The 144,179-nt window shown below is 40.8% G+C and overlaps 1 protein-coding gene and 1 long non-coding RNA gene across 2 annotated transcripts; both read left to right on the top strand.

The window, feature by feature from the left end:
* Window positions 1-78,661: 78,661 nt before the first annotated feature.
* On the top strand, window positions 78,662-136,337 carry fam222aa (family with sequence similarity 222 member Aa). The gene is made up of 3 exons (XM_082170342.1): window positions 78,662-79,661; window positions 112,969-113,126; window positions 133,093-136,337. Exons 2-3 carry the CDS (start codon window positions 113,021-113,023, stop codon window positions 134,544-134,546), a joined length of 1,560 nt encoding a protein of 519 aa, XP_082026468.1. The 5' UTR covers window positions 78,662-79,661; window positions 112,969-113,020; the 3' UTR covers window positions 134,547-136,337.
* On the top strand, window positions 119,000-121,425 carry LOC309499270. Its single transcript, XR_014206191.1, has 2 exons — window positions 119,000-121,232; window positions 121,274-121,425. It is a non-coding gene; the product is annotated as an uncharacterized lncRNA (long non-coding RNA).
* Window positions 136,338-144,179: the final 7,842 nt, after the last annotated feature.

Raw genomic sequence — 144,179 nt, 5'->3', positions numbered from 1 at the left:
CAACTAATAGGATCTCCCCCTCCCCTTCCCTCCCGCTTGCTCTGTCAGATGGTCGACTAATACTGATATTAATGAATTCATTGCTTTAGTCAGAAAATCAATACACACTTCTAAAGCGTCTGCGGATCTGAGTGTGCCCAGATACTGACCCAGTTCCCATGTAAAGCAATAGTCATAATACATCCTGCGGTTTGTTTACCCATGCAGAGGATGTGTCTCTCCATAGTCCATAAATTAGTACATATTATGCTAGGGGTGTGCTGCGTGGTCTGACCAAAATCATACGTTTTTGATGATGATAACAGTCACAATTTAGATATTTTTTTAATGTATTTTATGAATCACATTGCTTTGCCTATTATAACGATCCAGACATTTAAATATTTTAATACTGATTTTTTTTTTTATGTCCCATCTTATATTTTTGCATTAGTTTAATGTACATATTTAATTTACATTTGCTGTCATCTAACACTTACTTAAAGTTAATATTTAAAAACATTAATAATTTAATAAGACTGTTAAATGTAATCTTTAGCAAATAGCAAATATTCAAATGAATATAAATTTTTTCATACTGTAAATTATAATGTTGTGATGCCTAAATTCACTTGTAGCATATAATGTTTTTATGTAGGCTATTCAAAATAGTATAGAATTGTATTATTGGTTATTTATCAGTGATTGGCCATAACATGATAAATATTATCTGCTTATCAGTATAGGCCACAGTTTGAATATGCATCCCTAACAAATATCTCAACTATTAACAGTATTGCAAAATCTGTTCGACACATTTCTGCCATTGCACATAGCCTATCTTTAGCTCTTTTAAACACTCGTGGCAATAACAACATCTGCTGCCAATATTAAACACATAGAAATGAATTGGTGGGGAAAATCTGGGACATTCATAATGTTTTTGTCGAAGACACTCTAGAAATGTGCATTGGCATATCCCCAAACAGTATCTGACTGAAGAGAGATAATGAGAGTGTGAGAGAGAAATTTCTTCTGGTTAACTGGCTATAAGATGTCAGATAAGACAGATCGCCCGTTGATGTTGGTTTGGTAAGGGAAGCAGACCTTTGTGCATGACTGCTGTGTGAGTGTGTTAAAGGTCAAGCAGCAGGGACGGACGAAGGCTGGCCAGAGGTCAAACTCTCTGGGTCATTTACATACGGATCAGAGAGATGAGAACAAAACAGTGGAGAAAGAGCAAAGGAAGCACAAAAAGAGTTGGAAGTATATGTAAAGCAGTGGCTAGCATACATTCTCCTGACATGTTGAGTTGTGGTGTTTATGTAAGTGATGCAGGTTCGAGTTCATCTTGATTTGAGGCTGAATCACAGCATACTGTACTTTAAATCTTCAGCTCGGGGTATCCTCACTCAGGACTGCAGAACAGATGTGTGAGCTCCGAAATTGCGCCACAATCTGGGAGCATCTTCCTCAAGGAAGATACTAATTTGGTTTCTCCTCTATCCCAAACAAACATTCTAATTCTATATTTTCTCTCTGTGAGATTAGAAAGCCACAGAAATCATAAGTGATGACAGTATCAGAGTGTGATTAAAGAGTAGTATGGCCGGATTATAGCTGTGTTCTCTCAATCTCAGCAGTATGGGATTATTGTCCTCAAACTGATGGGCTGCTGTGGGAAAACACTGGATTATGAAAGAACAGAGCCATTTAGCCGCCCTGCACGGATATTTTTAGGGCCTTATCTGGGGATAAGTCATTAAATTATTCTTTAATTTAATGCATGTCATTAATAAAATGGTTCAGGCAGAGAATTAAAGTGCTCTGTGTGATGTTTATATTGTGGAATGAATTTAAATGTAAATAGATGTTATCATTATTGAAAATAACTTAATTAAATATTTATATTTTAATTAAAACAATTACTCTTTAAAATGAAGGAATACAGTGGTCCACCTGACATTGAAAATTCTGTTAATATTTACTATACTGTGTACACACTATGGGGCTGTTGAATGCTTGAATCTGATTGGTTGATGAATGTTCAATTATTGTCAGGGAAATGCACAGCTGAAGTAGTTCCAGGCAGGTCTTGACCACATTACATGTCCATTTCACTTTGCCAAATTATTTCAGTTATTTCAAAGGTCCTTATACAGCATAATAACCAAAATCTGCAATGACACTGACCAAGCAGATATATAAAACAAACAATATAATAAAAATGACAGATTATTTCCATGTTTTTTGTGACAAAATTACGTATATTATGTACGGAAAGCACATATATTTCTACCGCTCTCTCTCCCGTTCAAACAAACTTGCACAGAAACGTGTTTTCTGTGAGATAATAACGGTGCTGTTCTTGGAGCCGATAAACTTACAGTAGAGATGCTGCTGTCGAACACTGTTGAGAGACACATAGACTAATTCACATACGCTTAATCTCTCTCTCTCTCTAATAACTGCATTAGACTGCTATCAGTGGCTGAACTTCATTACTAGCTCTAAAATGACGTTTTGGAATTAGCAACGGAGGCGTGGGATGAGATGCGTAAGAAATTAGTCCTAAGAGCGTTTTAAGGACAAAAACTTCATCTGAACAATGTTTTGAGGTCTGGTATATCCACCTCAGGTGTGCATTCTTTTTCTGATAATTCAATGGCCCATCGTCAATTATTTCTTACATATATATAGCCTACTTTAAGCTCATGAATGGTTTATTTCAATGTGTGTACTGGATCTGCATGTTTTTTTAAAAGAACTGGCTCAAAGTAACGGTTTGTTCGGCTCACTGACTCAATAATTTGATCAAAGCACTACTGAAATAAATAGCTGATGCAAAGCTAGAATGTAGATATTGATGTGGTTGCTATGAACTATTGTTTTATGGAAAATATATTTGTGGAGATAATTAAAAAATAACAGCATGCTAGTTTGGAACAGCATGTGTGGGTGAGTAAATAATGACAGAATTTAATTTTTTGACTTTTTTATTATTTTATTACTATGATTATTCATTTTAATAGGGTTGTATGTATTATGCTCTGGGCTGCATATGTGAAGGATATTGAGTTTGGACTGAATCAAGTTGAATTGTGCAATCCTTCACAACAACATTGCAAAGCTGACATCAACATCAAATACATTGCCTTCCCCTGCCTCTTCTTTGTCTCCAGTTGAGCATTCATCTCTTTTTCTTGACTTGACTTTCTGTTGTAAATGCTCTTGCATGCCTTCTTAGCATTCAGCTGTGTGGCCATGTGTATCCTGGTATGTCTTTCACACCAGTGGAGGGCGTTCCACAGCACTAGAGCCTTTTCACAGGCCGGTGTGACCTCCTGACCCCTGCTGAGAGGCGTCTCTTCAGTGTCTGCCACAGCTCTGTCTCCTTCAACCTGAGTCTGAGGGTCAGTGTCCTGCTCTCGCTACAAAGGAAATAATGGAGATGCAAGATCATCCAGATGTTGCTCTAGTCAGATGAGAGAGACTTTCACAGTATGATACAGTTTTAACATGAAAATCAACATCCTTTACATATTTTGTATGATTCACATTTCTTTAGTAAAATAGTGCTTCAAAAGTTGTTTTAAAAGTTTGTGCTGGGTGACTACACTTGTCCATGCTGTAGATTACAGCAATTTGCCACATAATGCCTAAGAACATCCCTTAACTGATATAAAATTATAGTAAAAGCTTGCTTTTTATTGGCTTTTTGTGTTCAGCAATCAGTATTAGTTTGTCATATTTTCACAAAGGCTGCTTTTATTTGATGATGAAAAATAATGGTAAAAACATTAATATTGTGTAATAATTATACAATTTAAAATTACTGTTTTCTATTTTAATGTATTCTGAAATGTAATTTATTTCTGTGATGGCAAAGCTAAATTTTCAGCATCATTACTCGTGTCTTCCGTGTCACATGATCCTTCAGAAATCATTCTAATATGCTGATTTGGTGCTCAAGAAACATTTCTTATTATTATCAATGTTGAAAACAGTTGTGCTGCTTAATAACTACAACAAACATTGTTTGCTTTTTCAGAAGAAAATTTAAAGGGGTGGTATAATGCCCCTTTTTGCAAGATGTAATATAAGTTTCTGATGTCCCCAGAGTGTGTATGTGAAGTTTTAGTTCAAAATACCCCACAGATCATTTTTTACAGCATGTTAAAATTGTCCCTTTTTGAGGGTCAGTAAAACGCCTCGTTTCGTGTGTGTCCCTTTAAATACAAATGAGCTGCTGCTCCCGGCACAGAGTACGGAGCGTGTGTGTTAGCAGCTCCGATTACCTCACGCAGACAAGCACTAAAATGTCAGGAACTGTTCTACCTTTTATGTTTAAACTGGAGTCGGACAATGATGGAGAGATTCAAGAAGAAGTGACAACGTAGAATGCAACAGGATGTTTCTGAATGGTTAGTTGATTAATTGATGTTGCTGATGTGGAGTTAACCATCTTCATGTCTTTGATTAGCATATTCTGTCATGATAATCTATAAAATCGCTAGTGTGGGAACTGTTGCCCACAGAGTGACATGCTATTGCATTTGTATTACGTACTGTTTTGCATGTGAAAAGGATGCGACAGCTTGAGCAGACTCACAAATGTGCTACTACAGCAACTCTTCCTCTTCTCAACATGGCACACTAACTAAAGTTAGAAAAGTGAAATCATAATCAACCACCCCTTTAAATTGTGTTAGGGCATTATGTGTTGTTGCCAGGGTGTTGCTATGCAGGTTTTCTGAGCGTTTGGTTGCTTGTTGCTAGATTAAGTGGTTGCTAGTGTATTCTGGGTGGTTGGTATAGTTAGTATAGGTATTTTTAATCAGTTGCTAGGTGATTGCTTACTGGCCCTATAAATAAGCTCACCACCTAGTTTCTTTGATCTTATCATCCTTATATAATTGCTCAGGTCTTTTAGTTTAATTTTATGGTAGCCTATTTTATCATTAACGAGTATAAATAGTATGTTTGATTGCTTAGAAAAGTACTTCAACAAGCCACATGATCTGAAAAATAATTCATAGCACAAACAATGCAGGACGTTATGCACTGACATTTAATATTTATGATCAAGTGTTCATTCAAATCCCTAAAGTATAAGCAGTAATGATAGTGATGATTGCATTAGCAAGCACTGTGGGCAATTCCAAGTTTTTCAAGTAAACTGTGGGCATGTGGGGTTTCAGACAGTGATGAAATGTGTTGTCAGTGACTGGTCAGATGGACGGTGCTGTGGAGGTCAGGACACAGAACATTTGCTGTGTAAATGACTGAGCGCCGTTTCCCCAGTGTGAGCGAACCGCAGGTCAAGCAGATGCAGCTGATGGAACTAAGTGTGTGGCTGAATCAGGTCTTATAAGAAAGGGGCCGCAATCCATTTACTGCAATGCAGGACTGTGTCCCCTGGGAGACAATGGAAATGTATGAGCAGCTACTAGGCTATATAATTCATACAGAATGTGGATCAAATGTACTTATAAATGTGTAAATATATAAATGTGTATATAAAGGTTGAGATCCAGTCGGTTTCCAAATTGCCACTGCAATTTGCCTTGGATTTTACCCCGAGGGAGGTAAAAAACTCAGAAAGGAGTCCATCTTTTCCTCTGTCAATCCCCATCGTGCCTGCCAGGCTTCATTTGAATCCATCAGTTCTGTTGCTTCATTCATCCTGTCATTATGCTGTCCTTCACTCATTCATCCTGTCGCCATTCATCCTGTCATCTCAGACAATATGTATCACAGTCACTGTCACTTATCAAGGGCCCTTTCATCCTCTGTCTCTCACTGTTTGGACTGATGTTCATCTTTGTGGATTGCTTTTGCAATATATTAGAGTAAATTATTTTCTATTTAGTTATCTTATAATGTACACCTTCACCTTCTGTCAATTCATCAGCTGTCCTTCAAAGTGATAGTTCACCCAAAAATGTAACTGTCATCATTTACTCCAGTGTTGTTAAATGTAATTAACATCGAAAATGTTGCCTTGGCAATTAACTGAAACAAAATAAGTTTAATTGGAAGAACTAAAATGACTAAAACTAAAATAAAAACACATATATATATATATATATATATATATATATAAAAAAATATATATATATAAATTATTTATAAATAATGCTAAAATAACAGTGATTCACTCACCTTCGTGTCATTCCAGACCTATATATTTTGAAGACCTTTTAACTGAATGGGTCTATATAGTGAAAATCAATGGGGTCCTAAACAACATTGAATGGAGAGGAAAAAATCCACAGATAAAAGAAACTCATAAAGGTTTGAAATGAGGATGAGTAAATGACGACAGAATTTTCATTTTTGGGTGAACTATTACTTTAAAATGGCAATGGTTTATTTATTTTAGCTTTTTTTTTACAGTCTTTGTTGTAACGATGCTAGCTCCTCTTGGTGAAGAAAAATCTTGGGCAAAAACAGCTCTAATTCAGCCTCACAATGTAAGAGTAATTACAGTCCAATTTCTTATTCATAATTTCTGCCAAATTCTGCCAATAGTCATGTGATAGCGGCCCTCGCAGATGAGTCCGATCTCGGGTGCATGCGAATGCTCTGTTCCACATTGGAGCCGGCTTGGCCCCGAGGGCTCGGAAACATAGGAAGAAAAAGTCAGAGTACGCTTTGCGACGGACTCCAGAGCCGCTCCTTCAGTAAAGTAATTAGGTCTTATTCTTTAGCGCACAATGGAGGCTTTTCTGTACAGCGGGAGGTGGGTAACAATTGCAGGTTGGATCCGGCCTCTTTTCTTTTTTCTTTTTTTTTTGAGATCTACGGTTTCTCTGCGTAGATGCATCAGTCCAGGAAGTGTGTATTTAGTGTGTATTCAGGGGTCGGTCCGGTGCACAATAAAACTGAAATTAGAGAGGCATAGAGAGAGCCAGCTGTGACACAGGTCGCCTTGTTCAGACACATGTGCATAATGGATCGCTTTCATTCCACGGCCGTCGCATTTGCACACGCGGAAAAAGGGGGGAGAGAGTGAGCGAGCGAGGGGAGAACAAATGGGCATGGCTGTTAAATTAAGTGTGGAATGAATGCATTATGAGCTATTAGGGCAAAGAAAAGGAGTGTCCTGAAAAAACACAGGGCATAATTGTGAATTCTGATGTTGGAGCGCGCTCAGAGCTCCCGCGGGCTACCTAGAGGACTCAAAATCCCCCCTGGGTGCTCCGGGCCTGGATTTGGAACGAAATAGGGGTTGTTGGGATGATGGCTTTGTACAGTAAGGGTGGAAGGGTGGCATAAGCTCTCTTTTTTTCCCCCCGTTTCCAGCATTTAGGTCAAACTTTACCTCTGGTCTTCACTCCATCTGGCCCTGCTGCTCGAGCGAAGGTGCCCAAAGCCACAGGGCGGCATTCTGGCATTTTCTAGAATCACATACCCCGTCGAGCAGAGATCAGCCCTGCGTGAGATTTTCTTAGCGTGGGCTTCTTTAATGCAGTGTTGCCTCTCAGCATGCCTGTTTCCCGCCTTAATAGGTAAGCAACCCACTCTCGCATCTGAGTTTCAGGTGTTTTCTCTGTTTAGCGGTGTTCTCTGGGGAGCCGCAGCCTGAATGGATTAGGCCACGTTTAGACGGATGACTGCTGGCGACCAAAGCTTTAAATGTATTAATCCCCCTCTTATCAAGCAGGAAATGATGAATCGCCTGAGCCTGCTCCAGGCTAACCTCTGCTGTCGTTTGAACAGAATCAAAGCTTTAAATCACACACTGCAGCACCTGGCGATGTGTATACGTGTGTGTGTATGTACTGTGCCCTGTTTTAAAGTGATTTAGTGACGCTTTGATGGGGTGAGGGAGGTTAGGAAATGAGTATGAAAAGTAAATTAAGAATTCTACATGGGCTTTGATAAATAGAATTGCTGACTAGGGAAACTTGTGCGGCTGTTGTCATGTTTCATCCAATCTGATAAATTCTACCCATGGCTGCAAACCAGGAGCAGCAGTCAATCAATGCTTTTACGGCCTCTTTTTAATGTGAATTATGTGCTTTATGGCCCTATCTGGCACCTGTACTCTATTTCTCAGTGCCCTTGCCCTATACCTCAGTGTGTACTTCCCAAAAAAGGGGAACATCAGCACTCTGATTGCTCCCTGCAACATTTGAAATTCTGCCGTGTTTATCATTTATAGCTTTAGGTTAGTGTCCCATCTGTGCAATGCACCAAAAGCCATTTCCACATGGCATTACAAGTGCATGTTAGGCTTTGGTAAACTATATGAAAGGTTTATAAGTATCAAAACAAAATCAAAGGCTTGTTTGTGATGTGATGGATGCTTCATTATTTGTTATTTTCTCCCTGAAAATTATGGCTATTTATGGTATGTTTGATCTAGATGTCATCTCCATGTTATTTTCCAATCCAATCTGTTCATATATACACGGATGAATGCCAAACATTATGACTACCTGCCTACCATGACTACCATTCACTGTTGGTAAAATCTATTCTACTCTGCTGTATATAGCATAACTGTACATACAAATTTGTCTTTTTTGTTTGTTTATTTATATATTATATATACATATGTGTATCTTATTCATATATCCTTATTTTTATTTTATTTTACTATCTGTGTGCTGTTGTTGTCTCTGTGTACTGGAAGCTTCTTCTTTCACCAAAACAAATTTCTTGTATGTGCAAACAAAGCTCTTTCTGATTCTGATATGCTGTTGTTCCTCAGCGTGCTGCCAAAAAAGCGCTGACCCGCCGAGGCATGGACTCTTCAAGAACCCTGAAGTTGTTCTGTGGTTTCTGGCAATAAGACGTCAGCAGCAGATCCTTTAAGTCCTGCAGGTTGTGAGGTGAAGCCGCCGTTGATCAAACTTGTTGGTCCAGCACATCCCATAGATGCTCAACTGAATTGAGATCTGGGGAGTTTGGAGGCCAGGGCAACACCTTTAACTCTTGTGTGCATTATCCTGCTGAAAGAGGCCACTTCCATCAGGGAACACCATTGTCATGAAGGGGTGTACCTGGTCTGCAACAATGTTTAAGTAGGTGGCACGTGTCAAATTGACGTCCACATGAAAGGCCAGACCCAGGGTTTCCCAGCAGAACATTGCCCAGAGCAAGAAGGTGATCTGCCACTGCTCCAAGGTCCAGTTCTGACACTCATGTGCCCATTGCAGGTGCTTTCGATGGTGGACAGGGGTCATCATAGGCACTCTGATTGTTCTGCGGCTATGCAGCCCTCATACACAGCAGAGCGTGATGCACTGTGTGTTCTGACACATTCCTCCCATAACCATCATTAACCCTTTCGCACGTACGATCACACCGGTGTGATCAGTCTAGGCTGGTCCCTGGAGCGTACGATCACACCGGTGTGATTAGAACAGTCAGTGCATGACGTGATCAACTGCTAAATTCAAATGGGCTTTCCTGCGTTGGCTGGCGCTGAGCCAGCGCTCAGAGCTGTCATATATCAAAACTTATCAGTGTTTTCAACCACATAATGTTTATTTTAGGTTTCAGACATATAAGTACTAAAAAAACAATACATTTAGAGTTTATAAAATACACACTGATGTCAAAGGAAGAGGCAATAATAGTCCTTTCCATTATAATTAGTTTTATTCATCAGATACACATTGTGTAAGTACCGGTAACTTTAAAGTTTACACTATTCTTCTCCCAGTTCACCTGCCACTTACTTGTTTTATGTATTTCGGGAGAAGTGGATGAATTCACGTGTTGTAAATCCAACAGATCCGATTCTCTGAACTGCGTCTGCGGCACAAACTAAGATGGCGGCGCCCATCGCGAATACAGCTGAACTAACGCGATCGTTATAAAGGTGTTTAAACAACAAAATACTTCCACTTGCATATATTTGACAATCGGAATATCAGATATTTCATGTCATATCTAACAAATTTGTGAATATTTTGAATAAAAAAGGAAAAATGACATAAAAGCAGATCGTCATTCATTCAGCTCTGTTGTTGCTGCGGTGTGTCACGTGACAAGCAATGACGCGTCACCATGGAAACCATAAAGTGACACATTCTAAATAACGGTCGCCTTGAAAAACTCACGCTGGGGGGTCAGCCAGAATATTTTAAACTTACGTGTGAAAGGGTTAAAAGTTTGCTTGACTTGTGCCACAGTAGACCTTCTGTTGGCTTGGACCAAATGGGATAGCCTTCCTTGCCCTTGTGCATCAATGAGCCTGTTGACGGTTTGTGGTTTATCCTTCCCAACACCTTCGACTGTTTGTGGTTTATCCTTCCTTGGACCTCTGTTGGTAAATTCTCACCACTGCTGACCGAGAGCAACCCACATACCCTGCTGTTTCAGAGATACTCTGACCCAGTCACCTTGCCAATACAATTTGGCCCTTATCAAAGTTGCTCAGATCTTAATTTCTGCTGCGTCCAACACGTCGATTACAAGAGCTGATTGCAACTGTTTGCTTACATCTACCCAGACCTTAATGTGTGGCCTTGTTAGGAGATGTTATATATGTAGCCTACATTCGCAGCAAAAAATTAAACGTCCCTTTTTCAGGATACTGCATTTTTTGGTATTTTTAGGCTAAATTTGTAAAAGGGTTTAAAAAATGTTTTTCATGCTTTTTGAACGAGCCATAAACAATTATTGCACATGCACCTGTGGGACAGTCCTTAAGACACTATTAGTTTACAGGTGGTAGACAATTAAGGTCACAGTTAGAATAACACTAAAGAAACCTTTCTACTGACTCTGAAAAACACCAGAAGAAAGATCACCTGCTTGAACATGCAGGGAAGCATGAGGACTGCAGATGTGGTCAGAACAATAAACTGCAATGTCCGTAATGTAAATGACCTTTTACACTGAGCACGATTAAGTGACACGGATGTACGTCGCAATGACACTCTTGAATTGAAACAATAGATCCTTATGGAGCTATTCACACCGGGCGCGATCAATCGCAGCATGACAAAGCAAGATTTTTATTCCGACCAGTGTCTCAAATTTGTTTCCTGTCGCCCCGCAATGAAACGATCCACCCAATTAGATTTGAGTTTACCTGAGCCGCTGCTGTTGCACAAAAGTGTGAGAGGTGGCGCTGTTTTGAAACCTGTGTAAACAGAAAAAAAGTATTCCGGAAGAGAGAAGAGAATGGATGTTTGTTATCATTGGTGTCTGAGAACAGATTTTTTCTTACATGTTCTTTATACAGATTATCATTTCTATCCATCTTCCACTGAATTATGTGATCTGAAGAGCTTGAAACAGCGTACAGAGCGATGTTGTCTTCCGTGCGTGTTATGACTCAGAGAGCTCATTTGCTCTATAGCTGTCCAATCATATTATGTGATTATAACTCCTACCCTTCCGAATGACGCCGTTGTGTTCATTTACTCGTTCTGAGTTCCGCACATAAACAACTGAGAGAAACCTTTCAGATGAAACATAAAGCCATTATAAAATATGGTTACGATGATAAATGTTCTGTATGTGTTTTTCACGCGGCTCTGGGTATTTTTTTATAAGAATAAAGAAAGGAATGCTCACATGAGAAATGCTAAGCAGGTGTAGCTTTCAGTTTATTATAAAACACTACAAATAATGCATGTCTGCCCACATTATTTAATCAAAATCCACTTTAGATCGTAGTCCGATGTAATTACACGCACTCGATGATGGTTTCTGTGTAGTACCAAACGTTATTTGTCTTAATTTACTGTTGAATGTTGTGCAGCGGACGAGGTTAAAGCCAAATGGGAAACCTATGAGATACATACATGAGGGAAAAAGTTATTTTCGGTCAGCGTGAATTCCCTGAAGACTATCAATCGTTTCGTGTTAAGTATGAATCTCAGTTCTTCTGCAATTTGCTTAGCTTTAGTGCGTTACGCCCAGTGAGAAAGGGCCTTAAGATGCATCATTGTGAAACCTCGTGGAACCATATGTCCCAGACGTGTTTGAGGACTTGCAATTGCCGTGTGTAAGAGTCTCACAGCAAGAACTGGTAAATCTGGTGCAGTCCATATGATATACAGTACGTGTCACAAAATTGATCACAATAAGAAAGAGAGAAAGAAAAAAACTCAAATAGAAACACAAAAATGTCTTTAAAGAAATTTGTCTCGAGTTCTCTGATCTAGCCACATCAGAGGGGATCTTGGGGAACATTTTTAATTAAAGTGTGTCCTCGATTTCTTTTTATATTTAGAACCTAAAAGCCACATATGGGGGAGACATTGGACATTATTAATAAATGTACCAGATCCGGGTTTTATTTGTATTTCACCATGCCTGTCAGATAAGCATTATGTAATTTAAACCTTTCAAAATACACCCAGGCTCATCTGTTAAACTGCCCGTTGTGGCATTTAGAAGTGATGGTTTGATGATTTTCTTCACAAAGCATCAATCAAATTTAAATGTCAAGTTTCCATGGTGAAATTCAATGTCCCTTTATTTCATTTCATAAAGTTAGCAGTCCCTCTGTAATTTGTGAGCGCCAGAACTTTCCTCTTGATGGCTTAAACGTGCCTGTGGATGCATTATTGAATTTGCACATTTAATCATATTTACACGGCATTAATCAAATGCCATTTCGATTCATTTTCATACGAAAGAAGCATACCTAAGTGTATTTAGGACAATCAATATGTTTAAATGACTCACAGAAGCTGCTTTAGCTGTAAACAGAAAAGTTTGTGTGAAAGTAAAAGGGCTCTAATATTCATTTTATATACAATAATGCATCTTTTATTTTTTGTTTTATACAACAGTTAGTTTCGGTGCTCGAATTAGTGGTGTTCCAAGAGCTGATACAGAGTATTAGGAAGTTTTACTGTTTGTTGTTGCTCCGCTCCTCTCATATACGTTGTACCAGACTGTTTATTAGTCTTTCATGCACAATGTTTTATCTTTTTTGTGAGTGTGTGTTTACTATTTTTGTGTGAAATGTAAATCATTAGATATTAACTTCTTTTTTTGGACAGTTGTAAACACAATTGTGATTTCCAGTATAGCATTCTTTGTGACATTGCTCCATTAATTTGATGTATTCGTTCATTAATAGTATTTAAAATGTACGGTTTTAAGATCAAAAGAGCCTTTTTTAATTTGAAAAAGATTAAAAGGAAAAACAACAAAAAGATGAAAACCAGACCAAAAGAGCCTTTCTAGATTCTCTTATAACAGCAAAGAAGAAGGACAGCGATTTCTTTTATTCAACATTAAAGGATTAATCATTTCTCCGTGACATTTTCTCTCAGCTGAAGGTGAATGTTTAAGTCTGTGTGTTTTTAATATAATCTCTTTATCTGTCTTGTTATTTTTATTTGTCACAGTTCTGCTCTGTATCTCTTACATTTGAATGATTAGGTGGGATTTATGAAACATTAATTATATAATTTCTTGACCCCCCCACCCCACACACACACACACACACACACACACTCAGATCAATAAATCACCTGTCAATCTATAAGCTAGATTGTCTCAGAGTTTCACTCACAAATCCTAAACGAACAATTTTCATTGATGGCGAGACGGCATAAAATATGGAGTGGTATTGACTGCTGGGCTGCAGTGAATTTTAATATGTCCCCATCTGCATGAAGCTCTGGGGTTTGTGGGTAAACTTGCGGACACCCGAGACAGCACCGAAACAAGAACTCCATTTGAATGTGTGGAGGTCATAGGAAACATTTGCAAATTATCTCACTGATGTGTCTTCTGATCTCCACACAGATACTAGAAAACCAATCTGGCCTACTGATTGGTATCTTATCTGACTGCGCTTGGAAAAATGTTCACAGTTTGGTGCAGGGATAAAAAAAAATTATCTCTCTCTTCTCTAAATAACATTGAGAATGGCAAACAAATGAGCTTTTGATTAATTTTTAGCCATAACATTTGGAAGATATGAAACCATTTCAACACTGTCAACCAGGGGAATGTGAGGGAAAAAAATAAGTATGTCAAAACATACTGTGTTTTGACAACATGTCTTTGATATAGCATATGAGAGATATAAGTCACTATATAGCGAGTGCCTGTTTGTCAAATAAATTAATGTGGTCTGAAAGACGTTTTCCCAATTCAGCTCTTTTCTCTCTGTTTACACTCCGTAGCCTCATGTACGGTTCTTTCCTCAGTCACACAGAATCTCACCCTGAACAAACTTGACTTAAATTTCTTGGAGATGAAGTATTTACATGCTTTGTTCTTCCTAGTGGGTTGCTGTGCAGACAGACTGTGGGCAGTGTTGACTTTGTTCCTGTTATCCTTTTGATGAATGCTGCTGCCGCTGTGGGCATTACCTCCCTTCGTGCGGGGCCTATTGATCAGGGCCATTGCAATCTAGTACCTGCACAGGATTACTGTCTCCACCGTTAGTCACAATCAATGACTCTGAGACAGCCGTGGCTAAAATGTCCTCGCAGGAGACAGAGTAGCTCCACTTTTTGTTTATTGAAGATGACGCACATGTGGAGAACAATAGGAGAAGTCTGATATTTGGCAGACTTTACTCTGATAAACTGCCTGTGTGAGTTCTTGTCAAAGTTGATATAAATTTCAGAAAGCTCTGCTTTGGAAAGTCCTCTGTACTGATTTGTCCAACCTTCTGGCTTGGGATAGATATAGCTTTGCCAGCAGAAGTTAAAGGGATAGTTCACCCAAAAATGAAGCTTTTGTCATCATTCACTCACCCTTGAATTGTTCCACATCTTTATGAGTTTCTTTCTTCTGTTGAGCACAAAAGAAGATATTTAAAAGAATGTTGGTAACCAGACAGTGAATGCTAGCCATTGACTTCCATAGTAGGAAAAAATACTATGGAAATCAATGGCTGCCATCAACTGTCTGCTTACCTACATTTTTCAAAATAACTTTTGTATTCAACAGAAGAAAGAAACTCATACAGGGGTGCATTTTTCCCAAAAGCATCTTTAGCCAACTATGGTCGCAAGTTCTGTCATTACCAACGATTTGGTATTTACTGAAACCATAGTTCCAACCAACATTCGCAAACAGCATCGCAAACTTACATTGGAACTACAGCTCTCAAGCTGTGGTAGCATAGTTTCTCATTAAATGACACGTGGACTTAAATAGATCTTACTCTTGGGCACAATAAGCAAACTAACATTCAGTACATTCTATATCTTTCATTCTATTTTAATATGAAGAGTTCAGATGCAAAAGCCTCTAAGTGCCATCTGAAATTTTCTTCTAGAATGATCATTTTTATAAAGCTTGTATATTTAAGTTAAGTAATTTCACTTAAATGACATTAATAGGTAATTTGCATTGCCATTTAAGTGAAATTATTTAACTTAAATATACGAGCTTGATAAAAATGATCATTCTAGAAGAAAATTTCAGATGTCACTTAGAGGCTTTGGCATCTGAACTCTTCATATATATATATATATATATATATATATATATATATATATATATATATATATATATATATATATATATATATATATATATATATTAATCTATATAGTGTGTCAACAATCAGCTCCATTTTATAAGAGTGCACACCGGAACACTGGAGTATGGCGTATGAGGGAACCCGCTATGAATCGAACATCAAATAAAGCAAAATTATGTGGAACAAATACAAAGTAGTCATTAGGTGTCATGTTCATTAAAACAGCATCTCGGAGATCTCAAAATTAGCAGAAGTTATTACTCCTCCAACTGTACTTGAAGTCATTAATGACAGCCTTATATTGTTGAACCAATGTGGTTCAAATGACAGAGCTGCGACCATGTTATGGTTTCGGGAACAGTTGTGACTAGTTGTTTAGTTTCTCCAACGATACATCGTATTATGGTAGTTTATCAGAGAGTTACATTGTTGTATTGGAAAATTTTGTAAATAATGACAGAATTTTCATTTTGGGGTGAACGATCCCTTTAAAGTGGGTTTGGGGTTGATTATTATTTCAGAAAACACAGCCATACATATAGTTTTAAAGAAGAACTTTGTAAATGCTTTCTGATTAACAATTTGTACAAGCTAAAAAAAGTGAATCTCATGAACTTATCAGTTATCTTTAGAACAGACACATTTAATTATTTTATACAGCAAGGACAGATCTAAAGTGACAGTGAGGACATTTATAATGTTACAAAAGATTTCTACACACACACACACACACACACACACACACACACACACACACACACACACACACACACACACACACACACACACACATGCACGCACGCACACGCACACAAATAGACACAATTTCCATTTTTAGGTGAACTGTCCCTTTAAATTGCCTCATGTTGTATAGTTTTTAATTACTTAATAATTTTGTAATTTTGTTACCCTAGGAAGGAAAGTGTCTTGAGATAATATAGGCTCTTCCTCAAAGTTTATGAATGTGGTAACTGACGGATTGAAAGTATAGGAACAATAGGAATTATAGATCAGTAACTAGATCAGCCTAACTTTAGCCTAAAGCATCTCAAGTTATCCTTCTTTTCCCTCACAAAAATGATATATGTGACTGTGACTTATCTTTCCATTCACACATGGTGTTCTTTCAATTACACACTTTTGAACATTACCTACCTTTTCTCCTCAAAGATTTCCAAAATCCAATCTGATTGATTGTCAGTTTTGAAATATAGCCAACAGAAACAGCCTACAATACAGGCCAGCATACAGTGCCAACTATTCTTCAAATCGTATGTCCACACCCCACAATAATCACTCCTGATGAATCAGAAACCACACGTTTGGATGAATGCATAATGAAAAGTGACAGTTTATGTTGTGTTTTGGATTCAACTCCTGATCTCCTGAGCAGAAAGGGAGCCAATGCGGTTCAGCCTGACCCTCTTCAACCTTATTTTAAATGCAAATACTGAGTGTTTATCGGAACTCTTTTGCCTGTTTTGTGGCAGTGAGCTGTTGACCTTAAGGAAATGGAAATTTGCCATCAGTGAAGCAGCAGCCATCTGCCCTCCATCTGCAAAACAGAGGGAGAGATATCCCTTACCCTGAGAGAGATGGACAGAGAGATTATACTTGTCTAATCAGAATAATGATATTAGACTGTAATTTTGTTAGACTGATAACCCTTGTTGGCTACTAGACGCACTATTAGAGGAAAGCGTAGAAGTATCTTGACTTGGAGCTTTGAGACCAAAGCCATATTCTGACATGCAGAGGAGATGAAGCGAAAACCGACCCATATAGCAATATTTAAATTCCAGAGCTCTCAGGTGGAAATCAGCTGCTGGTTGACTATTGATTCAATTCCTGTTATCCTCTTGACCTCTCTGTTTCATGCTGTGATATCAGCTTTAGAATGATTGATCAAATTTTTGTCCTCGGTTAATCTAAACAAACTAGAAGACAAAAAAGTGTCTGATCCCATTGTGAGAGCTCTCCTTCTCAGTCAATGAGTGAGTCTTTCTAAATATTTAGCTAATGTCGGTGTTGCGGCCCATTCCATTCCCATTGATTTAGGAGTCTGCTGGGATATTTTTGTATTTTATTTTTCACCTTGATGTAAAAGACGGTGAATCAGGGTCTGTAGACAATGAGACACATTGATTGACTGGAAGCTGAAATAAACTGGAGTCGCTTGTTTGTCCGTTCACAGCTGCAGGCTATAATTGGATCTGGAGTGAGTGACACTTAGATTCTAAAAGATACATCTGGCCAGCTGTCAGCATCTGTGACTCCATCTTCATTCTGTGGACATTACTCATAAATTAGCCACCAGAAGTGGAAGGAAGCTCTTCAGTTGGGTACTCTTAAAGGAATAGCTCACTCATAAAAAGAAAATTGTGTGTGTGTACACGATTTGGTTACTGTGGCCTTTGGATTACAGCAGAGTTTGCAAAGCGCATTAGAATGATATGTATTGTGGAAAATGCATTGCATATTGAATTCAATTATTTATTATACCTGAAGCAAATATGTTTAGGTGTATAGGATAAAATGAGTCCATAGTTACAGTATATATAATTAGCTTTCCGTAAAATCAGTAGATATCTATGGTATATGCCCGTATAGATAGCAAAGTAATTGTCTGTGTTTGTTGATCTATATTTGTAGATATTAGGGAGGTCTGTAGGTTCAGCATGTCTCTCTCCTGCTGCTCCTCTCTGGCAGGAAGTGAAGTTCCCGGCGAAGGGGTGTACGGCCAGCATCAGAGGCATATGGGTAAACTGAGCTGCACAGCTGGAGCTCCCTGCTGCGTCCTCATTGGCCCCTGCAGCCCGTTGCCAAGGTACCAAATGCCCTACCATGAAATATGGATTCAGATCAGCCAGCATGTTTTCATGATAGAAAATAAACCCAAACCTGAGAAAACACTGAACTCGACACAACTTCAGAGGGCATTGTACAACAATGAACCTCCCTATGCAGTAAACTTTTATTTTCCCTATTCCACCGCCTGACCCCGTTGCTCTATCAGTATGTGCATCACACGCTATCTCTGTTCCACCATATCATAACTGCTGGCGATGATCTCTTTTTAGTTCTGCTACGGGCTGCTTTAAATTCGCTGTCAGTTTGCCAGGTGTAAATTAGCCATGATAAGCTCTGCCCTTCACCGCCGTACTTTTGCTGTTATGACAAAGTCCGCCAGTCAAAGCATGCTTCAGATCAAACAAAGAAAACGCTCTGTTTGTTCTGTAGCACACAGGAGAGGTTATAAGTGTGTGTGTGTGTGTGTGTGTGTGTGTGTGTGTGTGTGTGTGTGTGTGTGTGTGTGTGTGTGTGTGTGTGTGTGTGTGTGTGTGTGTGTGTGTGCATGTTTATTCCAATCTTACCTTCAATCCCTATATTTGGCAGGCCTAGCCGGAGAGCTGTATACACACATGCTGCTCTTTCAAAGCAGCCGTATTATCTTTACTATGCTTCACGTCACATTGAATTTCCCCTCCATTTGTGCGTTTCAGCAATTAGCCATGGGGCCCAGAGCAGCTCTTCCCATAATGAAACCCCCCCTGTGGCTTGCCTTTAGCTTTGATTACCAAATGCCTCAGCAAGTACTTTCTATTTAGCGATATTAAACCAAATTCAAAGGTGACCAGTATCAACGCTATAAGAGTGTGAGGTGTCCTGCAGGGAGAGTTAGAGCCACGCTAAAGTTTCATGCTTCATGAATCTGGGAATTGGTGCAGAGCCGTCGCAAGGCTGATGCTAAAAAGATGAATGTCCTTCCAAATAAATTGAGAATTTTATACAACTTCATAGGCCGGGGCGCATTAAGGATTTTCTGTTAGAACGGTGTCGTGTAAGCGGCCCCTAAGTTAATAACTAATGATCGTTGCGACGGAAGTGAATCAATCAAAACTAACTTTAGCTGGACAATAACGTTATTCTAGAGCTGATGTAAAGCCAAAACCGTCTCTGTTACTTTAATTTCCTATTATCACTGTAAAGCTGCTTTGAAACAATCTATATTGTTAAAAGCGCTATATAAATTACTTGACTTGACAACTTGTATAAAATGCCACTGATATTTAACAGACATGCTATTAGGAAAATTGCCTTGAAATGGCAGCCATATCCATCGGATTAATATACTGGTTGACTTTAGTGTGCACCATTTTGATATAGACTATTTGGGAGCAGAAGTCACAGTCACATCACTGCAGTTGCACGCAAAGACTTTAGATATAAAAAAGATGGTGCACCAATATTACTTATAAATGAGAGAAAGTGCATTGGGCAATAAGGTGGAATAAGCCCTGCCTTCTAAATAAAAGAACCAATCAGCAATTGGTAAATTCATTGCGTCATGCATACTGGCTCACCCAGCCTGAAATATAATTAAGGTTTTTAACGCTATTTGAGCGAAACTACTACGATGGTACTTGAACATTTGTTGTTGGACACAACAAATGTGTCTCCACATTAAGTCCTTGAATTTAAGGGTACTGGATCTGGAAAGTCTTTGAAAGGTCCTTGAATTTGAAGTTAACCAAGGTGTGGGAACCCTGTTGCGAGTTCTACTTTATAAATTAAAAATGTCTTGTTGTGCCTTTTGATGTCAGAATCAGAATGCAAAAACGATGGTCTTCATTTTTACAGAATACTGTCGTCAAAGGAAAGCTCTGTGAAGCTAAACGCAGACGTTTATGGTTGCAAGCCATTAAACAGACATACTGGACTGATGAAACAGGCAATGATTAATTAATATTATAGCATGAATTTGATGTAATCAAAAGATCTACATAATATTTACATATGCATTTCATAGTGGACATAATGTAGTAGCCCAACAGTTACAGCATGAAATAATATTTAAACCTCTAACCTTTTTATCTCACAATTCTGGCTTTTTTCTTGCAATTGTGAGTTTATATCTCTCAATTGTGAGTTTGTATCTCTCAATTCTGACTTTTCAATCAGGTTTATTTCACAGTTCTGAGAAAAAAACTGCTACTGCAGAACTGTCATTTTCTGCCACCAGGTAGGCTCCGCCCACAAAACACATCATGCCTGTTTTCAGACACCCAAATGGTATATATATGCTGCATTCATGCCATATCAAAATTACTGTAATTTCGAGATGACAACACATGGTGTTCACGTCCTCAGACTGGGAATTATGAGACAGAGAGAGAGAGAGAGAGAGGACCTGCGTCTGTTCAGCGTCTTTCTATCTCTATTTTATTATTGCACACCTTCCAGCCAACCAGAATCGAGTATTCAGACAGACTATGGTGTGTATATATACATTCAGAAGAAATTCCCTTCAGAAAGAAATATATATATATATATATATATATATATATACAGTATATATATATATATATATATATATATATATATATATATATATATATATATATATATATATATATGGTATATACCATTTTTCTTTCTGAAGGGTAATTCTTCTGAATCCATTATGAAAACAGCATTCAATCAATGAGGGAAATGAGCCATGGAAAGTTTTCCTATTCCTGTAATTTGTCGACTATCCTGTCTGATATCTAGAATATTTTCTGCTGCTGTTGTTGCTGTTGTCAACTATGGATTTGTTGGTGAAACCTGTTCATTCAGACATGTGACAGGAGGAAATGGCACGTATCGCCTGGTGAAAACTTACCCCCATCTGACTTAATGGCCAACGAGCATGCACACACACAGGAAATTATGTGTGATGTACCGGTCTGCACGCAGGAAGTGGAGGGCTGCATGTCATTACGGATTTATATGGTTTCTATCGACAGAGACCTCCCACAGTATTTATTCTATAAGCAGAGAGAAACATAAATCTGCCACAACAAACCTTTCAAATGAAGAGTAGGGTAATTTCATTTGTCGGTTTGTACATATTTGTAAATATAATGTTAGGGAACTGAAAAAAAATCATGGGGAAAATGCATTATGTGACATGGTAAATGCTTTTTGTCCCAAAAATGTGCATGAAGTGGAATAAACTTGGTGATTTAGTGCACTAAATCGGATTTGGGTTTAGAGTGTATATATAAAATGAAGTACAACTTCATTTTGTGTCACGTAATTCATCCAGTCCACAAAATTATTCAGGTTACACACTCCGTAGTCCTGTGCCCTGTAACCCACTAAAGTCCTCTTTGGTATAACCAACTCTTTGATGAAAGGCAAAAAGGAAAGTCATTTCAGAGGTGGAGCAAGTTATTACATTTTGATGAAAAATTATGAAGACAAACATGTTTTTCTTTTGGAATTATATGCACTGATCAATCATGCACAGTAAGACCTGAAACATGCGTTAAGAAAGTAAATCAAATCAAATTTTCCATGTATGCTAATCAGGATTTCGAGATATGAAAGTCAAATATCTCTTTTGCTGTCTTTATAAATCAAAAGCTCTTTTCTAAAACAAACTTGATGAATCACAGCTGTGTTCTTGTGTTCCAAATCCCATTTTTAAAAAAATATATAAAACGAGATGAAATGTCAAAAACTACTCCCACTCGCTCTTCTGCACGAGGTTGTCTGAAGAGGTGAAACCAATTTGTTTTCAATCGTGAACACGGCTCCCTCTGATCCCCATGCGTTCTTTAAGACAGGCCTTGATTGTTGTTCTATGGAGGCCTTCAAAGTCAGCCTCAACAAAGACCATCTCAAAGAGGTGTCAAATGTACAAGGATTCACAATAAACACTGTCAGATTTGACAGTTCGCTCAGCATGTTGCTTTTTGAATGCTATATTGGCTATAAAAAAAAAAAAAAAGTAATTTATGCGTTAGTCTTTGAGAAAATTAGCCCTTCCTTGTTGAAAAAGCATTTGTTACCTGTTTCATTTCCATAATGGAAAATATGGAAAATGTTATAATTTTATCCATCACTAATTCATTTGACGTTATTATAATTTAATGAATTTTTATTTATTTAATGTGTCTGTATATATATCAGATATTCATGTTGACATTAAGTTCTGATTAAACATCTGTTGTGTATTGAATTGCTGTCTGGGGTCGCACAGCACAATATCATATCACTGTGTGTGTGGAGTTTGAGAGTGTATTCGATCTGTAACCAGAGCCATGGTCTTCCCTCACCTCTCTGCTCTCTAGAGCGCCGTGGCTGGCGTTCTGTTCTCCCTCATCCGCCACATCAAACGATCTCATTACCTGCTGTCATATCTAAGCTTCTCTTTCTCCTCTCTTGCTCTCGCTTTCTCTCTCTTTCCCAGCCTTCTCCTTGCTTTACATTGAAACACAGAATTATTGTATTTATACTAGCTGATGTCAAGCTCCGTTCTCCCTCTGAAGTCTCTGTGTGTGTGTCTCCAGAGCCTCCCTTGCCGCCCTCCACCAGCCCACCGCAGACGGCCCTCTATAAAATTCCCTTTTATTTATTGCTTGTTTGCTTTTTATTAGGTGGCGGCGCAGACCCCATCCGTTCCCTGCCGTTTGATGTGCGCTGCTCTCTTGTCACTGATTACAATTCACATCTGCAAAAAGACAGAAAGGAAGGAAGACAGGTTGTTAAAAAGAAAAGAGCAGGATGCTATCGGCTCTGAAGAGGGGATCACGTTTATTTGCCATCCTCCATCTCTTGTTTCTCCATGGCTGTGTCTCTATCCACTCCCTAGTTCAGTAGTAAATATGCCCTGGGAATTAGCCATTTGTAGGGTTGTGTCCAATTGTAGATCTATCGAAGTTCCCAGAATCCACCATAAATTAGGATCTAATTTCTTCCATCCATCCATCCATCCATCCATAGTTTTATATCGTTCTTTACCTATATACCTCATATATCGTTCTGTATACTACCTGTAATCTATCGTATGTCCTGTCATTCTATCCATCTGTCTCTGTCTATCTATATCTCTTATATCTTTCATTCTATTCTATCGAATATCATTCTGTACCTATATACTACCTGTAGTCTGTATAGGCTACCTCATAATGTCAGTGTACTTTTTAACAACTACAAAGATGCACAATAATATATAAAACAAATTAAACCAGAATAATATTGGTTATGATGTGCTATAAAGTTGATACGTTTTAATATGTTATCAGTGCCTCAGTATTAAGTAGATCAAGGTTCTTGCTGGTGTTCAAAATTTGTGTTGACGATATAGCCTACTAGAATCACAGGGAACTAGGGAGTGGAATGAGACACACCCCATGTCTCTTTCCTCCTCTGCAGGATTATCTGAATTGCACCGGTCCTAAATTACACCCCTCTTTCTGCCTCAGTATGACACGCCTAAAGCCACTAGTCTGTTCTGAGTATTTACAACTGCTTTGTTGCCTTTTTCTCTTATGCGCATATCTGTGAAATGGCTTTAAGACTGGGGATGAGAGATTGCTTTTGGATTGGTCTCAGCTTTCTAATCCTCTCTCACTCTCTCTGTCTCAATCTCTCTCTCTCTCTCTTGTCTCCCCTCCTGCTTGGCAGGCCCACCTGGAGTCATTAATATCAGCAGCTCCACCTGTTAGCTCCAGGGCGGTACGGCTGCAGCCAGGGCTGTCATTAGCCTGAGTGAGGTTGTGCTCCCAGCCCGCGACCTGCCTCGTTTGCCTGCCTAATTTATTTACTGCGAGTCAGTGGCAGCGTTGGGACTCACCATGGTCGTCCAGAGAGCTCTCTTTCTCTGCCCCTCTCTCGCTTTCTCTCTCTCTCCCTTTAAAAAACCAAAGAGTAGGCGCTGTAAATTATGTGAATGGAGCTCTTTAACAGGGCAGGGTGAGCGGAGGCAATGATTGGTCACAGTTTAATGGGACTCCGGTTGTGCTTTAGAAAACTCTTAAAGCTGCCAGACTTCGGTCAGTTTTTGCTTCACAGCATGCACAATCACTAAGTAAAGTAGCGTCTGGCTTTCTGACACTGATAACAATATGTCTAGTGCAGAAAGGGTGTTTCATTCTTAAAGTCTGTGAAATCAAAAATGGTCCTGGTCTTAAAAATGTCTCCTTTTTTTCCTCAATTTACAGTTGTCATGGTAACATCACAAATTTGTGGATGTTAGATGGATGTTTTTGACATTTGTTTTTCGTGAGAGCAGTATCCCAATTCTGAACGAATTTACCACAGACAACATTGCAAAAAAAAAAAAAAAAATGCTGTTGGCATATGAAATGTTTTAATGAAGTCTGTTACCTGTGGTATAACAACCCGTCAACCAACGACTTCAGAAAAAGACACAATATTTATCTAATCATTCACACTAAGACACTACGGTTTAATGTTTGGGGTCAATACAATTTTTGTATGTTGTTGAGTCTCTTATGTTCACCAAGGATGCATTTATTTAATATTGCACCGTAATATTATGAAATAGTCATACAATATAAAATAACTGTTTTCTTAAATATATTTTAAAATATTATTTATTCCTATGATGGCAAAACTGAGTCGTCAGTATCACATAAGCTTTCCGAAATCATGCTGATTAGGTGCTCTAAAGGAATTTCTTTATTATTGTCAATGTTGAAAACAGTTGTGCTGCTAAATGTATATAGAAAATATAGTACAATGTAAAAAAAAAAAAAATTAACAATGTAAAAGTCTTTACTGTCACATTGATCAATTTAATGCATCTTTGCTGAGTAAAAGTATTCATTTGTTTTCACAAAATGTAAATATCACTAACCCCAAACATTTGAATGTTAGTGCATTTGCTGTTGACATATGCTTATTGTCTTAAAGGGATAGTTCACTTTGAAATACATTTTTGGTATGTTTTAGCTTACCTCAAGGGCATCCAAGATGTAGGTGTCTTTTTTTCCGCAGTAGTTTCAATTTTTATATTTTTAGGTCAAACCATTCTTGTCTGTCAGTCATATAATGCAGGTCGATGGTCACTGTCTCAAAGAGCATGCACAGAGTCCAAATTAAAACAATTCCCCGTCGTCCAAATTAAACAATTCCCCATCGTAAGTACACATTGATGGCCTAAGACATGAAAAGAGCGGTTTGTGTGAGAAAACGAACAGTATTTATATCGTTTTTACCACTTATACACAGCCATGTCCGAGTGATCTGATCTGACGTGTACGCAGACTGGTGCATAGATATATACACACTAGATGCCGCCTTGTCTACGGCAGTTCATTGGAACGAATGTCTTTAAGGCGACATCTAGTGTATATATCTATGCACCAGTCTGCGTACACGTCAGATCAGATCACTTCGACATGGCTGCGTATAAGAGGTAAAAACGATATAAATACTGTTCGTTTTCTCACACAAACCGCTCGTTTCGTGTCTTAGGCCATCAATGTGTACTTACGATGGGGAATTGTTTAATTTGGACGAAGGGGAATTGTTTTAATTTGGACTCTGTGCATGCTCTTTGAGGTGGTGACCATCGACCTGCATTATATGACTGACAGACAAGAACGGTTTGACCTAAAAATATCAAAATTGAAACTACTGCGGAAAAAAAGACACCTACATCTTGGATGCCCTTGAGGTAAGCTAAAACATACCAAAAATTTATTTCAAAGTGAACTATCCCTTTAACAACCCGTCAAACAAAGAATGATGGGGAAAATTAGAGGACATTCTGATCTTTCAAACTGAGAAAAATCTAACACTAACAAAAATCTGCGGATTTCAAACCACCTACAACTGATTGGATGGGATTTATGTGTTTTGTTCCTGTTCCTGTTCATACAACAACAACAAAAAAATCATAATCAACAAACAATTGCTTGAGATGATTGCTTGTCATTGTTACATTTACCATTGTTCAGGGAATTTTCACATGCGAAATCCAGTCATTTCAATCAGAATCCACGCAATATGGAATTTCACATGATGGCGAAAGAGTTCAAGTGCAGTGCAACAGGTTCAAGTGTTGACCAACAGAAAGCTGCTTGGTTAGAAAGTAACTTCTGTGTGAGCTGTGCTTCATACATTACTACTCTATTTTCAGTGGACAATGGAACTTTGCTTTCTCTTCATCACTTCTGAGATAAACAGTGGAGCTGTTTGGGGCAGCATGAAGACAGCACTGCGAAGGTGCTTTGAAGAGCAGAGAGTGGTGATTAATGCTCTCGTAAAGGAGGTGAGCTGATTTTGATGGAGGACTTTATAGATCCTGCTGCCTTGGAGGGTGGGCAGCAGGGTGGAAGGGGGTTTCTTATCCATTTATGCAGCTTTCTGGAGGAAAGCTGAAGTTATCAAACTCAATTTGACAAACCACTGCCCAGCTGCATGTACCACAGAAGTCCACTGAGAACTCGACGTGTCTCCGTGAGCCATCTCCACTCGAGTCCAGTTAGCCACGTGGTCTCTGTCTATCAAAACAGACAAAGTGAGCCTTCAGGGTGGGCGCCTCGGGGGTGTACGCACACATGCACATACACAAACGCTGCAACAACAACCTCAAAGAGCAGCTGTTTGTCATATGGCGCTATCAAGAGCTAATCATCCAGGAACGACTGGCCTCTAACAAACAATAAATCAATAGTTACTATGGCGATGGAACCTCAGGGAAAACAGCAGGGCTTTTTGACGCAGGCAGGTAATGAAATGATAATACCTTGCAGATGGAGCCGTTGTCAAGGAGTCGCTGACCTTGAGTGGCTTTGTCACTTTTCCTGCAGGTGAAGAGGAAAGAGTTCTGTCAGCCGGGATAGCGGGGGGACCTCAGGGGAGCATTTTGCACACCTGCACTGATAAAATTATCGTATGTGTGTGTGAAAAAGAGAGAGAAAGAAAGCCTTTAGGTGAAAATAAAATAGTTTTTATTTCATTGCTACTTTTTAAAACAGTTAACTGTCCTCTAGGTAGATTTTAAAGCATCATTGTGTCACTTTTTAATGACGTTTCTTCAAGCATTTCCTATTCCTCTTGAGACCTTCTGGCTGGTTTTTATTCATCATGGTGTCAAAATATGAATCCCCATTAAACATTCTAAAAAACAGGAACAACTTCTGATAATTTCAACCCTGTCGTGTCACTTTTCAGTGTTCACATTTCCAAAAATGTTTTCTTAAAGACCCCCTGTGGTGAAAATCAAGTTTTTCATGTTTATATGTCTATAGCCGCGTTTCCATTACCCTTCAAATTGCGAACTGAAAATATGCCCAATGGAAACGTACATTTCGCAAAAACTTCCATATATCGCAAAAAAGTTTTTACGCTCGCATGAGGTGCTTTTTCAGGCAATTCAAAAAAGGAATATTTTTGCAAAACTGCAATAAAAACAGTTTTTCTGTATTTACAGGTCATCTGGCGTACGTAAAAGTCGATCATTCTTTAAATATGGCGCGGTATGTTTGGACAGAAGACAAGACAGAGTTCTTTATTAAAGGGCACCTATTATGCAAAATTCACTTTTACATGGTGTTTGAACATAAATGTGTGTTGGCAGTGTGTGTACACAACCACCCTATAATGATAAAAATCCACCAAGTGCTTTTTTTTTAATCCCCATAAATCATAAGCACTGTCTCAGAACGAGCTGTTCTCAGATTCGGGGCAATGTGACGTCACTTTGCACAGGCCCCTCCCACGACTGTTGATTGACACTACAGTTTGAGCATAGACCCACCCTGAGTGAGCTGGACACAGTCCGCCATTGTTTCAACGCTTGAGCAGCTGTAGACAAGAATGTCTCCTAAGCGATTGAGGTGTTTTGTTGTTGGATGTAAGAATGAACATAGCAGTCTTCATTTACTCTCGTTGTTACTCGAGGATGGATCTGTACTGTTCGTGATCCAGCTTACAGTCTCCAGAGCGACAGGCCTAACGTTACTGATCACGGAAGAAATGAAAGTGAGAGCACGCACTTTGACAGCTCATCCAGTCGTGGATATACAGTTTACCAGTTGATTAAGCACCCACTGAAAAGGTGCGTATATATTTGTTTACTGTTAGTTCTAACGAGTGTTTTGTGTACTTCGCTGTGTATGTTCCATGATTATGAAAGGGAGAGAGAGAGAGTTTATGGATAAGACTTTAATGTGCACTTATATACTGTGTTTATTCAGCTCTTACAGTGATTTTCTGGAGTAAAATTAAAGCTTCATCTTTTGTGTGAGGTACAATAAACTTAATTGAACTCATCAGTATATTTTGGTCATCATTCGGACGGGGTCTGCTACAGCAGGCTTGTATTAATAGTGGATAAAAGCAGATGACAAATAACTGTAATTAAACTAAACTATTCCTGTTCTATCTCCATACAGTATATATTCTCTGGCTCTGTGGGCATTATTGTCCGACTCCGAGTCGAAATGAACACCACTACTGAGAGTTTCTGTTTTGATATTATCAGATGAGATTGTCCTGGCTTAGCAGCGGTAATTTGCATTTAAAGGGATACACACTAAAACGGCACGTTTTTCTGAGCCCCCAAAAATTACAATTGAAACATGCTGTAAAAAATTATCTGTTGGGTATTTTGAGTTAAAACTTAACACACACTCTGGGGACATCAGAGACTTATTTTACATCTTGTGAAAAGGGGCATTATAGGTGCCCTTTAAAGGTATGGTGGAGGATTTTCCCAAATTTTAGAAAAGAACCGCCCTCTCCACTTTTTGAAAAAATGTACATGCGCAACACTCTACCTGCTCCCGAGAGGGAACGCCTATTAAACGTGTGCACGAGAGACGGCTAGCATCGCTAATCATAGCTTACATTAACTTTTACTAGCAGTGATTTTAAATGGATTTCTCCAAATAGCATGCCAAACTTTACCTGTCGAGTAGAAACTTCACGACTGAGGCATCAGTGGGAAGCCCAACCTGTGCTTTTAGCGCACGCCAGCGTGTGAAATATTCTCCCAAAAACACTCTGGTCTTGTTTCTTTCTTCAGAGGCCTTTCTCTTCTTGTCATACAATTCGTAGACACTTTTTCTCTTGCGACCCTCAGACATTTCGAAAAAACCCGGTGAGAACGGCGAGCTTCAATGAATGGCTGAAACCGTAGCTCACCACACATATACACCTAAAAGTGCGCATGCGCAGAAAGCGAAAACTACCTAGGGACGAGCACGTACGACGGCCTTACGTAAACATATCACCAGAATGATTGACAATTAGGAGGACCAATAGACTTGATGATCCACCCGGAAAAAGAAAATCCTCCACTATACCTTTAAAATCATGAATAACAAAAGAATAACGGGAATACTGGATTCTAAACTACAAAGAAATGCCAGATAATGCCTTGAAGCAGATAAGAGGGAGAAACACCTCATATGTGCCGCTCCCAAGTATAATGGGCTTTCCTTGCCATTAATGCTTGGATAACATGCCTACAGTAGGCTACGTCTCCTTCGATTAAAAATAATGGCTAGTGCGGTGTCTGGGATATACGTAAACCTTCTAACATCCATTGCCATGATTTTTGGAATGACTTATCGCGAGAGGAAAAAAAGACTTTTTGTCACATAACATTGGTTAACGGAAACGCTGTCATTTCGCAATAGTTTTTTATCGAAATTTAGAAAATATCGCAAAAGTTTTGCGCAAATCTGTAATGGAAACGCGGCTAGTGTGGTGTTTTTAATATACTTCAAGACAAACCATGTGCAAATTCATGACAACACCAGTGCTGAGTATTTTCTTCTTAAAACTGCAGTGAAAAAAAAAGACAGTCTCAAAAATACAGTTTCTTACATCACAAACTACCTTGTAACCAATCACGTCAATGTGTGGGCGGGCTGTAGCATATCATTACCTGCTGCAAAGCAGGGGAGTCTCAAGAGAAGCCAGGTTATCCCTGTATATTTTTTTGTTGATATGAAAAATCGGATGCATTTAGCAATATAACGGGTGAATTATGTATAAGATGTATATTATGATGTTATGTTGAACTATATGTCTCTCTACACTGACGTTCTAAGTTGTCAAAGCATTTCTAAGGATACTGATTTTTAGAAGGCTGCTGTCTGACTCTGAGATGGTGAACGTGAACATGGTTTGTGAAACATTAGCAACTAATATTAGCTGTTTGATAACGTAGTCAAGCAAAAGGCTAATCATATTAATTACCGTTATGTGTCCGGCGTTGTAGAAAGCAATATACAAAACACATTACCATTCTGATAGATAGACTTGTAAATGAGTTGACCGAGTGGATCTCTGAGCTGGTGCAAGTGAGTGGAGATGGGGCTAATTTGCATATTCATTGATCCGCGTATTTTAAATAAAGCAAGGGTGTAGAGTTACATTTAAGCTTTTTAAGGAATGAATAAAAAATTCACAGGAAAAAAATCCTTTCATATATAATTTTGATGATCAAAAATGAGTTTTACAGACTACAGGGGGACTTTACGTAAAAAAAAATAACACAAACAGTGTCTTTCTCTGATATGAAACATAATCAAACAGCATTTTCTTATTTTCTCAGGTGAAAAAACGCCTCCGGTTTCATGTCTGACTTCTCTCAGTGTGGGCCGACCGTCATGCAAGGGTGCAGGGTGAAAGGTCACGCTCCAGGAAGCACTTCAGAGAGGAAGTCAAACTGAGCAATTGCATTGTGGATACACAGTGGGTGACCATGAGTGTAAGTGTCTGCGAGAGCGACAGAAGGGGAGGGAGAACTAGAGAAAGTGGGATGGAGAGAATCACACTAGAGCTGATGGTGTTTAACCAAGTGCATTTAATGTTAGATAATCAGTTTGTTTGGATGGTGTACAAGCGGTTTACAAAAAAAATGTGGTTTATGGCTCCAGTTTGTTTTGCAGTTGTTGGAAGTAAAATGCTATTGAAATTATTTTGTAACTTTGCATGCTCTGCATGCAATACACGTAAGAGCCCAGTCTGTTGCGATTGGTCTACCGCTTACAGCGCGTGTCGGAAACGAAACGGCCATTACCATAAGGCCGTGTGTCCACCAAAGCGTTTTTAGCCAGCTGAAAACGCTAGGCGCTCTGCTTCAAACACCTAGCTGTGGGCGCTTGAGAGTGTTTTGGCAGCGTTGCGTTTTTTTTCAGTTGAGACATGCTTGTTATGTTACTAGTATCTCATTTCACACATATTTTGTTTCTGTGTTGATTCTATATTAAAATGTCGATACAATGTAATTAATTTTCTCTGGCTCTTGTTTTAAATGATTTTGTTCCGTTATTATGCTTGTTGTTGTCATCTGTTGACGTTGTACAAGCATAATGTGGCGGTTTTGTCGGTGTGGTATTACTCCCGCCCCTCCTCCACTGTGATTGGATGGTTAGGTAAAAAGTGACAGTGATGAGCGCTGCGTTTTACCCAAAGTTGAACATTCTTCAACTCTCGGCAACCTGTAAAAAACGCTCAGCGCTTCAGCGTGAAAAAAAACGCTCAGCGCCTCGTATACGCTCATGGCGTTTTAAAAACGCGGCGCTCCCATTGAAAACAATTTAAAAAATACGGCAACCACGTGAAAAAACGCTTTGGTGGAACACGGCCTAACTGAATTTCAGCTCCAGAGGCTTCTTAGTTTGCCAGTTAGCTGGAGACCTACACAATACAAAACACTTAACTACGTATTTTGAACACCAGGTAGAAAATAAATAATATTTATTACTTTATAACTATACTTTTAAATATTTATAACTATATATAGACATAAATAATTAATCATACTTACAGTTTGAGATTCTGAGGAGCAAGTTGGTCCAAATAAAGTGAGTACTATCCCATGTTTAATGGATAAGCATTTTGCAAATCACATTTTGACCTCACAGAGATTTGAGAAGCAATCGTCAGAAGTTTGTATTGCTGTTGTTTCGCTGTGGTAATTTTAACCACCGTCTCTTCACATCCTCATCCTCAGAGCAGAGAACAAGCGTCTTCTCTCAGCATGTACATAACACGAACCAGCTACAGTGTTTGAGGGAGGGTCAAAGTAGATGTTGTTCGCGGGCAGCCAATGAAGACCATAGGTGGGCATTATGCAAATGTATACAGCGTTACATATGCAGGTCACGGAAGTAAGGCTGGAATTCCTGATGATTTGCTTAGGCGGTTCAGAGTCGATTCTTTCTTTTGGGAGACTATAACTTTATTTATTGTGTGCTTTCGACTTTACAACTTTGCAGACCATTTACATTCATGGACAGCTTTATTACACACTGAATGAAAGGTATTCGAAAAAGCGTAATAGGAGCACTTTAAAATCGGAGGGGCATGATGGAGCAGATCTGAAAATTGCTTTAGCGGAGAATCCATAAGAAGAAACACACAGAGAGAGAGACAAAGAGAGAGCTAAAGAGAGACCATAGACAAAGAGAGAGAGAGAGAGAGAGAGAGAGAGAGGGCTCCCTGCAGGCCTCGGCAGCTCAATCCTATTTATTGATTTTCTGTCCACTCCTTCAATATGTGGAATGTGCGCGGGCCAATAGATGATGACAAACGGGGCCACCAGGGACAGCAGCGGCTCTAATTGAACTTGATGGAGTACAGCTGAGGATCAAAGGTTGCGCACACTCTGTGACATTACAGGTTCTCCTCTTGCGGAAATAGAGAGACGGTACCCGTGGAGAGGAAAGGCTGGCAGGGAAGAAAAAGGTGTGATCCTCTATTCCAGCCCTTCCCTCCCTCATGTTCCAGGTCATTTTCAAAATATGATGACTTTTACAGTCATGAAAAAGATTTTAAATATAAAAAAAAAGAACAGATATCAAACCTTTAATGCTAGAATTGTTTATTAAATGAATTTGCAAGGTGACTGAAAAATGTCTTGCCCCCGTCTTTCTATTAATTATTTATTATAAGTATTTTTTTCCCTATGTTAAGCATTAGTGCAAGGTCTAGCAAGTGTTCAAAAAAGCAAGTAATTCATTGTATGTAATGTATATGTAAAAAAACTTTTTACCCTTTAATTCATGTGAAAAAACAGCATTTTGAAAAAAAATTGTCCAAGAGCAATATTTAAGTTTTGACATTTAAGAAGCTATTAATTTAACTTGAAATTCTATATTTTGTTGGTCTTGGTTAATACATTTATTCGTTTAGCTGACGCTTATATCCGAAGCGATATATATGTTATTGGTGTTTTACTGTATAATGTATTGATTTCAGTAATCTTTAATGGGAATTTGTCAGTGGTATTAGTGTCTTTGGTTACAACATAGGCTGCATTCGGAAAATAAAATATTATAATTATGAGTTAAAATATATTTTCCTAAATCTAATATTTAATAGTCCAAAGAGGTGAGAGCAGAGCTAACAAGACAAATCTATTTGCCTTTAACACTTTTTACAGCTTGTAAAAATGATTAGTAATCATTTTTGAAGACTGCTTGTCCTGTATGATTAGTAATAATGTTAAGAAATTAATACATACTTATAATTGGATTCTTAGAGAGAACTGTATTCAAAATTTCAACATTTTGTACGTCATAAAGTCAACAGTTTTTGAGAATGACTGTCCTGCTTCCTTTAATTTCACTGTTCGGTCAAGCACAATGGAACCTGGTGCTTTACAATAACAACCTCCTGCCAAAAGCACAAGAAAACAAGGGGAGAAGAAAAGCTCTGTGCTCTATTTTGATGAAAGTAACAAGCACAGCTTGTCGTAAATAGGCTTTCTGAGGCCTGAGGCAACTCCTCCCCCCAGGGGAGCCGCTTTCTCTCTCTCTCTCCCCGGGCTGCTGTCGCCAAGAGGGCCTTGCAGCTGACACGGGGAAAAAAGCACAAACAAGACGTGTCTTCAGCTGTTCTGACAGAGGGAGGAAATGATATTTTCTGGGAGAATGCTCACTTGTTCTCTCAGGTTTTTCTTCCCGCCTCATGAGGGAATAAGACATGAGGACGACACAGAGGAAAAGCCCAATGTGTGTTTTTTTTTTCATGAAAGTGCTGCTGCATCTTAGTGTAGTCTTTAATTTGAGGTTTACTGGGAAGCCTGGAAGTGGAACCCTACAGACTTCTGGAGTCTGGAGACATGTTTTGAGTGTGTGTGTGTGGAGTGTGGAGTGCTGTATTGTATTGAGTTCAGAATTCATATTCATAAGTTGGAATCTGAACTGAATTGGCCACATCCCCTCGGAAGTTGAATTGAAATTTGAATTGGAATGACAGGAAAATGAATTTACCTTGTAACGCAATAAAGTGAAACACGAGTAAAGAATTCTGAAAAAAAGAAATATCTCTCTGTTTATCTGTCTGTCTCATTTTGTCTATCTATCTATCCATCTATCTATCTATCTATCTATCTATCTATCTATCTATCTATCTATCTATCTATCTATCTATCTATCTATCTGTCTGTCTGTCTGTCTCATTTTGTCTATCTATCTATCCATCTATCCATCTGTCTGTCTGTCTCATTTTGTCTGTCTATCTATCTATCTATCTATCTATCTATCTATCTATCTATCTATCTATCTATCTATCTATCTATCTATCTATCTATCTATCTATCTATCTATCTATCTATCTATCTATCTATCTGTCTGTCTGTCTGTCTACCATTCTATACATCATTACCTGGTAACCATCAAACTTTTTTCAAAACAATTTCAAGGCTTTGTCAAGCCAGCATTCAGTCTGTCTTGACAAACTTTGCTTTTCTGGTTAAAAATTGAATTTCAGTTTGTTTTAATTCTACCTCCTTACATTCAAAATCAGATTGCAGTTTGCCTTAAAATTCAATAAAAATGTAGGAATAGAGTTTGAACTTCAAAGGAATTCTTAATTCAGTTCTGAATGGCACACAACCCTGGTGTTGTGCTTTGTTGTGTTGTGTTGCTGTGCAGTGCAGTGTGGTTCATGCCCCAGTGGCGAGGGCCAAGCCTGGCTCGTCATGCTCTGCTTGTCTATGTGCACAGGCTCCTGATCCCTGATAACCCAGATGTGTGCTTATTCAAATGGGAGCAGCTCCAGGCTTCCCCTTGCAAATAAGGGGCCATCCGCATGTATTGTCACACAAATTAAAAACGGCCGTTTGTCTGGCGGATAAGAGTCTGTGAGTGGTGTGTGCACGTCTGCGTGAGAGTAAATGAGAGAGAGAGAAAGAAAGAAAGGTGTGGACACATTCCAGCCGAGAGTCTTTGATGTGCATGCCCGTTCTCCTCCTCCACTGAACCTTGGTACTTCCACTTCTTCCTGCTGCTGTCATCTCCGTCCCTCTGGAATAAAGGAAAGAAAAAAGAGAGAGAGTGATTTTCTCCACACCACCACCTGCATTTGAGAGCTTTGAGATTTCAAGTTTTTTTTTTTTTTTTTGAATAAATCTTCACCCCTTTCTCCTCCATTGGCTCAAATCCCCAACCGTATAAGCCAGTCTGGTCCGTCCCAATAATAAATGTATTGCCGGCCAGTCTCTGTGAAAATAGGCTCAGCACATATCTAATACACTTTAATTACTGCCGCATTCAAAGCTCTGGACACACTGCTGGTCAACCTGTGAGCGTGCAAACGGGCACATACACACGCAGGACAGCCTGTGGTTTTTGGTCAGGCCTCACGGATGGTTCTGTCAGATTGTATGAAGCTCGGGAGTGAATTGGATCTATGTGTTAATAAGTCTGTCCCTCATACTAAGGTTTTAATCTACTGTCTTTCTCTTGATCTAGCTTTACCCTACCCTCAGGTAATTCTGAAATCTCCCACAATCCCATACTCTCTCCCTCCCTCTCTGTTTCTGTGGCTAACAGCTGGTGTCTGTGTGCTTCCAGCTGTGTGCTTGTATAAAATCTCTCGTAGAGTGGCATATTTAATTTTGAAATGCCCATTTCTCTTATTAAATGATTATGAAGACAGACGATGAGAAGCAACCAGTGTAGGAGAGTATCTAACCAAAAGTAGCTGCACTACTAACTTAAGCGTGACAGTAGTACAACTGTATAGTTCAAAATAGTGTAGCTTTTCCAGTAACAGGATACATTATTATTTTTATTATTATTATATTTTTTTTACAATGAGTAGCGATGTAGCGACTAAATTGCTACACATTGCTGTTTTTAAAGTCACATTGCAGGCATCTTCGCAGCTAACTGAGGGTACAATCAAAACAAATGGATTTAATCAAAATGGATAATTTTAAACTGTAATTTGTTCCTGTGATGGCAAAGCTGAATTTTCAGCATTTATACTCTTCTGTGTCACATGATCCTTTAGAAATCATTCTAATATGCTGATTTGGTGCTCAATAAATATTTATTATTATTATCAATGTTGAAAATAGTTGTGCTGCTTTATATTTGCAGAAACGATGATACTTTTCTTATGAATAGAAAGTTCAAAAGAACATTTAATATTTAAAATATAAATCTTTTATAACATCATAAATGTCTTTGCTGTCACTTTTTATCAATTTAATGTATCCTTGCTGGATAACATTTTTGATTTTTCTTTAAAAAAATAAAAAAATCTTACTGACCCCAAACTTTTCAACAATAATGTAGCTTAGAAAAGTTTGGTTTGTTCTAGTGAATTGGTTCATTTGGACAGTTCATATACTGTAAATGAGCAGATTGAAAATGATTTACTGATTTGAATACAGAAATTTTGTTTGTTTTAAGTTTTATTTTATCAAAATATTGTCATGCTGTGCTGTGCAGTTCTGTGTTGAGTTTTGTTGACTGACAGTTGTTCAGCTGCTTTCAAAATGCTGTAACTTTTTTTTGTGAATTGGTTCATTTGGACAGTTTAAAGTGCCCCATTTATGCTACTTTAAAGTCTCCTAATTTTGTTTTGGAGGTCTCCTACAACAGGTGTAAAAAAAAACAAAAAACCTTCCCCGGTTACTAACGTAACCTCGGTTCCCTCTAGAAGAGGGTAATATCTTACGCTAGGGGAAAATCTCTTTTCCGCGAGATACTGAAGCCAAAAATTATCCTTAATTTTGAAATAATGTAAAACACGTTGCGGCAGCATGCAGACATAGGCAAGACGGCTCGCGTGCCTATTGGCTGCCCTGCAGCAACTGCAGCAGCCTATCGAGAGAGGCCCTTTGTGACATCAGATCCAATGGGGGCGCTTTGCGCCCACTGCGTCACGTCCCGCCGAAACAGGCGTAAATACATAAATACAGCTCGACAGGCTGATAGAATCTGTTTTTTCATCGCCGAAGCGAACCAGAGCGTGTTGCAGGCACGGCAAAGATATGCAGTACTCGTTCCCTCTTCTAGAGAGAACCGAGGTTACGTTAGTAATTGAGTACGTTCTCTTACGAGAGGTCTCTCGTCCTGTGTAATATCTTACGCTAGGGGAACACAGTGTAAAACGCTGTGCGTGCTGAGATCCGACACCAAAGTCCCAAGGGCAGGTGCCCGGGGCTCATATAGTGCATGGTCATCAGGGACTCACAGAGAGTCCAGGAAGAGGGGCTAGAACAGCATCATTCCCGTAATAAGTAGCGTCCTAAAGGAGCAAATTATATCAATAGTGTTCCACGCGGCCGGGGCGAAAACTCGGCCTGGACTGATGAATATTATGGGTCCTACGCACTGCCAATAGAGTTATTTAGTTGATCAGCGAGCGGCGCTCAAGCAGTTTCAGTATTCTGAGCCGATAGCATCGGGCAGACAGTACTGATTTATTAGACCGAGAGCAGCTTAGCCTGCAAAGCGGGAATCTCTAGGTTATAAAACCTTATAAATGTAGACGGGGAGACCCAGCCTGCCGCCAAACAGATATCTTGCAAGGCAATCCCATTAGACCAAGCCCACGACGAGGCCATGCCTCTTGTGGAGTGCGCTCTGACACCTAATGGGCACTGCAGGCCCTAGAAGTGTAAGCCAGCACTATAGCATCAACTCTCCACCTGGATAGACTCTGTTTCGACACAGCTAGTCCCTTAGAACGTCCGTTGAACGAAACAAAGAGCTGCTCCGTCTGTCTGAAGACAGTCGAGCGAGACACATAAGCCCTTAATGCCCTGACCGGGCAAAGGAAGCCCGCGTCCTTCTCCTCATTAGAGACCGGCAGGGCCGACAGGGAAATCACCTGAGCCCTAAACGGTGTGTTTAGGGATTTAGGAACATACTCGTGCCTTGGTTTGAGTATGACTTTCGAGTCATTTGGCCCAAATTCCATACACGTCGCGCTCACTGAGAGCGCTTGCAAGTCCCCTATATGCTTTACTGAAGCGAGAGCCAGAAGAAACACTGTCTTGAAAAACAAGTGTTTGATATCTATTGATTGGATTGGTTCGAATGGGGTACCTTTCATGGCTTCCAAAACCTTAGAAAGCTCCCACATGGGGACTGAGGGAGGTCTGGGAGGATTCAGCCTCTTAGCTCCTCTAAGGAAGCGAATGACCAGATCGTTCCTTCCAAGTGACTGGCCAAGCGTCGGTTTAGTAAACGCTGCTATGGCCGCCACGTAAACCTTGAGCGTGGATGGGATTCTGCCCTTATCCAGTAGCTCTTGCAGGAAGGAGAGAACCTCCGTCACCCCACAGTCTGGGGGTGATATGCCACGAGCTGTGCACCAGCTTGAGAACACAGACCATTTCGAGGAATAGAGCCGTCTAGTAGACGGGGCCCTAGCCTGCGTGATCGTGTTTAACACTCCCACCGGGAGGTTAGTGGGTACCCGTTGATGGCCCACGCATGTAGGGACCAAAGCTCTGAGCGAGGATGCCAGATCGAGCCGTTGGCCTGAGAGAGGATGTCCCTCCTCACTGGTATCAGCCGTGGAGCAGTGCTTGTCAGCTGCATCAGAACCGGGAACCAGCCTGGTTCTTCCAGAACGGAGCCATAAGTAGCACTGAGCATCCGTTTTCCCTGATTCGCTCTAATACCTGAGGCAGGAGCGTGACGGGGGGAAAAGCATAGAGCGGGCAGCGGGGCCAGACGTGGGCCAGCGCATCCCTGCTCTTGGAGAAAAACTCCGGACAGTGAGCGTTTTCTTGAGACGTAAACAGGTCTACCTCCGCTCTGCCGAATGTCTTCCACAGCAGTTGGACTGTCAGCGGGTGTAGAGACCATTCTCCTGCCTGAACATTGTTTCTGGACAGTCTGTCTGGTCCCATATTTAGGTGGCCTGGCACGTGCGCTGCTCTCAACGAGCGCAGATTGTGCTGAGCCCAAACCAGGAGGCGCTCCGTCAGCCTGTAAGGTTTCGGGACCTGATACCTCCTTGGCGCTTTATATAGGCCACCACTGACATGTTGTCCGAACGGACCAAGACGTGGTGTCCTTTTATCTGGGGACAAAAACGCCTCAGCGCGTTGTCGACTGCCACCATCTCCGGGCAGTTTATGTGTAGAAGCTTTTCCCGTTCTGACCACTGGCCGAAGAATGGTCTGCCCTCGAGCAGCGCTCCCCATCCCGAGGTGGAGGCATCCGTAGACACCACCTTCACACTCGAGGAAGTCCCCAGGCTTACACCTGACCGGTACCAGTCGGTCGCTCTCCAAGGTTTCAGAGCTGAGACGCAAATAAGACCGGAGGCCCATGCTCGGCGCGGTACTCGCGCTTTTAGCCAGAACTGCAGTGGGCGTACATCGTGAATGTACGGGTTGCTAGGGACAGGCCAAACGGCAGGACTGTGTATTGATATGCCTGGCCCTCGAAGGCGAATCTCAAAAATCGCCTGTGACGTGACGCTATTTGTATTTGGAAATATGCGTCCTTCAGAAAATATCTGCTGTATAGACCCCCTTCGCTCTGAGCTTGAGATAAAGGCTCTATGGCCCCTTTGCTCAACAGTTTTGCTATACGCTGATTTCACGCAGCCGTTATTTTGAAATCGAAAGCGAGGCTCCGGTGGGAAGAAAACCGGAAGTGTCGCCTTTAATCACAGGAGAGTCGTGAATGCGATGGCGTATTGTTGTGTTTAATGATGTTGTGTCAATTCTAAAAATGTACATACATTTCATTCATACTTTAGACTACAGCGAAATTCATTTATAAATAAAATATTTTTTTTATATATAGAATGTAAAAAAAGAAGCAGGAATGAACTATATACATATCCTATATTGGATATTAACATCCAATAGTGTAAATCGCAGCAGCAGCTTCAGGTTGGTAATCCAAGGCATTGTTGTTTATCGTGACTTCCGGGGTTCTTCCCACCGGAGCCTCACTTTTCGATTTCAAAATGGCGGCTGCGTGAAATCAGCGTATTTCGGCTCGAAGTAGATGTGCTACTTCCTTTTCTACCTTAGTTTCGATTCGCGCCGCGTAACGGCGGGGATGTCGAGTGAACTGTAGCGAATAGCCTCTTTTATAATGTTCAGCACCCATTCTGATACCCCGGGAAGCTTTGCCCATGCACTTGCATGAATAGCTAGGGGTTGAATGAGATCCGGGCTCTTGCCGCGACATGGTGACGACCGGAGAGCTTTGGTATGCTGTAACATAGACGCCGTGCTTGCAGCGCTCGAGGCGGGGGGCGCGCTGATCACAGCGGGCAGCCTGCCCGCGCTCGACTCTCCTATGGCGGCTTGCTGAGAGAGAGCGAGCGGGGCGAGTCCCGTGGGGCTTGTCATGTCTGTGAGTGAATGTGGCCGTGGGACAGCGGGCACATTTACTACACTGAAAACACCGTCGGCTTGAGCTGACTGTATGTGCGTTGGTTTTGCTTTTACAGAAAACGTGAGACATGCAGTGTGTAGTGTTTGTGGGCACTGGGTCGTGGGCACATTCACTACATTTAATGCACAATCGACATGAGTCGATTTTATGAGTGCGAGCCCCGGAGGGCGCTCACGGGAGGACACAAGACTTACAACATAGCCGGTGTGTGTCGGCTTTATAGGTTTTGTCCCCCGGGATAAAAGTGTAGCAGAGCAGGCAGTGAGTAGGTGTGGGCACTGTTTTGTGGGCACATTTCCTACATTTAACACTCGAGCGGCATACGCCAGCTCTAGAGTGGGCTCTGCATGAGTGAATGACACAGGGGGAACCGTGCTTGTGTGTAGGGGTGAACACTGGAAAGCGGGCACATTTTCTACACTCAAGACACCATCGGCGTGAGCCGGATAACCAGAATTGTACTCTTATGAGATTTCTCTGAGTTGCCATAAAAACGGTGTGGGGGTGCAGGCGAGCGGGTTGTACAACGCGCTCTTTGGCTGCAAAATACACATCTGCAGTCACCTTTTAAGGAGACTGACAGAGCGAAATGCTTTGAAGGCTCATATGTTTAGACGCTCATAAATACTTGAGCACCATATGTGCGAGAGAGGCGGGCTCGCTTTCTGTATGTAAGAAAGCTGGCCGCGAGCTCGGAGAAGCGAACGGCATAATTTTTATCTGCAGGGATTGGAACACAAGTCTCTGGCGCAAAAGCCTAAGATTTCGCCACTGAGCCACAGGGGGAAAACACATTAGCTTTCAGTTTCACTTTATCACCCTATAATCCATTGCGCTCTTTAAGATCACTAAATTCAAGGCTTTTGGTCATACCTAGGATATCCAGAACCACCAAAGGAGGGAGAGCATTCTCACATTTGGCTCCAAAACTCTGGAATAGTCTTCCTGATACTGTTCGTTGCTCAGACTCGCTCTCCCAGTTTAAAACTAGATTAAAGTCGCATCTCTTCAGCCAGGCATTCATATAATCCTACAGTTCAAACTACAATCCGGCCTCTAGCTCATAAATGCCAGAGGAGAACTGGCCCCCGACTGAGCCTGGGTTCTCCCAAGGTTTTTTTTTTCTCCATTAGGTCACCTGATGGAGTTTTAGGACACCATTAGGTCACTTGATGAAGTTTTTCGGTTCCTTGCCACTGTTGCCTTTGGCTTGCTCAGTTGGGGATATTTTGGGGATATTTAATTTAATTTTATCAATCAATAAATTCCTCTTGAAACAAACTTTGTTGTATTATTTTAATTTAATACTGTGAAGCTGCTTTGATACAATCTGTATTGTGAAAAGCGCTATACAAATAAACTTGACTTGACTTGACTTGACTTAGCGCGAGCATATAAGAGAGCGTCATGTTTTGTGTCGTGTTTGTTTGCAGGCGTGCATGTATTATAACAGGCTCGTTTACTGCAATATTAATATTTCCAGACGCCTAAACTTAAGAGGGGACTGAGAAATGTGTGAGAATTAGAGGTTGGTCCGGCCTCGGCCGGACTAAAAACACTCTCTCTCCTCCCTTCGCCGGTGAGTGAGGCACGCGGGGTGCTGAACATTGCTCGTGACCGTCCGCTCTGACATCCCTTGTGAACGGCGCAGTTTGCGCGGCTCAAGCAAATAGAGAGAGAGCGGGAGAGGGGTCGTAATAGGCAAATAGCCAGAGAGCGTCATCATGTCTTGTGACGGCGTTTGTTTGCAGGTGTGCATGTATTATAACAGGCTCGTTTACTGCATTATTGATATTTCCAGTCGCCTGAACTCAAGAGGGGACTGAGAAATGTGTGAGAAATGGAGGTTGGTCCGGCCTCGGCGGGACTAAAAACACTCTCTTTCCTCTTTTCGCCGGTGAGTGACGCACGCGAACGGGGCGCGAAGGCGGGGTAGCTGTCTTGTAACGTAAAGAAAGCTAGGCCCGTGACCGTCCGCTTCTGACATCCCTTGTGAATGGCGCAGTTTGCGCGGCACGAACAAAGGGAGAGAGAGCGGGAAGAGAGAGCGTCATCATGTTTTGCGTCGGCGTTTGTTTGCAGGCATGCATGTATTATAACAGGCTCGTTTGCTGCAATATTGAGATTTCCAGTCGCCTGAACTTAAGAGGGGACTGAGAAATGTGTGAGAAATGGAGGTTGGTCCGGCCTCGGCGGGACTAAAACACTCTCTTTTCGCCGGTGAGTGACGCGCGCGAACGGGGCGCAAGGGCGGGGTAGCTTTCTTGTAACGTAAAGAAAGCTAGCCCCGAGCTCTGTTTCAATGCTGGCCCTTTTCCCAGAAGGCACGCAAGCAGAGGGGGCGAGATCCACAGAGCTCGGCCAGTCCTCACTGCCCAACGCCAGGATAGAGCAGCTGTCATCTTCCACAGATGCGGCTTCTTCGTCGTCATCCATGCGGCGCTGTCCGTCGGTGAGAGACTCGGGTGAAGCAGGCGGCGAAGCTGGCGGGCGAACCGGCGAGCTTTCGCGGGTTGGGGGAGGTTCCGCGACCCGCTGAGCACGGTGCTTTTTAAGGCGCGGCACCGCAGCGGGCGGAGGTGCAGTCTCGGCGAAAGATGCCAGGCGAGTCCTCAGAGTCACCATGGGCATTCGCTCGCAGTGAGGGCAGCCGCCGTCAGCTAGTGCCAGAGCTGCGTGTTCTTCACCCAGGCAGGAAACGCAGATGACATGGCGGTCCCCGTCGCTGAGTGGGGCTCGGCATGAGCCACAGAAGGTGCGAGGCATCTTGAAAAATACGCTCGGCTCTTTTAGAGAGAGAGTGAGTTGCGACGGCGAACACACACTTAGCAGAGAAAAGGATATTATACGCCGGATAGCGCAGCAGTTACGGCGACTGAAGGCGGCGAATTGTCGGCCAGCGGCTTCAGATGCAGATGCTCGTCCCGCTGAAGGGCTTTTTCTGACGGCGCGGCTTCTTGAGAGAGCTTCGCTGAAGAGATGAAAAATCTGATTCTATCAGCCTGTCGAGCTGTATTTATAGGCCCAAGACACACCTGTTTCGGCGGGACGTGAAGCAGTGGGCGCGAAGGGCCTCTCTCGATAGGCTGCTGCAGTTGCCGCAGGGCAGCCAATAGGCGCGCGAGCCGTCTTGCCTATGTCTGCATGCTGCCGCAACACGTTTTACATTATTTCAAAATTAAGGATCATTTTTGGCTTCAGTATCTTGCGGAAAAGAGATTTTCCCCTAGTGTAAGATGTTACGCAGTACGAGAGACCTCTCGTAAGAGAACCTTTCATTTTCTCATAATATACTGTAAATCAGTGGTTCTCAACTCCAGTCCTCGGGACCCGCTGCCCTGCACATTTTGTATGTCTCCCTTATTTAACACACCTGAACCAGATCATCAGCTCGTCAGGAGAGACTCCATGAACTGATTTGAGTGTGTCAGATAAGAGAGACATACAAAATGTGCAGAGCAGCGGCCAGCGGGTCCCGAGGACTGGAGTTGAGAACCACTGCTGTAAATTGCACATCACCACATTTTTCAATGATTCTCAAACAACTCTATTGATGAAAATCCCTAATTTCTACGAGCTATTCTGCTCTGATTGGCCAGACTGTCGGAAACAAAAACATTCATAACCATAACTGAACTACAGCTCCATCCGGAGGCTTCCTAAAGCTCAGCGATTGTACACACACACACACACACACACACACACACACTGTTAAGAAAGTAATGATGACGTTGATTTTACCATATCAATCCGAGCGTGAGTCCGAAGATGAAACATTGGAAGAAGAACTATTCAACCCGAACCTCCATCTCAAGGACGACTTTAGCAGGACATTTCTCAGTGATCCGCTACTCAATTTGAGGTACAATATGAGATGTTGCAACTGTAATTCCTCACCATCAGCATTAACAAGAGTATCCATCAACCGATGGATATATTTTATTGCGCTGCACATGCGTGAACTGTATCAACAACAGCGCATACGTTAGCTGAGCACTAACGTGAATGACTGATGTAAAAAAATAAAATAAAATAAAAAACCTTTGTAAAACAAATCTTGTTCCATCCTCTATTTTTACTCAAAGTTCTAAGAACGACAGGCAATCTATCTGCATTAATAGACACAGGCCCACAGCTGCTTAGCAGAAGTAGGCTATTTCAGAAAGACAGTATAACGTGAATTAGTTGTTTACCCGGAAACTTACATGGAATATTCGAAAAACCATAATAAGGCCACTTTAAACGATTGACTGATTTGAGTCTGTGCAGCATTTTAGATCATTTTATAGCTAATATTTTATTAAACGCAGCTCATTTGAATAACTTTTGAAAAGAATTACACTATAGTTTTTGTAGTTGTATTTAGCGTATTTGTTAATTGAGGTTGTTCATTAATTATAAAAAAATATATTGTTTTTGCCTCTGGTTAAATAATAAATTTATATCATTGGATAGTTATGTATTTAAAAAGATATCACACCCTTAAGTACCTATGTACCATATGGTTTAAATTTTGAGTAGCTTTTAGTTTAGCAAGCTTCAGCTTTGAAGTAACTTCAACAACACTGGGAGCAACACATACTTGCACTTCTTGTTATTATCATTTCAGAATCTTTTATTGACCCACTCCAGGCCTTGACTTCTTGCGAGTTCTAAATGTCTAGTTCTCACCCCTGTTCAGAGGGCAGTTTCTCTCAAACAGCTTTTGCAAAGTGTTATATTGAGATTGGAGAATTATATTGACATTAGTTGTCAAAAATGCCTTGGCCTCACACTGTGACTGTTTTGGTGATAAACATAAAGGCCTACTTATACTTCTGCGTCGAACTGCCGCCGTAGCTACGTCGTAGGCTGTGTGTAGCGCGCGTACCCTTCGGCGTACCCTGACGTGCACCTCTCCAAAAATGTAACAACGCGTCAATTCTACGCGGACGCAAGCGCTGTGATTGGTCTGCCAGAACCCCTCCCTCGGGGTTTCACATGCTCCCTAGGTGCGCGTCAACGCGGACAACAACGCAGAAGTATAAATTAAAACCAACACGTTGCCTACGGCGTATAGGCTCCGGCGTAGGTCCGACGCAGAAGTATAATGAGGCCTTAACTCTATCTGGGTCATCTGTTTGTTTCCTGTTGCAGCTTGTACTGTATGAGACTCTCTGAATGCTATTCTGCATTCTGCTTTAGACGTAAAAAACAGACTGCTTGTTGGCATAAAAAAGCCAATGCTAGTGAATACAAACAAGAGTATACTTAGTTTTTGTCTGGACACACCCATTGACCACCCACAGTCCATTAAAAAACATCTAATGCATATTGCACTTGTAGATGACTTTTATTTTTATTTTGTTTTGTTTTATTGTTTGTTTTAAGACTTTAAAAGCATAAGACAATCTTTTTAGAATGGATTTTTCTTGTCTCTTGTCTGTCATGTTATGGATAATATATAATGTCTAACATATATATATATATATATATATTTTATTTTTTTTAATTGAGACTTTTAAAAGCATGAGAATCTATTTTAAATGGATTTGTCTTGTCTCTTGTCTTTCATGTTATGGATAATAGATAATGTCTAACAGATAACTTTTTCAATTTTATTTATTTTACTTTATTTTATTTTATCTTAAAATAGAATATTTTAAGCCTGAATAATCTGCAAAGTGGGCCTGATATGAAAGGCACAACATGAATGGTAGCTCTAATACTTCAGAACTGCTGAATACGTAACTAAATCCAATATAAGCTACACTGTTTGAACAATGTGCATAACTGGAATTTAGAACTGTGTTCATGTACATTATTTTTGTCAGAGACAACAAGCTGTCCGTTGCAAAATTAGTTATATTTCTAGGAATCATTAAATCTCCTATCGGGTACTGACTTGTGTGGGCTCTTTTTTGATGTAGTGATTTGGTCTCACCACCCAGAGCTCACTGAACTGTTCCTAATGAGAACATTTTATCTGATATGAAAAAAGGGCGGGCACCACGTTTAAGTCTTTGATGTTGTGATGGTTGTTTTATAAACCACTGTACAAGCACCTCAGTTACCCACCAGAAAAGACTATGCACTCCCTTAAGGAAGAAGACTGTTTCAAACACCAGTTTGTTTCATTCTGGCGTCTTTCTTTAGGCAACTAAGTGAAAACATAACAAATAGACAGGCACTGACAAAATCGGTCTTGACATGAAGCATAAAAAAGGAGAATGACAATTTATCTGCTATTTTCTGGAACAATGCTATCCATCCCCACCAATCTGCCCGTGACCCCTCTTTGCTTGAGAGTACATGACCATAAGGTCAGATTTATGAAAGAATTTAATGGAGTTCTAAATGGGAGGAGCATATCCATATAAACCTGCCAATTCTTCCAACATTCCTCTTCCATCCCATCTCAACCTTTAATTTCATAATTTGTCCCATGCTCAAGCGCCCACTTGGATACAAGGCCCAATCTATCTGAACATTATAGGTCACTAAAATTATATGAACTTATATGAACATACATTTGAAAAAACATCAAACACACTGTGATATATCAACAAAAGAACTTGAAGAAAATTGACCATGTAATGCCATGGTTTGTACAGTAATAGTGCCATGATATTCTTTGAGGTACCTTGGATTATCATGTAAATGTTATGTCACTATACATGACTATAGTAGATTAATTAGTGTTAGGGACCAAGCATCCATTCTTATCAGAACCGGTTCCATTTTTTTAATGATGTTTGGTTCTGTTAATGGCTCTCACACATGCATTGTTCTGCCGATGTGCACGGAATGGATCCTTTTCCAAACTGTGATCAGCATTGCAAATCTAGTAAAGTTTTTAATATTTTCATTAGACATATTCTTTGTGTTATATTATCTTGTCAGTAAATGACAAAAATAAAATAACGCTGCTGCAAGGATGTTTCAAATATAACGGTTGAGGGAGTGACAGCAAATTTGACATTTTTCTCTCTTCTGAAATCAGTCTCTCTATATTTTTTCCCTCTTTTGGAAAGTCGTGGAAATGCTATTGCGGATTTTTTCTTTTGCTATTAGAGAAAATGCAAATACAAAATATGATTTGCAGTCATCTCCCATTCACCACTATAGAAAATTGCCTAACTATGACAACTTCCGTTTCTGAGATCCCTGGAAATACGAAAATGTATTTCTAATTAATTGTCTCATCATTTGGCAATGGAACTGCATTTCATCTTTCCAAATATTTTTCCATTAAAAGTTTTGAATTGAAAATAATTAATGGAACCGTTAAAGATTGTTAAATTCTCTTGTGATTCCCATCCATAATGGTAATGAATAGGGCTTTTCACACTTGAAATAGTTAACCCTGGGTCATTGTTTACCCATTCACTGGGTAAATCCTGGGTTATCTTGCCTTCCCGTTTCACACTGATCATAATTTACCTGGGGTTAACAATTAATACTGGGTACTCATGAGCTGCCGTTTTACACTGTACATTCCTAAAACTGGGTTAATGTCCTTATTTGCATATTTGCGGTGTCAGTGTCATTGATTGGATGCCACATGCAATGTTTACATAAATGCTCAAGCATTGCGCATCCTTATTTAATATATAACCGATTTTAGCATCAAGTTGATCCTGAATGGACTTACCAGACTATCGAGTTGTCACGTTTTCTGTCAGCATTTGACATTTTTCCTCTCAAATGCTGAATTTACTGTTTATATACCCAGACAGCAACATAGTGTCGGCCCAGATCCGGCCCAGATCCGGTATGTGTTGAATCCACATGTACCAGATGTGGATCTGGACCGCCACTATAGTGTATTGTTGCTGTCTGTGTACAATGCACAGAGTTTCTGTGACTGTCAAAAGCAGCTGTCCAGCTGAGCTGTACCATTCTAACACGGCACCGCAATGCAGGGTTTCATAACCCCGGGTAAAAAGCGGTGCTAACCCTGGTTCTAAATTAAAAGTGTGAAACGTTCCTTTATACCCTGGGTTAAAAGCAGGGTTTAGAACAACGACAACCCAGTGTTAAATGCTGTGTAAAAAGCCCTATTCAGTATTATGTCAAAGTTCCATGGTTTTACAATCTGATACCATCATTGTCCCATGGTACAGCCATATCTTTAAAGGCACACTGTATTTCTCTCTCAATCAAAGGTAGTTTTGATGATTTTACACAGAATAATATACCAGATTCTGTATGTGCAGTGTGTTTTTACTGTTGTTGTGGTTTCTGCAGGGCACAGCGGTGATGTTTCAACACTAATGGCATAAACACAAATAACCGCATGACATATAGCCATCTGAAAACCCTTCGGCAATGTGTGTATGTGTGCACATATGAGAGTACGTAACAAGCTCGGCCCGTGGTGTACGGAAAGCTTCTCAGCAGAAATGTAGCAACAGTGGTGATTTATCTTAGACTAACCCCACAGAGTGGCACACAATACCACCACCGTCTACATGCTGGGTTTAATAATATGGGTGAAATACATCAATTCCCTATAGGCAGCCTGAATTTACTGCATGTGAAAAAACAATGTAAGCATGCAAATATTTTTGTTTCTCTGAAGCAGCGTATTTACAGGGATACAGACACAATAAGGAAATGCAATTTGAACATTTGCAATCATTATGCAAAGATGCACATTCCTCATTAACCTCGGCAGTAGTTTAACTTTGACCAATTTGGTTGTTTAGTAACTTTCTATGACTTACTCTGGGTGTTTGCTGCTGTTGGAGCTTTCCATCACGGTCGTCTGTGTGACACTCTCGCTTGCGTCAGTAGACTGTCTGCGTCCCATATTTCAGACAGTTTTCTCATTAAAAAGGCTGAATGTGCGCGAAAGGGCTGAAGGAAGACAAAGCGCTAAACTCTTGAGTGTTGTTTAAAGGCAGTTTAAGGTGCTCTTCCTCCACACTGTGTGTGCTGTCTGTCAGAAACCTGGAACATTTCAGTTTGACACAGCCTGAGAAAGCATGACGGCTGTGCTATTGCACACACATCGTCTCCATCCTTCAGTCATTTATTTTTTCCACACTCTATCCATACATTTATCCATATTTTTCACAAATCTGGTTTTAGCCTCCATTTAGTAGAGAGAGAGAGAGCTATTTATCCATTTTACACTTTTCAGAATTTTCACTCTGGGTCTCTACTCTATAAAATAATAGTTCCAGCCCACACAAAAACATCACTGAACCCTGTTTGCCTGCATTTATTACGCTCCCCTCACCTGCCTGTGAATGAAATGCACTGAAACACACACACACACACACACACACACACACACACACACACACATCCAACAAAGCTGAAAGTTTTATAGGATGCACTCTTCTCGATCTGATTTCACAGGTTAATTACATTGTTTTGTTGGTATGTTTTATGTTTATTCAGACAAACAAATAATGCTCATCATCTCTCAGATAATTAAATGGACCTCAACTAAACGAACACCCCCTCCCTTTCTAATAAAAAGGGCTCATCTCCACAACGTTCAAGTGTTCTTCACTTTGACAAGTGTCATTTAAAAACCGTTGTTGTTATGGCAACCACAGACTCATTACAGTTAATTCACTAATTGCTAACTGGAGCTCTGATTGTTCAAAATTACCTCAGGGACGTGGTTAACCCTTCACTTGGTATGCAGATCAGGCGGCCCGTTAGTCGCTACTGCTCATAAAGGCCTCTAATTTAGCACAATGCTCTTTAAATTCGCCCCTCCCGTTCTCCGCTGGTCCCCTTGCATCCCAAAGCCCCATCAAGCAGTTTGTAATCAAGAGGCTGGTTGCCATGGTGATTAATCGTCGCCTTTTCTGTCAGCAGTTTTTAGAGAGATGGGGCTTGATGTTTGTTTGTTAATGGGCCGGTAAACAATGGGGTTGGAGTCTTTTTTTTATCGCCTGCCTGGATTTTCCCGCGAAAGGCTCCAACGCTGAGTCTAAATCCTTGTTGTATTTGAGAAAAGAGAGTGATGGACAAATTTGTTTTACTGAATAAGTGACCTAGACAATGTGGACACAACAGTCATTTTTGACAAACATCTACATCGCTGTAAAAAATTAAATACATTTTTTTTAGTTGCAAATAAAAGATTATTTGAGTATGTTTTACAAGAAATGATGTCAGTCTTTTGCTTTTTTCTATTTTCAGTCTTAAAATTTCACGTTTAATTCAGTGTTACTTGCCATTTCTATGTAATTATTGAGTGCAAATAGTTTCTAAGTAAATTCTACTCATTTTTTTTCAATGTACATTTCATCTACATTTTCTTAACTGGAAATATATATATATTTTTTTTTCTACATCTTTTATGTATACAGGCATTTAAGAGATGACAGGAAATTATGTGAAGAAGAGGAGGAACAAGATGGGAATATTTACTTATTTTACCATAATCTGCAGAAGCACCACAGGTGAGGTCACATCACATGATTTTACCAGTAGGCCATGGCTTTTACACTGAAAGTATAGTTTAAATAATTAATATTGATAAAAAAAATATTTGGGCGTTTCGGGTTACTGAATTTAATTATTTTAACAAATTATTTAATTCATTATTTTAGCATGAAAATGAATGCATGTAAGCTGAGGGATCTGATAATTTGCAGTTTAGGCCAATGAAATGTTAAAATGTTAACAAGTCTTGAAAAAGTTGAATGGCTATAACTCATTTTAACCATTTAAAAAATGTAAAAACTAGCGCAGTTGCAAGTCCCGGCTTGTAGACCTTTCCCGATCCTGTCCCCCTCACTCTCTCTAAATTTGCTAAAACTAACTGTCCTATTATAATAAAAGGCAAAAACGCCAAATGCCATATCTAAAACAGACAAGTGTAAAAACTTTACATGTATAGAGGTATTTGTACTGATATTGATGATTTTTACATAGATAGTACTTATTGGATCAAAAGGAAAATAAGCAGTATCACCCATAGTAGCTAGAAACATCTGTGTTCACATACTATAGAGGGGTTTTAGTGCAGCTACAAAAACAGACACATAGGAACTGATGTCTCAGTTAGGCCACACCCCTTCCACCTTTAGCCACACAGTGACGGTGACCTGACAACCCGAGCCCTCTTTCTGTTTGTACTTTCAGTCAACGCACAAAGACTTATGTCCAGATGACATCGTGTCTGTGTGTGTGTGTGTGTGAGAGAGAGAGAGAGAGAGAGAGAGAGAGAGAGAGAGAGAGAGAGAGAGAGAGAGAGAGCCCTTTGAAGCGCACACAGCTCAAAGGCCAGGAAGGCAATCTGAGAACTTCACAGGCACACAGGATAAAATTGCCTTGAACCCAGAGGTGCAGGGAAAGAGCAATTTGTGTTCCATCTGTTCGGGTACTACCTATTAAGGACATGGGCACTCCATGCCTGAGAGAGAGAGAGACTCCAAATCCAATTATTTTAGTATAGCACGCTTTTCCTTTTGAGGGACGGAATGTCTATATTTTGTTTTGATGTCATTGTTTTTTTTTCTTAAAAACCAAGCCTCTGTCATGCTCTAGACAGGAAATCCTCTGACACTCAGGATTAAAGTGCACAGGCTGTAAGGTATAGGTCAAGAATAAACGGCCTGCTCTCTTGGTGTTTGCAACACATGGAACTGGAAGAGAGAGAAAGACTGGAAGAGAGAGAGACAGACAGACAGTCTTTTGCTCTGTTCTAAAACCTAGTGTGCTGCCTTCCCATTTTATGCCTGGTACATATTTCTGTGGTCGTTGCTCCTAAATGGTGGTCCTACGTCATACAGTGAGAGAGGTTCAAAGACGGCCGTTGTCACGGTCTTGCGACCGAAGATAGCCTGCGATAATTTTCTGACAGTGTCAGAACTTTAACATGATCATCTCACAGTGTGTTTGCTGCTACAATCTACTTCCACTGACTAGCCAGTAAAAATGCAACATGAAATGACGTATTGATCATTGATCATATGCTAAAACTTAAAACTCAAGCTCCATTTGCAAGATTGGCATGCCAAGTTGGCCTCTTTTCCCTAGCCATGACCGCATCCATATTCTCCTCTTTCACTTCCTCCTGTTTTTCAGCACATATAAAAACCACAATTGCCAAAGTGCGATTCATCTTGTTTTTGTTTTGTTTACCACTAATGCATTCTGATGATGTTTTTCTATGCTATCTTGCATCGTAGCCTACGATCAATAGGTGTAATCATCGAACAGCCTACATACATGTCGTACCCAAGTTTATTAGATCCATGTCGTACAGTGTGATTTGTAATGATCTTACAGGATTTCCGAAATCGCACATTTGTAGCAGGCATTAGACAAGTTCCCAGTGTTCCAAATGATAGGCTGCACAATAATGCTACCTTTAAGATACCTTAGGCCAAATTCTAAGGCAGCATCATGTGCAATCCCAAATGCTTTGTTGTTTCTGTCTATCAAAAACTTACACTTGTGATAGAGAATTGATTTAAGATCCAATGTTTTAATGCAAAAAAGGACTTTTAATCTTTTTTTTGTTGTTGTCTTGTTTTCAGTCAAATATCTAAAAAAAATTCACAAGATAAATTATTAAATATCAAGACCTGTTTTCATGGTTTGAATTTTGAATGTAAGAAGCAACTTTCTATAAGTGCACTTTGTCTCACTGCACTGCTGATTTTTCCCCCACTTATTTATATTAAACCTGTTTATCCTGAAAAAACTGATAATAAATTAAAACAAAAAATACTCATATTAAACAAGTAAAATATATTGTGCAGTGTTGCTTCTTAAGTAACTTTAGCGTGTTTCAAGGATTTTTAGAAATGTTAACTGCAAAAAAAAATACTTCTTAAGAATCAGATTTTTGCAGTGTGATTATCCAGATTGAAAATACAATTATTTCCAATAACAACATACATATAAATATATAGTAAAAAGTATCTATAAAAATAGTAAAGTGGTCTGTTTTACGCAATATTTTAGTGTGCTATTTATTTTTGTGCTTAATAGCTTAGCCACAGAGAAAACACTATTGACAATAACTGTCAGTTAAAAATTTCCAATGCGTTTTATATGAGGAACGCTATTGGTATGATGCACAAAGTAGGACGTTCCAGATTGGTCACTTCTGAGGTTACATTAGTCAGGATGCTGCCTTGGAAGCAATAAGACCTTCGGTGGGTTTTGGAACAGAGCTTTTGTGTTATTAAAGATTTCACTCCGAGACATGAGTGATGTGAATGGATTGGTTCTCTTAACTTTTCACCCTCTGTTGAATTAACATAACACTAGCCAGGAGGGAAGTGTGTTGCCTGGGCAACGAATTGCCACCGTTTGCAGTGGGATCAGAGTTGCAAACTGCGAAGGGTAAAACCTTTAGCATTGGGTAAAAGACAGGCCCAGACGGTCTTACGCCTGTCAGAGCCTCCAGAGAGAATGGAAATAGAGTGGTGGAATTGCTTTGGCAGTTGATTACATGGCCTTAAAAAAAATGGAAGAGATTAAAACGCTGCATAAAGTCACCCAAAGGTAATCTCATTTTATCTGATGTGACTGCAGAGTTCTGGCTCTTTTCTCAGTAGGAAGTCTCATAGGATCAGTGATGGAAACAGAAAAGACCTGAAATCGCGAGCGAGCCGAGTCTCGGACTGCAAGAGATTCGCCGCTAATCAGCCGGGCCTGTTCACGGCGGGGAACAGTCACTGATGAGAGCCACTGCAGATTAAAATGATGCATGATTGTAGATTGCGAGAATTTCAAAGTGTCTGACATTATAGCTCGGCTGTACGATGATTCCCCACACCCAGTGGTTTAGAGGCAGCCAGACAGGAAGTGCAGCTCCCGTTCAATCGCAGTTACGTGTTAACAATTACATTCCTCACCTTCCTTCAGAGGTGTGTGTGTGAGAGAGTTCTCAGCAAGACCCCAATTAAAGCATGTTGGGGGAAGGATTCCTTAACCCAGCCCAGCATTAGTGGATGACTATAGCTGCATTAAGAGTGACGCGTCTCCTGACAAACTGATTTCCAGGTGCTAAACAGCCTGCAACACCTAAACGCCTCTTCAAGAAAAGAAGGAGGGGAGGGGGAGGAGAGAGAGAGAGAGAGAGAGAGAGAGAGAGAGAGAGAGAGAGAGAGAGAGAGAGAGAGAGAGAGAGAGAGAGAGAGAGGAGAGTCTAACTCATGGTCTGAGATATTGAGAGAGGCAGAGGAAGTGCTGGGATGTGGGTGGAGGGACGATTAGCAGCAGCGGTGCTTTGCAAGGAGGGGAGCTGGCTGCTTATCGTGCCAGCTGTGAAACAAATGGTGTTTAAACGCAGTAATACAGTAAGGCTGGAGCAAAAGATGGGGATTTGCACATAAAGACTGACTGACAGATGGAGAGGGAGGAGAGGCAGCCAAACTTTAAGAAAGCAGAGTGGAATGAAAGACGAGTTAGATTCATAGATAGACAGGACCATGGTTCAGGCACAGAGGATCTTTCAGTGGGCATTATACAAAAAGTTTTTTAGGGTCAGAAATGAGCAGGTGCCACTTCTGGGAAATTGTGAATGGGCATAGCTGAGAGTGATATTTTTTTAAAAAATGATTGTATTATACACACTAACACACACACACACACACACACACACACACACACACACACACACACACACACACACACACACACACACACACACACACACACACATATATATATATATATATATAGTATAATATATATAATGGAAAGTTTATATATATATATATATATATATATTTACCACACTCAAATTTTATATATAATTTTATAAAAATGTATCTGAAACTTTTTCATTCAAACAAGTGCAAGTAGTCCGTGCAGTTGCTTAAATTCTAAATCTTTAGGATTTTTATTTATTTATTATTATTATTACTAGTTCTTTCTAATTATTTTTAGCATTTTTATTCAGTTGGATTTTTTTGTGCTAATATTGGTGTGATTGTTTTTATTCCTAAATTTTTCTTGCCATTTTACTTTATTAAAAAACTCTTTTCAATTTAATGCTTAATTCCAAATTAGCAAGTCATGATTTAATTTAATTGCCATTTTCAAAACAAAGTCAGGTTATGTAAGTAAAGTATTTCGCATTATGTTGATAGTGTTTTGTACATTTGTCCTGGCAAATTTACATTTTATTTCTTCTATTGAAGAATAATGTGTTATTATTCTATAATAATATGTTATTATTCTATAATGTCTATAATGTTCCCCCAACGTATGTAATTGGCCCAGGTTGGCATTCTACTTATTCCACTGATTTGAATATTGAATATAGAACTGCTGAGACAGAAGAAAGAAGAGTGGTAAAATGAGTAAAACGTGTACACTGGGAGGAAAGGGAAAGCGGGAGGTATGAGGGCAAGTGGAGTGCTAGACATCAAAATTGCATTGAGAGGAATGAAGCGCATGCGATAGAGAGCGAAAGAGAGAATCAAGCTTAATAACGGGAATAAACGGTATGCAGAGACACCCCTCCAACAGCCAAGTGACACAGTGAACTGCATGGAAGGGGGGCCAGCGGAAGAGCAAGCATGGAAATGAGCACCTGGAGCTTATTTATCTAAAAGCTTCTTTCAGCTCGCACTTTTTATGGCATAGCAGGAGCTGACTAGCAATAAAAACCACTTTGTGAATCAATTATGTCCCTGGAATGGTATATGGACTATTTAATTGTACAGCTCTCTATCCTGTAACTTTACTAATTGCACAGCACTTCCTTCAGCTGGGCTCCCCCTTGAGTACTGATTGCATGTTACTTCTTTCTTTCTGTTGTGTTTCTAGTCGTCTTCGTCTAATCTTGTTCTTGTTCTTCTCCATAAACCCCATTCCCAGAGGCAATATGGGGCAGGTAGTTAATAATGCACATATTTCAGACCAAGTGTTTCATGCTGAAAGTGAAGAGACTGTGACATTTCTTGTTTTATTCAGCTGCGAACCTATTCTGAGAAAAGCCTTCTAATAAGGCATAATTTTTGAGGTCACAAGTTCCCAGGTTCCCTTGAAGCATGTGCTGCCTTCTCTTTGCTGAAAGATGTTTCATGAATGACTTAATAAAAGTGCCCGCATGACCCTAATCAGGCACACAATGACCAAAAGAATATCTTATTTTAGTCTCAAAGGAAAACTGTGAATTAGTTGAACTTAAATCTGCACAAAAGTTCAGAAACACTGCCGTGACGAGTGACGACACGGGTCTGATTATGGGAACCCTGATAAAAATTTGGTAACAGTTTGCATTAGGGAACACATATTCACTATTAACTAGTTTTCCCTCAATAAACTCCCAATTACTGCTTATTGGTAAGGTAGTTGTTGTAGTGGTTATATGTTTAGGTATGGGGTAGAGTTAAAGGGATAGTTCACCCAAAAAGAAAATTAGCCCATGATTTACTCACCCTCAAGTCATCCTAGGTGTATATGACATTCTTCTTTCAGACGAATACAATCGGAGTTATATAAAAAAAGCCCGGGCTCTTCCAAGCTTTGTAATGGTAGTGAATGGCTGTTGATGTTTTGAAGTCCATAAAAGTGCATCTATCCATCATAAAAGTGCTCCACATGGCTCCGGGGGGTTAACAAAGGCCTTCTGAAGCAAAGCGATGCGTTTGTGTAAGAAAAATATAGTAAAATAACTAGCTGAACATACAGATTCCACTTAAAGGGCACCTATAATGCCCCTTTTCACAAGATGTAAAATAAGTCTCTGATGTCCCCAGAGTGTGTATGTGAAGTTTTAACTCAAGTTTTAACTTTTTACAGCATGTTTAAATTGTCACTTTTTGGGGCTGAGAAAAACGCGCCGCTTTAGTGTGTATGCCTTTAAATGCAAATGAGCTGCTGCTGCCGGCACAGAGGGCGGAGCCTCACGAGCTCGCGCTCAGTGGCAAGACAATCTCATCTCACGGAATGATAATATTAAAACAGAAACTCTCAGTAGCGGTGTTCATTTCGACCCGGAGTCGGACAATAATGCCTACAGAGCCAGAGACCATATATGCTATATGGAGATAGAACAGATATAGTTTAGTTTAATTACGGTTATAATGTATTTGTCATTTGCTTTTATCCACTATCAATACAAGCCTGCCATAGTGGACCCCGTCCGAATGATGGCCAAAAATCAAGCGTAGCGTTAGTTCTGGCAGGTCACGTTAGTCAAGCTCGCATCAGCTGACCCTCAGCTGATCCACATCTACCTATAGTAATACGATACCTATCACCATATACATATATAAGCTCCTTCAGTATTATCAGCAGCAGCTATCACGTTTCTCAGGAGCCTCCTCCATCCCCAGCTCCTCCTCTCGCCCTGTCAGGATTTGACATTCTGATTCCCCTTGAATCAGAATAATTATCGAATAATGTTGTACTTTAAAATCTTGAATTAAATATATTTGCAAATTTTCATGTTGGTTCTGTTCTGTTTACCCCAAGGGGGGTTATTGCTGCTCTCCCTGCTCTTATCCATGCTAGGCTGCATGGATGCGCAGGGAGTTCTCGCCCAGAACGGAACCATACCGCCAATCCAAACTGTATGCTAATTGTCAATCATATTTGATGGTAGTGGTCCTGACAGAAATATACTGATGAGTTCAATGAAGTTTATTGTACATCACACAAAAGATGAAGCGTCAGTTTTACTCCAAAAAATCACTGTAAGAGCTGAATAAACACAGTATAAGAAGTGCGCATTAAAGTCTTAACCATAAACTCTCTCTCTCCCTTTCATTGTCATCAGCATACACAGCGAATTACACAAAACACTCGTTACAACTAACAGTAAACAAATATATACACACCTTTTCAGGGGGTGCTTAATAAACTGGTAAACTTTATATCCGTAAAACGACTCGATGAGCTGTCATAAAGTGCGCGCTCTCACTTTTATTTCTGCCGTGATCACTGATCAGTAACGTTAGGCCTATCGATCCGGAGACTGTAAGATGTATCACCAACAGTTGGTACAGATCCATCCTCGAGTAACAACAAGAGTAAAGGAAGACTGCTAAGTTCATTCTTACATCCAACAACAAAACACCTCAATCGCTTAGAAGACAATCTTGTCTAAAGCTTCTCCTGCGTCGAAACAATGGCGGACTGTGTACAGCTGAGCTCACTCAGGGCGGGTCTATGCTAAAACTTCAGAGTCAGTCAACAGTTGTGGGAAAGGCTTTGTGATGTCCTCCTTTGGCGTTTGAAATGACCAGACTTTGGTTGAATATGTAATATACTTTACTGTGATAACATGTTCAGGCAGGTCTCACACGTTCAGCCGTAGAATAACAGACTAACTGTTTAGTTTAGTTCGCGGGCTTAGTGCCAATGTTTTTTATCTATATAACATAAGGGTGTCACAATTCTCCAAATCCTCCATTCGATTACATTTTCAATTCTAAAGTCACGGTTCGATTAGATTCTCGATTTAAAAAAAAAAATTTTTTGAAAGCACAAGCTATGCCATTTTTAGACTTTTATGCAATATAATAATATCTGACCTTTGTTCGCAATGTACCACACACTACATTGTCAAATTTTAAAACGTTTATTAACAACATAATGTAACAATAACTTATATCTTAAATCAATTGGAAACTTAAACAATATAACCTATCACCTATTATAGTCCTGGGGCTCCCTGGACTCCTCAGAGCAGTCACAGGCGAATAGCACGGTGTTTTAAATTGGGTTCCCACAGCGTTTGCAACGCAGTACGAGAGAACGTTCTCGTAAGGGAACGTACTTGGTTACTTGCGTAACCTCGGTTCCCTTAGAGATAAGGGAACGAGTACTGCTGCCTTGCCGTACTATTTCGCTCATATCAGGTACTTCGCTTCAGTCGATTTAAACCTAAAAACCTTTGGCGAGTTTTCTCTGAATTTATACACTTCAGCCGCGTCCAAATTGGCGCGCTAGAGTTTGGCAGGGCGCCAAGCGCTCCTACTCGCCATAGGTTCGTGCAGTTGCCGCAGCACAGCCAATCAGCTCGCTCAGACGAGCTACGATGCTCTCGCTGTGCAGCTGCAATGCTTTTTAAAATAAAGGCTTCAATATTCTCGAGAAAAGGAGTTTTACCTATTACAGGTAAGCCGAGCTGACGTGACATATGGGGCGTGGCAGCATCGACGATTCCATTTTTTTATTCGATAATCGAGATTGAGCACCCTTATAACGTACGTCACTGTTGTAAACATTATACTAATGTTGTATACCTTAAACATTACATCACTCATTTTTTTTTTTAAACAACCAGATCCATTGCTTTGGACATACGTAACTGATTTACTTGTTATCTGCAAGAACAGCATTATTTGTCATTCGTAACTCAGCAGTACCAAGTGTAAACATATAATTCAAGTCTGTGTTAGAACACTCACATCCAGACAACTCATCAGGGTGCTTAGAATGAACGTTATCAAGGTATAACAGTACTTCACAATCACTGAAGTATATCCATGTGTATTGTGTAAATGGTTTTAAAGACAGAACAGTCATTCAGAAACCTTTAGATGAATCTATTAGACAGAACAGTCATTCAGAAAAAGTGTAGACATTCTTTAAACAGGCTCATAGTCTTTGAGGTAAGATGGGCTCTGGCGATTGACTTGAGAGGATACCTTGGTGTCACAACAACAGTGTCCTCATTAAAGAAGGATGAATTCCTTGTTATGGAATGTCCGTCTTTGGTTGCTGTGATCATGGAGCTGATGACCTCTGACACAGCGTATGGCTTGCTGTTGAATGGGGTAGTGAGTTTGCTGTGCGTGGGTTGTTTGTAAAGTACCTTGTCACCAGGCGTGAGTGTGCTTGGCTTAGCACGATGGCGTGCATCTGAGTTGGACTTCATCTTTGCTTTTGCAGTCGTGTCCCGCTCTCTGATGATGTGACCGGTGTTGCCTTCGCAGGTTGTGGTGAGTAACTGGATCTTTGTGTGGATCTTGCGCTGGAACAACAGTCCAGCAGGTGACACTTCTGTGGTGCTATGTGGTGTGGCGCGGTACTCACCGAGAAACGTGTTGAGTCTCTGTTTCCATGGGGTGCTCTGTGTCTCTGCCACATGGATTGCTTTTCCAAGCGTACTCATGAAACGTTCTGCTGTTGCATTTGCTTGAAGCCTGAGAGGTGTTATTTTCCGATGGTGAAAACCTAGATGGCCTGCAAACTTGGAAAATTGTTCACTGTTAAAAGGGGGCCCATTGTCCGTTTTCAGAACTCTGGGAATTCCAAACTGTCATAGATCAGCCAGAGTTCTTCAAAACAACACATGGAGGATGTTAAATGCCAATTTTATGTTTATTTTAGGTTCTCCCAAGCCAGTAAAGTACAAGGTGCTCACAGGTGCCAAAAACATGAAAAATTTTAAAGGAAAAACAAACTTAAGAAAAACAACAACTTCAATATACAAAAAAACAAAACAATAACCTTGGATCGGGTATAACCATTCAATCAGAGTACTCAGCAGATACTGCACTCACTACCACCAGTCCTAGCCTTCCTGACCACTTCCTTGTGTGAGAATTTATACACATGGGTACAACCATTTCTCAGCAATAATCACAGGGGAAAGTATTAAAGACCATGATCATGTGTTAAATTTGAATAACACAGCACAAACTTCAGTTCAACAATAATTAGAGGAAGTAAACATCAATAACTTCATCCAAACAATTCCACCCCCTTACCCACCATACTTGGTATCTCCCACTCCCTTGAAGCAACACAGCACAGGTATAAAAAGCATGACAAAAGTCCATTCCAGTCTTTTACTCAAATCAAGATGGCCGCCACCATGTATGCTGATCCAGGTGATAGTCAACAGTTTGTGGAAAGCTTAAATGTCCTCTGGGTTAGTGCTCAGGTGGCCAGTCTGAGACACAACAGTCTAGTTGTAGGTGTATGGTTGTGTGGGTCTGTGGTTTATCCATCTCTCCCTTCGCTGGTACATCAAGGTAAATAAAGAGTCTTTTAAAAACCCAAGTATGTGTTCATGTGTTTTCTAGAAAGGGCTAACAAGGGGAACACAGGGAACAGAGGGTAGCTCTGTGACACAAACATTGAGAACACTTTATCGATGATTGGGATGACTGTGTTGGCTGAGACAGATATCGCAATTTCAACAACTGGGTAGCGAGAGTATTCATCTATGATGACTAATAGATACTCTCCAGTCGGAAGTGGGCCGTAGAAATCTGTACTGATGTTTTGCCAGGGGGCCTCTGGCAATTCAGACATTTTCAGAGGTTCTGACTGTGTAATAGGCATGCTGGCTTGACATGCTAAACAGTTCTTGACAGTCAGTTCTGCTTTCTGGTCTATGTTAGGAAACCAGACCTTTAACCAGAGCAATGTCTTTGTCTTTATAATGCCCTGGGCCAGCTGTAATACTCTGTGCTCGAGGGATGCAGGGATGACAATTATTGTACCTTGCAAGATGATGTCATCGGTGTGGGACACAGTGAGCTCCTCACTAATTTGTCTGTACTTTTTCAGTGTTGCAGCATGTTGTGTGTCGCCTGTGATTCTGTGCCATGTGTTGTCTCTGATATGGGTACTGACCTTTTGCAGGATTGGGTCTTTTAGTGTTTCATCTTTTATCTCACTGAGAGTCATAGCTTTGGGTGTGGCATGCTCAGCCACAAAGTTGACATACTCCTCTGCTACTTTCACCGCTCTTGTGCTTTCACTTTTCTGCATCGGGATGGGGTGATGGGAGATGTAGTCAGCAGGGTTGTCCGTGCCTTTCCTGTATTCTACCCTGAAGTTGTAGGGCTGTAGTCTCAGTCCCCATCTCTCGATCCTTGCAGGTGGCTTTGAACGCGGGTTGTTCCATATGACCTCTAGGGCTTTATGGTCAGTGACAAGGATGAAAGGGTTGCCATACAGGTACAGGTGGACATTTTCACAACTCCACACAATGGCCTATGCTTCTTTTTCCGTTTGTGAGTAGCGTCTTTCTACGCTGCTGAGAGCACGGCTGGCGTATGCTATGGTGTGCCTCTCTCCTTTCCCATTCTTTTGGTAGAGAATGCCACCTAGGCTGAATGGACTGGCATCTACCACAAGCTCTGTGTCTTTGGCTGAATCAAAGTATGACATTACCGTGTTGCTGGTCAAGCTGTCTTTGATCGTCTGTAGGGCTCTGGCGTGCTCAGGTCTCCAGTGCCACGGTGTGTCTTTTCTGGTCAGCTCACATAGTGGTGCTGTCACGATCAATCACAGGAAGCAAGTATGCAAGTAATCTCTTTATTGAAAGTTAAAGAGGTGAACAAAAGTAGCGGGCAGGCAGGCAACGCAGGGACTAGATGGTCAGATGCTGGTGCAGAAGTGTAGAGATGACGAGACAGTGAAGAATCCAGGTGAACACGAAATCCAAGAGAACACGAAATCCAGGTGAACACGGAACAGGAAACGAGGACATGAACTGAAACTCCGACTGGACTGGATACACAAACACTGAGGACATCAAACAACGATCTGACAAAGAGAGGAGATTGTGATGAGAATTTATAGGAGAGTAAATAGGCAGCAGCTGGTGCGGGGAATGAGATCAGCAGATGTGCTGATCAGCAGTAACGAGCGGACACGCCCACTCACACACACTCACACACACAGAACAACAAATACACAAGACACGAAGAAAACAGTGAATTCATGAACCGTGACAGTACCCCCCCTCCTAGGAACGCCTCCTGGCGTCCCTAGACTCCCTCACCTGTTGATTGTAATCATCGATAAGGGAGTGATCCAATATGTCTCTAGCAGGAACCCAACTTCTCTCCTCCGGACCGTAACCTTCCCAGTCCACCAAGTACTGGAATCCGCGTCCCCTCCGCCTTGAGTCCAGAATACGATTAACCGAATATGTAGGTTCCCCTTCTACGAGTCGCGGCGGGGGGGGGGGAACCGGGACAGGCGGATTAAGGCAAGAACGAAACATGGGTTTTATTTTGGAAACATGGAAGGCGGGATGAATCCTCCTGTACACTGGAGGGAGTTTGAGGCGGACTGTCACCGGACTAATGATCTTGGTGACAGTGAACGGGCCGATAAATTTGGGAGCCAGTTTATTAGAGACGGAGCGGAGAGGAATGTTCTTGGTAGAAAGCCACACTTTTTGACCAACAACGTATACGGGAGGCCTAGACCGGTGGCGATCGGCTTTGGCCTTGGTGCGCTCCCCCATTTGGAGTAGAGTCTCACGGGCTCTAGTCCAAGTGCGGTGACACCTCTGGACGAAGGCGTGAGCAGAGGGAACCGCGACTTCGGAATCCAGACTAGGAAAAATTGGTGGCTGGTAACCTACACTACACTCAAACGGAGACAGGCCCGTAGATGACACTGGTAACGTATTGTGGGCGTACTCCACCATTGACAGTTGTTGGCTCCATGAGGAAGGATTCTTGGAGACCAAACATCGCAACGACCTCTCCAGATCTTGGTTGGCTCTCTCAGTTTGACCATTGCTCTGGGGATGAAACCCTGAGGACAGACTGACAGTCGCTCCCAATAATTTACAAAACTCTTGCCAAAATTTGGACACAAATTGGGGTCCCCTGTCGGAAACCACGTCTGTCGGGAGGCCATGTAAGCGAAAGACGTGATCAACGACGGTCAACGCTGTCTCCTTGGCTGAGGGTAATTTGGGCAAGGGAATAAAATGGGCCGCCTTCGAGAACCGGTCCACCACGGTCAAAACTACCGTGTTGCCTCGAGAGGGCGGGAGGGCGGTAATAAAATCTAGCGCAATATGGGACCAGGGTCTCGAAGGGACAGACAGCGGTTGAAGTAACCCATCTGGGGGTCGATTGGAGGTCTTACCAATGGCACAAACTGAGCAAGCCAAAACAAAATTGTGGACATCACGAGCCATAAGCGGCCACCAGAATCGTTGCTTCACCAAAAACTTGGTACGACTAACTCCTGGATGACAAGCTACGTTGGAACAATGCCCCCACTGAATGACGTCAGACCGTAATCCCTCCGGTACAAATAAACGGTTCGGTGGACAACCGGGCGGAGGCGTTATCCCTTCTAAGGCCGTCTTGACCTTCGATTCGACCTCCCATACGAGTGTGGAGACAAATAGGGTCTCGGGCAAAATGCACTCGGGAGTAGACGGGCGTTCGGAACGGTCAAAAATGCGCGATAAAGCGTTACCAATGTCATAATTGCGTTCGGCAGGGGACAAACGATGAGACAAAAACGCGCATGGATGCATTCTGTCGTCTGTGGGAGAACGCTGGGATATCACTGCACCTACCCCCACCTCTGACGCGTCGACCTCCACCACAAACTGACGTGATAGATCAGGGGCAATGAGGATGGGGGCTGAAACAAAGCGGCCTTTCAGTTTGGCAAACGCAGCCTCAGCTGCGTCTGACCACCTGAACGTAGTTCTGGGGGAGGTCAAGGCAGTCAGAGGTGAGGCTAGCTGGCTGAAGTTGCGAATAAACCGCCGGTAGAAATTGGCGAACCCCAGAAACCTCTGTAGGGCCTTACGGAAATCTGGATTTGGCCATTCCACCACAGCCTTAACCTTCTCAGGATCCATGCGTATTCCCTCAGATGACACAATGTATCCTAGGAAAGGAACAGACTGTGCATGAAAAACGCATTTCTCCGCCTTGACAAAAAGCCCATTCTCTAGCAACCTCTGAAGCACTCGTCGGACGTGCTGCACATGTTCCTGGAGAGAAGATGAAACTATCAATATGTCATCCAGGTAGACATATATGAACTGGTCGACCATATCTCGCAGCACGTCGTTGACGAGTGCCTGGAAGACTGCTGGGGAGTTGGACAGCCCAAAAGGCATGACCAAGTATTCAAAGTGCCCCCTGGGGGTGTTAAAAGCAGTCTTCCACTCATCCCCCTTCCTAATGCGGACCAAATGATAAGCATTACGTATGTCCAATTTAGTGAAGATAGACGCTCCCTGCAACCTCTCGAAAGCTGAAGACATCAACGGCAAAGGATAAGTATTCTTTACCGTGATGCTGTTCAGCCCCCGGTAATCAATACAAGGTCGCAGAGACACGTCCTTCTTCCCCACAAAAAAGAACCCCGCCCGCTGGAGAAGAGGAAGGCCGGATGAACCCCGTTGCTAGAGAATCAGAAATATATTTCTCCAAAGCCTCCCTTTCTGGGACAGAAAGCGAATATAACTTGCCTTTAGGCGGAGACTTACCTGGCAATAAATCTATGGCACAGTCATAGGGACGATGCGGAGGAAGAGAAGCAGCACGAGACTTACTGAACACCTCCTTCAGGTCTAGGTACTCCGCGGGCACGTTAGACAAATCCACTGCCTCCTCCTGAAACACAGGGACAGAAACAGACGAACAGGCAGACACAAGACAGGACTCATGACATTTACTGCTCCACTCCAACACTGATCTTTTCTGCCAGTCTATTTTGGGGTTGTAATCGATGAGCCAGGGATGTCCGAGAACAACAGGTGCGAGAGGTGAGTCCAGTATGTAAAATGAAAGTGTCTCAGTATGGTTGCCTGATGTGATGAGTGTGATGGGTCCGGTGATGAGTGCAATGGTGGGTAAGTCCTGGCCGTTGAGTGCATGAACAGCGATCTTATGGGTGAGTGGTTGGATGGGAACTTGAAACTTGAGTGCAAAAGAATGGTCCATGAAATTGCCTTCGGCCCCTGAATCCACCAGTGCGTGACAGTCGTGATTGTGGACTGACCATCGTAGTCTTACCGGGAGGAGCGTAGATGTTGATGAGGTCTTCTCAGTGGAGATCCCACCCGACAGTAGCCTCATACTTACTGCCGGGCTTGGCCTTTTACCGGACAGTTATAGGCGTAATGTCCCGCCGCGCCGCAATACAGGCATAGTCCCTGGGATCTCCGCCTTTCCTTCTCCTCCCGGGAAAGCCGAGCTCGACCGACCTGCATGGGCTCATGATCGTCGACGGGGCTGACCGCGTCCCCACCGCTGGACCGCTGATGTTCACTACCTCTTAATCCACGGCTGGGCAAGCTCCGTCGCTCGACTCTTAACAATCGTGCATCTACTCGAAGAGCAAGATCTACCAGTCCGTTGAGTGAAGTGGGAAGGTCCAGGGCGTAGATCTCCCTTTGAACGCGGTCAGCCAGCCCATGCAGGAACATGTCCCACTGCGCCTCCTCGTTCCACTGACACTCTGCCGCCAGGGTCCTGAAGTCGATAGAGTACTCCGACACCGACCTCTCTCCTTGTTTGAGTTCCGCGAGCATCCGAGCCGCCTCTCTCCCGGCAACCGCTCTGTCGAAAACTCTTCTCATCTCGGCGGCGAGTGTCTGGAACGAGGCGCAGCAAGGGTCTTGATTCTCCCACACCGCCGTTCCCCAAAGTGCTGCCTTCCCAGTCAATAAGGTGAGCACGAAGGCAACCTTGGCACTCTCATTGCTGAAGGTTCTAGGTTGGAGAGAAAAATGCATTGAGCAACGGGTTAAAAATGCTCTACAAAAGCTTGGCTCACCCGAGTATGATTCTGGAATTGGCAGGCGGGGCTCTGACTGGGAGGCTCCCTCAGATGGCGTGGGGGAAAGGGCGGTGTGGGTGGCGCAGTGGGAGCTCGCAGATGTTGGACTTGCTGGGTGAGCTTGGACACCTGCGTCACCAATGCCTGAACAGCCCGTGCTGTCTCCGTCAGACCTTTTCCCTGACTGTCCATGCGCCGAATGCTGGAGCTGACGAACTCATCCAAACTGGCTGGGTTACTCGCTGCTTCCATGAAGAAGGTCAGATCGTTCTGTCACGATCAATCACAGGAAGCAAGTATGCAAGTAATCTCTTTATTGAAAGTTAAAGAGGTGAACAAAAGTAGCGGGCAGGCAGGCAACGCAGGGACTAGATGGTCAGATGCTGGTGCAGAAGTGTAGAGATGACGAGACAGTGAAGAATCCAGGTGAACACGAAATCCAAGAGAACACGAAATCCAGGTGAACACGGAACAGGAAACGAGGACATGAACTGAAACTCCGACTGGACTGGATACACAAACACTGAGGACATCAAACAACGATCTGACAAAGAGAGGAGATTGTGATGAGAATTTATAGGAGAGTAAATAGGCAGCAGCTGGTGCGGGGAATGAGATCAGCAGATGCGCTGATCAGCAGTAACGAGCGGACACGCCCACTCACACACACAGAACAACAAATACACGAGACACGAAGAAAACAGTGAATTCATGAACCGTGACAGGTGCAGAGATGGAAGCAAAGTCTTTGATAAAGTGAGCACAGTAGTTCGCCATGCCAAGCAGACTCCTGACTTCAGTCGGGTCTTGTGGATTACCCGCCTGCTGAACGGCAGCAACTTTTTGGGGGTCAGATGAGATTCCAACTGCTGAAAAAATTAACTCAAAGAATTCGAGTTTAGCTTTGTTGAACTCACATTTCTTTTTATTGAGTGTGAGCCCTCTGTCTTTCAGTCTCTGGAACACAGCTCTGAGGCTGTCGTCATGGTCTTTCTGTGTTCTACCATACACAATGATGTCACCGCTCAGATTTTTCACCCCTTTGATGCCTTGCAGAGTCTGGCAGATCACATTCTGGCACACCTCTGCCGCTGAAGATATCCCGAAATTCAGGCACTTTTAGCATCTCAAACCAAGGTGTGTGGTGAATGTTGTGATGTACCTGCTGTCTGGGTGGAGTTCTAGCTGATGGAGAACTCCAGCTGAAGACTGTAGCTCCATTCAACTCGTGTATTACGTCGTCCATGGTGGGAGTGATGTGGCGTTCACGTTGAATGGCAGTGTTGGCCTGTCTCATGTCGACACAGACTCTAACCTTGTCCGGATCCTTTGGCTTGGGTGGCGTCACAATGGGGGAGACCCATGGCGTAGGGCCTGTGACTGTCTCGATGATGTCGTCATCCTCAAGCTGTTTCAGCTCCTCTTCGACCTTCTGTCGGATGTGAAAAGGCACTCGCCTATGTGGCTAACAGGTTGGCTGGATATCAGTGTTAATGTGAAGCTTTACTTGCAAGTCTTTCAGCATGCCAATGCCCTCGAACAGCTCTGGGTGTTTTAGTTAGCTCATCTGCTACTGTTTGGCTGGTTAGAGCAGACACAGTGTTGATGATCTTGATGAGGCCTAGCTCTTTAGCCGTGTTGTAGCCTAGCAGAGAGCAGCTATCACCCTTCATTACATATAATTCAGCTATGGTTTTTCTATTGTCTGTCTCTGTGCTTCATGTGAATGCACCAGTTATGGGCAGTGGTTTAGTGTTTCCATATGGAAATATCTTTATATCAGCTGGGCTGAGCTGTGGGCATGGTCTCAGTGTACTGAGGATCGACTCACTAATAATGTTCACTGCAGCCCAAGAATCAATCATTGCTGCAATCTTCACACCATTGAGCCTAATGTGTGTGCGTGGTTGAGTAGTATTCTTGTTGCTACTGGCAGCAAATACATAAGCCTCGTCACTACTAGATGAGTCCTGTGTGGTGCTATGTGTTGTGCTGGTGATGTTATATACTTTCTTGTGGATTCTGTGTTGCTGACTGTTGTCTCTGTTTTTCACTTCATAGTCCTTTCCAGGTGTTCTTTGCTTTGACCTGCACTGCATGGCGAAGTGGTTTAGCTTCCCGCATGCTTTACAGTCTTTCCCTTTTGCTGGGCAGTCTCCTTCGTGTGGATACTTTCCTCCGCAGTTCCTGCACTGAACGTTGGGTTTGGCTCCCCTGGTGCGTCGGCTGGTAGCTGTTCGCCCGTTCTGATGCACCGCATTCAATGATGCTGCTACACCCAGTTCCATGCCGACTGCTTGTTGCTCTGACAGTTCTAACGTTCTCCCGTATTCGAGAAAGTCATCGGGCTCTCTGAGCGCTCTTCTACGCAGCCTGGTTGAACTGCAGCTTTGGATCAGCTGTGCTTTAATTTCGTGGCTTACGTCTGTAAATTCACAGTTCTTTGCTAGCATGCGTAGTCTGGTACAGTATGTGTCTAGATTTTCGCCCGGCTGTTGCACTGCCTTTCGGAACATATATACTTGATACTGGACGTTCTTTTTAGACGCAAAATACACTAGCTTCTGCTTAACGTCTGCAAACTTATCTTGCTCCGCTTCTAATGTGTCATAGATATCGTGCACATGCTCTCCTGCCAAATGCAGTAGTAATGCTTTCTGCCTAGTATCTCCGGTAATATCCACTGCTGTAATATAGTTCTCAAACGCGGGCTTAGTGCCAGTGTTTTTTATCCATATAACGTATCACGGCAGTCGTACCACCATACGTCACTGTCGTAAACATTATACTAATGTTGTATACCTTAAACATTACAGGCTTGTGCAAAAGTACGTCACATTGCCCCGAATCTGAGAACGGGTTGTTCTGAGACATTGCTTATGATTTATGGGGATTTTATCATTATAGGCTGGTTGTGTACACACACTGCCAACACAGATTTATGTAAAAAAAAAGTGAAAAGTGTATTTTGCATAATAGGTGTCCTTTAAGTCTAAGCGCAACTTGTACTGCTGATATTTACGCTACGCTACTTCTGACGTCACAAGTTGCGCTTTAGGCGTAAGTTTGCGAATGGCCATTTGTCCGGAAGCTAGAATTTTACTTTGTAGCGTGTTGAATATGAATATTTTTCTTACACAAACTCATAGCTTCGCTTCAGAAGGCATTTATTAACCCCCCTTAGCCATGTGGAGCACTTTTATGATGGATAGATGCACTTTTATGGACTTTAACGGCCATTCACTGCCATCGCTTGGAAGAGCCAGGACATTTTTTTTATATAACTCCGATTGTATTCGTCTGAAAGTGTCAAAATGTCAAATACACCTAGGATGACTTAAGGGTGAGTAAATCATGGGCTAATTTTCATTTTTGGGTGAACTATCCCTTTAAGGGATGTAGAATATGGTCATGCAGAATAAGGCATTAATATGTACTTTATAAGTACTAACAAACAGCCAATATGCTAATATGCAACTAGTTAATAGTGAATATGTGTTCCCTAATCTAAAGTGTTACTAAAGTTTCTTCTTGAAAGTGATCAGATGCCCGTTTCAAACAGAGCAGAAGTAGATGCCAAAGGCAAAGCAGGGCAGAACGTTCCTAGTTTGGACTTTGCACCTTTGCTATTGTATCCGTCTCAGCCTGTACCTATCATCTTTAAAAGACTGAGAGATGGAAAGAGATGATGACGCTCTGTGAGAGAGAGCAGAAGAGGGCACTTAAAATCCCAGATGGCAAAGAGGACCTGTCAGAATTAATGGTGCTGTATCAGGTGAGAAAGGAGGTGTGAAATTGGTCAGAGCAGAATGTTCTCCAAAATCACACATGATCAGTCTTCCTTTATCTGACCTCAGCGAGGGACAATAATGATGAACTGCACTCCTAAAATCACCCGATCATGGATCATAATGGAAAGTGCAATTCAACGCTCAATATTGCTTAAAATAGCCATATGTGAACCCATATACAGTTTCTACAAAAATGACTGGTACACTTAAGCCATGAAAATGTCAGTATTTCATTGCATTAGATCAAGTGGCATCTGCAAACCAACAAGTTCAGAAAGGTGCCCTAACAAAGTAGTCACTGGTTTAGTTTTAATGTGAACATGTGATCATAATTAATATAGGCCTATCTTAATTTAGAACAACATAATGTATTGTTTTTTCGGTCATGCTTTAGATTAGGGTCCAATGTGTATGCTAGCTCAAAGAGATGTGTTTTTAGTCTAGATTTAAACTGCTTTCAATGTTATGTGCTATATAGGAAAAGGATCTACCACCAGCAGTCCATTTTGATATTCTAGGTATTATCAACTGGCCGGAATTTTGAGATTGCAATAGACGTGAAGGACTTTACTGGTTTAGAGCTCACTCAAGTACTGGGGAGCTAAACCATTTAGTGCTTTGTAAGTAATCAGCAATATTTTAAAATGTATACAATGTTTAATAGGGAGCCAATGCTGTGTTGACAGAACGGGGCTAATATGGTCATACTTCCTGGTTCTGATAAGAACTCTTGCTGCTGCATTTTGGACCAGCTGTAGTTTGTTTATTGTGCGTGCAAGGCAAACACCCATAATAGCATTACAATAATCTAGCATTGATGTCATGAACACATGAACTAATTGTTCCGCATTTGTCATTGAGAGCATATGATGTAATTTAGATATATTTTTAAGATGGAAGAATGCGGTTTTACAGATACTAGAAACGTGACTTTCAAATGAAAGATTGGTATCAAAGAGCACACCTAGGTTCCTAACCGACGACGAATACTTGACAGAGCAGCCATCAAGTGTTAGACAGTATTCTAGGTTATTACGTTTGGAAATGAAAGCGTAAGCGAAAGTTCTACCAGAAAGACTTTACTGCCACGTCATTAATTCACAATTCCACGCTACCAATCACAGCTTGACATCAAATATAAAAGACCGATCTTACCGTCCCTTTTTGTTGCCCGCAGGTGTCGTAGCAAAGTTTTCCCCCATCCTCCCCACCACCACCAGAATGGCTCCCGTCCACTCGTCAGGGGGTAGGCTCCGCCCCTGCCTCTATCATCAGGCAGGACCTACAAGCTAACTTTCAGACCCGGACGGAGGACGGGGCCTACGCCAAAGAATTCTGAGACGGAGCTTGTCGAGCATCTACTTTTATTTTGTCTGTAAAATCCTTTCATAAAATAAATTCTATTTATTCGATAATCCTCCTGAAGTCTTTTTGGTAGAAGTTTTTTGTCCAATAATTAGAATCTCTGTTTTTTCAGAATTAAGTAGTAGGAAATTACTAGTCATCCAGTTTTTTATATCAGCTATGCATTCCGTTAATTTAGTGAATTAGTACGTTTTGTCAGTGCGTGAAGAAATATAGAGCTGAGTATCATCAGCATAACAGTGAAAACTGTGTCCAGGCAGGTCTTGACCGCATTACTTGTCCATATCACTTCGCCAAATGATTTCAAAGGTCCTTACAGCCTACAACAGCAAAAGAACCAAAACCCACAACGACACTGACCAAGCGGATAAATATAGTAAACAATATGATAAAAATGACAAATTATTTCTATGCCACAAAATTAAGTTTTATTAAGTATGGAAAACACATACTCTCTTTCTCCCGCTATTGCAAATCTCTTATTTTATGTTCCACAGAAGAAAGTCAGTCTTACAGGTTTGAAATGACATGAGGGTGAGCAAATGATGACAGAATATTTATTTTTGGGTGGACTATCCTTGGCTTAAGAGTCCAAAAGCTTTTTAGAGCCAGTGACTGAATGTACCGCATCTTCCGTACATTGCATGTACAAAAACTGCATGTAGACTTTTATCATAATCTTCATTAATGTTAACCATTCCACCCTAACTACCTTACACTTGCTGTCAGACACGCTCATGTTGTCAGGCACACTAATGCTCCGTCCTCCGTTAAAAGTCCTTTTAAAAGAGCCAAGCATGATGCTGACACACGGCATGATGAAAAAAGCCTAAAAGGCCTGTTTCTGGCAGCTCTGTCCAAATCAGCTGCTGATTACAGAGAAAACTGGCAATTCACCGGTGGCTTCTGTCACAACGGAGACACTTGGTGTCTGCAAGAGTCTTTTCTGTGGGAGGACACAGCGCTTGGTGTCGTGATCTTTTGTTCAGTTTTCTGGCCATGCGGTGCCTGTGACTTGGAGTTGTTTTGCATTTTAAAAGGAGATTGAGCTTTAGAAACATTTTAGCTGCTTTATTTTCAGCCCAGGTGGCATAATTTCCCTTCAAATTCACAGATAAAGGTAATCCAGGCTGAATTCACCTTTCCTCACAGGATGGCCTTATCTCATCAATATCCCTTTTGTTATCTTACCCGGATCACACCTGTCCCTTTGTTCTGCATTGGAAAGCCGGGGGAGTAAATGACTTCCAACAGATTCTTCAGGTAAGCAGACCCGTCGGAGCCAGTGTGGGCTTTCACACCCAAAGGTTTAACACACACAAAGCCAAAATCCACCACAGTACAGCTCTTCGGTTAGACTATCAGGGAACACAATGTCATTGTCCCAATAAAACGCCCTATCTCCATTTTCCATCTTAAATGCAAACTTTACCTATTGTAAAATTTCACTCATACTTAACGAGGGCCCCATATAACACAGTCTCCCTTTCTTGTGAAAGGGTGTTATTAAGATAAAATAATACGTTAAAAAGATTATAAAGTGACACTGGCACTATTTAAATAGTGAGAGATTAGGAGCACAATGGTGCCTTACACCGTGTCCTATCCAGGTGCAAAGTTTGCAGAGACACGTAATTTGTCTGTCAAAAGAGAGACAAAATTTAAAATGCTACGCGGCACATAATAGCCCATTAAAACATATTTGATATTTGATATACAATTCACATCTGGTTAGGGCACAGAGTTAATCTTTTGAGGACTTGAAATATGCCTATTCTTACTTCCATCAGCAAAGTGGAATACTAGCGCCACTCAAATGGAGTATACTCAATATTTGGATCTGCAGATGATGACAGAAGCCGCCTACTTTTGTCTACATTCAAGGCGAGATGTTTGGCAGATCTCATCCGAAAATGAAAAAACAAAACAAAAATGAAAACACAATTAATAAATAAGTAATAACTATATTTAAGTTTACACCTAACTTTTAATGTTATAAAAACATATCTGTGAGTATTGGTGGAACTGAATAAGGTGTGAATAAATAAAACGCTCACCGTCGCGGTCTTTTTTTATTTAAAGATACCATAGCACTTAACGAACATAAAATATGATCAGTCATGAAATAATCCAAAATAATTCACAAATAAAGAAGAGGGCATACATGTATATTTAAACTAAAAGGGGAAATTTTAGCAATTGTAGATGTCCATAGTCCTAATAGCTCCACTGCTTGAAAGCCCTTACAATGTTTCAAAATAAAGCTTAACTTTATTCTTGAACTGGATAATATACTGCTTGCATTAATGGATGTTACATTTTACATGAAATATGAGAATACTTAATATAAAATATGACTCCTGTCCATGCCATTTTTCCCACATCACGTCATCATTTGTCTTTTTATTGCAGAACAAGAACGTTACATGTACGTATGAAATATACAGAGGATTTACACAGTATACTTACTGATACAGTCATAGCAGCATTAATTGAAATAAACCATTATATATCATTAATTGATAGGCCTGCATTGACACCATTATGAGAACTGAACTGAGCTGGATGATGACATCACAGTTTTCTCCAGAGTGGCTAGATATATAAATAAACTAAATTAATAACTTTTTTACAACAAAAATTAACCATCACTGAATTTACTTAAGCTGGACTATATCTATATAGAAACAAACTTTGTTGCATTATTTTCCTGTTATCACTGTAAAGCTGCTTTAAAACAATCTGTATTGTAAAAAGCGCTATATAAATAAAGGTGATTTGACTTGATGATGGTGACTTGACTTTTTTTTTTGCGATAATCCAAAAAGCCTATGGAAAAATCCTATTGGGTTTTAGGGAATCAGTGTGATGCCAACTGCCGGTTGGCCTACAAAGTGATGTCATAGCTGCACCAATTTATTAGTGAATGTTTAAAATGAATTGGACACACCCCACAAGAAGTTGAAGTGGAATTTAAATTGAAATTACATATTGACTGAATTGTAATTAAAAGTTATCTATCTATAGATAACTTTATATAGATAACATCTATTGTAATTCTGCATCATGTTTGGTATCGTAATTCAAATTCAGGAACTGAGTTTAAATAATATTATCAATTCAGCTCTGAATGGTGCACAACCCTGGAAGAAGGCATGTCTGGAAAGATGAGCTGAGATGGACTGAAATGAAAAATGATAGTTTGGATCATTTTTAAATGGGTAGTTTCTAATGACAACAACGATGTCAATATAGTAAGTAAGTACATTTAATTTATAAATCACATTTACACATAGCATAAAACTGACCAAAGTGCTGTACAGTGAATTATATAATTAAATATATAATATATAATATAATTATATAATTTAATTATATTAATAGAATTTTTAGAGGTTCTGCCTTTTAAATGTGTTCAAATGAACAAACACCACAATTAAGTGCACTTGTGCTGCTGACTTCCATGGAAAACATACATCTCTCTTTGACCTTTACTGCTGAGCCTGAGGCCACACAGCGGCATCAGCCACCTGCAGTGTGTGTGTGTGTGTGAGTGTGTGATACCTATGACCCTAAACCCGACTCCCTATTTCTCAATCTCATCAGATCACATCAGCAGCTCTTTTTTTCAGCTTGATATCTATTTGCCCTTGCCCTCCTCCATGCTCTCCATCATCACATTGCCTTCTCGCTCTCAATCTCTCTCTTTCTCGCTCCCTCATTCTCTTTCTGTGTCCTCTGACCACCTGACACCTTTTCAGATCCTGTTGGCAGACAGCACACGTTTCACCTGGCAGTGGAATTCAGTGATCCAGCCCTATCGATGGCAGATAAATCAATGTTATCTCTTTTCCCCATGCCTCTGTTTCCATCGATTTCTTTCTGTTACCTTGCAGTTTGTGAAGACTTGAACCTTGCTCAATTAAACTGCCTTACTTCGCCAAAGGAACAAACCGAAACATAAGGCTGAGGACAAGATGAGGAGAGAAAGATCAAGGAAGAGGGTAAAGGAGGGTTGCCTCTGTTCAGATTCAATTCCTCAATGCAGCAGAAATGTCAAGTGACAGTTTTGTTAGAATGAGCAATTTATCCAAAGCACAGATGGGACATTTTGCCTTTGTGCAAGCTGGTGAGTCATACAGTATAAATGCTATTTACTGAGACAATCTTTCTGTATAGTAAAATCTCATCCATCAGAGAGCAGAAAGATGTAAGTCTATTTCACCCACATGCACTGATTTTGTCCACAGCCACAAATAACATTGGAGAGACCAGGGCCAGTTGTCATACGTTTACTCTGAATTGAGTTTATTTCTGTACCGTTAAGTCTTCCCAGACAGCAACGGCCCAGATAAGGCCCACATCTGGTGCGCGTGGAATCCACATGCACCAGATGTGGCCCTGATCTGGGCCGACACTATTTTGCTGTCTGGGTTTGCAATGTAAAAAAAAAAAAATGTAATAATAATAAACACATGTTGACCTGTAGTGGGGCATGTTGTCTCAGTGGAAAAGGCTTTTTTGTGTTTATAAAACAAAACAACTCTTGAGACAACAAAGAGAAACTTTACAGTACAAAAAATATCAAACCATTGTTTTGATAAACAAGAATTGTTATCAATATTAAATTACAACATATGAAACGTCACAAGTTGCCCCATTTATGAACTTACCTTTGTGACAAGCACAAATCCACTTTAATACTCAAAATTATTTGTCTAACACAATGAGCTTTGAGTGTACTTTGACAAAACAACCAGTTTTTCATAGAAACTAAAGATATTGTGTGTGTGTGTGTGTGTGTGTGTGTGTGTGTGTGTGTGTGTGTGTGTGTGTGTGTGTGTGTGTGTGTGTGTGTGTGTCATTGTATGTGAAGTATCATTGGAAAAAAATCCTTTTATCTTTCTCAACAAGACTCCATATCATATTACTGTATACTGATTAAAAACTAAACTAGTTTCACACTGACCCAACAGGGATGACTGCTGGGCTGATTTCAGATGTGAAAGGCATTAGTCAGAGCTGCAGTCTCCTGTCAGAATTATTCCTTAGGCCTTCAGCTTCTTCCTATAAGAGCATCCTATAGGATCAGGCCTTCTTAATATAATTCTAATGTTTTCAATGTCAGACAGTCAGATTCACTGAAGCTTAAGGGAGAGGTTACAATACTTTATACAAAACTATATTTTTACAGAATAGAATAAAATAGCTATTATTATTAGAATAGCTATTTTTATTATTATTATGATACAGCTATTTTTTAGCTATTATTATTAGAATAGCTGTAGCCCAATTATTGTTTTCTTTCATTTCCTCTCTTTCCTTTACCTGTTAACATGCAATCTCATCTCTCTGAGAACAATCCATCGGTAATAATCAATTGATCTCCAGCTATGACATGCGTGTGGGAGAGCATTTTATCTGTTGATTCCATAGGCAGATGACTCGACTAACATTCCGCACGTGTTTGCTCAAGTTTGATTAGAGTGGACGCAATTTGCAATAAAGATTGAACGCGAGCAGACTGGCTGCATGAGCGCGCATAAAGCTAATGAATTATGTATGCGCGAGACAAAACAAATGTGTCAAATGTCATATTACACTGGATAATTTCCCACTGGCTGAAAAGCAGCATTTTTAAACGAGATAAGGCCTTATGCAAGAAACGGTGGACGGAAACGGCAACTGCATATAAGTCATATTCTAGTAATTTGATTTTTTTTTTTTTAAATAGTCTATTTAGTAGTAGCCTACTTCGATATTAACGAGTAGACAGGTCATATGGCACACAGCCTACTTTACCACTTTAACAGTTAGGCTACAAGCCTACAAATGTATGAGAATACAGCCTTTATGGGGTCAAAGTATACAAGTATACTATCCTATAAGAATATTTCTAACTGACCCTGTTGTGTATGTCAATAAATAGTTCACCTTTTTTTTGTTATTGGTTGCCGCGGGTGCCTATAACCGTTGTTAAAGCCGTCCCCAGTTTCACAGGATCACTGTCCAGTCCCTGAGCGTTTATAATTTCTCAAATAATAAACTTGACGTTTGGACGCTGACAGCGTCACCGTGGTAACAGCCCTCAATTACCCATGATTGGCCGACCCGTGGGAATATTTAAATTCCCCCTAAGCGCTGATTGGCTGGTGGGCGGTCGGTGGAGCCGTGAGAGTCTGCACCGTTCCGGGTTATTGTCAGTCTTGGCAGCCCGGCGCAGGGGGTGAGGCGCAGTGCCTATGAGAGAGTCACATAGACGCGGAATATTGACAAATTATTGATTTAAGTTAATTAATTCTTGCTTGATATTAATATGAACAAGAGCTGCAACCTTTGGACTCCTTCAGAGGAATAATTAGACGGACGTCGGAGTTGAAATCGCGACGGAAGGTTTCCGAGCAAGGGGATGAAGAAAACCGCTGGAAGTGAACGGTGATTTCTCTTTTCCCCAGGATTAAACGGCGTATACTAAATTCCCGCACCTGCTGTTCTTTTCAAGGAATATCGCCTTAAACACAACGAGGGCTTTCTAGTATATTCCGTGGATAAAACATTCCTCTTGATTGTATACGCCAAAGTCTGTTCGCTGTTTTGGATTTAAGGACGTTTGCGAATCGCAGTTTATTTAATTGGCAAAGCACTTATTTATTTATCGGATTCGTGTCAGCAGAAAAGCTGTCGTTATTGCTGGAGTTTGCAATTTCCTACTAAGCCTTACTCGGAGATTATTCCAGTAAGTAAACGGGTAAAGAAAAATCCTGACCGACGGAATCATTTACGATAGTTCAAAACGCAGTTAACGGAGCGCAGTTGACAGACGGCGTTTTTTGTGAGGACGGAACAGCTCGTCACTTGACCCGCTGTCGCCTATTTAACAAAAACACAGATCGGATTCGTTTAAAAATAAGAAGACATTTTAACCTAAAGGCAAGCAAAAACTGCCCAACGATCCTGCAGAAGAAGCTGTTTTTGGATGACTTTTCCTTTTCTTTTTTACGCGCGTGAAAAACGCATATAAAAGGAACTCATAATAAGTCAACTGAATATACCAGGGATTATACATTTTTCCACTTCATCTAAGAACAGAATGAGATATTATTGATTTTTTCCCCCCACTCGTTTGCCCTCTTCTGTTCTTTCGGCCGCTTTCGTTCCCACAGTCCTGTCATCACAAACCTGCATGGAAATCTAGTCAGCACCACAGAGCGATTTATGGTAAATATACTCTCCCCTACTCATCATTTCAGCTTCAATTGATCTTTCAATCAAAATATGCATGTTAAAGACCTATTGTTTTACCCATAATTAGGCTTTTAGCCTACTGTTTTTTTAAGTACGCAGCTGTCACAATTTAACGCTCTTCGAGACGTAGCCTACACTTCAATCAAGTCGCAGTAGTCTAATACAGCAGATTAATGTAGTGCCCTTTCAAAAATGTTTTATATTTAAAAAAAGTATTGTTAAAAATATATATTTTTAAATAGCAGTCGTGGTTCATACCTACAGTTTTATCATAACAATAACTTTAGCGACCTAGTGATTTTGTAGTTGTTTAAAAAAAAACAAAAAAACATGACAATGTAGGATACACAGTTAAACTCCCTTTGAGTGTTAAATTATCAAAGAAGTGTATAGTGCAACTAGTGAAATCTCTTTAATGCAAAATGTGTGATAGCAACTTTGACTATAAGCAACAGAATCGCCATTGACTGGATGGTGATTTTCAGCATTGATTAGCTTCATTTGAATAACGCTCCACGTTTGTCGTCATTTAATCGTGTGAAGTGACATCGGGTGGCTTCTTTTAGGCCCCTGGCAGAACATACAACCTTTGTTTCAAGGTTTTACCTGCAATAAATAAAGGAAGTGCAGTAAAAATGGAGGTGTCTGGCACTGAATGGCTCCAGGACGCGCTTTGATGTGCACTCATGGTTGTTTTTAAAGAGTAGCCTACGCTGACAGGATGAATGCGCTCAAAGCATAAAATCTGGTTACAACACGATGGCAGGCGAGAGGATCTGAATAAAAGGTGTTGAAAGTCTTTTCCAGCACCTCCTCGTCTTAGTTGCAGCACAGAGTGTGTCAATGATTTCCTTTATGACTTAATCTCTAACTACTGAATTTAAATAGCAGTGCGGTAGCTTTAGTGGTTAAAGTTCTGGGCTGGTAAGTGAAGGGTTAGGTTCAAGTTATCACAGTTGTGCCCTTGTGCAAGGCACTTAACCTCAGGTAGCCTCAGGAGCACTGGCCCCCTGAAATGTTTTGGGTAAAAGCTTGACTTTCAGGAGGGGCTCATGGCAAGATGTGGAAAGTTTGATTGATTAAAATGCTTTGTTTAGGGCCCATTTGGATGGCGGGCTTGGGCGTCAACAGGCTTTTCATGTTAAGCTATTATCCTAGCACTCGGATGTCAGCTGTTCCTTCTCCATGCATCGTTTGCAGTTTCCAAGAACTGACGTTTTGCATATCCTATCTCTATGAAATCTAATCGGTGAACCCTCTGATACTGGCTAAACTGCAGCCTGGGTTTTATATGTCCACGAAGGCAGATCAGTTGGCCTAAACAAATGTTGTGTTTTTATTATCAGAGACTTTAACCCACTATTTGTGGTCTTTCTGAGATTAACAACAGTAGTGGCAAAAAAGTTTTTTTTCCCCCAGGTCCCCTGAATTTCCTAAACTAAGGTTCTTTATCAGTATCAGTGTTTCCATGAAGAACCTAGCATTCAGAGAATATTTCCATTACTCAAAAGTTTCTTTTTTAATGATAAAGGGTTCTTTAGATTTAGATTATTAAAATCTTCACACTGAAAAAAATGGTTCTCTGTTCACCGAATGGTTCTTTGGAGAACCCCAAATGGTTATTCTATGGTATTACTTAAAAAAAAACTTTATTTTTTAAGAGTGTTTGGCACCTTAAATCTTAAAAGCTGGAGCCGTGCTGCTTTTTATGCTTAAGATATGTTAGTCCTTGGACAATCAATATCTAATGCAAAACAGCCTGAACTGAGGCATTTTTTAAATATTAATTTATTCTTAAAGGCAGTCCAAGTAGTTTAACATTGCAAAATAAGTAGCTGATTAAAAAAACGTTATATTTAGACCGGTGTGAGTATGTATATTGATTGTCTGTCAGAAAAGAGAGTTTTTTTTTCTCCCCCATACATCACAATTTAAATCTCACGAGGCCCCCCGTCATTTCTCTGCTGCTCTGACTAATGCGATTGGCCCCCTGCTCCATGGTGGACGTTCCACTCTGCAAGTCATCACTCTGGAGGCTTAGGGCTCTGGCTCTTAGCTCGGCTCCAGCATGTGGTCTTCCTCGGGGCCTGGCAGCCTCATTACCCCAGCAGAGTCCCTCACTCTGAGGGCTGCGACTCCCTCCACCCGTGGAGACAGCACCTGTCAAGGAGTATGCTCACCACTCTATTGAATAAAACATTCAGTGATGTACGAGTGGAAAAGTTCACCTCCGGGGGCCAGAGTTGCCTCATTTCCTACTCCTGCTGCACATCCGTGACCCGCTGAGCAAATTGGCCCGGTATTAGCTCTGTGGCTCGATCTCACCTAAACAAATAGAGCTTCCAGCATAATGCTAATCTCAACTGAGCCGAGCGTGCGTGGGGGAGAGGGGGAGATAGCTGGTGGCGAGATGGTATGGTCTAATATTTAGGTCACTGAATTGTCTTAGCATTGTTTCTCATTTTTCATAGCTTATTTAATTTTTCCGTTTTGTCAGTTTCTTGTTTTTGTTGACTTTTTCCACATCTGATTCGATCACATTGGCACATTTGCACACGTTATTAGATTTGAGTCAAACTTGCATTTTTCCTTGTGTGCTGTAGGTACTTTCCACACAAAGTCATTCCGAACAGTTTGACGATAGAAAACTGATGGCAAGATGTTTTGGAAGGATTTCATGCCCTGAAAGCCATCAAAAAAACAAAACAAAAAAGTTTATTGTTCCACCGTCAGCAGAAAGGTTTCTCTTGATGGAGAAACACTGTTTGGGCTCAATTCAACCTCTGCTTACCTTATTGAGCAGGAAAGATCTTAATGAGATTAAATCAAGAGCGAATTTCCAGAGGTATGAAGTTAAACTCGTACCCGTTTCACCGTTTCTGCCTCTGCCGCAGATGTTGATGGATAGTTTAATTTCAGAAGGATATTATTAAAGAAGTGTGCGCTGTTCATTTGAATATAGAGATAACTATGTAGATTGATTGATTGATGGCCATGGGGTGAAATCACTCGACCGTTTTCTTATTAAAACCAGGGAGAGCGAGGGCTTCGCTCATGAATATCGTTATATTAGCAGAACTTTAATTTCCTGCCTTATATATTAATCTGTTTTTAGGTATTGTCTCAGCTAGTATAGTCCTAGTAGTATAATGAAACCTTTCTGTCTAGAAATTGATAACAGTGAGTAGCCTGCATACACATTCTGTTCTTTAACCATAGGCTTTTACAGTAACACATCTTTCAGAGCTGAAATGAACATGTGGCCTAATACAAGCACTCTTGCGTTTAACCCCCATTCCCTTTTTTCAGGCGGGTTGGTAGAGAAGTTAGTTGGATGGATGAGGCAGGACATGGTCCTTGAACTTATGTCTGTGGAGCGTTCAAACAGTGGGTCATTAGGTGCAAACATCTCTCTATCTCTCAAGGCTTGGGGCACGGCCTTGTTCTTATATGCTAGTTTTGACGGGACAATTGAAATATAGTAAGTTCATGTATGAAGGAAACATGCACATGTAGGTGATTGGTTTTGTTTATGGGATTTGTGTGTTGTTTAATTCCCTTTTTGTCGTTTTCTGGTAATGTTCAAGAGGTCATTGCCATCTAAACCATATGTTTGTCTTCTTTTGAGGTTCAGTTGAATTTTAACCCAGGTTAGGGGAGGGTGTGGGGTGAGGCGGGACCTGATATCGACCTTGTCCCATATTCAGCTGTCGCCCATGGTATTGTTCAAAATGGAAGCCCTGGTACCCAGATAGCACACACAAAAAGTGTCTAAACTTACTGGTCCCTTTTACCTTCACCAAAAGAATGGGTCTCCATCTTGTGCATTTTTTTTAAATCACTGGTACTTTGAAAAATGAATAGACCAATTTACCGTGGCTGCTGAGAAATATAGAATAGAAAAGAGTGTCAAAAGAAAATGTCTTTGTTAGTTGTGAAAGTGCGGTGAATGGATTGTGAATGCTCCTGTCTCACTGCTCTCCTACAGAGCTCCTCCTGCGAGTATTGAGTGTTAAGGAGGTGCCATTGTTCCGGAAGAGCTATTATTTCTGTGCCCCTGGTAATCCACAATTCCTATCCTCTCTCCCCCACTCCATTCCCCTAGCCGTTCGTACAATGCTAATGTTCCCAACATCTGTTAACGCGCAACACCTGCGGTGGAGGCTGTTTGATTCCTTCTTCTTTATGGCATTCCTTTCTCCCCTGTCGCTACATAAAAGGCTCAGCCCGTGTTGCTTTCGTAGGTGATATTGATTAAAAGTGTCGGGAAGAAAATCCAAGCATGGAAATGGTGTCAAGATGCGCCACTCTAAATGGAATTTCAGGATAACTTGTGTGGTTGTTGTTTACTTGACCTTTGCTTTGCTGCAGTTTCAATTTCACCAGCTTTATCCTCATCCAAATGAGACGCTGCTGGGCTGCAGCTTGTTGATTTATCCGTTCCGAGGTCCTTCCTTCTCTGGCATCTCTGCAACTTCAAGGAGATGATGATTTCACAAATCTTATTGAAGGTTTTGCCTTCTCCGTAGTTCTCAAAACACTGGAATCAGCAGATTTTTTTTTGGAAAGGCCAGAATCTCCTCTTTTTACATTCTGTTGAGGATGGAGCAACAGTGAAACACTTGAACGTTTTTTTGATTGTGCTTAGTATAAAATCATGTCTTGTGATTCATGAAAATTATTGGTGGATGCGTTTAACAAGATTATATTGTGTGTGGATAATTGCTGTTGAACACATTTAATTAAATGAGTGATTTTTAACATTGGCCAATTTTGATGACGTCAATGCAATTAATGAATTGTTTATATTGTCGGTGGAGGGATTAGAGAATTTAGCACACTGAAGAAGGCCTGCGAGCCGAAACGTCTGTTGTATTATTCCCCTGTGAAATAAAGTGAATTTTGAGAGCGGATCACAGCTATATTCTTGAACGCTTGAAACTCCCATCAAACTCTCTTTGAGTATTTGAAGGAGCTGTTTTTCCCCTTTCAGGCTTTAGAGAGTTACCTGTGGCATGTTTGTCATTTAATGGCTCTGAGTGCAGTGGAAGAGCCACAGATTAAATGGTGTACAGCTTCACGTCCTCTCTGCTTCATAACTAATCACACTAGCGAACTGGAATCATATTCAAAGAGTGACCCTTTGAAGGGCAAATTGTTCTCCTTAAAAACAAACGGCTGTGTAATCGGCCTCCTGGGTAAATTGATTTCCTGCTGGTGGACAGTGGGGGATGCTGGGAAAGTGGCCCTGCTCGCTGCTCCTAAAGGACTGAAAAGTTTGCTTGGGCATCAGTCATTGAGAATTACGGGAGTGTGTTTTTTTTAAAAGAACTTTTCTGGAGAATTCATAGTGCATCCTGTTTCTCCTTGTAAAGGGAGCAGTTCAATTTCCATGAGTTACGGCTTAGTGTTTTCAGTTAGTTTCTTTGTACTCCCTTCACTGTTGTTTCTCTGCCAGCATAATTCAGTGAAATGCTTTCAGTGTAGCTCTGTTATATGCCGTTGCAGATATCTTTGTTCTTTACCCCATTTTTGCGAAAGATTTGGGTAATATCCTGATTCTCATACCATCCCATGGTTCATTTCATCATTGTGACATGCTGTAATGAAACCATCGTTGCAATCCAAAGCTGCGGTGTTTAGACTGTATTTTTCTCCATTACTTAAAGGGATGGTTCACCCAAAAAAACAATGTTTCTCCAAACACAAAAAGCGACGTTTGTATTGCACTTTTACATACAATAAAAGCACACATCTATGTGCTGTTCTCTCCACCCATAAGGCCTATAAACTTTTAAATGAGACTTTTTAGACTTTTTTTCTTTCTTTTAAAAACTTTCTCACAGTTTTGTCCACATTCAAGTTTTGTCTTGACAAACTTTGCGTGTCTAGTAAAAAAAAAAAAATACTATTTGTATTTTCCTATCTGATTAAAAGATTTCTAATTTCGTTACATTAAAATCTGAGCTACAATTTTGCACCCTGTTTGCTATCTCAATTCAAACTCATTTAAAAAATGTTTTTGCCCCTTTTGGAGTTGAACAGCCCTTGGTAACCATATGCTTTCATTTTTTTTCTTCACATTCTTCAAAATATTTTTTGTATTCAGGGTATTAGGGGTACACGATATTGAAGAAAAATGTGATCTGCGATAACTTAATGTGAACTGCGATACAGTTATACAATACATACAGTTTGGAATAACATGAACGTGAATAAATGACAATGGAATTGTAACTTTTGCTTTAATCATTTCTTTAAGGCCTGTTTGTGTTTCCTGTGCTGATTTGTAATATTTGCAGCCTACGCTCACCACAAGTGTTACATCTCTCACAATCTCTCACAACACAGGTGTTGTCATCTCACAACACATCTCTCTCAACTTGAAATCCATAGCTTATCTTGGATCATTACAATGCTCCTGTTGACCCTTAAACTATGTCAACCCTGTTATTATTAAGAACGGTGTTATTGTTTAAACATATGGAGCTCACTGATAGGACATGACACATGCATGAGACATGGGCTTACTGCATCACAAAACAGAGCGCCTGGTGTTCTCACGAAGTGGAAAGTTCTCCTAATCCCCCATGAGGGTAAGACAGACTGCCCTGGAAGTCAAAGCTCAATTATCCTTTCCAAGGATCCTCTCCTTTCCAATTATCCTTTCCAATAGAATGCCTATCTTCTGTATTTAGTGCTATTGAAAGAGACATATACACAGCAAATGATATGTGAAACGTTAACTGTTATCGCTGCGTACAAAATTATTTTGTGGAGGTACAATGAATAGTGTAGACGTATTTATTCGCCTCTATTTACTAGCAAGGTTGTCTGACGGAGGGTGTGACTAATATCATACTCCCACTGCGCTTCTGAGTTTTATTTATTAACATTGTGGTGGGCAGCCTTTAAAGTGGGGGGGAAAAAAATGTGTGCTTGCGTTATTTTTCCAACATATTAATAAGGCTATTAAAATGTAGTGAGAGCCTTAGACTGTGACCTGTTTACAAATCCTGTTTAGTTTACTGCCAGGGAAAATGGGTTTTGTCATGTGGTGTGGTTGAAAGTTTAACACTTTTAATTATACTCTTAACCGTGGCCACAAAGACAAAAGTTGATTCTGTTCGCATTCAAAGCGGGTTACGATTTGAATGCGAGTGACAATGAACAAAAGTGTCATTGGCGGTGACTTAGATTGTCATGAATCTCTTCAAATACTGTGCAATCTATATTGTTCATGCCATGCGTTTCATAAAGGCAGTTAGTCAGCTTGTAGTGTATTCGAGAGGTAATGAAATTTCCACCGACTGCAGGAAACAATGCCTTCGGCCTCGGCCGTTTGCGATTAGCAATCCCACACCCCTGCTGGTGACTTCACGCTGTGTGCTGGGAATGCAACGCGTTATAATAAAAACTCTAGAGATTTGTATCACACATTGCCAGGCGTAGATGTTTAATTGTTGGTGACGTTAATGGGTCGGAATACAATATCTCACTCCTTCGATAGGTTCGTGATTGAAAAAGCCATTGCATAGGGCTTTTCCCCATGTTAATGTTATTGTTCAGAGACAGTGGCGAACAGCAAAGCGCACACAAGCCTCTAATGTAACGCCATTATTTCTGTACAGCGCTCCGCCGCTGTAGGCTGGGGTTTCTGCCATTCTTGGCCAGTGTTATTGCTCTTGTCAAAAGGTTCTAAACCAACAGTGATATTAGGCCCTCGGGCGTCTACTTTTCTGCATGCCTTACTCTGCCTGAGCACAGGAGCTCAGGACTAAGTCTGGATGGACACACACACACACACACACACACACACACACACACACACACAAACCTCCTGCTTTATTACCTCCTGCCTGCTGCTGGAATTGCTTTCCTCCCTCGAGTGAGCCGGGCATAGGCAGCTTTATTGTGTTAACCTATTTGTGTGTCAAGAGCTATTGTGCCACTTTTTATCACTGTTTGTAATTGTTTGTTGGGGTGGGTTATACGGATGGACGTCACCTCGCTCTCCTCAGGGGGAGGGATAATGACTGGTTGCTAAGCAATTTTTAGTCGCCCTCCACCAACCTTTTATCCATCGTAATCACTTTTATCTCTCAAAGATGTCATGTACAATTATGTGTCCTCTGTAATCCTCTGAAACCTGCCTAATGGCGGGCAGGTGTATGAGTAGCCGGGCGTTCGTTTACTGCCCGTTTGCTGCGAGACTAATAGAAATATTTCTAGAATTGCATCAATTTGGAACTGTCAGCCTGAGATGGTAGATGCTGTGGTTCTTGTGTGGACTCGTGGATTAGATTTCAGCTGGCATCATGTCCCGGTACCTTCTATTGTCCATTCACTTTCGCTTTTTTGGGCTCCTGCATTCTTTTTAACTCATTCAACCCCCTAAATAATTAAAAGGCAAATCAAAATTTAATTAAGCATTTTTGTGTATTGGTTAATTTGAGCTGTTTGTTTCAATGAAAAGATTCCCTTAGTGAAATCCATATTTATTTTAAGAAAAGCACTGGGGAAACTTTCGATTAGCATGTCAGTTCATTGGTTTATTTAATTACAAACAATATTGGTTTGTATATTTAAAATGCACAAATGGCTACCTTTTCAAAGTACTTTTGCATTATCAGCCTTGTTGATCAGTTACTGCTAACTCGAAAAACTGTAGATGACTTCTTCCCAGAGAACTTTGGTCCTTTATATGACAACTGCTGCAGAGTGATGAGGACATGGCACCCTTATTGACTCATTTGTTGTGTTCTTTTTGTGGACTTAAGTTTTATCAACATTTTGATTAGGTTGGTGGAACTGCCAAGTGTCCCGCAGTACTATAAACCACCCCCTACTGCAAGTCTACAGTGAAACAGTAACTCAGGATGTCATCAGAGCCCCCTCCCTCTGGATTCGCTGATGTCGTCAATAGTACCACTCTTCTTCTACTTCACTTTCCTCACTTTAGTTTTTACCTAATGATAAGGCATATAGATTGTATTACATAGATCACCAGACGCCGTAAGTCATCCTGTTTGTTTTTCTCCGTTTTTAAAGTATTTAAATTGTGAAATTTTAAATGTAAAATTTTCATTTTATGGAAGGGGAAGGTTTAGGGTAAGGTTTTGGGTTGGGGGTAGGTTTTTAGCTATGATTACCATAATTCTGTATTAATTTGATTATATAATTTGTTTCATGTTTTACTAATCACTGTTATTTCCTACTTCATAAGATTCGAAAGCAATATAGCCTAAGTTAGCCTTACACCAAACGTTTCATACATAAAACATTAAATAACTTGCTTCAAAAGATTGTTTTAGTCAATGACATCCACGCTTGTTTTTTCACTGCAGGCGTAACTTGTTGTAGTAGTAGTAGGCGTAACTTGCAGGGTCGTGATAGTACTGCGGGATACAGACAGACCCTTCTCGGAACTGCTGACCCTCCACGGACTAATGACCTGCCTGTGCCGCTTAAGGGAGATGAGAGGTCTGGCAGATATGGTTGGCCCAAAGCCGAGTGTTTTATCTCCAGACCTGACTTGCCGAGAAGGTAGACAAGAGAGGCTTTCGAAAGAGTTTTTATTGTTTATAAAACCCCACATATGCAACCTCCGCTGTATGCTTGATTGCGCGTGCATGTGTGCTTCTTGAGCCTGACCCCAATTTACACACTGCCTTTTCCTAACGAAAGGCATTGATGTTCTTTTAGCTTGTGCCGAGTTTCAGGCATAATTTGTGTGCGGCCAATTATCTCTCCAGCTTTGAAGACTTTCCTCTTGCTTCTCCAGGTTGGGATGAAATTAATTTGGAGCTTCCCGAGAGCCTCAAAGCCTAAATTAGACTCTGGTTAAAAATCAAGGATCTCTTGCTTTTAATTTGACATTTCAGTTTTGATTTCTTTTGGGCTTGGAAACACCTTAATTGCAGTTTGAACCATCTCAAATAAGCAGATTCTTCAGTGGTTTACTGCTGGAAATGTTAATTTGTGAATTGTAATATACACTGTTTCAGAATTATATTTGTTTAGGCTTATTCTGAGTGTAGCTTGGCCTAGCAGTTGTCTAGTAGTCTTAGAAACACAGAACTTTGAACTGGTGACGGTTTACTATGCTTCGTTGGGCACATTTGCTGATCTTTTATCTGTCTTGTGTTTGAATGTACACAAGTTATTTATATTGATAGGTAATGATTAGAGGATATGGCTTAATTATTGATAAATATCAGTCTGAACTCTTTGACGGTTCATAGATCTGAAACAAATGAGATGCTGGCGTAAATGCAGGGCTAGTTTTAAAGTAAGCCATTATCGTCTGATTTGCATTTCGCATTAAAACCCGCATGACTGACGTATGAAATTGCAGGCGACGGATGTGGTTTTGGAAGGTTTGGATGTGTTCTACAGTTCTTTCTCCTCATCCTGTCCCTCGCTCAAGCGGCTCCGCGCCGATTCCATGGGATCCGTCTGTGAGACCGGCTGTGACAGCTCTCCTGTTCATGGAGTCAGAATGCAGACATGCTGAAAACACAGCGCACACGTTCTAACCTCCCATGTGTGCCTCCTCTGGAACATCTGTCCAGCTGTCATCTTGTCTCAGCCAATCAGATTCTGCTGTGGGCAGTAACTGTGGAAGTGGAGCTGGAGTAGTCTGTCTGCGCGTGTGTCTGTCTCTCTCGGAGGAATATGAGAGTGTGTCGGAGCATCGCTATGTGCTTTTACACCAAACATGCGCGCACACACTCCCTCTGTGCCTGTTTACCAATAATGTGCAGAGATGTGAGCAGCAGATGGTTCCTAATTTTTCTTTTTTTCCTCTGTATGATTTTTCATGTTTAATCCCGATTTCCAAGTAATTCTGTCAACTTATATCATTTTCAGAACGTTTTTAATAGAAAGTGGTTTGCACTCGGCACTAAACTGTGGAGCGGTTATTTTTCCCGAAGTGATGTCTGAAACTTTTGAAACTGATATTTTTAATGATTTTGTTGAACTGTAACTGTAGCAATGAAATGAGTTACTTGTTAGGGCTATAAATAACGCAACATTTTATGGACACATTCTATAAAACTTTTTTGAAGGCATAAAAAAACCCCATAATTTAACTAAAACGAACATGTTGTGAAAATGTTGTGCAGTCCATTTACTTTTTTTTTTCTTTTTCTAAATCAACCTTTTCATATTGAACAAATTATGTGAACAATATTTTGCGACCATAAAAAAGCAACATTTCTCAGTCTGTAACTAATTTAAAAACAACGGTATTGAATATTTGTTTTACTACAAAAAAATGTAATAAAATGATTCCAGTTTAACTAATCAGTTAATAATTTAACCTGTTCATTGAAGCTAATGCTAAAATACATTTTCAATGCTAGTTTTTCTTTTGTTCAACAAAATATTGTTCACTACTCGAAAACAATCAAGTTTTGATTAAAACTTTTTAACCAATTCCCTTTAAAGGACCATTCAAATAAACCACTACATGAAAAGTCTTAAATACTCAGAACATACTCTCATTTCAAGTTCCCAAGATAGTGTAATTGTTTTTTCTAACAGTTTTCAGTCGTGACTCCTAGTTTCCACCTAAAGTTAGTTACAGTCTGCAAGTTTCGGTGTAGGTGACGTCCTCTACCATTAGTTAGTGTGGCGCATTGCGCTCTTTTGTGAATACGTGAAGTTCTTCCCCCTCACGGTAAGACGAGCCCTGTGTGACCAGTTCTTAATGCGCACTATCTCTTGGCTGTTAGATCATAGCGCCTTTTTCTTGACCGCTTGTCTGAGAGGCTCCGGTCTGAAGCCCCATCCCTCATCAGTGGCACAGGATGGCGCTTCAGATAAAGGAGGAGAATTCTATTTATGTCCGCCTGTAAACAAAGTCCCAGTGAGGGAGAGCTAATGGCCTGGAACTGACGAGAGCCTGCAGGGATATCTCACTCTATTTCTCCCTCCCTCTGCCTCGCTCATCTTGTCACCCTCTTTCCTCCTCGTCCTTCTAGTCATTGTGGAAGTAGATGGGAGAATCAGGCTGAAAGGAACCACGTTGAAGCAGTCAGTTTTCTGATGTGAGGAAAAAGGCTTTTAGGTCCTTCGGCCTGAAAGGGAGCGAGAGGGAGAAAGACCAAGAAGACCGGAGGAGAATTTCTCCGGGGAACGGAGTGTAGTGAGAACAGCTGTTCAAAATGTACTTTCTCGCTTTCTTTGGCCCCATCTCTAGGTTCAAATCCACTGCGCATCAAACATTTATCATACACTTTTACATCAATTCCTCTAGATGTTGGACCAGTGATGTTTTTGAAGGGCTTTTGATCTTTGAAGCTCCAAGTTCTTGACGGAGTGAATTGAATTTCTTGTGACATATGGTTGTGATCGTATGCTTAAAGTATATTTTTGATTGGTCCCGTGTGGATCGACTAACTCTTATACGTTCTTTTCTAAGATTAATTACCGTCTTTATTTTTGAACGACATCTGATTGATGTTTCCTGCGAGGTGACAGCTGCTGGTTATTGGGGAACGCTTGATTGATCCGCACTGATGGAGCAGAGACAAGCCATGAAACTCTCCCATTGAGTGTCACTTACGACGTGTCTTGCAGCGCCAGGCCCATTCTGTTCTCTCTTGCGCGTGCGAGTGACAGACTTGTGCTGGGTATTGAATCTGGGATTGTTAAGCAGACGCTCGGTGGTAACGCTTTGTGTTATGATTGAAGGGCAGAGATGCCATCTTCTCGGCAAAACCCGATTTCTGTGCAAACTTCTCCCCTCCCCTCTCCTTCACGTCGACACGTTCGCTAACCCCGGTGACAAGCGAAATGCTGCCGCTTGTGACTTTTCGTTTTATCATTCAAATTCGTCCCATTGATGTTGCCGGCTTTGATTGACAGGCAAACTTGAGAGAGTAGCGATAGCAATCAGTCCTCATCAGCTGCATTTGTGACTGTGGACAATAGTTTCTCTCTTTCGGTTTTCACACTCGCCGTTTTTTTTTTGCACGTCCCCCTCCCTGCTGTCACAGAAAACTCAGACGATTGCATTTCTGTCACGACAGAGGGCTATTAATCTTTTAAATCCGAGCCAGACCTGAGCAGCATTGTGTTCTGGAATCTGAGAGCGCACTGTGGAGACCACTCTGAAAAAGAGCGAACGGGGGGAACATAACGGGCTCGTTCTCTTTGTTAAGGAGAAACCGAAGCTTTCTGAATGCGCACAATATTAGAAATCTAATCTGTCAGAGAACGAGTGATAGATGAGCAACATGCAGATGGTGAGGTGATTGTAAAATCAGGCTGCTGGTTTTACCTGATATCCCTCCGGCCCTCTGCTTGTTCGCTCTCATCTAACCCGTTGGCCCATTCGGTGTGTTTTGCTAGATGGAAAAAAGTCCACATGACTCGCTTTAACCTTTATTTTAATAGAGGGAGGTCACTGGGTGGTCTCCGTTCTTTCGGAAAGGTCATTGCACTGAGGTCATGGGTTTAGACCAGTAGATGCAGAATCGCCGTGTTCAGGCGCCCTTGGAGCAAATCATGTGAGTTCATTGCCTCGCTTAAGGGCAAAACAGCAGTGGAAAAAACAGGGACATTAGAACAAACATGCCGCTTACAAAAGTTAACATCATATGTGTCCTGTGAGGCATAGGAATCAAAATTTCTCCACTAAGCAAGCTCTATTATAGGGCTCGAGACGTTGCCATGCGGCTTCTAGGGTGTCTTACACAGTTGCTAAGGTGTTTTGGGTGGTTTCTATGGTGTTTTGACTGCCTAGGTGAAAATTGTAAGTCTAATCGTTTAGAAAAGTAACAACACATCACATGATTTGAGGTATCATTCACTTCTATGACACTTTGGTTTAGTAGTGGTTTGAACAAACTTCTAACCACAAGTGTGAACGATAGTAATAGTGAAACTTGCTGTAGTAAACACCACTAATTATGTGGAGAGATTATTTTTTCATGTCAAACAGCAGACAGTTGAGAAACCAATGCTAACCTTTCATGTGAGTTTTTAAAACAAGGCCACGGATTCATTTTATCACAAAACCAGCAGGCATTTCTGCCGAAAAGACTCTCGCTGTTAATGAAGTGCTGCCTTGTTGGAGGCATTAAGAAGTATAAAACTAGTGAGTTGAGGAAAACAGTGCAGAGCCTCTAAACATTTTTACGATGAAGCGAGGTACTTAATATTAGTTCAAACATGCTTCTTTTAATTGCTTATTTGGCATTAAGCAGACATTTTTAATTCAAAGTGACTCACGGTACACTAATTGCAAGAACAATCCCCCTGGAGCAAAACGAGGTCAGGCATCTTACTCAAAGACAAAATGGTTCTCAGGAACTTTATGGTTTCACCCCATATTGAATCGCTCTGTTTTGTGCTGATGCCCTCGCCTCCCCTTGGCTCCCTTCTCCCAATTAGGATGAGGTGTTCGGGTCCCCACCTGAGGAAACTCGATCCAGCGGGCTGAGAGCTCCAGACAGGGTTGGCTGGGCGCAGTGATGCACAGAGCGGTGCTACTCGATAGGGGTTTCTCCCAAGGACCGCTCAGGGATGAAGCTCCATTGAATTTCCTCTCCAGAAAAACATGTTTTCGCCATGCAGGACTCCCATCCAAGGCAGAAAGGGTGGTGCAGAACTTCTCATGTGGAGAATCCATTGGTTACCACAGATTCAGACCAGTTAATATGTATATCTTTATTTAATTCAGAAGTGGAAAAGGAAGAAGTGGAAAAGTAACTTAAATCAGATAGTCTAGACAGAGTGAGCTTTTTATATGGCTTATAAAATGTTTAAAGACAGCATAACAAGATTCCAAAACTCATTTAGCTTTCTTAATATGATGTATTTCCTTGTCAAAACATATTCAACTGGATGTTGTAGACAGGATTTGAACTGTGAAAAGTACCAGCATAAAGGATATGATAGTATTATTTATTTATTTTTACGTTCCACGGGTACTTATTTAAGTACAAAAGTGTACTTGGTTACAAAGTATGTTGGTAATCAAACTGTTTTGATGACAGTTGACTTTGTATGAACAAAAAACATCTTGTACATCAAACATCAAATATCTTTTATGTTTCGCAGAAGAAAAAGTCAGAGTTTTCGAAAGACACGATGGGTTTGTAAATGATGATAGAATTTTAATTTTTGGGTGAACTATCCCTTTAAAAGTGCTTAAAAGAGTTTTCTTTTTGTCATGATATCATGTTCTTCCGTTTCGTTAAGCCAAACAATTTATCCGTCTAAATATTTGTGAAGTTTCCCAGCTTGCTGATAAAAAGAGCTGTTTGTTTTGATGATGCTCTGTCCGTCAGCAACCGTATCATCTCCGCCGGCAGTGTTTACTGTCCATTATGTCCGTGCAAACACAGCCGCCGCTGATCTTGTGTGCTCTCCACACAACCTGTCTCCTCCGAGTCTGGATCATAAAAGTGCATTCAAAGCTTTGAAATGCCTCCGCTCTCCCAAGCCCCAGACACTTGCTGCATAACTCAGCTGTGTGGAAGCATTTTGCCCCCCCCCCCCCCCCCCCCCCCCCCCCGCCCACTCTTGCGGCTGCCCCGGCCCTGCTCCCCGTATTCAGGCGTCTCTCTTGACTTCTCCAGCCCTTTGTTTCCTCAGGGGATGGATGCAGCGAGCGGGGAGGGTGCGAGCTGTTCGATCAATAGCCGCTCCATCTGTCGGGCCTGTGGCAGAGGCTCAGGGCGGAGGGTGGAATTCGGCACCGTCTGTGGGGTGTATGCAGGGGGCTTGTCACCGGATTCTGCCTGAATAGGGGCTCAAGGGCTGTGGCGCTGGGGTGGGGTGGAGTGGGGCGGTGTCCCCCATCCATTCTTCATTTTTGTGCCGACTCCCTCCTCGGCAGAGTGATAGTGGCTGGCGTTTGTGGATATTTGTGTCTGTGTGTGTCTATGTGTGTGTGTAGAGATGAGAGGCGTCTATTGTGTCATTTCACAGGCTCCCGGGAGACAGGGTCACCTTGTCCCTCGTACAAACGGTGCCCTCTCTGGATATTTTGGCTGTGTGTTTTATACGAGGGCCAGACACCCAGGCTCTGAGCACATCTATCTCTCATCTCAGCCCTTTTCAGATTCCCCCTATTGAGAGAGAGAAAGTCTGGAACAGGGCTTTCAAAGGGGACATCTGAGATAGTTGCACAGTTGACATCATTCTTCCTGCGAGACACTGGAGAAGCTCTGGATCTGTCTGCGCAGCTGAAATCTCCATAAACTGGCCTTTTAGGACACTGAGGTCTGTATTTGTTTTTGGATTGCGGAAAAACTGTTCTGCCCATTTAAGACATAATACTTCTGTTTACATGAAATCAAAATGGGCCCTATTTAGTTGTTTAACTGCACATTATTCTATGTTTGCTTTCATAATCTTTTCAACTTTCTCCTTTGAAACTACTTTTCTGGTCATATAAAGCCACAAGTAATATCATAGTGTAGGTGTCACTTTTCACAATCCAGTCAAAAATAAATATAAGTCCCACCGTATTATCATTTTATTCCTGCTGTTTATTTCATTCAATTCAGTAAGGTATTTTGAATGCCATTTCATGTACATCATGATCCTTAAAAGTTTGAGGTCAAGATTTTATTTATTTATTTGAAGAAATTAATAAGTTTATTCAGCAAGGATACATTAAATTGATCAAAAGTGACAGTAAAGACATTTAAAATGTTGCAAAAGATATCTGTTTCATATGAATGCTGTTCTTTTGAAATTCTGTTAATCAAGGAATCCTGAAAAGAAATATATTGCGGTTTCCATATAAATATTAAAGGACAAGTTCGGTATTTTACACTTAAAGCCCTGTTTACAGATCGTATCTGATGAAATAGAACGGTTAAGATAAAAATTTGGACACATGCTGCTGTCCCGAGAATTTTAGGTTTATTTCGCTTCCCCCCCCCACCCCCACAATGGTTGTCTATATGCACTGGAAGATTCCGTCCTAAAAACACATTAAACTTTCATTTACAAAGACGTGAAACTCACCGAGTGGTCAGGGGGTGTTCACTGATATGTTCCATCAAAAATCGCTGAAAAAGATGCATTCCAACAGGTTTTATCGTAGTTTTTGTCCAACTCCATTGACTTGTATAGGACGTGCTGTGAGACCGCAGCACCTTTACGGTATTACTCCGCCGCTTCTTCTTCTGCTTCTTCTCTGTATTCAATGAAATGCCCGTGGTTTGCTTGCAATTGGCAAAGGTGTATTATCGCCACCAACTGGGCTGGAGTGTCTATTATTCAAGCTCTCAACGGAAGAATCACGGGTGTGACGCGTTTGGCAAAATAGGTCCACAAAAGCTAAATAAACCTAATATTCTCGGGACAGGAGCATGTGTCCAAATTTTAATCTTAACCGTTCTATTTCATCAGATACGATCTGTAAACAGGGCTTTAAGTGTAAAATACCGAACTTGTCCTTTAAGCAGCACAAATGTTTTCAGCATTGATCATAAGATATATTTCTTGAGCACCAAATCAGCATATTAGAATGATTTCTGAAGGACCATGTGACACTGTAGACTGTAGTAATGATGCTGAAAATTCAGCTTTGCCATCACAGGAACATTACATATAATACATTTAAAAAATATATTAAAACAGTTAAGTTGTAATAATATTTCACAATATTACTGTTTTTACTGTATTTTTTATCAAATAAATGCAGCCTTGCTGAGTATGAGATACCTCTTTCAAATACATTTGAATAGTTTTGTTTTGTTTTTTAAGACCTGCCTATTTCTGTGTGATTATATGTTCTAAAACTTCGGCTGTTGTGACAGCTGCTTTGCCTTGATCAGTGTACTATGACGAGGACTGTGGTCCTTGGGGAGGCCCTCTCTGCTGTTATTTAATGGCATTGGCTTCACATGAAGGATGGATACAGCGGCCCTAACCTCTCTTGCTCAGACTCTCATGGCCACTGATGCCTTTTTTTTTTTTTTTTTTATGCTAAAAGACCCATGAAAACAAAGTGCTCAGCCTTTTTTTCCATCAAGTTAGTATCAAAATACGATGCCAAGCGCATGTCAGCAGGCTTATCTTTTGCTCTCTTATCTGCTTGGTCATTTCTTTGATCCCGAATAGCTCACAGTTTAGGCTGACCGTTCTCCAAGGCTGTTTGCTGCTGCAGCATCTTGTCACGTAAATCTCAATTAACTCCGGTTCAGCCGTCAGAGACCACACCACTTCTAAACGAGCCCTTTATTGCCTCATATCTAATTGTGTGGCTCATTAAAGCCGCTAATCAAACAGACTCACATATCCAGCAGCAAGGTTATGTGGTGCTGAACTCGGAGATGCTGAAATCTTTCAAATGAATAGCTTGACAGCAACTCTGTAGCACTCCAAACTTTTTTGTCCTAGTAGTGTCTTGAAGAAAAATGTTCCAGAGGGACTTCTCTGGCCCTATGCCCAGCCAGGTTCACAATCCCTGGTGAATCTCACAAAAATATACCCAGGTCTTATTATTACTATTATTATTATTATTTTGAAGTCTTTTAGTAAATGTGCTTTTTACTGTTCCTATGTGAATAATAGTAGTACAGGCTTTTTTATAATAATAGTATTGTTGTTGTCATTACTGCTACTATTAAAAATAGCATGTTTTGCATAATGACAATTTAAGTTTGTAGGACTTTTTATATATTAGTTGTTAGTTTTAGTTTTGGGGGCTTTTTCTGATGTTTTTTTTTATTCTTTTTTATGTTGATTAATGACATTTTTACATAACATTTAATAGATAACATTTTTACATATTACATGTGTCAGATTTTTGTCCATTGTTCTCAACGTTGATTCTTCATACAGTAATTTTGTACTGTAAATACAGTTAGAACAAGTTCTGTAATACTGTTTGTTTAGTTTTTTTTAGTTTTTTTTTACTTGTGTTTTTCAGTCTTACAGATGACAAGGTTTTACCTGCAAAAATACTACAATTCTGCTTTTTCCAGCACAGCCCTGCTATCTTTCTGGTGTTCCCAGAAGAGCTGTGGGTACCTCTGAGCCTCAGAGAGATTGGTGGAGAGAAGGTTGTGGTGGTCACAGAGGGTATTCGTTTGCTCTTAATGGAAGCACTCACTGGCTATCTCCTCAAGCCAGCCTGGAGCTAATTTGAGACAAGGCGGATGGATGTTTGCTGTCTCTATGTGCTCTTCCCACCTCGCATGCTTTTATCACACTGTTTTAGAAGCCGAGGTTTGGCAGGGAGGGAGAGAAAGAGAGTGGAAAGGGACATCTACCTTTTGTGTCTCCTGGGTTCTTCTCCTTTACTCTCAATTAAGAAGATTTAAACAGACAGTGTTTGTTTTTGTCCACACTAAAGAGGGAGGCTCAGCAGGTGTATGCGTCTGTGTGTCCAAATAGACACGGCTCAAAGGCTGTCTCCATCAGACGGGGTTCGTTTGAGAGTATGGCGTCTTTCAGCGCGGGGGAGAAAACTGCAGTGACAGCACAATGAATAAATTGAAAAAGGCTTGTGTAGTAAATTGTCTATCGCTGGTGACAAACGATCTGATAGGAGCGTGCGGAGGCTGCAGACGCCGCCGTCCCAGCAGAGCTGTGAATAACTGGCCTATCTGCGTGCTGCTTAGCACACCGGCCTCGCTCACACGCTTTAATTTATATGCTGTGAAATATTTCCCCCTGCGCAGATACGCCCGAGTGTTGGCAGGCGGTGGGGACAAGCTCTGGGAATGTCCCTTCAGTGCTAATTTGGGGGACGATGACATCCAGAGTTTTCTCCCTCTTTTTTCCTCCTTTTTGTTGGGAAATGCCCTTGATGGACTGTGCCTCGTTCCAATTCCAAAATTGCAATTTAGGAATTGGAATGAGGAATTTGCTGAAATGAAATTCAACGCAGGTAATGCATTCTTGGAAATGAAGTGTTTGAAATATTTGATGGGCATCCATTTTAAAATGTAGGGGATTTCCATCTTTTATACATGTAATAGCCTCCAAATGCTATGCAAATTTCATACATAAATATAGTGGGATTTTCTGCATCTATGGTTTAAAAAAAAAAAAAATTGTCCCCAACTACTTTTCCCTTAGTGAATCTCAGCCATTTCCGTCACTACACACACACACACACAGTTGATAGATAACCCTACCCTTCCCTACTGCCATTACAAGTCACACATCCCATCATTGACGATTTGCATAGAGTGGAACTCTGTTCAACTTTGTCACATTGGCAATGTTTGCTGTCGCTCAAGTCAGCACAAAACGGCAACTTTCATTGAAAACAAATGACTTCCGGTGGCTTTGTCACTGCAAATCTCTGTCAGTGTGAAATGAAAGCCCCTTCATGCTGTTACGGACATGACGAAACGTCATGCTCCCAGGCTTTTATAATTTCTTAGGCTAAATTTCTCACTTGTCATCTAAATCTCCATTCAGACTGAAGGCTGTCAGAAATCCAAAGTCCAGACTCTGTGGAGGTGTCCTTTCTTGACGAGAGGTCCCTCCAGCCCTGGGGACCAATTAAAAGGAAAATCTCTTTCTGTCGGGTCTGGGCGGTTTAATTGTTTGTTTGTCAGTTTGTATCTGTGAGAGATACCAAGCACATACTTGTACTGTGTGTTCCCTTATACAGACTTCTGAAGGTTTGTTGTTGTTTTTTTTATGTCCTGCCCTGTTTTATTTTTATGATTAAACCCTGGTTTTTCAAGTCCTGTTTGGGCCCTGCAACCAATTATGCGGACTATAAAAAATTTAAGAGGGACAGTCTTTTATAATTGAATCCTAAAGTAATAGATTCTGTTAAATATGCATGAGCTTGGCTTTATAGATGAAACTAGAATTAATGTCTATCAGAGACCCGACCAGGAAAGCACAGAGGAAGGGAAAGGAGATGGAGACGGGATATCTTATCATTATTCTAATAGGGTATGATTGCCGTGGACCGAGGCAGACTGTCTACGGCTAGACGGGACGGCCAGTTTTAATCGTTGCAAGTATTGAGCACATTTTACTCAGGCTGGGCAAGCTGAGATGCTGAAAGGCGATCCAGTCGTCCACTGGTTCGATTGTCTCTTCTTCTTTTTTTAGGAGGAAGGTTGTGTGGTTGAATGGGAGGAAGATATGTTTTGAGCTCTGGTTTGTTTTTGGCATGCTGTGTGACAGCTTAATGAGGAAGTTAAGGAGCGTGCATCGGAAGGTCAGGGACTGCCGATCAGAGAGGGAGTCGTATATCTCCACACAAAGTCTCCTCACCCGTATCCTGTACACTCTATCTGTCAATCTCTCGTCAGCTCCGCTTACCCCACCGACGGGACACATGCTGTGCTTGCCATACAAACAGATCCTTTCTTTTGGTCTATTTACGGTAAATTCAAAGGAGCAGCCAAGGAAAAACGCTTTTCAAGGTCTTCAGAAGTGCTCGAGACACGTGTGAACCGCCCTTTTGCCCTGTTATTTCCTATGTAAACTGTAAACCGAGACGCTCTGTTGTGGGCTTGCACGGTGCAGTGAATGTAGCTAATTGCTCGTTGAGTTCTGGGCAGAGGAGAAGGTCAGTTGTCGGTCCTTAACTTCCACCCTGACAACGCCATTAATCCCACAGCGAGTCAGACTCCTCTCTGCACTGCTCGCAGGGCAAATGTTTCATCTCAAGGAAGTCTGTGAGGAGGAATAAAGGAGTTTATGAAATATTAGATTATTGGGCGGCTGAAGTTTTGCCTTGGAGGTGGAAGTGCTTTTTCTCATCCCTGATGTGCATGTGGCGTAAGGCCAAAATGAATGGATGGTTCCGAAGACTGAAACATCTTTTTAACAGCTCAGCTGTTTCTCCGGAAACAGCAATGACATTAAAAGAACTGTAGTTAACAGTATCATACACTTTGCTTAGATTTGCCAAGAAACCTGTCTGCAGTCAGAAGTCAGTGATTTAAATATGAACGCAAATATTTCATACCAAATTCTTCCAATAATTAGGTCTATTATCTAGATCAGGTGTTTTCAAACTTTTTGATGCCACGGACCACTAAACATTATCCAGTTGTAAGGTTCCTCCAGCTATAGATTTGCATTTAGAAAGACACATTTATACTGTGAAATATTTTTTTATTCTATTTTTTTAACCCATTTGTTTATTTTTAATTACAAAACTTATACTGAAATATTTTAATACATTTTAATACACACATTTTTTTAACCCATTACTTTGTTTTTTTATTAGAAGTTTAATACATAGTACTACACAATTCTTTGAACCTTTTTGTGAAGTTTGAAAATCGCTGATCTAGGTTATGCTCTCCATGTTGATTTCAAAGCTCTGTTCTCCTACTGTAATGTCTTTTTGGGAGAAACTTCTGAGACAAAGAAATAGTTAATCCAAAAATGAAAATCAATTTGTCATCATTTACTTACCCATCTGTGGAATACAAAATGAGACGTTCTAAAGAATTTTTGGTTCCAAAAATGAAACAAAAGCAGCATAAAAGTCAAGTGTGATCAAATCTAATTTGTGGTTCTGCATATTTAGACATGCCGCGTATCAATACACGTGACAACCAGCGTCATTTGCTATCGTTCACATCAAACATGCCGCAACAGTCCTTCCAAGTTTGAAATATGCGCATACGCAAATGAGATTTGTGAGCTCCTGGAGGGCATGATTTTCATTTTTGGATGAACTATTTCTTTGAATAAAACAACTGAGAACATTAAGTCTCCTGAGCTTTGAAAGAGCAACCTCTGAGCAATATTTTTTTCCCTCTAGGTATCTGTGTGTTTGAAGTGTGGATCTGGCAAGCAGAGAAGCTAAAATGTGACACCCGGGATTAAAGGAGGGCAGTAGGGCCTACAGGCGTGATTTTAGGATATCTTGCCCCTTTAATACACCATGCCATATCTCGAAACCACATTTAACCACCGACCCAATCCCTTCCCTCGTTTTCAGCAGAAATGCATATTAATAGATTAGCGAGACGAGGGGTTTGTGGATAAGCTTGGCAGTTAAAACGGAGGTCGAGCTTTAGTCTCCCACTGGTCTATTTTATTTAATTTTTTAAGTCAATGGTCACATCCTCTTCGCAGTGTAATTTAATCGGAGACTTTGTGGCTGTGGGCAGCATCTGCGCTCTGAGCGGAGATAGAGCTGCTGCTGCTGGCTTTTTTTTATTTTTTTATTTTTACTAATCCTCAGATTTCTCTGCTCACCGAGCTACAGATCACTCCACTGGGTGAAGACAATTACCAGCCTGCTTTTTCATGCTAATGCAATCTCTAACTAGATCTCTTCTCAAAAATGTGGACGAGAGAAAGCGAGAGATGGGAAGAAGGAAGGTTTTTTTTTTTTTTTAGATTAACATTTAATTATGAACAGTTCCCCGTCAGCGAAGCGGAGGGGTCAGGAGAGGAGGGCAACACACAGAGGGAAAGGGCAGGCAGTAATTTAAGATGCTGAACTCTGCTTAGGGACGTGTGTGTGTGTGTGTGTGTGTGTGTGTGTGTGTGTGTGTGTGTGTGTGTGTGTGTGTGTGTGTGTGTGTGTGTGTGTGTGTGTGTGTGTGTGTGTGTGTGTGTGTGTGTGTGTGTGTGTGTGTGTGTGTGTGTGTGCGTCACACCAGAGAGAAAGAGAGAGAGAGAGAGGTCAGAGGGCACGTCTCATCATAAGCAGGGTTTTGCATGACTGCACCTATTCTCGAATGCCTGCATGAGGGGTTTCAGGCCTGGTGTTTGTTTTGTGCTAGGATTTTATGACATGGTCCTCAGGATAAACAGTGTTCTTGGCCTCATCGGATCATAAACTCAGTCTCGGATGAATCTCCCAAGCCTCACTTGACCTTATGATTGTCATGCTGTCTAGAGCGTTTTTCAAAACTAGCGAAGGAGACTTAACGAAACCCTCTTTGAGAAAATGACAGACACATGTGGAAGTCACTGGTTGTGCGATTTACACAAGCGTAGAGTTGGCGCGTGTTTGGAAATGATCTGCTTTGTGACATTTTGCACACACAAAAAAAATGTTTTTTATAATTTTTTTCTAAACCTGTTTTTTTACATTTATTTTTCAGCTATGTTTATTTTTCATTTATGCTGTCAATTTATTTTTATTTTTTCAAATATTTTTCTGAATCACTTTTTAATTTATTTATATTGTCAATAAATGTTATAATTTGACAGTATAAATGTATACTGTAATTTTTTTTAATGAACCCATTATGCCCTTTTTTTTATCTATACTACACCGAAATATATATATTTTTTAATACAATGTTTTTATTTTAGTGTATTTTTAAATTCAATTTTTTATAGTAATATAAGTGAACTCCCAAGCATCCACCAGTGACTCAGTTTAAAAAGTGCTGGCGATTATACAAGCGTGTCAGGTAGAGTTGGCGTGTGTTCGGATGCGATCTGCTTTGTATGTCATTTTGCAAAGCAGCTTTGTCAGCCGACTACAGCCGCCCAAATGTCTCCTCAGCGATGAACTTGGATACCTTTCTTTGAAGGCTCCTGTGAGCGTATACACATATCTGAGACTTATCAAAAGATTACCATTCCACACACATTTCCTTCTTTAGTGGCCACCTTCACATAGATACACGTACGCATGTGAATTACACACACCTCACCTTCACTACCTCATGTCCCTCGGAAGGGGAATGATAAAGCGGGTCTTTATCAGGACGGCTGTGTGATATGGAAGGTGCCGGATATTTCCTGCCACAAGGGCCAGGCAGGGCCGTTATTCACGCTCTCTCTCACACTCTCTCTCTGATTATTGGACAGAAAACTGATAATCTTAGAGGAAAAGATGTCTGATAAAGCGTGTGTGCGTGTGCGTGTGTGCGTGTGCGTGTGTGCGTGTGCGTGTGCGTGTGTGCGTGTGCGTGTATATAAATATATGTTTAGCCTATGTTTTGAAGGTTAAGTGGCAGTGGATTTTATGGTGGCTGGGCCACATGAGTGAATGACATTGTGTTTTATATTTTATATACGTTTTTATCTTTATCGCTCACATCTCTCTGGTTTATCATTTATAGTTTTGTTATGGTGAGAATAAAAAGTGCCAACTGCATACTTATTTGTGCTTGCAAAATTTATTTTCCCCAGTAATTGATTGTTCCTCGCTCAGTGGTAATGGAAATTGAGGTCAGCAGGCCTGCAGGTGCATTCTGGGATACTGGAGTGTGTCCTCAGAGAACACTGATACCGTACATAGATGTGTAAACTTTTTGACTTCAATTATTTTCTATCGATTTGAACTATTGATGGTACATTACATTTTTACATCAGCGTGTATGATTTAATTATTTGTCTTTTTCGCCCTCCCTCAAATGACAACGGCTCATCTTTCCGACTTCAGCCCCTCAGGCTGTTGTTTAAACGGCACAAACAATGAACAAAATACAGCAAGAGAAGACACTTGAATATTCACACTAACAAATGAATGCCTTCAGGGGGTGGGGGTGTTGTGCATAGAATAGGCCATTGTTTTCATTTTGTGTTAATCCTAAACAGTGTTCTTGTGTTATGTGAATGAGTTCAGATGTGTGACAAACAGTGTGATGGCCAGCGCTGTGCTTTTAAACATTTTTTTGTTTTTTTTTGTTTAGTTGTTCTTTTCTGTTGATTGTTGCAGTTTAACGTTCAACCAACTGTTCCGATGCGTCTTTATTTAGATGTGGGACCTTTACACTTGGCCTGTGCAATCTTTCTTTTACAATTCATTGTATTTAAATGCTTTGTAAAGAGAGAATAAGTCCTGCACATTGCTGTAGCTTGCACATTTTTATAATATATATATATTTATTTATTTATTTATTTATTCCAGTATTTCCAGTATCCAGTATATTTAATTGTCCATGCTCACTGTTATGTTGCTAGTATTTTTGCATTTAGGCATGTAGATGTAAAAGTTTTATGAAATCATAAGGCTACTTTTATTAAAAGATTAAGTTTAAGTGAGCGTTAGATGATGGAAAAATGATGAAAAGGTAATCTCACAGTGAATATAAATTTTTCATACTGTACATTATATTCATGTGATGCCTAAATTCAAGTGGAAATGTAATATCGGTCATTTCGTTTTCAGACAGAAGGTAATATCAGTGCATCCCATTTATTTAAACCGCAAAGATATTGGTTTGTCATTGGCAACTTTGAATGCTCGACATTTTTGTTTGGCATCAAACTACGAAAAAAGTCTAACATTGTTTCCTAAGTATGATGAGACGACAGGTTTATTGATTGCCTCCCTATTGCACTATTGATGGATAAGCTACTCTGAAAATGTCCATATGTCATTTTATTGTGTTATTGTGAACGCATGTATTTTGTGAATGCATCAGCACTGCTTTAGACAGGAAGTTCTTCCATGTGACCTCACATGCACACACGTCAGCGTCATGCATTCAGCGTCTCGTCTCAGCGGTCAATTAGCTGGTGCTTCAGCCACCGACGTGACAGCATTAATGTGAGCTATTGTAGCGTGATTCAAGATAACAGGCGTGTGGTTTCACGTGCTGTGACAGAGATAGACTTCATCGTATTATCATCCAGCTCACATTTACAGGCTGTGTGGAGAGCTAAAAAAAAAAAAAGCAAGAATTTACCGCTGCAATATGTTTATGTTCATTCTTCGAGCTGCAAAATAAACCATCTTCCATCTGCTTATGCTTGCAACAATGGCTGACCTGTGTTTAACCCTGGAATGGAGGCGGACTCTTTAGCAGATGTGGATATTGTGTGCGAATATTGTTAGCTATTGAGTGAGACTGTATGTATAGTGGAAAAACTTGCATATATTGCTTGTTTGTTTGTTGTCAGCAGGACTGTTTTCGCTCTATGGCTTTTACATCCTCTCCTGCATTCATGTGTTGTTAGGAAGCGCCGGGTCTCCTATGTGTGCGTGTCTTGTTAACAGTCATCGGATTTATGTCTCTTTGTGCGTGCCCGTCTGCAGATGTCCCCTCTGAAAGATTGTTTGTTTGTTTGTGAGTGTTTTGCATTCTCGTTTGTCCTTGTCCTGTTGCATTATTTGTGTGTGTGTGTGTGTGTGTGTGTGTGTGTGTGTGTGTGTGTGTGTGTGTGTGTGTGTGTGTGTGTGTGTGTGTGTGTGTGTGTGTGTGTGTGTGTGTGTGTGTGTGTGTGTGTGTGTGTGTGTGTGTGTGTGTGATTGAGTTATTCTGATTGTTTTTAATGTCGCCTGCTCAGCGTGTTCAGCAACATGTCTGTGTGTGTGTGTGTGTGTGTGTGCTCTGTAGTGAAGTTAAGGGGTCGGGGACTCTGTCTGTCCCTCTAATGGGCTCTTTCATTGCTTTCCATTCAGCGGTGCGGTGTGTGTGAGGGATTATGGGGGACTGTAGTGGCTGCTTGTTAAAGCTGAAGAAAAGGGTCTGGGTGTGTCGATTGGATTAACTTGTTTGGGCTTATTAAGAGGGGAGACGCACAGGCCTTTTAAAAGCACTGCATGGGGCTCTCTGTCTCATACACAGACATTCACACACACACACACACACACACACACACACACACACACACACACACTCACACCGAGCTGGCAGGTCACCATTCAATTAGGAAGAGAATCCCCCCTCCTATCCGTCCCCTCAGCCTTCAGATATCGCAGACAAACGCAAACGCTCCTTCCTCTCTCCCTCCTTAACATCAATAAACATAGAATCCCTACAGGCCGAGTCTATATTGGTCATAATGGAGGATTTTATAGACAGGACATCAACTTTTACCCAAGATGTTTTTGTCTTAGGTTCTTTTATCCTCACTAACACCTTTTCTTTTCACCTTCCCCTCACTTTCCGTCCTATCGATCTTTTCGGCTCCCCCACAGAAGAGCACTTCAGAGAATTCAGGGGGCTCAGGCCAGCGTGAGGTTAATTCGCCCACCAGAGATCTCGGCATGCATCAGACAAACTAAGTGCGTGTCTACCTGAAACTGTATATTGTTACAGATACAAAAGCGCTTTCATTACGGCGACTGATTTATGCACAGACTACTTTGACTTAAGCTACATGTCTCAGTTGGAGTGTTTTCATTCTAAAAAGTTGTAAGTGTAATTTGTCTGTCCACATTAAAAGCAAAAAATGCTGCGTTGCATTACCCAGGCGCAGCCAGAACATTATAGACTTGCAGTTACATAAAATTGGATATCAGCCCTAATAAACTGGCAACTAGCGCAGTTTGAATCATCAGTTTTTTATATACATGTAATACACATAAAAGATTTGACGATTCACACTGCGCTAGTTACCAGTTTATTTGTCTTTATAGGATATTTTTTTATATGTTCTTTTATTAATAGATTCAGATGACCTTTGCCATCATCTAACGCGCGAAGTTTTAAACCTCATTTTCCAGTAAAAAATAAGACAATGATAATTTAACTTTCCTCACCATTGATGGAATTTTTCGTCATTTATGAGACAACGCTTCCCCGCTATTGACGGAAATTTCTGGCTTTCTGTTTTTTCACTTTTATACAGTAGGGGGCAGCGTTACTCATATTCTGAAAGATTACTGAATCTCCTAATCAAAACACAGGCGAAGAAGAAGCAGAAACAAGCAACATCATAGATCATCAACATTAAACAGCATATAAATCAAAACTGCCTAAGGTTACCGTAGGAAGTGTTGACCCAGGATGAGCTATAGGACTGTGCAAGCTTTGGGGGTGTTGATGGACTCAATCTACTCCATCTATGTTTTGATCATCGTTCTGAATCCGATCCAGACATATCTTCTCAGCTTTTTGCTCAAAATGTTGCTTTTTTATATGAAACTTACCCACATTCAGGTGTTGATAAAAAGGGATGCATGAAGCTAGAATAAAACTGTTTTTTTTTTGGTTTAAAAGCAGAGGGTCTGTTCATTCTTTGGTATATTGCATGTCCAGATATTCATACAACAAAATATTCTGGGGGCCATGAAATTTTTGTGATCAAAAATGCTTGGCGGTAGCTGGCAACTTTTCTCAAAAACGCTGGATGGGAAAGAGTTAATAACACTTGCTATAGTTTAGTAAATCTCAAAATTAAATAAGTGAAGGTATACATATAGGGTGACCAGACGTCCCGAAAAATTCGGGACAGTCCCGAAATCTAAACTGTTGTCCCAAATCCCGAATCTGGCCCTAATTGTCCCGAAAATTATACTAAAGCAAAATCTTGAGTAGTTATTGTCTTATAAACATTAAAAACTGTCTGCGGAGGTTGAGGCCGGCGACACACTGGCTGCGTGGCGTGTCCGTTTTTATTTCGGCTCCCCTGTTAACAGGTTAGAGCTTGCACACTGCCTGCGTGAGACCGGAAAACGCGTGCATGCTAGAAACAGAACCGACGCCTATTTTTCACGCGACACGCAAGCCTGCAAAATAGCAAGCAAAATAGAATAGGAAAAGATGTTTGTATGTCATTTTGACATGAAAACATATGAATAAATGACATTTTGATGTTTGAAAGTTTAAGTTTTTACATAAATGCAGATATAAATGTAATAAAAAAAAATATATGATCGATTTTCAAATATTGCACCTGTCAATACAGAATAATGACAGACTGTTGATCTTTGAATAAAAATATGTTTGGTTCAGGTTTGAAATTCATTATCTTTTATTATAGGCTACGCAGTCTGATATCATAGAAGCCCCCCATCCCGTCACCCCAGACCCATAGACCCCACCCCCCCCCCCCCCCCCCCCACCCCCCCCCCCCGTCCCGAATTTCAGCCAATCTCATCTGGTCACCCTATATACATATCTTTTTTTTTACATTTTATTATGGGTTTAACATTTATCTGATATTGCTGTTACATTAAAATATGTATCTGTATCTGTCAGAATTTAAATATATGTGCATCCCTATATAATGCTAAATAATATATATATATAATATATATATATATATATATATATATATTTTTTTTTTTTACTTTTTTTTTTTTACTTTTTTAAAAATATTTTTAAAACAATATTCATTGTGTGAAATTTCTCTCACTGTAAAGTGCATTAGTTTTAAAATCTTATTGCACTGAAACCTTCTGCTCTTTATTAGGAGGTCTAAAGGCTCTAAAAACACAGGATGTTAGAGGGACATCTATGAATTCGGTGTGGCTGTAGGGCTTAAGATGAAAATCATATGCTAAATAACAACAAACCAAATCCATGCTGTCTTGGTTTTAGTTATACAAGCATGACTTGTTTCTTAATCTTGAAGTGGTGCAAGAGTTCAATCATATCTCCTAGAAAATGTCTCACTATTTTCAGGTATGCGTGAGGTTTGTTCCCAATGACAGCTTATAAACCCTCTAGTTTTTTTGAAAAAACAGTGATAAGAGAATTTGCAAATTTGTAATGTGGCTCATATCTCAGGAAGCAGACACACAAGTGCAATTGCAGAAATCTTCCAGCGTTTGCTGTTCGTCGTGTTGAGCTGGTACTGCTTTTGACTGAAGGGAGACAATGATGAGTCTATGGTGGTGGGGATTTTATTGGTGTTGCAGCTGATTTACTCAAATACATCGATAAGCATATGTTAGCTGACATAGCTACACAATTTCAAAGTGCATGCGTGTTTACTATAAATAAATATTGACAGACATACGGGCAGACCTGAGTCGCTTGTCGATCTCACTCTCATTCTCTGCTCAGTTCCTCATCATCTGCTCGCATTCACATGCAGATTTTCGGAAACAGTCTCAGGAAGGGCTAATCCATTTCCCCGCTGTGACAGAAAGCCATTGAGGAGACAGAAAGCGAGAGAGAGAGAGAGATGTTTACCGATGAGCCTGGATCTTTAAATAACACAGATTTCACATGTCAATAAAATAGAGCGATTCAGCACACTCTTGGATTGCATGTTTTCGGTTGTTGTTCACAGTTTGAGGATTTGTTCCCTCAGAAAGTCTGACTGACAAGATGGGTGGTAAAGGGTTGTCAGGCGTTCTTACTAAGCTTCAAGATGTTTCTGCATCAGTTTAATCATGTTGCCATCTAAAGAGCTGTAATTTACACAGTTGCCCTCTGGCATGGCTTGATTTAGCCAAGGAGGACATGTTCCTAGATCTTTTGTTGGTGCTGGAACAAAATACCTATAAATTATAGCCCTAGTTGTACCCCTGACCCTAACCAATCACAGGGATAATAGATTAAGACCGTAGTTCAAGCCCCTAACCCCAGCCATAAGCCTAATCCTTAAACCTGATTGGTCGACAGGAATGCTGTTCCAAACAAGGATATTGATCCAGCCAGGAACATGTCGTACCTACTTAGGCAAACCATGTTAAGCGTTTCACCAGGGTTATTATGGCTTTGAATATTTTTATTTTTATTTTAAGAAGTTTTTATTTCCATTTTATTGGTCTTTAGATATATTATTTAACTTTAGTAATTGTTAGTCGTCAATCAATCAATGTTAAGTTTAAATTTATTTAATTGTTTCGTAGTTTTCTAGTTTTAGTTTTTATTTTGGTTGTAGTTTTAAAGCTGGCAAAGTTAATGCGCTAAATCAAATGGTATAATTAAAAAAATTGTTTCGATTTCTGCAATTATTATTGCTATAGAAGTATTTACATGTTAAATGTAGGTGGGTTGTAAAGGTTTCAAGAATTATAATATATCAAATCAAAAAACTAAATCTAAAATCAATTTGTGGCCATTTTTATTTTATGCATTTATGAAGAATTTTTGTGTAAGTAAAATTTTACCAGTGTTTTTTTTTTTTTTTTTTTGCCTTTTTTTTATTTAGTTTTTGTATAGTTCACTTGACATTAACACAACATGATTAATTAATAATGAATTCTTTATTTTAATTTTTTATGTGCCTCACAGCTAGGTGTTTTGGAACAAACACAATCATATGAGCCGTGATATTCCATATTATAAACAGAGGTGAAAATTAACCTTAATGTCTGTATTAAGTTCAGGAGGTCGTTGTTCTTTATTGACTGTCAGTCGTTAAGCATTTTCAATGTTCGATATGCTTGCACATTTGTGCTGAAATCAAAGTCCTGTTCTAGGTAGCCTTGTGGTTAGATCTGTGCTTGTGCCAAAAGGTTGAAGGTTTGAACCCTTCATTGTGCCCTTGAGCAAGGCACTTCACTTAAAGTTACTCCGGCAGGATTGTTCCTGTAACTTACTATTATACTTTCTTTGCTAGTCTGGTTGCCGGCTGGTGGGCGGCAGTGCTGCCTGAAACTTAGTCAGATGGTCCTATTACGCATTCTCCAACAGAGCTGCTGTTTCCTGTGTCGGCTGTCTGGCAGCGCGCCCCGTTTTCTCTTCTTCCTCTGGAGCGAAAGAGCTGAAGATGGAGGGAGGCAGAGCAGGAATGCATCCAGAGATTTATGGCCCGGGGGGAGATTGATTACGCCCATCACTGGCCCTGATGTGCGCTTGGCATTTGCCCCCCACCCGACTCATCAGCATGTTACACATACACCCACACACAATATGGACATTTACACTCCAAGCAGAAAATCCAGGAAATTGCCTCGAGATCTTTTTGGACAAAATACCGCCTCAGTCACCATCTGATCTGCAGACAGACTCTCTTTCTCTCTCTTTTTTGACATCCCCATCATTAAAAAAAAAAAAAAAACACCTAGAAAGTGTTGTCTGCAGCAGGTCAGTGCAGGGTTTTGTTCCAACCGTGTGTGTTGTGAGCAGTGATGGGTGCTTTATTCCTCTTGTGACTGATGGAAGTGATAGGCTGCTGATGGATGGGGGCTGTGGGATGGCCAGGAAGGACGGTGCTGCTAGATTCTCATGAGATGCAGCACTTCTGTCTGTGTGTCCTTCTCCTGTGTATCACAGGTGTGAGTTAAAGAACTAAATTAAAAATACATATGCGGTATGTTGGAGCCATGGCCTAGTGCTTGCAAGTATGAATCTGGCTCGCTGCATTCCCTGATATTTTTCCTATTTTTATTGATTATATTATATTACAAAAACCTTAAACACCTTAATAGCTTGAACCCCGATAAATGCTGCTTGCAGCTTTAATATTACAAATTATTTTTTTTATACTTAGCAAATATAAATATTTATTTTATTAATACTTTTAATATTTACACTTTTATATTATTTGTTCTTTTGAAAAATATTAATATTTGTAATATTTACACTTGTATTTTTTTTTTTAAACATGATGACTTTTATTTACAATAAATGTGGCCAGAAGCATGTCCCCTGGTTCCCAGATGACACTTTATAAAACAGTTTTTCCCATTTAAATGAGTGTAATTCCTTTATGCCTTGCTTAATCTTCTGACTACATTATTAAGCATTTGAACAATTTTATTTTCCAGGTCGGCCTCGGCAAACCAGTGTCTGTAGAATCGTACCTGCGTTTGCGCAGTCATGCTGGCCTGTCTGCAGAGGAGGCAGAACCCTGCACCCCAGCACGCCACGGCCGTCTGCAGCAGCAGCAAGAGTCTTGAGCCAACGCAACACATCCACCGCAAATGTGAGCAGCCTGTGTTTCAGAGTTTACATTTCTGTTTTTTGTTTTTTTAGATTACATTTATCATAAATGGCAAATACAAATGGTTGACAGCAAACTGGTTTGGCTTGCTGGTTGCTGACACAGTATATTAGATTTACTTCCTTATGATGAGACCGAACACTCAGATTGAATAATTAAATGTGACTGTGTATTTAGGCACTGACGACAGTGAGGATGAGTTAAATTAACTTTGACGATAGACTTTTCTTTCACACTCTTCTATTAAGAGAGCTTTTTTTTATGTCAGTATGATGAAGCACATTCATGAGCCCTGAAATCACATCACATTCATTTCATGCACCAAGAAGCTTCACTCTGCTCACAGTGGCATTGTTTAGACATGAATAGTTAACATCTTGTTTTTCGCAACCTTGATTCGAGTCCTATTGGCTTTGGTCCTTCTCTTTTAGTATTTTATACTCCATTCTACTGTAGTGGTATTTTGATGCATACTGTGTGAGAAAAATATGTGTCATTTTTTATAAAAACAAACAGATTGAATAATGGACTTTTATATTATCATTGTACTGAGCAAATTGTTAAAACATTATCTGAAAAATACATATTTATTTAACTATGCAGATATGTTTCTAACTGTTAAATACTATTGCTCTTAGTAGAATAAAATAATAACAATACATGTACAATTTGTTTTACCAATTCATTTTATTTTTACCAGTAATATTTTTATTTTAAATAGTAATATTGTCAAATGTGTAAAAAATAAAAAATAAAAAAGGGAAATAAATAAATAAATAAATATCTTAACTGCATACATTAACTTGCCTTAAACAGCCCTAAAAAGACAGCCCTACATTGACAGCCCTAAAAAGAAACCTGTGCTAAGAACATATATAAATATTTTATTTTTGGAGCTGTGGTGTTCCAAACTATTCTTCCTTTTTGTGGTTGAGCACCCTCATTGAGCTTTTTGCCCTTTGGATGTGTGCTGCACTTTGTGTTGAATCTTTGTGAAAAAAACAACAACAAAAAAACATAAATTCTCAAATGTTTTGCAGGCATCATAGCAGACCCTCAGGCCCTAGTTTAAAATCCCCTACTATACTGAACTAATAAACTCTAACTCTACCCTACTCCATTATACTCTACATAACCTCTACTTCTTTACGTGCTGCTCTGTGAGAAATGTCTGGGACTATATGAAACATTTGTAGTGTCTTGTCTTTGTTGTTCAATAGCCATTGGATCAACAAGATTTTAAAGACTTTACTGCAGAGGTTCCCTGGCATGGCTTCAAGGCTTGTTACTCAACCCTGGCCTTCAGGTTAGCTAAACATTTGCTGTGGTGGATGTCCTTACAGACCTACCCGTATGCAAATATACACATGCTGAAACAAATCTGCTCATTTTCCATAAGTCGGTTTCACACATATGCACGAGTAACCCATGTTGAACAGGTCCTCTGGTTGCCACACTGTACAATTGTGTATATTGTTTGTTCAAGGTTCAGACCAACAAATCTCGTTCTGGCAAGCTCCGAGATTAAAGAAAGTAAAGCACAGCCTACTGTTTTTTTTTTTTTCGACAGAAGATCCCAGGACTCTGCTTAAAGCTTCAGATTAGACTTAAACTGAGGGGCACTTGCTGTAATGAGAAGGAGAGAAGAAAGGAAAGAATAGAGAGGAAGAGGGGGGTTGTCCTTCTTTTAGAACGTTCCATATGCATTCAGTTCTGTTTTGTTGGCGTGGCAGTATTCCATATGCACAAGCTGATTACTGTGAGGACAGGAGATGAGCAGAGGAACATGCAACTTCTAACCACTATCCCTTAGGTTCAGCTCTAAGCTCAGAGCAGCTTAAAGGTAATAGGATGGCATTGTCCTCCTGCTGCTCACTGATCAGCATAGCATCGTTCTGCTTTCTCCTTCTTGGCAAACAGGAAAAGGTTAAAAGGACAGCTTTTTTGGGAAAGCATGGGCGCCTGCTGCATTTCTTCGTGTTTTAAGAAATGTGTATGTCTTGTGAGAGAGCGAAGTTTGAGAACAAGAAAGAGCTTCACTGGTATAATTGAAATGAATGAGTGGTCAGAGCTGATGGCCTCGTGGGCAGCGCTCTGACATGTAGCGTGGTTGCGCTTCGGGTTTGTGGTTTGAATCCCGTCTCAGGTTCCTTTCCGGATCCAGTCATGGATGAATGAATGAGCGGATGATGGATGGATGAATGAATGAATGAGAAGATGATGAATAAATGAGCGGATGGATGGATGAATGAATGAGCAGAAGGATGGATGGATGAAAAAGCAGATGGTAATGAATGAATGAGAAGATGATGAATGAATGAATGAATAAATGAGCGGATGGATGGATGAATGAATGAGCAGATGGATGGATGGATGGATGGATGGATGAAAAAGCAGATGGTAATGAATGAATGAATGAATGAATGAGCATATGGATGGATTGATTGATGAAATGAGCAGATGGACAAATGGGTAGATGGATAGCAGGATGAATGAGTAGACTGACAAATGGATGAACTGATGAATAAGAAGTTTCAAATATCAATGATTTTGCATGGAAAAGAAAGGGAAAAAGCATGTTTGAGAGAAAAAGAAAAGAAGAATGAGAGGACAGAAGAGATGGAGACCGCCATGCTTGATTTAAATTGATTCCCTCCCTCCAATTTCAGCAGGATTTAGCCACTTCCTTTCTAGACTTCTTATTGAGAAGCAGTCAGTGGGGGTCTGAGGCTGAAATCAATGGGAGAGAACAGTTTCTTTCTCTCTGTCTCACACACACACAGGCACTCTTCCTTGCATCAGTTTGCTTTTGAGAGATTGCTGCAGTAAAGCACAAGCTCATAACAATAAGTAAAAGACCTTTGTGTGTGTCATTGATTGGAGAATCTGTGTCTGCGCTGTGGTTTCAGTACACATGGACCACACCGTCTGGTCTGGGGCTGCAGACAGGTGTCATCAGGCTTTGGACTGAGACACATTCTGGGCTGATGTCTGAAAGATGATGAGGTGGTTCTTCTCAGATCCAACATGAGAGAGAGGATTTGAAAGGGTATTCAAATAACTATAAAGTAAAAGCCCCCCTCTGCATGCAGATGCTGAGCGCCTGCACAGTTCATTGATGCAACTCCCATTAAAAATACCTCATACTCTCAATAAAAAAAAGGACTTAACTGGCTCCAGCATCAGCTGCAAGCGCTCAGATCGGCCCGCCAGACAATCAATTTCCCCAGAGTGCATGGAGCTTAGCGGGCGAGAGAGAGAGGGAGAAAGAGAGAGAGGGAGAGGGAGAGAGAGAGGTGGGAGATAGGAAAGGTTGTTTTCATTATCACACCTCTTTCCCTGTCTGAGCAGAAAAAGAGCTTGAAAAAAAAAACGAGAGAGAAAGCTGGGCGAGTTGCAAAGTGGAGGTAGCGAGAGACCGAGAAAGAGTGAGCGAGCAACATGCTTTTTAAGAAGCCCGTTGACCGCCTGCCCTTAAAAATATCGTATTAGATTAGCTTCAGTGAGGAGGCCTTTTGAGTTTCCCCCCTTCTAGCCAAGAAATGAAAAAGAAACGGCAGGCATTAGTTAAATTATAAATCACAGCCGCTCGCTTTCAGCATGCCTAAATTCTCAGAGTATGTGGCGGCACTCTCACACGTCAGGGCTTGTCATTCCTAATTAAATCTCCCTGTTTGGGTGACATTTGTAGCTGTCGTCCAGCCCCCCGCCAGTGTCTGTCTGCCAGTAGCTTAGATGGAGACATGAAAGTCTGAGCGGAGGGCCGATCCCCCTTCATCACGGAGCGCCCTGGGGACTGGAGCACCGGGGCCGGACACATCACACACACTCCGACACTGACCTCTGCAATGCATTCTGGGGGATTTTCTGCCTACCTTCCTTTCATAGCTCGTTCTTTCACACTTACTTTCCCTCACTCTTTCTTTCAACTCTTTTACTTTCCTTTGTTTTTTCATTCATTCTCTTTCTTTCTTTTACTGTTTTACATTTTTCTCTTCCAATATTTCTTTCACTTTTTTTATCTCAGTCTTTCTTTTTCTCACGCTTTCTCTTTCTATCCCTTGCCCTTTTCTTTGTTTTTCATTTTTCTCTCTCACTCTTTCCTTCATTCTCTTTCAGTCATGCACTTTTGTTTTCTCTTTTGCTCTTTTCCTTTTGCTCACTTTCTTTTGTTCACTCTTGTTTGCTTTTTTCCTTTGCCGTTTCCTTGTTTTGCCAGCTCATTTTCACTCTCCCAGCAAGCAATAGCCATCATTTCATCATTTCTAGGTTAACTATAGACCCGATATAGTCCGGCTATGAGCAACCCACTTCTAGCCAAAATAACCTTGAATTTGTCGTTTTTGCCAAAATAACCTGCGAGATGTATGATATTCCATCATGTAAGCAAAGTAAACATTGATTACAAAGTGTTTGGTTTCATTTATTCACTCTTTTCATTTCTTTGTCATCTAATTGATGATTGGGCTATGGCTTAGACGTCTATTACATTTTCACTGACAGCTCACATTTTTCCTTGTTTTAGCCTAGACGTCTGGGCTGTGTTTGGACGGCTATTAGACGTCTTTTAGACGCAACATTTCTTGCTGGGCTGTTTCACTCATTTTTATTTTTTGCACTCTTCCTATCTTGCTTTTTCATTTCTGTTTTCCTTCCTTCCCTCTGCAGTTTAATTTTCTCCATAGTGTTATGTGTGCATGCTTATGCTGCAAGTGGTCTGTTACACACGCTCACCTGTGTAAGGTGTCTGTGAGAGATTCAGGTCCAATCACAACATTCTTCTCCCTCTGCCATGAGCCACAGCAGGCTTTGGCAGCCAATCAGATGCACATATGGCACTGTGACATCATTTGCAGGGTCACAACATCCAATCCGGTAGAGAGAGATTATCACCTCCGAAGGCCTGATGGGAAAGATTTGAACCATGTGAGAAGCAGAAGTCAGCATCATACTGATAAGACATCAGAATTGGACTGAGCCTTCAGTTTTCACATTAATAGCTAAAGGCTTGTGGAAGGGTTATGAGATGTTGATCTCTGCCAGAATGTATTTGGTTCCAGAAGTGCAATGTTCCTCCAGTCCAGCAGGGTTCACCGTACAAGAAACAAATCACATTTACCGCAAGGTGCAGGTAAAGGGTCCCACTGTTTGCGGGGATTTGTATTTATCCTGAGTGAACTTTTCCTCTGTTTCATGATTCTGAGGTGTGTAAGAGATGTTTATTTCAGTTGGTGCCCTTTTAGAGCTTATATTACCCATGATGCTCAATTAGGATTCATATTAACATCTATAACTGACTTAGGCAGTGGCAATCAAAGGATTTTTAGTGCTGTTTGTATTCAATCCTGCAGTCTTCTTTGCCTCTCAGGGTTACGATTGGCTGATCGCTCTGCCAGCAACCTGCAGACACACCCAGAGGCTCATTTCCGGGCACTGCTGGGGACCCACTAGCCTTGCTACTCATTTGGTGCCCATCCTGGGGCTTTGGGTGCCATTGGCACAGAGGGCAGAGCAGGGGAGAGAAGGGGGCCTGGAATGCTAGCGGCTGTTGCCATGGATTTGGCAGACGTAAGCGAGATGCCCTTTAAGCTGGCGCGTGGGCCTCCCAGGTGTACGTATGAGTTGTAAAGAGGTAGGAAGGGCAGGAGAAGGGGAGGAAGAGGTGGAGGGGGTCCAAGACTTCTAGAGCAGTTGAGGAAATGAGATCACACTCGGAAACTGACCTTCTGTTGGGGGCCAGGAGACAGGTTAGAAGATGCAGAACATGAACGTACACACTAAGTGTGTATCTGTCTGTCTTCTATCTATCTATCTGTCTGTCTGTCTGTCTGTCTGTTTTATACATATTTAATCTATCCATTTCTCTTTCTTTTATAAATAGAGAATATGAAGAAGATATTTCTCTATCTTGTCCATTTCTCTTTCTGTCTCCCTGCCTGTCTGTCCATCTATCTGTCTTGCTTGATGAAAAGCAGCCATGTAATGTGTTTTGAAAGAGGAGATTAGTGAAGAAAGATGAACAGATCATATTCACATGGTTTGTGTGTGTATGAGAGAGAGAGAGAGAGAGAGAGAGAGAGAGAGTCAAGACAGTACATGACGTGCTAAACTAACATTGTTGCTCCTTTGGGACCTTTAACATCAATTAGAATAGCCTGCCTGACACACTCGCTCTCCTCTGGGTAAAGAGTGTATGTGCACTAACAGTCTCTCTTGCAAATTAGTATCACAAGCATTAATATGAAAGACTCGGTGTGCTTGATTGGGTTTCTTGTTTCCTGTCCTTACACGTCTCTGTGGTCTAATATTCTCAGACACATTGTCAAAAAGCAAACAAAGACGTGTTTAGATATAAATAAACAAGTGTTAGAGATGAAAATAGATCTTGTTTGTAGCATGCCAATGAGATCCCTTTAGTGATTTGGCCGTCTTGTGAAATGTTTACTAGTACACTGATTTGTGGCTTAATGGTCAATGGCTTAGTATGGTTTTACCAGCACTTGTGTGTGTGTATGGTGTTTAATATTCATTTTAAAGCTGTGGAGACCTTGTTTCCTAAATGAGAGAGCAGAAGGGTTGAGACTTGCTCCAGGCTAGCTGCAGGCAGCCCTCTTTTTCTATTTACCTGCAGACTCGCACTGTGAGATCTCCCTCGGCCTGTCAGGACACACACACATACTGTACACCCTTAGTTCTTTTTATCTGTTCCTTTGAGATCTTATTCGTTTTTCTAATCTCAATTGAATTCTATATTCTATTATTGAATACCACACATTGCGCATTTGTGCGTGTATCTTTGAAAGTGTGTGTGTATGTGTGAATGATTGTTTCTGAAAGTTTTCCTGATACGAATCTTGCAGTTGAAAAGAGGTCATCTTATCAGAGACAAGCGAAAATGAACCTTTTTTTTTTCTCTTCATTTCCTCGCTCGCATTATGAGTTATCACTTCATTATCTTTAGCTCCATCAAGCAGCTTGTGATGTTCTCCAAGATTGTATTTGACGGAGGAGCGAGTGTTCCTGTCCTGCTCCTCAGTTCTTTCAGTTCTTTTTAATTATCACTCAGAGAACATTTTTATCACCACACGATGAGAAAAGGAATATTCTAGGTTACATACCAGTAAAGCTCTATCAACAGCATCTGTGTGTACACCGTGCTGTTGATAGACTTTGTGCTAAGTGCTCCATAGACTTTCACTGTAAGTGTATTACATTACAATTTTTGGGGGGACAAACCTAAGAACAAAATGTCAACAACAAAAAATCTGAAATTATACCTACCACAAATGCAATGAATAGGGCTTAAGTTAAATTTAAAGTGGATATTACTTATAAAAAAAAAAAATAATCCCCTACTGCTTAATATTTTATCCGCCACTTGCCGTTACAACTCTCCTTTCACTCTCGTTCTCCCAGGAAGATCTTCAGATAGAGCAGTAGCCTGTCCTCAATGTCGACTTTGTGACCCCAGAAATTCTAACGCACATGAGGGATTTATTCAAGTCAGACGAGTCTGATGTTTAAAAGTGAAATGGACCGCTTCATGTTTTGTTTTTTCGTGGGTGGCTAACAGTAGACCTCAGCATAGAGAAACTCCTACAAAACAGCATTTGAAGAGACTGAGAGGAGTAGGGCGTGATGTGTGTTGGCGGGAAGGATAAGAACCAAGGACATTAGAGAGAACGGAGCAGGACTATGAGATAAAAAAGAACTTTGATATACAAGGAATTTGTCTTAAGGCAGGTGTCGACAAAAAAATATGAAGATGAAACATGTTAACACAAATACCAGCAAAACAAATGGTATCAAGAATTAGTTGATCAGTAATGACTTTTCATTTTTCAGTGGCCTTGGTTTCGAAAGTATTTTTTTCCTTTCAGAAATTTGAATCTGAATGATTTAAAATATGAAAACATTTCATTTAAAGCAAAAAAATATTTGAAAATCTGAAATATTTGGCACCGTTTCAAAGCTCTTTGCAGACAAAATTATGGGCACTAAATGAAGGAATGAACTATTCATCCCCTGATAACAATCGAATCTGAAACTGTATAAAATATCAAAATTAACTATTTGTTATGAGTCATAGTTCCCATTTGTTTTATGGGAACTATTTGCTGCAATTCCAGTTTGCATGGTAACTACGACTTCTCTGCTTGATTTTTGGGAAGATTCTTTGTTGGACCTTTTTGATCTCTAAATGATCCTATGGGAAAATGCATCCAATAAATCGGGCCCTAAAAGTTATGAGTTCATATTGTGAGTTTATTTTGCAATGAGAATTTTTTTTTTTTTTTTTTTTTTAAGTAGAAACACTTTTCGGATTGTAGAGTCTTTCTACAAGTTCTTTGAATTAGAATTTCTTTGGTTTTGACAAACACTAGAAGACACAAAAGTTCAGTATGAGATTTTCCGTTGCAGTTTGCTCTGTTCTTCTGTTTGTGCTTTGTTTTCATTCGCCAGCGAGCCGTGTGGCATGAAGTGTGAGAGAAAACAAAGTCGCCCAGTTCTCATCCCACAATGCCCCTGACATGTCTGCTGACGGTTTGCATTCCACACAGGCACGGAGAGGACAGCGCTCGCTGCCTGCTGTCTCCGTTGTTGTGGATGATGAAGAGGGGCTCTCGGAGGCGTTAGGAGGAGAGCGAGTGGATGGGGTCTGTGGGGTTCTCCTCTGGGAGAGGAACGGTTGTTATCTTCCCCTCGCTGCCACAAGCTTAGAGAATTTCTTATTCATCTTTCTTTATAATCTCTCGTACCTTGTGCTCTACGTCTCGGTATGGAGGGCAGAGAAAAGCTGTTATGTACTGAATAACAACAACAGCAGCACAAAAAGCCCAAATGCACCACAAAACCCACAAAGGATTAAAAAAGGTCCACATTTAGATGTTGCATTTAATACAGTTTTAAGCACTAAAAACTTACTTCCTGTTTTATCCTAAAATATTTTCATTCTTTTAATATTACAATTATATAATATAATTATATTATATTAATGTGGACGGGACTTGTACTAGTAGGAAGAGGAATGTTTGTGAAGAAAGTCTGTTTTCCCACGCTGTGTGTGTGATCTGGAGTGTGTGTGTACAGGCAGCCTGGTCCTGCTGGACCGATGCAGGCAGAAAGCAGACAAATGCAAAGTGACACTTGTGTGTGTAGAATGGTATTTGTAGTGACGCTTTGACCGCAGATAATAAAGTGTTCGCCCTGAGGTGATTCCAGTCGGCAAGCACCCCAATGAAACTCGCTTACTCAAAAAGAGAGAGAGGGAGATGGAGAGATAGATGAGAGTGCAGGAGCAGAGGAGAGGAAGGACGGTTGGAAAGAAAGGCAGAGCGCAAGTACATTGCGGTGAGTGAGGAAAAAAGATTTCCAGACATTTAAAATGACATGGGTTGTGTGTGAGTGTGAGCACGAAACCAAACAGAGAGAGCATCTCCAATGTGTGTCGTTTCATTGAATTAAAATGTTGGAATTGGCTTTTAAATGGTGTCACGCTGAAGAGTAATGCAAATTAAAACTTCACGCGCTGTCTTCGGGTGGATATTGCCTAAAATGTTATTTCCTCTGAGAAGGTCTCAAGTATCATGCGTATTATTCATGTGCATTTTAATTTGATTCGGAGCCCCTGCGCTTATTAGCTCTGAGATTCACCTTTGATTGGGTACTCGCTTGTATCTATGGGGAATTAGCTAAGTAACCCGAATATGTTTTGCCAGTTCACCCTGAGCGGAGCAGGAAATTAATAGATTCAAATCAGAGCCAAGTGTGGCCTTAAGTAAATATTAGATTTTATTTTGGACAGCTTTTCCATTTTAACCGACCCAGTCTGCTCAACACTTGTTTTTAATTCTTTATATCCCTATGTCAATGTACCACATTTTCGTCATATTTTTTCATAAGTAATATTTCTATCACTATTTCAGTTCGTAACAGACATCCTGAAATGTGAATAGGTGTATTAGTGTTACCTCTTTAAACCATTTCGCATTGCATGGAGGACAACTTAAGTAAAAAGTGGCGCAGCTTACCCCGCCGTCGCGTATTTGTTGATTTTAGTGACAGAAGAAACCAAGATTTCCTTGCATAGCACATCATTGCTTGCATCATATCAGTTATTATTACCCATAATTCTGTAAGTATTGCCCAAATTTCTGTTCAGCCCATCGTGGCATTGTTTGTTTCCCCCCCTTACTTGTGCTATCCGTTTAGCAATTAGCGTGAATCATTAGCATACCTATTTTTATCAGTGTATGCAAATTCAGATGTCTCCCTCTCTAGGACTCTTGGTCTGGACAGACAGGTTCACAGTCCTGCTCTATTATTGTCATTAGCGTGTGTGTTTGAGAGGGGTAGAGATCTGAACCCGAGCCTGCGGTGCAGGAGGTCTGGGGGAGGACAGCCGCGTTCTTTCAGCTCTCCACTCAATTAGAGCCGGAGAGGCACACAGAGGCATGCTGGGTTAATTGTAGAGCTTCAAACAGCTGCCACATTCAGGGTTCCATTGTGCCGGCAACGGTTGTTACGGTGACTGGGGGCCTGGGTTAGTAATCGCTGAGTAATCAGTGTGAGAGAAGAGCAGATGACACGTCCATTAACAACAGGCAGGTATTGTTTAGAATACAACGACACCAGAAGCCCCTCATGCTCGCTCGCTCTCTCACTGTCCCACTTTTATGAAACCTTTTTGCTGAGAGGGTGACAGAGAGAGACCTGCTTGTGTTGGGGAGTGCATGCTGGAGTTGTATTTTGACTGTTTTGTGTGTTTAACCAGGCAAAATCTGAATCCCAGTTTGCATTCTATCCATCCGACAGAGTATACAATATTTGGATTACTACATTCCAAGACACTGAAGATTCATAGGACCTTTGATTTACTATTATGTATCCACACGTTTTTTTACTGTAATATTTCCCACAATCCTTTGTGTACGCAAGAGTTTTAGTTTGCGAAAGTTTACTGGCTAAAGTCGCAGTCACATTAGCAAAACTTCTGCAACACTTTCAGGAGAAATTAGGTCCAATGCCTATAGTGTCGCAATGCATGAGATGCACCAATATTAAAATCTTGGCTGATAAACCGATGTTATGGCTGATTCCCAATAAAGGGCTAATATTCAAATTCGATACTACTACTGTAGTCTGTCCAAGTATATACCTTCTTGCTACAGACTCAAGCGAAAAACTATCCTATCACCAGTTTTCACACTTAGAAGTAGCCTATGTGAATTGGGATTCAGCCCCTCTGGGGCTCAATTGTGTGATTTATTGTAAATCCACTACAGTGGAAGAGAAACTGGGCTTGGCCCAAAATTTCCAGGGTCAGATGTCTCACACGCATGCATGCTGGCACATAAAGATGATGGCTGTGCCTGTCTAAGCCTGTCTAAGTGTCTGACCGCTTCTACGCTTTAACAAGTCAGGCTTTGAGAGGAGGGGGGAACGCTGTAAACCTGCTGGATGTTGTATTGCATCTGACAGTGTATGTGTACGTGTGTGTTTTTCTCAGAATCAGTTCCTGTTTATCTGTGCCTTGCCACAACCCATATATATTGAGCCAAAGCTGATGTGGTTTTGTGTTCTTTGTTCTGTTGAAACCCAGCGGCTGTTAAACCCTTTTCTCCCACTTCTGAAGACATGATCGACGTGGCTGGACATTTCAAAGCTTTTATTTATTCTTTCCCTACTCGACTGTTAAAGATGCTTCACATATTCATATGGCTGAAGTGTTCAACGTCATCTGTGCTCCTGTAGAGTGCGGCTCTTCGTGTGAAGTTAATTGTAAATGCGACTCTGAAAATATTCAGTTATTTTGTGTCACCACTTCTCTTTCATCTCTGCATCATTTCCTGCAGACGCCTCCCTGAGGATGCATGCACACATCTGGCCCCTCTAGCTCTCTTTTTCTCTCTTCCGTTTACTTGATGCATTGCTTTAAAGAACAAATAGACAGCCTACATAGACAATTCCCATTTTTTAGAATCTCCAATTGTAGTTTCTTCCCCCTCACATTCACTCATATCCCTCTGATGCCCCCCTCCAGCACACACACACTCTTGCTGCTAATTAGAGTAGTGTTAATTGAGTATTTAGGATTATGCCTCCTCCACACTGCCTGCTCGCTCAAGGGCGGTCCAGGCTCTGTGAAGGACGTGTGCTCTCCGTATGGCTTCCGTTCCACCTGCATCCAAAGCTGACCCAGGCCTTTCCTAGCCTCGCTCACCCTGACCCATCTACTCCATGACAGGACATCAGTGTTCAGCCTGCAGGTGTCCGTTTGCCATGGGAGACTGCAGCGGGATGGCAGGGAGATTGCGGAGATCAGGCCCTGTTGTCTTTTTGTGTGTTTGTGTGTGTGTGCAGGGCTTCTCTGGTTGAAGTGCGTCGGCGGTAATGAGAGATGGCATTTAGAGAACTAGCGCTCTGACACACGGGCACTCAGTGCCAGCCGCGAGTGATTAAGGACAGAGGTCATTCCGCTAATTATCCCCCTGCCTTCCCGTTTCCCGCAATCTTCCCCTCCCGTCCTCCCAGAGCGCTTTGTGCCTGGCAGGATGGGATCATTTGTCCATATGCCAGAAGAGGGAAAAGGCACAATGCATGACCGAATATGCTCGCTGAGGACAGCACTGATATTAGATTGCTGGTAAAAGTGCGGCATCAAAACAGCCAGCAAACGCGATGGATCATTTCTGTAAAGTGAAGAGGAATAATCGGCATTAAATGGACAGGACAGGGCTTGTGTAATCTCTCTTGCTCTTGCTGTATTTGTGGGATTGAGTACACACACACACACGGTAGCTCCTGTTCTGTGAGCTAGCGAAGAACGGATTGCTTCCTTCCTCAAGGGAAATAATTAATCCGTACAAGGCTGTCGCATGTCGAGATGAAGCAAGTGTGAAGCATTTTGCCCAGGAGGCATTGCAGACTGTCGCCCATGCAGACACCTGTTAGAACTCCTGCCCCACATTAGCATACGCAACACACACATACATACTGCAAACAGGAGCAACCACAACACGCTTCACTCCACTGAGCCGGTGTGTGTGATAGCGTGTGTGGTTTCATGTCTACCTATTTACTGGAGTATGTTTTGTTTGCATTTGTAGCATGTTCACGCTGCGAACACGTCTCTTGTGTGGATTTGTTATTGAGTTTATCGTGTGGGTGCGTGTGTTTAGGTGTGATTGTCTGTGTTTATCACAGGACGCCATCTGCGCTGTGCTCGCAAGCGTGATCAGAGACATTGAGCACCAATAAGTCACGCAGGTCTGAGCTGATGAAAGATCTCACACTCGCACTCACTCGGGGGATGGCCTACGTGTCGGATAATGTTAGTGTAATATCTGGGCAGGGGGAAGTGTGAGGAAACAAGTCAAACAAGTCATGTTTTTAAGTTCAACGTTTGCCCATCTGGTGCTCTATATAAGCAAGTTTCATCATGATAAACAAACATGATGTTAATCACTTAGAACTGACTAGCCTGCCAGTAGTGAGTACATTGAGATTTATTCAGATAAATGTAATAATAAACATAAACACAAATCATTTCTGCCAGCCATGAAACTGTATTTTGCATAATTTATATATTTAAAGTTAAAATCTAAATTTGTAAATTTGAAATTAAAACTTAAATTATGTATTTTTTTAAATTGTATATATACTGTGTATATACAGTTGCAATTTAAATTATTCAACCCCCAGTGCAAATCAGGTCTATTGGCAAAATTTACAGACTTTCAACTGTTTGCAATGAACAAATCAAACAAAAGAAATTGAAATAGCTCAACACAACAAATGTTTCAAGTGGTTTCCCCAAATTCAACAGAAAATGCACCTTTTAATGACTTCTGCAGTCTCAAAATTATTCAACCCCTTCATGGCAAGCATCGTTAGTACTAAGTAGAACATCCTTTTGCTATTATGACCTGCTGCAAACAAGATGTATAACCAGACACCAGCTTCTGGCATTGTTTCTGAGGAATCTTAGCCCAATCCTCATGAGCAATGGCCTCCAGTTCAGTAATATTCTTGGGTTTGGGTGCTGCAACCGCCTTCTTCAAATGCCACCAGAGATTTTCTATGGGGTTCAAGTCAGGTGATTCTGATGGCCACTGTAGAATCTTCCAGGGCTTTTTCTGAAACCAAGCCTTGGTGGAATTTGAGGTATGCTTGGGATCATTGTCCTGTTGAAAGGTCCAATGACGACCATGCTTCAGCTTCCTCACTGACAGCATGACGTTTCTCCTAGGATTCCCTGATACTTCAATAAAACCATCTTGCCTTCTACAGGTTTCCAGTACAAGAGGATGCAAAGCAACCGCAGAGCATCACCGAGCCATGCTTAACTGTAGACAGAGGTTATTTTCAGCATATGCTTTATTCTTCTTCCTCCAGACATAGATTCATAGGGCCGAAAAGTTCTAGTTTTGTTTCATCGCTCCAAAGAACAGAATCCCAAAACTTCTGTGGCTTATTTGTATGATTTTGAGCAAATTGGAGCCGACTTTTCTTGTGCTTGTTGGTCAGTAGTGGTTTATGTCGTGGCGTGGAGTGAAACCTCAGTGCCTGTTGCCACAAAGTCTTGCTGCAGGTCTTTTGCAGTCACTCTGGGGGTTTTCTGAACCTGCCTTCTCAGAAATCTGGTTGCAGCCGTTGATGGCTTCCTTTTTCTGCCCCGTCCAGGCAGTGTAACCACTGTTCCTTTAACTTTCAGCTTTAAAACTATGCTTCCAACTGTGTCTCTAGAAACATTTAGTGCCTTCGCTATCTTTTTGAATCCTGTTCCTCGTTCGTGAAGGGCGATGAAATCTTCTCTTAACTTTTTGGACCATTCTTTTGACTTAGCCATATTTCTAACTTGCAGTCAAACGTGACACTCAACAAACCTAGCCAGTTCAGATATTTTGTGTGTTCTAGCTCAAGCACACCTAGTGCAACTAATGAAGCCCTTGATTAGTTGCATCAGGTGTGCTTGAGACAACACCTTTTTTGCAGATTTGTGCGGTTGTGTACCCTGGTAATCCAGAGTTCTCGCGAGAGCACAAGTTGACTTTGCTCAGCGAGGTACTCTGGTGTCGAGTAATGATGCTCATTAAATATGCCCCTCGATCTGAGCTGCACCAATCACATCGGGTTATCTGATATAGGCGGGCCACAGGCGAGCTAAACAGATGACGACAGCGCTGTGACGTCAAAGTCATTAGTAAACATTGCAAGATGGCTATGGATGAACACCAGTGGCTTTGGCCGCTACAATGAACGAGTTAGACTTGGCTTTTTGTCTAAAAGAGGAACAGAAGATGGCGCTCGACTCGTTCCTTTGCAAGAAGCGCGTTTTTGCTGTTTTGCCGACCAGATACGGCAAGAATCTAATCTACCAGTTAGCTCCGCTGGTAGCTAAGCGTATGGGGTTTATTGTTGTGATTGGTCGTAGTGTTATCCAATTGCGTGCAGTGAGATTTTCAAATGCATGCTTGGTGCCGCCCTCGAGGTGGGCGATTTTCATTAGTCGATGCCAGACCATTAATCTTTTAGATTTAGGTCTGGATTTCCAGGCTAGCGGTTGTGAGGGATTCTATTCAGGGGGTTGAATCATTTTGAAACTGCAGAAGTCATTAAAAGTTGCATTTTCAGTTAAATTTGGGGAAACCACTTGAAACATTTGTTGTGTTGAGCTATTTTAATTACTTTTGTTTGATTTGTTCATTGCAAACCGCTGAAAGTCTGTGCATTTTGGCAATAAACCTGATTTGCAATGGGGCTTGAATAATTTCGATTGCAACTGTATATATTCTAATTTGTAATATGTGTTAAATGGAACTAAGGGTACTAGACACTTATTATATATATATATATATATATATATATATATATATATATATATATATATATATATATATATAATATTTATAGAATCTAAAATGTTATATGTATGTAAAGAATGTATAAAATTATTTATATATAAAATATATCCTTTTAGATATGCTTTTTTTCAATGACAGTGAAATTATTCAGTGCTTTTTTTTAAAGCACAGTTGTGCCAAACAGCGCAAGTAATTTAGAGCCAGTCTCAGTATCTTTGTAAACTGCATCTGTATAAAAATATGAAAACATATTGTGATTTTGATCCTTCTTTTCATTTTGGTGTGTCACCACATGCAGTTCTAGCATCCTTGATTTCCACGGAGGAAAAAGTTGTTAGAGAATGTGCTAATTGCAACAGATGTTTTCTTTTGAAGACAATATGTATGTCTTTTGATTTGAATCACCCACACCGCATGGGCCTGTTTATAACCTTGACATGGATTTAATTATAATTTAGAATCGTTTAGTAAAGAATCAGCAGAGAAAAAGCAGTGATGGCTACCTCAAACCTCTCTTTCTCTCTCCTCCGTTGTGCTCATAGCTGCAGTAATGGCCAGAGGCCTTTGTGGGTTGGAGCAGCTCTCTATGGGTCTGAAAGGCATCTAATCCCCGTGGCCTGTGAAGTGTGAAACCCTTTGATGGCAGGTCGGGTGCTGGAGGCTTTTGCCTGTTGACAAACAAGAGCAGGCCACAGAGAGAAAGACAGCAAAAGCAGCTTTATCCATTGTGCTAGAGGATTCAACGGAGCAGTTTAGGAATGGAAAATATGGACCTGTCACCCAAAAACACATGGCAGCAACAGCATTAGCTGCGCTTTAATGATAATTAGCACATTTTGGACCCATCACGAAGCGAGATGAAGCGAAGGGAGGAGAGAGAGATAGAAGGCTAAGGGAGAGTGACATGGCAAAGCATGGCTCCTTAATTAAACCATGTGATGATCAAAGATAGTCACCCGATCCAACCCCCCCTTACGTAAAGGAGATCAGAAAATTGGCTCGTCTATTTGCATATGGACCAGCGACGCCTCTTTGAAATCCATCGTTTTTTTTTTTTTCTCTCTTTGGATCCAATGAAGTGAGGAAACTGTCAGTCTAGTTGTATCACATACACACACGCACAAACCCTCCCCACCCACCCTTCTGTGCTGGCTGTCGGGGAAACATCAAAGCGCCGTGGCGCTGCTGTCACCGAGGGGGTTGAAAGTGTCGGCCCATGTGCTGGCCCTGCATGGGCTGGACAGATGCTCGACAGCCCCCCATTTCATCTGACCCATTTAGAACACCTCCAATTAGACTGTGACAGCGCAGAGACGAGCATCCTTTCATCCGCTGCCCAAGAAGATTCCAGCTAACATACGCGCTTTAAACACTCTGCAGACCTCTGGAGCCTCAGGAATGCTTTAAAAAGACTTATTAGACCTAAAAGAGCTAGGCTGAGACAGTGAATGTTTGAGGTTGTTTGTTTGGATGTGGCCTAAAATATGACCTAACTTTCATTCTTAAGTAAATAGCCTGAAAATAAATAATGATAGGTTTAATAAACAATGTGTGCACATTTTTTTTTTTAAATCCATATCCATAAAAAGGTGGTCATAAATAAAACAAAATGTACAGATCAGTTCAGACAGTGACTCTGATATAAAAGCAGCAATAAAGTAATTTTTTTAAAATCAATAATGTATGAAAGGCCATGCTGTATTGTGAATATATTTATGGAGCTCTCTGTCTGTCTGTCTGTCTGTCTGTCTATCTAAACCCCAAAAGAAGTAGGGTGATGTATATCAACATCAACAGTAGCAGCACAAACAGATGCAATTTTGCATTTTTTGGCCTTCTCTGGAGTCTTGGTTCCAATTCCATTTGAAATGCTGTGGTCTGAGGCAGGCCACTCAAGCAAGACATCTTATAAATATACATGAAATAAAACTGTTTTGGGTAGAGGAATGGACCAGATTTGTCCTATCCACTGGAAAAGATTGAGCAGCAGCTAAAAGAAAGTGTTTATTTGAAAAATGTCACATTTCTTTTGAAATCCTTTTTCCATGTATCATATTAGCCTAATTGTTTAAAAGCTTATGTTTTTTTTTTAGATGTAAACAAAAAGTTATGTAAAGATTAAATTGTTTATGAGACAATATTTTAATCTTACAGTGTAAAATATTCTATACAGTATAGGTTTTTATACAGTATATGATTATAATTTTTAATTATTTTTAAAACAGTATTTCATATGTAATATGTAATGTAATTATAAAATATAAACCGACTCTGCCTAGATATGCAACTTCACTTATCTCCTGGGAATTACTTTTACCATGTGCTATTAGATTTTTAGGGCTTAGAGCACATGGATGGTGTAGATTTAGCTTCTTGAGTGATTGACTTGTGCCAGCTTAATGGAAGCGAGAGAGTAAAGGATGTTTAAAGTGTGACAATCAGAAATGTGACAACTTTCTCACAGCTGGATCCCTAGAGTTCTGGAAAAAACACTCTGACATTTGCTGACGCTGTCATTTGTGGCAGTTTAATTTTAGTCAGAATGATAAAAACAACCAATAAATGTGCACACTTTTCTTAAAAATATAATTTTTGAGAGGGTTGGTAGTCATTTGTGGCAGTTGATTTATCACTTGTAAATTGAGTGCTTTGCCTGCTCCTGCTCTGCCTTTTTGTAGCACTGAACTAAGTAGCCATGAAATTGCCTGAATAATGTCGTTTAAATCCAATCTCACCACGGCCCTTCACCTCTGCTCATCCTCTGCACTGCCTCTCGCAGCTCTTTTTCCTTGTTTCTCCAACTCGTTTTTCTCAGAATCCCAAAAGCCAGAGGTTTCTCTGAAAACGCCTGATTCAGAACCCTGATCAAGCCAAAACCGAGTCCAACTACCAAGGACACTTTGTCTTACTGTCTGAGTACTATTAGACATTAAGGCTTATTGTTTTTTTTTATCATTTCCTGCCCTGTCCTGCCCAACATGTGGGTCTTCGTGTTTTAATAGGAGTGAGTCAGTGAGTTTTGCAGCACAGCTTTTAATGGATATCTCAATCATGTTTTATGACGAAGCTCGGGCAGTACATTTTGTCTCACAGTTTTTCTGTACAGGCTGAAAAAAACCCGGTTACGAGTTCCCAGTGGGTAGAGTTTTCTGGGGTTCGTGGGAGGGGTAATGTAGGTCTGTCTCTTCATTTGGAGATGGTCTGATTGAATAATTGAGAAATTGGCCTGGCCAAGGCTAAGACCTACTGGTGCTACTTATAAATCTCAAATGTGTCAGTGCAATTAAACAAGTCTTTTATCCTCCTTACTTCCTGCTCGCTCTCCTTTCCGTCTCCAAGGGTAACCCAATTTTGAACAATAGAAAGGCCAAATTAATTTCACAAAGCACTGGTTTAATAATGCCTTAGGTGCCTGATTTCAAGTTAAAAAGCTATTTATCCAGGGATAAACCTCTACTGGAATATAAAGTGAGAGAGAACTGGGCGAGGAAAAAAATATAGTTTCTATAGAGAGGCTGAATTTAAAACATTCCGTATTCACATAATTTGTGAATTATGTATCTGTGGCTTTTACAATTACATCTTTTTGTTCTAAGCAGACATTTTCTTACCAATGAAGCTTGCAATTAAGAAAGTACATATATAATGTCAATGGAAAATACTAGATGGGTAGCTGAGAACATACAAATCATGTATGTAAGTTGAGGAAGGGCCTTATTTTCTTTGTTGTGGAAAAGGCAGAACTGCTGTTGTAATGTGATCCACCAAAAAGAGCAGGCCATTTAGATTGATGCCAAAAGTTGTTACACACCTTAAGGCATCGACTGTGTGACCTTCAACCAGGGATGGAGGTCTTTACTGGAAGCTTGGCATACTTGTCCCTACTAAAATGGATTGGGATTTGCACACAAATACAGTATTATAGAGTGCCAAAGACTTTTTTAAAAGAATGTCCAGGCTGCTGCTTTCTGACTGGTAGCTCCATTATCATCTAACATTACATAAAGTTACCATATAGTCTACACTCGTGTTTCAAGTCTTTAAAGTCTGACTAAAGATATTCTTTTATTTTTGTCTTCCAGGTGAGCTGACTGTCCCCATGCCTTCCCCGCGCTACCCCAGCGCAGCAGAGCTGGATGCCTACGCACAGAAGACAGCCAACAACCCTCTGTCTATCAAGATATTCCCCACCAACATCAGGGTCCCCCAACACAAGCACCTTAACCGGACTGTGAATGGATATGACACCACTGGACAGCGCTACAGCCCCTATCCCCAACTCCACACTGGGGGCTACCATGGTCTGTTAGCGATCGTCAAAGTCTCATCATCATCCTCATCATCCTCATCATCTTTCTTACCCTCCACAAAGGGCGTCCTCAAAAACTCAGAAGGCAGGAGGACTAAGTTGTCTCCGGCGCAAATAGCAGTGGCTCCTTATCCGCCTCCCAACAGCAGCACTTTAGGTCATTGCCATGGACAGATTGTGTACCACACAGGGCCTCCCAAACCGACAGAGGCCACCACTCTGTCGGTCCCCCCTAATGTCACTGTGGCCAGTTCTGTGATCCCTGTGGCAGGGGGCCGAGGACTGAACCTCCCTCCTCAGTCAAATCTTCCCTCCATCCAGAGCATCATTTACCAGATTAACCAGCACTGCCAAGCCCAGGCTCTGCAGCAGGTGTGTCAGAATGGGGCATCTACAGGATCTCTGAACCCCAGCCCATCCAAACAGGGCACCGCTAACTCCTCAGGGGGGACTTATGTCACTAGTGTGGCTCCGCAGGGAAACATGGCCTATTCAGGGACGGTGCTACCAGGACAGAATGGGGAGGCGATGAAGGCTGGGGTGTATCCCGAAGGTATAGACTACCTGTTGTGGCAGAAACAACAGCAGCAGCAGCAGGCTGTTTTGAGGATGTACAGCGGGGGGAGTGGAGGAGGAGGTGCCATTAGCAAGTCGCCCGAAACCTGTGCCCTGGGAGGGTCAATCATGCTCGGAGGGGCACAGGTATCCTCCTCCAGAGGTTATCCGATGACAGCCAGTACGAGTGGTGGACTGGACAAGGTCAGCTCTTCCCCTTTGAACTGTGTGGGGATGCATGGGAATTTTTCTGTCGGCCAGTATTTTGCGCCTCCGTGGAACAGCGTTCTGGTGACGCCAGACAGCGACTGCTACAACCCACAAGAGCTCCCGGGAGCTACCACCACAGCTGGACCGGTGACAGGGCACAGGGAACTGGGTTTCCCCCACCATCACCAACACCCTCATCATCATCACCACCACCACCACCATCATCCCCACCACCACCACCCCATAGACAGCACGGGTGGTCTGTGTTGCAGTTTGCCCAGTAAGAGTCTATGTAATACATCAGTGTTGAGCAGCAGTCTGCAGTCACTGGAATACCTGATCAATGACATCCATCCTCCCTGCATCAAGGAGCAGATGTTGGGGAAGGGATATGAGACTGTGTCTGTGCCGAGACTATTGGACCACCAGCATGCACATATCCGCCTCCCTGTTTACAGATAAGAAGAGCCGGGTTGACCAATATAAAGAGCGACTGGAAAATCTTTAATCACAAACTGCAGTTGTTGCCATTGCCTAGATTTGCAGTGGAGTTTTGTGATTCTGCTCAAAGCAGACTGGGGGAGATCTGGATCCAAACATGGTTGGGTGAATGCTGGAAAGCTAATCGGTGCGCCTCAGCTCAGAGCTGGGAGAGAATTGCTGGCTGGGAATTGGAATGTTCCTAAATGTGGATTCTGTGATTCTTTTCTTTTCTCTCTTTTTTACTAAGAGGGAAATTTTTTTTTTGGTTTGTTTTCCAATTGCTTATCTTTTTTCTTTTTGAATTATTTTATCAGACTAATAATTTTTTTGGTGAGAGTCAATGGTTTAAATGAAGTAAATATGGCCTCTTCTCCTCCCCACATTGCAAGTAACCGATTGGATTAACTTGATGAAGAATGATGGTCTTTAAGCACCACGGTTGTCTATAAAATATACGGTTGAACCTGTGCTGACAGAACACTGTAAGAGGTAACGGTATTCGCACATTACAACATTTCAAAGACCAAAAAGGCAACTAGATGAGTGCTTTTAGGTGGCGTTAATCGAGAAAATAAAAAATTTTCATAGAAATTGCACTGCTTGGGGTGTAAAAATGTGTGAAAGTCTTGGCAGGTTGGAAATTAGACGTTTGAATATAATGTATTTAAAGAACTTGAAGACTTGAACCTATTTTTGTTGTTTTATTTTATATATATTTGTAGTATATAATATGCATTGGCTGCTAAGGGAGTAAGAGTGTAAAATGCTTAGGTTTTTTAATGTTTCGTTAAGGGTCATTTCTTTTGATTTTATTCTCCTTTGGCTGCAGTTTAAGTTTCTGCTGTTCTCACGGTGTATTCACCTCGAGAACTATACAACAGAACGCTCATTTATTTACCTACACTGGAATCAAATCTCCAAATAAGCAGATATAAAAGGAATCGGTTGTTGGAAAGCTCTGAAATGAGACCACCCTCATTAACAAGTTTAGACCGATCAGGTCTTGTTGAAAAGAAACATCAAATAAACACATTCTGACATGCCAAAATGAATCTGATTTGGAATTGTGAAAATGAGCTGTCTGTTGTTGGTAATGTTGTTCTTGATTGGTTAGGGATCAAATTACTTTTCTCTCATGGCTTTGAAGTTTTGAAGTACAAGTGACTCCATTAAACGAAGACCTGAGGGGAGTTAACCTATCAGAGGTGTCGCTTGACCATTCCTCTTTTTGAAACGATAAAAACAATCATTGTGGTGCCTCTCTCGAACAGAGGTAGAAGGAGAGGGTACGAGTGTTTTTCTCAGCTCTGTGCTAGCGGTTTCGAGCCAGGTTGAGGCCGCTCGTAAGCTTTGTCTCAACACTGAAATATTTATTCCGACTGTGACTTTCCTGTGAATGTACTGCACTTAGATTACTGAGAAGACTAATGCCTTGTGGGACAGAGAGGGGGGAAATAAAGAAAAATTGGATGGGCACAGCGGTCCCTGGCGTTAAATTAGCATTTCTTTTGTCAGTCAAATTTCATTGGTAAATTGAATTTAGAAACTCGAGAGAGGCAGGGGTGTTTCTGGCGGAGGCAAAAAAAAACTGGCTACAGTCTAGATTTATGAAGTGCAATTATTATGACTGTATTAACAATTTTGTTTTCTCTGAGCTTACACCAAAAAAAAAGAAAATGTAAAACTACAGCTGTGTCTACATTCCCAATGTACCACATACTCATTCCCTTCTTGTTTTGAGGTGCAAAATAAAATGATTTCAAGAATTTATTGAGAAACCCATGTCTTTGCTTTGACCTTGTCTGTATGACAAAATTGAAATTGTCATGTACAAACCGAAGCAGTTTGTGAGCTGAAAAAGGAATTTCCTTGTAATCAGTGTTGGGGGTAACGCATTATAAGTAACAGGAGTTACGTAATCAGATTCATTTTTAAAGGTAACTAGTAAAGTAATTTGTTACTTTTAAATTTCCAACAAAATATCTGGGTTACTTTTTCAAACAAGTAATGCAAGCTATGTTTTCCCATTTATCGACTGATATCTCTCCTGTCCACGTTTAAAGATATCAGAAGAAGTGCAGAGGCGTTGTGCGCTGTGTAAATATGATGATTATTGTAGTTCTAGACTAAATGTGAGCAGGCATTTACTCATCTCACTTGCACAAAAACAGATTCAGTATTCCCTAAAATGAATAAAAAGAGTGAAATTCAGTAATAAATGTTGTAGTAATGCAGTACATGTAGTAATGCAGTAATGAAATGTTAAATTACACAAATATACTTTATTTTATCTCATTTTATTAACCAATGTCTTTTCTGCTGACCCTCAATGGTCCAATTCAATCATACCAATAAGCAAAAATAATTTGATAAACATTATAAACATTTGTGTCTTTTTTTTTTCCTTTTTTTTTTCTTGCTGCAATCTCCTGTGTCCTATTCTTCTGCAATCCAGAATGGCAGCAAAGCTGAAAGGTTTGTTTGAACTGCGCCCTCCACTGTACAGGTGTGAATTTGCATTTCCTTCAGCCCGAGGCTTATTCATTTAAATTTATCAAAAAACAAGCAAGCCCAGCCCAGGTGAGGAAAAAGTAACATAAAAGTAACAACACATTACTTTCCATAAAAAGTAACGCCAGTAGTTACTTTTTTAGGGAGTAACGCAATATTGAAATGCATTACTTTTAAAAGTAACTTTGCTTGTAACTGCTTGGACAGTGCTGCTTGTACACTGCTTGTAACTGAATGGATACAGTACATCTACGTAACGAGTTTGCTTGCCCATAAAATCTTTCAGATATTAGGTTAAACTTATTTGGCTTGCTGTCCACTGAAGAGGGGCTCGATGAAGCAGCTTCAACTCGAGCTCTGATATACCCCCCAGTGGCTAAATGTAGGATATGATAATTGAAGGGCAAGGTACCTGAGATGAAGGTGGAGTTTGGGGAGGTGGAGGGATACTGGAACATCTGATGCTAGAGAGAGGTAAGCGGCTGCTTATATACTCAGGCTGTTGATTGAAAGATTAGATGGGCTCACTCCTCCCTAACTTGCGTTTAGGAACTTCATTAAATGCGCATCTGCTAATGAGTTTCTCACAATTGAACCCAAAGTAATTTTTTTAACCCTAGGTTAACTTAATCCTTAGTTAAAACTTTACCCTGGGTTTGTAATTAGTCTTGAATAGTCAGGTTTTGAGACTTCATACTGCAAAACCTGGTTTAAGATTCTTATTTGCATATTTATGAGGTTAACCATATTGATTTGACAAGTACCGCATGCAACCTGTTGTAATCACTGCTTGTCAGTCCAATTTCACTCCCAAGTCACTGTTCAACATTTTCCCTCAAACACTGAAAGCATGTGAGACTTTTAAGCACAAATATTTAAGAGGAATGCAATATGGTTTATAATTGGGATTAGTTAACCACTAAAGTGCCATTGAATTTCACAATCTTTTGCCACTAAAAACTATGGAGCAAAACTTAATATTAATAATAGTGAAAAGTTTTAAAATGGTTAAGAGTGGTGCTAACCACATGTGAGAAACATTGCAAAGAGAGAGTTCAACCCAAACGGGTTACTGTCAGCATGTCGTTCCAAACCTGTATGACTTGCTTTGTTGTTTGGACCCCGACGTTCTTTAAAATATCTACTTTTGTGTTCCACAGAAGAAAGAAAGAATTGGAGAGTGAGTACGTAAGTGTTTGTCAAATGCATAAATATACAATCTTTCACCTCGTCTGTCGCTCATCTTGACTTTAGTTACATTCCAAAACATAGTCCTCAATAATATTCTTACTGCTTCGTCAACTATGTATCTTCCTATGTTCCTCAGTTTGAAAGACTAATGCAAAAACATGATGTCGCAGAGCAACTGAAATCCTTCTTCTCAGAAATCGGCAAATATGCTACTGTGTATGTCCTCGGAGATCCATTGTGTCTCTGCAGAGAACCCATGTAAGAAGTGATTGTGTTAGTCAGGCTGAGCATGCTTGGAGTGTGCCGTATTGATCTGCTGTAGATTAGCTCATAATAACGCACCGCTTGCTTTGAAGACAAACAAGGGGACCTGCAGGGAATACAGGCAGTACACCTGAAGTCAGCCCATGCCTACATTCTGTTTCCCAAATACTAAAGTCTTCAAGCAGATTTTTTTTATTTTAGTCAATCAATGCTGTGTTTGTGCTAGATAAGGGGTGATATCCTAGATAAATATGCTCTGAAGTATGTGAGCTCATGTTGGTTAAGAGAAACCAGAGTTGTAACAGTCTATAAACATCTCAGAGTGCACGCTGTCTTTTTTCCGTGTGTAGTTTTTGTCAGCTTGAAAGATGTGCATCTGATCACATCCCTGGGGGTTTTCCTCTCTGCCTCCCTGCTGCTGTCATCCTTTATGTTCTATCTCTGCTGTGTTAATGGATTTGAGGAGTCCGCTGCTGCAAAGGACTCTCTTTCAATCTCTTTCTCGTGTTCTGCCCTCTACAATTCAGAGTGCAGCCTTTACCGGTAATATTTATAGACGTACAATTGCTTTATTCATGTGGATGCTGATGGTGCTGTTGTACTGTACATTGTTCAACTTCTAACAGTCATTCTCTCTTTTAATAGCGTACAGACTTGATCTGAAAAAAGTCAAATTTAATATATTGATAAGAAGCTTTGTAGCCGTTCAACAAACCTTTTTAAACAATTTAAAACTCAAGGCAGTTTTTTAAAAAGATATTCTATTTTATCACAGCCATCAGAAGACTGGTACACTGTGGTCATAAAGGGATGGACATGGTGAGCAACAATACAACAAAACAACATTTTTACAATCTTCTATTGTCCAATTTTGGTGAGCCTATGCGAATTATAGCCTCAGTTTCCTGTTCTTAGCTGACAGGACCCGGTGTGTCTTCTGCTGCTGTGTTCAGAGATGATCTTCTGCTGACCTCGGTTGTGGTTATGTGAGTTACCGTTGCCTTTCTATCAGCTCGAACCAGTCTGGCCATTCTCCTCTGACACCAACAAGGCATTTTCTCCCACAGAACTGCCGCTCACTGGATATTTTCACTTTGGTATTTTCCAGTATATCCCAGTTGATCAGCAGTTTCTGAAATACTCATACCAGCCCGTCTGGCATCAACAACCCTATTTATTAAAATAACGCCCTATTTGAGGGTATAGGGGGCGATTTCGGATTCAGCCTATTACATTATAACCAGTCACAGGTGAAGCAAATACTGCTGATCATCTCCTAACAAGGCCGCATATTAAGGTCTGGGTAGATGTTAAGCAAACAATCAGCTCTTGTAATCAACATGTTGGATGCAGAAGAAACGGGCAGGAATAAAGATCTGAGCAACTTTGACAAGGAACAAATTGCTATGGCAAGGCGACTAGGTCAGAGTATCTCTGAAATACTCAGAGTATCTCCGGTTTGTGGGTTGCTCCCGGTCAGCCGTGGTGAGAATTTACCAACAGTGGTCCGAGGAAGGATAAACCACAAACTAGTGACGGGGTGTTATGAGCCCAAGAGCAAGGAAGGCTATCCCGTCTGGTTTGAGTCAACAGAAGGTCTACTGTGGCACAAGTCATGCAAACATTTAATGATGGTTATGGGAGGAATGTGTCAGAACACACAGTGCATCACGCTCTGCTGTGTATGAGGGCTGCATAGCCGCAGAACAATCAGAGTGCCTATGATGACCCCTGTCCACCGTCGAAAGCACCTGCAATGGGCACATGAGTGTCAGAACTGGACCTGGAGCAGTGGAAGAAGGTCGCCTGGTTCGATGAATCCGGTTTTGTTTTACGTCGTGTGGACTGCCGTGTACTTGTACACGATTTACCTGGGGAAATGATGGCACCAGGATGTGTGATGACGAAAAGCCGGTGATTGCTCTGGGCAATGTCCTGCTGGGAAACCCTGGGTCTGGCCTTTCATGTGAATGTCAATTTGACATGTGCCACTTCCTTAAACATTTTTATAGACCAGATACACCCCTCCATGACAATGGTGTTCCCTGATGGAAGTGGCCTCTTTCAGCAGGATAATGCACCCTGCCACACTGCACATATTTTTCAGGAATTGTTTAAGTAAGATGCTGAGATTTATATAGGAAAAGCTTCTTGTAACGAACCCTTATATATGGCTTTCTCTTTACCACCTGTGTTTTCAAGGCTGAAGTATGTTATAAAGGTAACAAAGAGATTTTATTAATTTGTTATTTAACATTATTTCAGTTCATTCAATATATATGTTTATACTGTTAATTTAATTTCAATCCATAAAACATATCGTGCCATACCATATTTTTTTACGGTAAAGGTATTAAAATAATTTCACTTATAGTTTTGTTTTGTATTATTACTTATTTTAATATAAAAGTTGATGTAGTCTACATTAAATAGTTTGAAATATCATGAAACGGATTAATATACCTACTGTCAAACATTTAGCAGCACTCAATGTAATCGCAAAAATTATTATCTTTTCCAAACAGGTTTTTTTTTTTTTTTTACACCACTCCATTGTTTGGACAAATACTTTGTCCCGCCTCAAACTCATGCCATAGGTTGACCTGTCGGACCACTCAAGCAGAACAATGTTTTGAAAGCACCACAGAGAGACATAATGCTGATCTGGCCCAAGCCCTAATGCAAACAGAGAGACAGATTGGTGTCAGGAACAATATACCTCTTAGCGTCCATACGAATAATAGCATTAGAGCCAGTATAGGATTTCTGAGAGGCGACTCCTCTCATCTTCTTTGGCTTTAAGAAGACATATGGACCATCACCAGCTGCATCTGTCCTTTGAAGCACCATCTCTTTGAATGATCACTTGTTTTCAGAAGGATTATACTTTGCGCTGACTAGCGCTCAGATGTGCTGTTGCGGTGTTACAGGAAGGTAGACTTTGGAGAAAGAAAGAGACCGAACAGGCGGGGGGTTCAGAGCAGCCCTGGAGCGTGAAGTCGTCCTGGTTGGTAATCAGGATAATTGCAGCGTTGCTAGTGCTCTAGTCTCCAGTCTCTGAGTGTGTGCCTCTGTGGCCCCGTGTGCAGATTGGCCCCTCAGGCACCGTGAACCGGGCCACTGCAATTCCCTTCTGCAGAGACAGAGAGTGAGACGGCTCCACCTCAGGCCTGTCTTTTTAGACATTCTTATCAGATTCATTTAATGAGGTTCGTAAAACAGATTAAAAAAAATACACCATTGTGACATTATTCATAATTAGACCCTATTCACATTCTTAATGCTTATTTCTAGTCTTATTGTGCACAATTCTTTAGTGGGCACTATTCAGAAGAAAAAAAAGTGTTATTGGTCATAAATGTAATAACTTCTGAAACAACTTTCCTTTTTAAAGGACATCACTGTTTTGTAAAAAATAATGTCGCATTTTAGGCTTCTGTTGTTATGTAGCCTTTTTCAAATCTTGCAGTTGACAGTCATTTAACGTAATAAAGATAAACATAATAACGATGCTTTGAAAAGGCAACATGCATAATGCAACACCAAGTTCATGAGTTCCATTCCCAGGGAATGCGTAAACTGATTAAACATTGTAAGGTGCTTTGGATAAAAAATGCACGAATGTGCTGTACATGCAAATGTGGCACTTCCATTTGGATATATTAAGTTGCTCTGGAGGGTGACCTTAAACTTTAACCTTCGCGTCTCTTCTTCATATTTTCATGATCCAGTCAATTCCACACGAAAAAAAATCAAGCCCTGGCCTACTTTTATCTTGCTAAATATTCAGAAATAGACTATGAAATGCATGGCATACGAAAGTAGAATGGGCTGTGAAGGCCGTTTCATGTTGACTTTGAGGTGGCTTTGCTGGAGAGGCAGATTTTGCATTCTGTCTTCATTTGAATTCACTGTAGAAGTTTTTGTCTTTCAGCCTCACTGCTTCACTTTCCTTCTTATGCTCACATACCTTGACATGCTCTGCCACTTTGAGCGGATTTTGTTGTCACTTAACCATTGAAGTAGCTGAGGGGGTCAGAGCATCCCATTAACAGATCCATATGTGGGCTTTCATTCAATACCCGGTCTCTCTTGAGGGGTCTTTATTCTCTCTCTGTCTGTCGCAATCTCTTTCCGTCTCTCTCACCCTCTCATTGTAATTTAAATGTCTAAAGCAGCGCTCCTGTTCTTCTCTGCTGGTTCAGTGCTACAGTCATTAATTAGTTCATCTTTGGTTCTGTTCAGCTGTCAGCCACAAAAGCTTGAGGTTTAGCTCTCTGACTTTACTATATGAAACATTTTATCTCTCCCATTATAAGATAAACATGATTTTAGAGGACTTACAGCCTGTATATATCCATCCTATTTATCAGAAGTCACCAATTAGTGTACTATGCTCCACATCTGAACCCAGTATTGGTTCCACTTAGGCCCTGAATCATTTTTCATATTGATATAAACAGCCACTCCACTACTATTAACACTGTTTTGTTTTGTTTTACACTGCAGAAGTGAAGCTGCATCTCTACACAGTGTTACGGGATGGCTGATGCAGCATTTCTAATGCTCTCAGTTTGAGGTTTAACCTTTAAAGCACACATTTATTTTCCATGGAATAAACTATATTACATCTAATTTCATATCAATATCTTTGTGAATTATTTTGTTGCCTCAAGGCTACTTTGAGCAATTAGGGTACCAAAACTCATAGGAAAATATTATTAATTAGTGATGTTTAATAGAGTAAAGCAACTGTGCGCAAAAACATTCATTAAGATAACTGCATTTTATAATTTTTGCCTTATTAGCAAATCTGTCATACGTCTAATTCCACACTCTGCAAAATATTTAAAATCAATTACTGGCAAAAAAAAAAAAAAAAAGGTTTGTTGCCTTAGTATTTCCTGCACATGATGATTTGCGTGCCCTTGCATCCAGGTCATGGACAGCCTCATCTTTTTCCACAGCCTTGCCTCTGAGGACAGTTGATTTAAGACGATTTTACATCATTGTAGAGATTATTAACCCTCAAACATCATTCAGAGACCCAGTGCATGCGTCGTGGTGCTTTTGTGAACGCATGTTGGAGATTAACATTCTATACATAAAGTTATAATAAATAATGTTTTTTTTTACGCAAACAAAGCACTCAAACCCTTTTTGGATCTTTTAAAGTGGTAGTTGTGTAGGTTGTCAATGGAGGGACAGAAGGTTCTCAGATTTCATTAAAAAGATCTTCATTTGTGTTCGTAAATAAGTCACTTATTTCTGTGATGGTAAAGCTAAATTTCCAGCATCATTACTCCAGTCTTCAGAGTCACATGACCCTTCAGAAATCATTCTAATATGCTGATCTGGTGCTTGAGAAATATTTTGTATTATTATCAATGTTGAAACAGTTGTGCTGCTTAATATTTTCGAAGGTAACCGTGTTACATTTTTCTTTTTGTTCCAGGATTCTTTGATGAATGGGAAGTTATAATGGTTTACACTGCTTGTTTGTTTTTCATCGCCATACTACATATTGGCTCCTGGCTTTTACAGTGTAAACTGTGATTGTTTGGACTGTCCCTGCTGGGAAGAAGAATGTAGAGATTGAGCCTCTTGGAACTTTAATTGAATACCTCTGCTTTATATTATCAGTGA

This window comes from Leuciscus leuciscus (assembly GCF_965113295.1).
Source record: "Leuciscus leuciscus genome assembly, chromosome: 5".
Classification (NCBI taxonomy): domain Eukaryota; kingdom Metazoa; phylum Chordata; class Actinopteri; order Cypriniformes; family Leuciscidae; genus Leuciscus; species Leuciscus leuciscus.
This window is presented reverse-complemented; position numbering and strand designations above follow the sequence as displayed.

What these genes read in the sequence shown, in the direction of transcription:
- fam222aa (XM_082170342.1), top strand. Translation starts at nt 113,021, where the DNA reads ATGCTGGCCTGTCTGCAGAGGAGGCAGAACCCTGCACCCCAGCACGCC. An exon ending in GCAACACATCCACCGCAAAT is followed by an intron (nt 113,127 to 133,092) that starts GTGAGCAGCCTG and finishes TTTGTCTTCCAG; the next exon opens with GTGAGCTGACTGTCCCCATG.